We start from the raw sequence: 133,283 nt of genomic DNA, 5'->3' as shown, positions 1-133,283 counted from the left end.
AGGTGAGTGAAAGAGCAGTGGCACTGCAGTCATGCAGTGAGGGGTCTGTGGCCTTCTTGCTTTTCCACGGCAGAGCAGCGGCTGCAGGGGGGAGCCCTGGGGCTGTCTCGTGCTCTGGGGGCTCCATGGCAGCTGCTCTGAAGGACACTCAGTGCTCTGCTGAATGTCAGCTGCTGCTCTGGACAGCTGGGCTCGTCCTCTGCACTGTTGGCCAGCAACCATCAGCATGGATTCCTGCTGGCCTCTTCTTGCTAGCCTTGGTTTGGCAGGTGCTTTTCCAGGTGCCCTTGGTGGTGGGCCACTTAGAGACTGGAACAAGTTGGCCATATCCTTTGTGAATCTGGGGCTCTCAGGACAGGGAGAAATGCAGAGTTGTCCTTTACCTTTGCTCACAGCCCGTGCTGTGGCTGACAGTGACAAGCTGTGGCTGTGGCCTCTGACTGCTTTGTTCTGTTTGACTGGAGGTGGCAGAGTTGACATCTCAGCTGGCAGCCTGCCGAGAGTGCCAGGAAAAGACTGTGCAGAGAGTGCAGCAAGATGTGAGGGAGGCCCAGCAAGAGTCCAGGCAGAAGCTCTCGGAGGTTGAGCATGTCCAGAAGCTGCTGGAGGAGGCAGAACATCAGAAGAAGGAGCTGCAAGCACATCTGCAGGACTTGGAGAGGGAAAGGAGTCGATGGGAAGAAGTGGCACAGCAGAATTCAGAATTGCAGGCTTCCGTCAATGCCCTAGAGAGGGAAAAAGCCAGGTAAATGAAAGCCTGTGGGACTCTGCACTGTGGTGAATGGATTCCCTCTTTTCCATCTTTGCACCTGCCAGGGGCTCTGGCAGCATTTCCCAAGTGGCAGATTCTGAACTCTCCGTGCAGACACGTCCCATTGCCCGGTTGTTGTCTTTCATTTTATTTTTTCCTAAGCGTTCCGTTAGAGTTTTTCTGAAGTCAAAGGCTTTTGGGGTAGCCCTTTCCCTCTAGGGGTATTGTGTTATATAGGTGGGTGTGTTGACACTGCCCGAGCTGCATTGGAAGGAGTTGGATGCATCCATCAGCTCCACCTTGGGTCCTGTAACTTGAAGCCTTTGGGATCTGGATCAGCCTGGCATCTGATGCTGTTTCTGGGCAGAACCATCTTAAGGCCCTGATTGCTGATCTAGGCCAGACTGCCCTCGGAGGCAGCCCAGAAACAAGAATGTCTCTGCTGCATCATTCCTCATCAAATGTGCCCTGGTGCCTGGAGGGAGTCAAGCAGGGTCCCTGCCACCCTGCACAGTCCCAGGCATTTCTGACTGTGCAAAGAATGCAAGAAACAGGAGCAAGGTATGGGGGGCTCCTCCAGCTGATCAAGTCCTGCCTGGCTTCAGTGCCACAGGATTCTTCTTCCAAGAAGAAGATAAAAGAAAGGCAGGCTGCTCCTGCTTGCCTGGAACCTTCTGCATCTTCCATCAGGTTGTGCTCCAAGCCTCTGTTGCCACTTTGGCTTTTCTTTCTCCAGCTGAAAGTAGGATGGGTGCTGGTAAATTTTAGGGAACTTGCCAGAGATCCCCTGGCTGTAGGGTGCTGCTCCTCCTACCTAGATGTGTAGGATGGGGGAAGGAAATGTCTCTTCCATGCTGACCAAAGCTCCCTGCCTTGGAGCCTGGTTAGTCAGAAGAAAACTGTTGCTCTCCCCTAATGTCTTCATTGTGGGATTTGGAAACAGCCAAGTTGTTTAGACAAACCTCATCAGACAGAGCAGTTTTTCCCTTAGGTGGTGCCAGTCCTAAGAGTTTCTAAAATGTGATATCATATAGTAATGAGTTGCTTGCTTCCCTTCTAGGCTGATTCTGACTCTGGAGGAAAAGAACCTGTGCCTCAGAACACTGGAAGAACAGAACATGGCACTGAACAATCATGTCTCTCAGTGTCATTCTGCTCTTCAGCAGGCCAACCAGCTCTCTACAAACCGCGCTGGACAACTGCAGGTGCTCAACACCCAGGTAAGCTGTGCAGTGGCATCCTCTCCTCCAGGGACACACAGCAGCACCTTTGGCTTGGAGGCCATGGCTGTGACAGGCTGGGCAGGGCACTCCCAGCACAGCCAGTTCAGAGCTGCAGCCCAAGGATGCCCATTGCCTCCCTTTTCCTGTTTTCTCTCCATTGCTCTCCATTGGAATCCTTGCTTCTCTTCCTTCAGGTTTTGGCATGTTTTTTCCTTGAACTCAATTCTCCTTCATTGTGTTCCCTCTTGCCCACTCTGCTGCCTCAGGAGCAGCCCTGTCCCTGAGGCTCTGTGCATCCATCTTCCAGATCCGGGCCCTGCAGGACGCAGTGCTGCAGATGGAGGCTTCCCAGGCAACTCGAGAGAAGCAGCTGCTGAAGGAGCTGGAGGAGTCTCGAGCAGGAGAACGCTGCTTGAGGGACTCTGTGCATGTGCTGGAGGCTGAGGTGTCTGAGCTGCGTGTGAAGCTGCAGAGCTCTGATGACAAAGCTCTTGCCTTGGCCATACAGTGTAAGGCTCTGGAGCTGGAGCTGAGGAAGACACAGACTGAGAGAGACAACCTCAGAGCCTGCAACATGGAGCTGCAGAAGGTGTTGGAGAAAAGTGAGCAAGGTACAGCTTCTCCTCTCCCACTCACTGTCCCACGCTGTCTCACCAGCTGAGGAGCTGTAGCTGATGCCTCAGCTCAATTCCCCCAAACTCCAGGACCTGCCAGAGCCTCCAGGCTATTGGCCTCTCTGGAGCAGGACTGGACAGGCATCCCCTCTCCTTTGTCTCTCTTGGGTTGCTCACTCTGCACACAGCCAAGGGCAAACACTCTTTCCTACTCCTCTGAACCCCGCCCCTTTCATTCCTGCCTTTTTCTCTGGGGGGAAGTTTCCTTCATTTCTGTCAGCTTTGGAGCCTTTGTGGGCTTAGGGCCTGGCAAACACAGGCAGGTAGAGAAGACAGTGCTGTTGTCTCTGCAGGATGCACATCAGTTTGCCTTTGCTTTGCATGTCCCCTTCTCCTCTCCCCTTCCCTGCTGCAGATTTCTGGAAGGCAGAAGTCAAGCACATTTCTCGAGAAACTGCCCTGCAGAAAGAGGCCACGGAAAGGCAGGAAGAGGCTGTGACTCTTCTTCAGGAGGTGGCATCTCTGATGCGGAAATTAGAAAACCTGGAGAAGGAAAGGAAGGATGTGCTGGTGAGATTGGCAGATGCTCCAATGGCCAATTTCCTGGCTATGTTTGGACCTTGTGTTAATAGTTCTAAGGGGCACTTCTTCCAGTTTAACTTTTCTAATTGCATTCTTCTGAATAAGGAGGGAAAGACTTAGTCATCATGTCACATGCAGTTAATGCTGAGGCTGCTGATTTTCCTCCATGCTGGGCTTCTGTGCCCCAGAAGCTTTAGTTCTCAATGTCCTCACTGTCTCTGTTGACATTGCATGGTTTGGGGAATTCCCGGTGTCCAAACCCATGTTCGGATTTCTAAATATCTGGACGTGGAAGGAGTGGGCAGAAGACCAGGTTTGCTGTTGATAGAGAGGTGTTTGGCCTTGGCCATCTGAGAGCAGCCAGTGGGGAGAGAAGAGAGGAAAGCCAAGTGCTGATCCACATCAGGACATGTGACTGCAAGGGGACAACTTGTCCTGAGTGGCAGCAGTGAATGACAGACTGATGTGGCCATTGCTGCTCCCAGAGAGGGCAGTGGGGCTCTCGGGGATGGAGCCATGGAAACTCTGCACAGGAGAGGTGGAAAACCACTCCTGTCAGCCCAGCCCCAGGGAAGGAAAGGCTGGGAATGTTTGCTCTTCCCTTCCTCCCTGATGGAGAGCACATCCTCCTGGCACTGCCTGAGTCCTGCTTAGCATGGACTTGAAATCCTGGCTTCAGTTCTGGCAGCTCCTCCCCAAAGGAGCACTGGAGTGGAGCTAGAGGAGTCAGGGAAGGGCAGAAAGGAAGCTGGGACGGGCTGAGCCAGCTGGGAAAGATGCAGCATCACCAGGGGGCCCAGCAAAGGTCTGCAGCATCCCAAGGGGCAGAGAGAGAGAAGGGCAGCCTGTGCCTGCCCCTGCAGCAGGAGTCCAGATCTGGTATGAAAAGCAAATTCAGAGAGGGAATGAGTGACCCTTTTTCTCCCTCTTTTGGCAACATGAACAGGAATTGTACCAGCAGCACATGAGATATCTGGAAAAGAAGAATGAAATGCCTGCACTTGACATGCCAAATCAACAGAAAATAATGCAACAATTGAACACTGAAAAGGAAACCAAGCAAGAAGATTTGGAGCATGGGTCTGCTTCTTTGAAGGAAGGAAGAGGGGGAACACTGAGTGCTGCACTGACCAAGTGTAAAATTGCCAAAGGGGCTCTGAAGAATCGCTTGGCATTCCTGAAGGGAAAGTCTTGTATCCAGGCAGGCACTGGCATTGATCTTCATTCCACTGCAACATGCCTGAATTATTCCAGAGATGTTTCCCATCAAGAGGTGGGACTCTATACCCCTGTCAGTGTAGGCCTGATTGTTTGCTGCTACACCTGGAATGGCTGCTCCAGCTCTGGAGCTTGCTGTTCAAATCAGCTCCAGGCCAAAAGCTGGGCATGGACAGCTGCTTCCCCTGTGCCAGTGCAAGGGGAGGAAACGCATGGGGGCTTGGATTGGGTGTGGGAAGTAATAGAGTAGATGAGCAGAGTGATGGAGTAAACTGAGCTGAATTTAGCCCAAGAGGGCTGAACAGCAGCTGCACTGCTGGTGCTCCGAGGACACTTCCCAAGATGGATATTTCTGAGGGACAGCTTTTGTGGTCTTTGAAATATGGGCATCATCTCCTCTCTGAATACCCAGCAGGCTTTTGGAGCACAAGAGGAGCAGCTGTTTTGTGGCTCAGGGACCAGCCTGGAATCAAACAAAGTGGTTGCATCAGCAGAGGAGAAGAGAGAGAGACCTGAATTATCCACTGTGCCCAGGAGAAGTGGCGAGCAGGTAAATTGGGCTTTCGCTGCCTCTGCAGAGCCTCAGGCTCCTCTGGAACATGGCACGTTAGCCCAGGCAGCGCTTTGGAGACCTCTGCTTGTTCCCTTGCCTCTCCCTGTCCCTGCTGTGGCACATCCCTTTGTTTCTTCTCTCTCTTGTGGCAGCCCATGGCTTTCACAAGGGCACCTTCACTCCACTGCCTCCCTCCCTGGCCCCGTGTCCCTGCACACACACACTGGCCTCTCTTGCACAGCCCCCAGCGAGAGCTTTTTGCCCCCAGTGTTGTCTGGTGCACTTCAGGCTCTCAGAGTAGGGATCTCCTTGCCTTGATGTCCAGAGGTCCTTTTGCTCCGTGTTTGCTGACAGGTTTCTGTGACCCTCTCTCCCATCCAATCTGCAGGTGGAACCTGACAGGAGAATCAGAGCTTTTAGGAGAATGTTCCTCCCAGACTACTTCATATTCCCTGTCCACGAGTCTGCCCATCGAAATTGGTCAACTTTTGAAATAGAAGACTCCTCCAGTAGCTCAGGGGAGCAGCAGCCCTCGTGCTGATGCACAGCCTGTGGAGAAGAGGGTCAGTGGCCCAAATGTGTGCTTTGGAAAGCAGAGCTGGGTTCCTAAATCCCATTGGAAGTCTCTCTAATAGACCTGTGGTGGCTGAGAGGTGGATGGATGTGGAAAGGGTTTGCCAGCCTTGAACTGGACTTGTTGATCTTCTGAGCTGTGTTGTGTCTGGGAGCCTGTTCCTTTCCCCTTGCCCAAGGGCAGAGTGTTGCTGAGGGCTGGAGTTGGAGGCTGTGTGTGCCCCAAGAGCCGGTACCGTGGGGCTGCAGGTGCTCCTGGCAGCGTGGGCTTGTCTGAGCCGGGCCTTGTGCCTCTTTCAGGTGTCCCTGCTGCAGTCACAGCTGGCCCAAGACCGACAGCACCACCTGGAGAGCTGTGCAGGGAGCAGGCAGGAGACACAAGGTGCAGAAGGGACCTCCTTGCTTCCTGAACATCTCAGAGAGGAGCCAGCTGGATGCAGTTTTAGACGTAGGCAGTAGTTTATGTTTAAAGGTGGTATAGTATAGGATAGCATAGGTAATAGTAATTGAACCTTTATACAACTGTCTTCCATAGGATGAAGGATATATTGATAGAGAAATAAAGAGTTTATTCTGATCACAATTAAACTAAAAGATCTTTTTCAGGCTTATTTACTGCCCAGTACAGAGACCTGTAACTTCCAGTATAGTGCATTATATCTGAAACAACATTGAAGCAATTCCAGTCAAGCCAGCAAAAACCAATTCTTAAAGATTGATGCTACTCACCCAAACCCATGACCATGGGCAAACCTTTCTCTCAGTCTCAAGGCGTGACCTTGAGGAGCATCCTCACTCCAGGGAGGAACCTGCAGAAGGGACACATGTGCCATGCACCACTTTGGTGAGGGCAGGAGAATCCTGCCATGTGAGGAGGTTTTTAATTTGTCCTTAGGAAACTGCAGCCTGTTTTTTCTCGGAGTCACAGAATCTCAGGCTGGGGGAGGCTGGAGGCACCTCTGGAGGTCACCTTGCCCAGCCCCTGCTCCATCAGGGCCACCCAGAGCCGGCTGCCCAGGATGCGTCCAGGTGGCTTTTCAGTCTCTCCAGGGATGGAGACTCCCCCCACCTCCCCAGGCACCTGCACCAGTGCTCAGCCACCCTCCCAGTGCACAAGTGTCTCCTGAGCTCGCAGGGCCCCTCCTGTGTGTCACTTTGTGCCCAAGGCCCCTGGAGCTGTCCCTGGCCCTGTCTCCTCTGCAGCCTCTCCCCAGGTTTTTATCCCCAGGGATGAGATGCCCTGAGCCTGCTCTGCTCCAGGCTGGCCAGTGCCAGCTCTCTCAGCCTCTCCTCATGGCACAGATGCTCCAGTCCCTCCATTGCCTTCACGGCCCTGTGCTGGACTCTGTCCAGCCTGTCCCTGTCTCCTGTACTGGGCAGCCCAGCTCTGGGCCCAGCACTCCAGGGCTGGCCTCTCTGCAGTGGAGCAGAGGGAAAGGATCCCCTCCCTCTGCCAGCTGAGACACAGCTCCCAGTGCAGCCCAGGACGCTGTTCTGCACTGCTGCAGGAGCACACTGCTGGCCCATGGGCATCCTGGTGTCCAGCAGAACCCTGCCAAACCTCAGTTTTCCAACTGGGTGGCCCCCAGCAGATACCGGTGCCTGTGGTTCTTCCTTCCCAAGGACAGGACTCAGCACTTGTCATTGAACTGCCACCCTTGTTGAACTGTCCCTCTGAATGGCAGCACTCCTCTCTGGCAGATCAGCCACTCCTCCTGGTTTGTGGGAGGGCACAGCCTGGCCCCATCACCCAGTTTACTAACAAAGGTGTCAGAAAGGACTGCACTCAGCATTGTCCTTCCAGGGTCCACCGCTAGACTTTGTGCCACTGATCACCAGGGTTCCAAGAAGGTACATTCTGTGCAAGGAGTCTTTGCTTCTATGTACAGATTCAGAAAGAATTGGCAGGATTTACAACAGGGATTTCAGCTCCATATCTTATGTGGGAAAAAATGGAATGATCCCTCTCACTGGTGATGGGTAAAGTGGTCCTGTTGTGGGTGGCAGTGGATGTCACCTGCACAGGAACCGCCAGACTGGTGGGACATACAGTGGGAAGGAGCACTCTGAGGGAGGTAAAAGCTGGTCTGTAGAGATCATTCAAAGACTATTCTTCAAACCATACAAGCCTCTGTTTTGTGAAGATCAGGAACAATTCCTAAGCAAAGGCTAAAGCTGCAATTCGGTGAGTTCCTTTACCTCCTTGGTCAATTTCTCCATTAATTGTGGGAATCCATAAAATCAGAGGGTTTTGGGAAAGCTGTGAAAGGCAGGCCTCAAAGACAGCAGAACTGTGATTAGAGCTAAGCAGTGGCCAAAAAATAAGTTAGCAGAAAAATTATGGAAAAAGTAGAAAAGTAAGGACAAATGGACAAATGTATTAACACTTGTCTAGAATAACTGCCTAATCTGCAGAAAAGTATATCTAGCAAGATATTAGGGAGTTCTTAGCTTAATAATGGAGCTCTGTGCATTGTGTTTTAAGGCTTAAAAACAGGTATTGTATTCATAATAAGCAAGCAAGCAAGCAATGTTTTAACCGAAAGTACGTGTGCTTATAGTGGTTGCATAGAACTACTGTCAATATGCTTTTGCTTTTTGTGATTGGTCAAAAAACTTATAAAGTAAGTAGTAACATTTAGTTCTTGGTCTGCTGCCTGAGATGTGAGCTGCTGGCATCTTCCCATTGCCATAACCATGTAATGAGACTGATGCTGGAAAATAAAATGGCTCAAGACACGTTCCTAGCAATCCCGTCCCATTCTTGATTTGTACATAGCCCCCCAGCCGGCAATATTAATGATAGCAGATTGTTCTGGTTTAAAAGACAGATGTCTTCCAAGAAAGCTGGGAATCTCCCAGGAATGGAGAGATAGCCCCCTCCTTCCAAATTAGTGTAACTTGAAATTACAGGGCTTCCAGGCAAAGATATGGGAAGAGGAATAACAGTTCTTTACTAGAATATATACCTATATACATATGTGTGTGTGTGAAGAAGAGAGAGAAACCAGCAGCACCCCCAAAGCAGCCCCAGACTCTTCCCAGCCGCTCAGCAGCTCTGCCTTTGCTGTAGTTATGGCCTCAGCCGGCAGCGAGCGCGCTGCGCTCCCGGCCAGGCAGAGTGGCTGCAGTGACTCTGCCCTGGCTCCAGGGGGTGCTGCTGGCCCCGCGGCTGCGAGCCCTGAGCCGCCCCAGGGGTTAACGGCAGCCTCGGGGACACAGAGGAGCTGGGGGGCTGCTTTTCCCAGCTTCTCACTGCTCTCTTGCACTATCCTGGCCATGGCAGCTCTGCTGTGGCTCAGCCAAACAGCACCTGGGGCTCCCTCTCTGCAGAGAGACAGCGAATAGCTGGGGTGGTCCCGTTTCCCATGAAGCACCCACGCAGATGGTGAGGGTCTTCTTGGCCATGGCGAGTGTTGAAAAGTTCCATCAGCCAGCAGCTGCTGCAAGCAACGGGCTCACCTAAGGGTGGTAAGGAGAATTCTGAAGCAGGGCCGTGTCCAGCACCAAAAACTGCCCAAACTGCCCTGCTCCTAGCATGGCCAGCTGGTTCTTCCCTCAACAAGCCAGTGCCCAACCCAGCCCTCCCTCCTTGGAAGTTTCCAGTGGAATGAGAGGGTCATTGGTCAGTTCTTTTGCATCTCAATTGCCCCATGGGCAATTCATTCCCCATGGGCGTCAGCTGCCCTCTCCTCGCCACATCTCCCTTTTCAGGAAACAAATGGCAGAAAATTCACCAAAATAACCACCCCAAACACACAACATCTTCCACCCTGAATTTTTTCCCATACCAACATGTTACATCAAACTTTGACTTTTAAACTATATACATCCATACATACATGCAGATATGGAAGCAGGCACAGTGTCTTGGGCAATTCAACCCAAAATAATGGTCCCCTGGACACATCCATTGCATTTATCCATCTTTCTGCATCGACCACCAAGTGCAACCCGGTCCCTGAGCAAAGACAGCCCCACGGATGGGTTTGTCTTTTCTTGAGGCAGAATTAATCCAAACCATCTTTCCTAGCATACCTCTCATGTGCACCACCAGAACCTTGTCACCACCTGCTGTGCACAAGGGTTTTCATTGGGTATCAGCTTGGTTGGTGGAATCTCTGCTATTAACTAACCATGTAGCCCTTGCTAAATGCAGCTCCCACTGCTTCAGGGTCCCATCCCCCCATTGCATTCAATGTTTTTTTGAAGAGTTCATTGCACCACCCTGCTTTCCTGGCAGCTGGTGCATGGTAGGGAATGTGATATACCCACTCCATGCCAGGTTCTCCAGCCCAGGTGTTTATAAGGCTGTCCTTGAGATGAGGCCAATTAGTTGGACTCAATTCTCTCGCAGGCACCATGCCTCCAAAGGACCTGCTTTTCAAGGCCCAGGATGCAGTTCTGGGCAGTGGCATGAGACACAGGCTAGGACTCCAACCATCCAGTGGTGGCTTCTACCATGGGGAGCATGGAGCACTTGCCTTGGTGGGTTTGAGGCAGTGTCATGTAGTCAATCTGCCAGGCCTCGCCATATTTCTGCTTGACCCATGGCCCCCCACACCACAGAGGCTTCACCCGCTCAGCTTGTTTGATGGCAGCTCACGTCTCACAATCCTGGGTAACCTGGGAGATGCTGTCCATGCTTAGATCCACCCCTGGGTCTCGTGCCCACCTATAGCAGGTGTCTCTGCCCTGATGGCCTGAGGCATCATGGGCCCATGGAGCTGTGAGCAACTGTCCCTTGTGTTGCCAATCCAAACCTATCTGTAACACCTGGATTTCTGCAGCCTCATCCACCTGTTCATTCTTTCAGTGCTCCTCATGAGCCCAACTCTTGGGCATGTGGGCACCCACATGACAGGCTTGCACAGGCAGCTTCTCTTCCCGAGTGGCAATGTCTTGCCATTTGTCTGTAGCCCAAATTGCTTTTCCCTTATGCTGCCATTTGGCCTTTTTCCACCTTTCCAGCCAGGAAAGGCCTCCACAGACCATTGTCTACCATCCATGAGTCAGGGTAGAGAGGGAGTTCTGGCCACTTCTCTCCCTCAGCAATGTTCAGGGCCAACTGGATGGCTTTGAGTTCAGCAAGTTGCCTCGATCCACCTTCTCCTTCAGCAGCTTCTGCAAGCTGTCACGGGGGGCTCCATTCAGCTGCTTTGCACTTTCAGTTCATCCTTACAATGCGACAGGAACTGTCAGTGGAAAGAGCGTAGCTTGTTTCTCCTTGTGGTAGTTGGCTGTAAGGTAGAGCTTCCTCAACACCTGTTCCTGCTCCTTTTTTTCCAGTAGACCAAAGTTCCCACCTTCAGGCCAATTCATATTTATCTCCAAGATGCCAGAGCAGTTTGTGTATTACTGGCGTGCTGTGTGATGAGGGCAATCCATTTGCTCCATGTGGCATTGGTGGTATGGTGGCTAGAGGGAAGCTTTCCTTTAAACATCCACCCCTGTAGTTGTGTTCACGGCTCCCAGAATGAGGGAAGAGGTGAATCTGACTCCATATTTCTTAGAAGGCTGATTTATTATGTTATGGTATTATATTACATTAAAAATTCTATACTAAATCTCTACTAAACTATAGTGAGAAAGGATACATCAGAAAGCTAGGAAAGGAGTGGAATGAATAATAAAATCTCGTGACAGATAGAGAGTCCAACCATGACTGGTCACTAAGTAAAAACAATTCACATGAGACCAATCAAAGATGGAAGCATTGCTGGTCTTTGCTGCTGCCCAGTGTGTCGCTGTGCCGAAGGAAAGGGCGCTGGGCTGGCAACGGCGACTCCCTGTGGTGATCTTGGCAGCAGCTTTGGTCTGCTGTCCTGAGCCACACTCATCAGAGGCACTCTCCTGTTACAAACTAGAAGCATATCCTTCAGTGTAACGGGGGGGTTCTAAAGGTAAGCTTAGAATTGCCGCTCAACACCGCTCATTTGCATTTATAAATGCCATTTCCTCTAAAATATCTTCTCTTGCATTCTCTTTCTTAACTTGGATTTTGATAACTCTAGTTAACCTTTCCACAAATTTCAAAAAAGGCTCTGATGGTGGCTGTTTGATTTTACTGTATGGCTTGAGAGGGCCTTCAGGAGGAAGGGTAAAGAAGGCTTTTTCAGCCTTCTTTACCCTTCTGTTTTTGGTTTTTTTATACTCTCTTGAGGACTTCAAGAGGAATTGCTGCAGCTTGGGTTGGGGCCAAAGACCATTGACCCTCCCCAGAGAGATGCTCAATGGTAATTGGCATACCACTGGCATCCTTTGCTGTGTTTGGATCAGCATGCAAGTCTGGGAGAGCTTCTTTCAGTAGTTGTTTCCGTGCCATTTCCCATAATTTGAATTCTGTAGAAGTCATGAGGCATAAAAAAAGCTGTTTTAAATCATGTGGCACTACTACAGTTTTACTCAGTTCTGCATTTAAAAGGCCACGGAAGTATGGGCTATGCGGGCCATGCTCTTTGTGGGCTTTGCAGATCTCTTTTATCATTTCTCCACCAAAAGCTTTCCAATTAGCAGTTGGGGCTCCTCCCCCTTGCCCTGCACGCTGATACGCAACAGGGGCGAATGAGAAAGTGGGAGCCTGTACTGGCTGTGTGGTTCCCTGCTCCTCATCTTTTGAACTGGAAGCATTGGGATCAGTGGTACAGCTATAGGGATGAGCAGGGGGGTGCCCCCACCGTGGGAACAGGGGGCAGGGGTACCGCGGGGACAGGGGCGGGGACGCCTGGTGACATCACGTCGGCAGGTGCCCCTAGGGCGGGGCAGAGGGGCGGAGCTGAGGGAGTGGCAGGTAGCATGGGGGAAGGGAAGGGTGGGTGAGGGGTAAGGGAGGATTTTTGGGAAGGTGAGTGGAATCATGGGAATAAGAAGCCCAGACAACGCATGGCAGCACGAGGCTTCCTCCAGTTTTCCTGTCTCTCTGGGGACTGGGAACCATTTTGAGTTTCAGAAAGGGGGTGGAACACTCGGGTGGCGATTACACAATAACCAATAAGGGAAAACTTAGGAGGGAGCAAACTTATAACAGACATGCCGGCTAGCGAATAGGGAGGATAGGAAGGAGGGACTCTTGTTCCTGATCCAATCACCCACTGACAGGGAAGAATTTTCTGGAAGAAAGGGAGGGGCCAGTGGGTGACGGACAGGAACTCAGGGAGGGATTTACAGAGGGTTTCCAGGGGAACAGGGGAGGAGACAATAGATTGATAGAACTCTTATGCTGGGGAGGGGCAAACCCGGAGAAGGAGGGGAATTCCAGACTGAACCATCATTACAAATAGGGGTAACAGAACAAACCAACTCCAAATAAAAATGAACACACCACAACACAAGCTCACCTCTCCATCCCCCCTCTAGCACAGTGTCTCACTGCCTCTCCCTGCTGGCCTGAAACCTGCCCTAGGGGCAGCTTCAGGGCCCCAGGCCTCCTGCTCCCCCTGAGTCTCTGCTGGCCTCTCCCTCCCACACTCGGGCCCTGCCACGGGGACACCTCGGCACTGAGCACTGTCTCGGACTGCTCTGTCCTTTGCAGGTAACTGTGGTGATGTGGAAGATCCTCCAGATGCCCTGTATCCCCCATGTAGTGACTGTGTATTTCCCCTGCCTCTTTGTGCATCTGCTTTTCCAAGTGCTCTTCAGCACGTTGGATATGCCAGAGGCAGTCGATACCTTCTGGAAGGGATGCCAGCAGCAACACGGCTTTGCCACCAACCCCAACAGGTGCTCCATGCCAGTCCTCCTGTCCCTGCCATGTGCCCAGGGCAGGAGCCAGTGCTCCCAGCGTCACCTGGGCTTTGCTCTGCACACAGCTTTGCAGAGCAGATCCTGAAGGCCCTGCTCTGCCGACTGCACTATGAGGATGTGGTGGTGGCAATGGAAGACAAGCGTGGCTGGGACACACTGCTCTGTGCTGACACCCACCCCTGTGCTGTGGGTGTGCTGGCCAGCTGAGACCCGCTGCTCCCCAGCTGCCCCTGGCTTTTGTGCCCTGTGCCCGGGGTGCCCCACACAGTCCCCGTGGTTGTGGACCAGAAAGCCTTGCCACCAAGGGATGGCCAAGGAGACTGCAAAAGTCTGGGAGAGGAGCGTGCCCAAGAGCAGCCACCTCCCAGAGGGCCCGGCTCCCCTTTGCAGGATGGTGGAGAAAGGCCAGACCTCTGTGAGTCACTCCTGGGAGAGGTTTGTCCCCTGCTGGCTCAGGGTTTTACTTCCTATTTCCTCCTGACAGAGAAATACACCACGCATCTGAAGCCTTGTGTTCCACAATTGCGTTCCACCTGCTCGGGCTGCTCAGCAAAGACACGCCATCCCGGGATTTGGCCGCCATGGCGTTCCTTGTGGAGGTGAGCCTGAAGGCCAGCGCTGCCTCGCTGAGCTGCCTCCCGGCTCTCTGCACTCTCGTGGCCGCAGCTGCCTGGGACGGTGCCCGCGCCCGGTGCTGTTGCCTGGGCCCGGCCCTGTGCGGCTCTGGGCTCCTGCCGGCCGGCTGCCCCGTCACCGGCCTTGTGCCTTTCAGACCCTGGAGTGCCTCACCTTGAGTGAATGCCGTGACAGCGTCCTGGAGCTCATGTCCAAGAACCTGCAGAGCGAGTGCAGGGAGATGCGTCGCTTGGCACTCAGAGGCCTCGTGGTGCTCGGCACCAGTGTCTCGGTGAGAAGAGGGCAGCGGCTGAAGCCGTGCTGCTGCCGTGGGGCTGGGGAAGGCAGTCGCTTGGACTTGGCTGGCCTTTGGGTGCTGGGGCACCTGCTCCCAGCTCTCCCGCCTCCCGCTCCAGCTGCCCAAATGCCTTGGCACAGGCCTCTGGCCTCTGGGCCCTGTGGCAGCAGGGCGGCGTTTCCCACACTTGTGTTCCACACAGGCCATGAGAATGTGGAGCCTGCATGAAAGGCTCATGGAGCTCCTGCAGGAAAATGACAGTGACATGCTTAGGATGACCATGGTTCTTCTCAGCACTTTGTTCCTGTGCAATGGCGCCCTGACAGCCAGCCCCCTCGCCCTGCAGCTGGCTGAGGCGCTCCTGCCACTCTTTGACAATGTAAGGCTCTGTGCCTCCTGCCACGGCCACCGGCTGCTGCCCACACACTTTGTGTCCTGTGCATTTTCAGGCCTGTGCTTAGGTGGCTCTGAAGCAGCCGATGCTGAGGTCTTCCTTCCTTTCACGCAGGCTGATAGCCAGGTGCAGTTGTGCTCCATGTATGTCTTCTGAGAGACTCTGCATTTTTTACCAGAAGAGGAAAAAAAGGCCCTGAAGTCACACGTGCGCCAGAGCCTGCTCCCACTCTCCTTCCACTGCCATGATGAGAACCAGTGTGTGGCAGAGGTGAGGACTCAGCGGCTGCTGCTGGCCCCTGGCAGGGGGCTCAGCCGCCTCCTGCTCTGGTGCCTCGCAGGCTGCAGCCTCCTCCTGGCCTTGGTACAGGGACGTGTGCGGGTCCTGTGCCCTGGGCTGTGGTGCCATCTCTGGGTCTCTGCTGCTCTCCAGGCCTACCGGGAAATGCTCCATTGTTCACCCACATTCCTGCACAGGAAGGATCTCCAACAGATGCTGTGGGTGGATCAGACCTGGAGGTTCGGTGAGGGCCTGGTAAGGACGGCCTGCAAGCCCCAGGCTCGGGCTGGAGAAGCCCCCTGACCGCGCTGCTCAGTGTGTGCGGCTGGCAGCTATGCCCCAGGCCAGGGCTGCAGCCAGGGGCCCCAGCCTGCGCCCCACACGCCGCTGCCGTCCCTAAGCCGCGCGGGCTCTGCTCCAGGCTCCTGTGGCACCGAGCCGGGTGCCGATGGAGCCCCGGCCCAGCTGGGCTGTGGAGTGGGGTGGCACCGCGGCTCCCCGGGCAGCAGCCGGCCCGCTGCCCCCTCCCGAGCCCGGCGCCAGCGGCTGCTGGCCGCCTCGCAGGGCTGTGCGGGCAGGGGAGGCCAGTGCTGGCGGCACAGAGAGCGCCCGGCACAGGGGCTGAGTCTGCACCACCGCCACCCTCCCGGCGCTCTCTCCAGCTGGCAGAGGACAGGAGCCGAGCGGCCGAGACCCTGCGCCATGCCCTGCAGTACCTGGCCAGCCCACAGGAGTCCCTGCGACAGGCGGCCATCACGTTCATCAGTGAGCCACGAGCCTGGGCTCCCCTTCCCCGGCCCGCTGCAGCTCGGCCCCAGCCCCGGCTGCTGCCCCAGCAGTGCCATTCTGCTCCGGCACAATGCGGAGCCCTGCCTGCCATCAGCGCTGCTGCCGCGCTCTGGCAGCCGTGCCCTTGGGCGGCAGCATGCGGCAAGGGCCCGGCCCGAGCCCTGCGGGGCCAGCAGGGCGTGTGGCCACAGGGCTGGCAGCGCCGCTGGCAGGCAGCTGTGCCGCTGGCGCCGTGACAGGCTCTGTGTTCTCAGGGGTGGCCGGGCGGCACGTCAGGGGCCACAAGCCACAGCTCCGGCACATCTGTCAGGCTGAGTGAGGGAGAGGGCTGCCAGCCCCGGCTGCCGGGGGGAGCTGCAATCCCTGCCCCGGTGCCGAGGGCTCTGCTCCCTGTGTGGAGCAGGGCTGGGGTGGCCAGAGCACACGCTCTGATTTCAGGCCCTCGTGGGGCAATAGTGTCCAGTAGCTTCAGACCGATCCCCTTGCTCCCTGCTCCCTCCTGGACATGGCCAGAGCCGGCTGGCATGGCCCTGGCACAGGGGTCTCCTCGGGTCACTGCAGATCTGGGATCTGACCGTGGCTCCATTACCCTCTCTCGCAGCCCTTGAAGACAAGGCAGAGGACATCAGCCTTTCCACCAGAAGCCTGGCTCTCGAAACGGCCTTTGTCCTCCAGGCTGTGAAGAGAGCTCCAGGCTTCATCTTGCAGAAGCTGCAAGATAATTCTGCAGGGCATGCAAGAAATGGCATTGTCTCAGGGGCCACAGCTGGCTGTGCTGCTGGAGGTCTAAGGAGAGCTGATTTGAGAGGCACTCTGTCTGCTGGGGCCATGTGAGCCAGGGGGGATATTTGTATTCTTTCAGATTGTTTTATACCTTCTTTTTTGTTCTTCTTTAGAAATTTAAATATAGAATGTGTTCTAATAGCCAGACTCCCAGGAGCTTTCTTTGGTGACTAGCGTCTGCAGGGCACGGGGGAAGAGGGGAAAACGGGTCCTTGTGGCAAGCAAGCTGCCAGGTGTGCAGGGGGGAAGGGAAATGGCCAGAAGCCCCTTGGCCTTTGGTGGTTCTGCTGACGCCTTTCAGCTGAGGACAGGGCAGCTGGGCAGGGGCTGGAGCTGTGGGGATTCCTGCCAGACTGGTGCCTGGAGATGGCCACAAGCCCTCCTGCCCAGCCAGGCAACACCACCTGTGTCCTCCTGCCCGTGTGCTGCTGTCTGGATTGCTGAGGGCTCCAAGGTGCCTCTCGATCCGGCTCCTCTGGAGCTGCCTCGGGGCTGTGCTGCTGCCAGGCAGGTTGGCTGGGCTGGGGCAGACCCTGAGGGGATGACGGGGCAGTGGCAGGCTGTGAAGGGATGAGGTGCTGCAGAGGCCCTGACGGGGCAAGGCGATGGGAAGGCAGGAGGGCCCTGTGGGAGGGAGTGGGTGGCAGGAGACTCCGAGGGGACAGGAGGCCCCTGGGGGGCTGGGCTGGTGGGAAGCCCTGAGGAATTGGGTGTCAGAGGCCATAAGCAGCCCCCAGGCTGCTGCCTTGTTCCTGACAGCCGGCTGCTCTGGTGCTTGCCCAGAGAATCTCCCAGGCCTGGGGCAGAAGCCCTGGAGGCTGGGCCTCAGCAGGAGTGTGGGGACACTGCTGAGGTGCCCAGACTGCACTGGCTGGGCACAAGGAGGGCAAGGGGCCCTGCCAGGGCACAGTCACTGGGTGCTGCCAGGGCAGTGGGCAGAGCAGGGCTGGCAGGCAGCCCGGGCCCCTGCGGCTGCCCAGGCCATGGTGCTGAGGATGAGGCCCTCCTGACAGAGAGCTCTGGGCCCGCAGAGCTTCTGCCTCCATGGCAGGGGCAGCGATGTCTCCTCGAGCAGGGCTGCTGAGTCGCTGCTGCCAAAGTGGCTCTGGAAGCCACAGAAACAGCACCAGAGCACACAGGAACAGCAGCACCCTGAACGCCGGCACCTGCCCAGCGAGGCGTCTGCACCAGCCGCCATGCCAAAATGGGGGATACTGTGGGCAGCACTGCACATGGTTTAGCAGAAGGCTTCAGCAGGATCAGTCACAAGGGCTTTCTCTTGGCTTGCCAGCCTCACAGCAATGCTGGGCAGCTACAGCTACAACCTGTGCCTCTGCCTGACTACAATGGATGTGCTCGTGGGCAGAGTTGCCTTCCACAGGCAGGCATCCCAAGGCAGTGGCATTGATGCCATCATGAGAGGGACACAAGGCTGGTCTGCAGCTGCCATCCCCCTACTTCATTCAGGCACCTACAAAACACATGCATGAACTTCCAAAGCAAATCGTGGACTGGCTTGGAATAAAGGAAGCAGCAGCAGGCACTGAAGAAAAGCAGGCACTTGAGGCCGACATTCAGGGCTGGAGGGAAGCACTTTGGTATCTGCTGAGGACATGACCCGCTTCACGAGCTCAGGCTTTCCTGCTAGACGATCCTGCTTTGCTCCTGCTGGAAGCCATTTCCTACCAATGCATGGCCTTCCATTGTTCCTCAATGGCTCAAGTCTGGTGAACCTGTGGGCAACAAGTCTGTCCTGTGTGAGTGTGACAGCAGAAAAGAGCAGGACATGGCTGCTTCCAGCACTTGTCATGGCCACTCCTTCAGGGGGCTGGCACCATCATCAGAGACACAGAACAGCTTCTCCTCCCAGAGTTATCCCTATCCTCTGCATTTCCCCACGTGTTTGCCTTGATGTTCACTGGGGACCTCCCTGTTTATGGCCTCCATTGCCATGGTCAGCCGGCAGCCAGTTGTGTTTGCACGTCAGCTGCCACAGGAAGACACACAGCAAGTGGAGGGTTGAATAGCAGAGGCTGGGCCAATTCTTTTTCTTTCAGAGTGCAAGAAAGACAGAAAAGCACAAGGAAACCTGACAGTGTTTTGGTGGAGTCTCTTTGTCCTGTGAAATTCAGAAGCTGTTGGTGTTTCTGTGCTACTGCTAAGCCCTTCCATGAAAAAATCATTCCAGGAAGGAACAACATCATCTGGCACATACCAAGTGTTGGCACCAGTTCCTCCAGGTGCTCCTACCAAGATCCCTGTAGGATGGAGCACAGCCCCTAATGCACGTTGGCCTTGGCTGCCCTCTAGCAGAGAAGCCCTCTCGAGGCACAGGTCTCTGGGGCAGGAGATGGGCACCAGCACTGCCAGGGCTCGGGGGGACTCTGCTTCAGTGGGGACTCTGGCACACCTGCTGATGACAGTGCTCCCCGGGCCCCAGGGCTCAGAGCAGCATTCGTGCCCTGGCCCACACCTTCCTCGTCTGTGTCACACGGCCACGCTTAGCACCAGTGTCACTGTGTCCTGTTCAGACTATGTCTCTGCCTTTCAGAGTCACTTTGCATTGGCATGTGGGACACTAAGATGTCATACATTGTGTCCAAAGTTTCTGTGAGACCCCAGTGGAACCAAACCCCCGCCCCTCTGTTCAGCTCTGAGGGGTGCAGATGTGGGTGCTGTTGGGAAAAGTATTGTTATGAATACATATTAGAATTGTGTTTTTGCAAATATTAAGATGGATTCTGTATGTATGCTAGAGTAACTTTGCTATAAGAATACAGGGCTTTTTTCTGTTAACTAAACCTAGACATAGTAGTGAAATAGCTGATATAGGATGCTTGTGTTAAATGGCCTGCTTGGTTGGGGTAGCATTCAATGAATGTATGATGGAGACCCCTGCTGCTGACATGCCAATTATCCGCTCCCACCGTCTGTAGAAAAAATGGACCAAAGCCCAAAGAGGAGGTGATAACAAGGGCAGACTAAAACCACAGCCACAAAATGCACATGCTCTGAAAAGGTGGCCCTGAGGAGGAGCCATGCTAAACAATTCTTGGAACAAATAAATTAGTTTGGGGACAAGTTTAAATATACGTATATGTTTATGAACATGCAGTAGGCTGATGCAATACAAAGGGTATGTAAACGATATCTTTGAAATGGCAGATGTGCTGTTGGCTGACTGCCAAGAACCCAGCTGCAAAACCTTTGCTTTATTTTCTTGGTCTCTTATTGTCCTTTCTTCAAATTTAATTTTTTACAGGAGAGTGAACCTCGTTTTTCACAATGGGGATGTGTAAAATGGGGCTTGGAGTGCTCAAATGCCTCATGAAAGCAACAAAAAGAACCCAACCACCACATTCCCCTCATGCCTGGGCTGAGGGTCCAGCAGCTCAAGTAGAAGAGTCCTCCAGGAGCTCAGGGGAGCAGCAGCCCTTGTGCTGATGCACAGCCTGTGGAGAAAAGGGTTGGTGGCCCAAATGTGTGCTTTGGAAAGCAGAGCTGGGTTCCTAAATCCCATTGGAAGTCTCTGTAACAGACCTGTGGTGGCTGAGGGATGGTCATGGAAAGGGTTTGCCAGCCTTGAACTGGACTTGTTGATCTTCTGAGCTCTGTTGTGTCTGGGAGCCTGTTCCTTTCCCCTTGCCCAAGGCCAGAGTGTTGCTGAGGGCTGGAGTTGGAGGCTGTGTGTGCCCCAAGAGCCGGTACCGTGGGGCTGCAGGTGCTCCTGGCAGCGTGGGCTTGTCTGAGCCGGGCCTTGTGCCTCTTTCAGTTGTCCCTGCTGCAGTCACAGCTGGCCCGAGACCGACAGCACCAGCAGAACTACACTGAGAGCTGTGCAAGGACCAGGCTGGAGCTGTGACACCTTCACCAGGAGCTGTCCTGCTCCTTTGCAGCTGTGCTGAAGGAGCCCAAAGCTGCTCTTGTGAAGCAGAGACTTGAAGCTGCATTGGTCTCTGAATCTTAACTTGGCAGTGACATCCTTGGGCCATCTGTCTCTGGAGAGACAGGTCTTACAGAAGGCAGGTGCAGCTCTTCTCTTCCACGCAGGATTTGTGCCCTGCTCAGAAGCCAATTCCTGTCAACTGGGGCACAAAAATCCTCCCTAGTACACAGATGAATACTGTGGAAGATGAGGGCAAAAAATACCTGCCAAAGCTTCTGCAAGCAGACCCATTTGGTTCTTGAAGATCTGTTCCTAGTGAGGAATCTTTGATGGAAGCAGCAAGGCTTTTCTTCTGCCTACAAGACCTAGTGATATATTGCCAAACAGAGAGTAGAGATAAAAAATGCACTTGTGGTTGTCTCAGTGTTCTTAATCTTTTCTATGAGCCTTAAACACTGGCATTTCTCTGTTGAAATTTGAAAAGCCCCTGAAACACCATTTTTCCTCCGCATCTGGCTGTTCTAAAGGCAAAGCTTGACTTCCCATGAATATCTGTAAGCACCAAGAGCCTTTTTGGGCTTTTTCTTCCATGTGCCCTTTGTCAGGGAAGACAGAAGAATTCCCGTGACTCAGGAACTAAGAGCATCCCTAAAGAGCCTGCAGGCCTTGAGAATGCTGAGCCTTCAAAACTGTCTGGAGCAGCAACTTTGAACTCCTGTTATGAGCCAGGTCCCTGCCCAGCAGCCCAGGAGGGCTCTGGGGACCCAGGGGAGGCAGGGCCAGTGCCAGGACCAGCAGAGAGCTGGGATGGGGGGAGAGCCAGGGAGGGCCCCTCCAACAGCCCCTGGAATGGTGCTCTTGGGACCATCACAAAAGCCATGGAATGTTGGGGCTTGCATCCTGGCAGCCATCACAAAGGCCATGGAATGTTGGGGCTTGCATCCTGGCAACAAGCAGCAGCTCCTGGCTATTGGGGTTTGGACCCTGGAGCTGTCAACAGCTCGTGAATTTTGGGGCTTGGACCTTGCAAAGGCCAACGGCACTTTGATATTGTGCTATTGACCCTGCAAAGGCCAAGAACCTTTGAATATTGGTGTTTACATCTTGCAAAGGCCAAGGGCCTTTGGTCACTGGGGTTTAGACCCTAGAAAGGCCAAGGGCCTTTGGATATCGGGGTTTGAACCCTGCAAAGGCCAAGGGCCTTTGGATCTTGGGGTTTGAACCCTGCCAAGGCCAAGGGCCTTTGGTCACTGGGGTTTAAGCCCTGCCAAGACCAAGGGCCTTTGGTCACTGGTATTTTCTCGCTTCTTGTGGAAGGGGCAGATGGAGACCCGGCGGGTGAGTGAGAAAGCCACTGCTCTCCTTGTGCCAAGGCCAGCAGGGGCCTGGGTGGGCCTGGGCTGTGCCTCGGGGAACAGTTCCCTTTGGCAATAGCAAGGGATTAACGGTTGGCTGTTGCAGAGCTGGCGGCAGCTTTGGTGCTTGCCCTGGGGACAGCCCTGGGAGGGAATGGGGGGCTCCTGGCCATCCCAGAGCACAGCCACATCTCCTCCTCTGTCCTTGTCCCACTGGAGGCCACAGGCACAAACAAGAGAGCAGTTTTCATTGCCTTCCCCTCACCCAAATTACAGTGTGTCCTCAGCACTTCCCAGAGTCAAGAATGGGTTTCTCCCAGACATCTCCCAGTGGCGCAGAGGAGGCCACAAGGATGACAGGAAGATGCTCCAAGGGCTGGAGCGCGTTTGCCAAGGGAAACGGATGCAAGAGTTGGGGTTGTCCAGGCTGGAGAAGGTTCCAGGGTGACCTTAGAGCCCCTTGCAATGCATGAAAGGGCTGCAAGTGAGCTGGAGAGGGAATTAAGCCAGGGGCTTGCAGGGACAGGAGAAGGATTCTAAGCAAGACAGCTCAGGGATGGATGGGATGTTGGGAGGGAATTCTGCCCTCTGAGGGTGCTGAGGCCCTGGCACAGGCTGCCCAGAGAAGCTGTGGCTGCTCCTGGATCCCTGGGAGTGTTCATGGCCAGGTTGGATTGGGCTCTGGGCAACTCCCCTTCTGGTGTTCTTACAAGTAAAGAGACACCTTCCAGCATGTTTGTTTGTGCTGCTGTCAAAGTACTGGGCTGAAGATATTGCCAAGGAGGGGAGGAAGAGCTCAGCTGGAATTGCTGTGCTCTGGGATAGGCTGGGAAGCACTTAGAGGCAACTGCCTGAGGGGCAGCCATGCAGTCTGAGTGTGCTCTTCCCTGTGCCCTTGCAGGGAGCTCGAGGGCTTTCTCACCAGGGACGTTCCTCCAGAGCCCCTGAGGTGAGTAAAGTGCTGAGCTGGCTGGCATTTGGAAACTGCTTCTCCATGAATGGACACTGGCTCTTGTGGGATCAGAAGAGGCATCTCAGTGCTACTTTGCAAGAGGAACAGAATACCTGACTAACAGCTGGATGTGGGCTTTCAGGTGCTGGTAGACAACCGTGACAGCATGGCCAATTCCAACATCTGCACCGACAATCCTGGGAACATCCTCTCAACTCAGACATCCACTGACAAACAGCATCCCTGTCAATTGGTTCGGGAAGCTACAGAGAATTGTGTGCGCATGTGGCAACAATTTGATCAAATGGAGGAGAGTACCCAGAGGATCGGAGGCCAATACCAGCTCATAGACACTCTGCTAGAAGAAATCAGAAGGTGAGCATTTCCTCCTCCCCCTCCTGTGTTCCAGAGGCAATCTGCTTCCAGGTCTGGGAGGTCAGAGGTGTCCTAGGTGAAGAAATCACCTGCCTACCATGTGTAGGCCTCAGTGTGGCCCTTGAGCCTCATCCTGTCTGGGTTTTTCATGCTCTACTGTGACTCCCTAGGCTGTCTGGGAGATGCAGAGCCATGTTGAAATAGAAGACTCCTTCTTCTCACTGTCTTGCTTCCCTGAATTCTGTTCTTTGTGCACCCCTGCCCAGCCCCTGCTTCTCACTGAAGGAAGGCAAATTCCTGCCTTCCTTTCCCTTTGTCCCTGGAGGATTTCCTTGGGAGGGAAAGAGCAAGGTCTTCCTTAGCCCACTGCTCCCAGCTCCATCCTGGAGTGCTGAGAATGGCATTGCTGACTCTTCAGGCCTCTTGGTTCTTCTGACTGAGCCTTGTCTCTGCAGTGACTGTGCAAACCTTGAGAAGTCCAGGGAAATGCTGCTGCAATGCACTGGAATCCCGGAGCCAGGAGCCTTGCGTCTGCACCAGCAGAACACCAAACAGCGGAAGGAAGCGTCAGCCCAGGAGGAAAAGGCAGAGCAGCAGGACTGGATGGAGGTTGGTTTTGGAAATGACACTGGTTTTCCCTTGGAAACTTCTCTTGCTCCTTCTTGTGCAGTGGAGGACTTGGCTGCACTCAAGGGAGAAGAGCCATCATTGCAGAGCCAGCTGGAAGTCAAGAGGCAGACGTTGGAGGACTTGCAGCTTCAGAGGGATCTGCTGGAGCAAGAGGGATGATGTTAGCACGGCTCTGAACACCTTATTGCTAGGCAGCTCCTGTGAGAGTGGGAGTTGCGGCAGCCAGATCAGCCCAGATGCTGTTTCTGGCAGTAGAAGACAGGCACACTGCTGTGCACACCTGGCTCAAGATGGCACACGCATTCCTCAGCCAGGGATATGCATGTTCATCAGCAAAGTGTTGCATGATTTGGCAAATTGTCTTGCTTTGGGCAGCCACAGAGCCTCTAATACAGGGAAGAGAGCAGGGGAAGGGTCTGGAGCACAGATGTGACCAGGAGTGACTGAGGGAGCTGGTGGGCTCAGCCTGGAGAAAAGGAGGCTCAGGGGGCACCTTCTTGCTCTCTACAACTCCCTGTGACAGGAAGCTGCAGTGAGGTGAGGGTCAGGCTCTGCTTCCAGGGAACAAGGGCCAGGAGAAGGGGAAAGAGCCCCAAGCTGTGCCAGAGCAGGTTTGGATTGGGTGTTACAGAATAGCTGCAAGAGAAGGCTTTGTTTCTGATGGTCTCTGTCAGGCAGTCTCAGGTCTGGGCAATGTGGTAGGTGTGGCAAATGAACAGCAGAGGTTGTGCTTTGGCCACATCAGCCAGACGTCCATCAGTCACTAAATGTCTGCCCAGCACAAGAGCTGTTTCCCTTCCAAGCATCCTCTCCTTGCAGAGTTGCTTTGAATATGCTTGGAGGTGGGTTTTGTTCCTGAAAGAGGAAATGCTGCATATTCTCCCTTCACTCACAAACGAAAATTGTCTTCCCCAGTCTCCCTGAAAATGTCCATCACTGAAATAGATCCAGAGGGAAATTTTGTTAGCCAAGTGGCAGTTGTGGAAGATGTTTTTGTAAGAAAACATGGAGTTTGGAATAGGGATGTTAGTTGGGAAGGAGCAGTCTGGGCCCAGGCAAGGCAGCAGGGCCTGACACAGCACTTCCAAGGTAACAGTGCCAGGGGCTTCTGGCAGCCCAGGCTATCAGAGCTGCATAGGGCAGATGCTGTGAAACTTGGAGCCCAGAGCACAGGTGCTCCTTGTCCTCTGGCTGCCTGCGAGGTGGCGCTGGCTGGCTCTGCACAGGGCTCCCGAGGAAGGGCTCCAGCTGTACCTTGTCCCACTTGCAGGTTTCCCAGGAGGAAGAGCCATCGAGCTGCTCTCTGGAGCAGCTGAGCTGGGAATCCTCTGACCAAGGGCACGCAGCAACCCAGGCATGCAGAGAGGAGGAGCTGCTGGGCCAGAAGGCTGAGCTTGAGGGCCGACTGGCAGCCACAGAGTGGCTCCGACAAGACCTTTCCAGGCAGCTGGCAGAGACCAGGTAAAGGCAGGAGCTGAGAATATGGATGAGTTCTCAAGACGAAAAAAGCCACAATGTTAAGGTTATTTTTCTGACGATTAAAGCCAGCAAAGCTCTTGTGAGCCTTGGGCTCCTCTTTGTGCTGCTGAGCAACTCCTGTGGGAAGTCAAAAGCAATCCACCCAGCCCTGAACTGAGCAGTAGTTAAACCATGCAGATGCGGAGTGAAACGTCAAGTTTCTCTTAGATTTGGCTGCTTCTTCTGGGCATTCTGGGCATCCCTTGTTCCTTTCTGAGTAGCTTGACATGATCCTGATCTTCAGAACTGAAGCTTCACCTTCAGCATTCCAGGCCCTTCCCTTGGCACGCTGGGAGTAGCACGCTGCCATTCAGGGTGAAGCCAGAGGCTCCTGCTGAAAATCTTGAGCCATTTCTGCTTCCCAGCACACTCTTGAGAAGTGTGGGACAGGACCTGGAGCTGGTTAGAGAACAGCAGGGAAAGCTCTTTGGAATTCTCAACAGCTTCTGGGGATTCTTGCTGATTGTTGATGGGTAGCCAGCTGCCAAACCGGCCAAGGTCCCTTTGGATGGTCCCTCTCACTCTGTCAGGAAGGACAAGTCCCTTGGGCTACTGCCTGCTTGGCCAGCAACACTAAAATAAAGGCAGCAGGTCTACTCCATGACCTTGCAGGAGTTGAAACTGCAATCTCTGCATTCAGCAAGTTGTCATTCAGACAATGATATTTGCTGATTTTTTACAAGTGCTGCCATGACCATGAGATTTTACTGTGTCTGAAAAGTAGTTCTGAAGCCTCTTAAATACCGGGTGTCTGGAAGATGATGTGCCTTCATGTCCATTATCAAGAGCATTAAAGAGTCAGGATTCAGCCAGGACAAGAGTCTGTTGTGTCCCCCAGCAGAGCAGCTTGGAAGTGCTGATGGGAGAAGGGCTGTGAGCAGGGGCTGGGCTTTTGCTCGTCGCTCCAGCCTGTTTGGGCACAGCTAGCCAGTGTCATAGGTCAGGAACAGCAATGGAAGGTTTGGCTGTGGAGGCCAAGTTGAGCTGGGCAATCTGTGCTGTGCCACGCCATAAGGGAGGCCTGGGCAGTCCCTCAGAGGGCCCTGCTCTCTCTTGAAATGGCACAGATGTGCCTTCTCTGGACCAGTTTCCAGGTGACCCATTTTCCATACTCAGGTGTGGGGATCTTGAGCCACATCATCCTGGAACCTCCAGCTATGGGCTTCTGGAGCAAGCAACTCATGTCCCTCCGTATTTGCAACTTGTAGGTCAGCAAAGGAGAGCCTGGAATCCAGGCTGTTTGCTGCTCAGCAGCAGATAGCTCAGCTGGAGATCTCCAGGAACCATCTGGAGGCTCATATGCTCACAGTCACACAGGACAAAGAGGTGATAGAAGGTGAGAACCTCGTGTGCTTCATTTGTGGTGCTGCTCATGCCTAGAGAAGCTAAGCACCTTGTAAATCCACCTCTGTCCACAGAGCATCTTAGGAGTGGTGGGGCTGGAGGCACTGAAGGGGCCTGAGGTCAGTAAAGTCAGTAAAGATTCTGACTCTTGCTGTTGGTCTTTGCAGGACAAGTGAAATGCCTGCAAGGTGAGCTGGAAGCAGAGAGAGCTCTCAGGAAGCAGGAACAGGAAGACACAGCTCAAGAACTCCTGCAGGCACAGCAGCAGCATCACAAAAGCCTCAGGCCTCAGGGAACAGCTCAGCAAGTGGAAATAAAGAAGCTCCTGGAAGACCTGGTAGGGGCCAATTTTCTTCTGAATTGACCAAGCCAGCCCTGTGGGTTGGTGTAGCACAAGCAGAGGCTGAGGGTGTGAAAGGGCAGCAGTTCTCTGGCAGAGGCCTCCCACTGCTGGTCCAGACAGCAGAGGCAGCAGCTTGGACTTGGAGGTGCGTGAAGGCCCCCGGGATGGTGCTGGGACAGTAAATGCAGCCACAGCTTCAGTGAGGGTGTAAGAGCAGTTCCAGAGCAGGTTGGGCAGTGCCCACCCAAAGCGTGGCAGCCCAGGGCAGGATCATCCCCGAGTCCCACCTGCCACTGAGCAGATGCCAACGTGGAGCAGATGCCAACAGTGCTGCTGGCTGCAGGCGTGGGAACTCAGTTCCTTTCTTGCTGTGCTTCCATGGTGGCCAGAGGGATTGGCTTTGGGCTGGAAGCCATGGACAGGCCCATTGTCCCTGCTCGTCCAGTCCTTGTGGCTGGGGCATCAGGGAGGGGAAGGTGACACCGCCTTTTCTGAGTGCTTGGACTCAATGCTTGGCAAGGTCTTTGCCAACAGAAGAGATTCCACAAGTCTGTGATTCTGGCACCTGCTGAGCCTCCTTTTGAATCCCCTGACAGGACACGGTTTCTGGAGTACAGAAAGCCATCGCTGTTGTCTTTTCCAGCTGGGGATTGTGGGAGAGATGAAGCTTCACATTTTTCAGCAAGGAGCTTGCCTGGGACTTCATCTTGCAAATTTTTCCTCTCCTCCTCAGGCAGGTGAACGTGAAAGGCACCGTGCAGAGATGCAGGAGATGCTGGAGCAATGGGAAAAAGAGAAGGCAGAGAGAAAGAGGGAGCACAAGGAGGTGCTGTTGGAGATGAGACAGAAAGTAGCTACCTTGCTGGCTCAACAAGAAGAATTAATGAGATTTGAAAATGCCAAGCGAGAGGTAATGATTGTGAGAAGAGAACTGGTGTGATTTTTTGCAAGGCGGGAGCTGTGGGAGATGGCAGGATATGGGGCTGTGTGGAGCATGGCCTCCGTGTCTTTTACATTGAATTAGGGGAGGTGCAAGCTGAACAGGGCTGTCTTTGGCACCAGGAATGAGCCCTCTCTTAGGAAGCCAGGCAGAGACATCAGCTGTCAGCTGAGATTTTTGTGCTGCTCTTGTGCTCTGTTGTTTTAAGATGCACCTCAGGGTATCTTCAGTGTTCTCTTTCTGTTCCCCTTTTGGTGTGTGCTGGTAGGTGTTCCTAGCCTAAGTAAGTTTGGAGGACTTTTCTTTTGTGGGCACGGGGAGGGCGCAGCAGGAGCAGTGACAAGTGCAAAATCTTTTTAAAGACTTGCCTGGGGTATATCTGAACAGTAACCCAGAGATGTCTTCTGGGCTGTGTGTTAAGTCACTTCCTGGGAAGCTGTGTCTCCCCCAGGGCAGGCAGTGGCCCAGGGCAGCAGCAGCCAAGTGCTCTGAGGGCACGTGAGCCCATCCGCCTTTGCCCCTTGCCACACGGGTGTTGCAGGAGAAGTGTGAAGCCCTCTGCTCTTTCCTTCTGTGCAGGTCCTGCTGGAAGAGCAGAAGGAGAAGAGTGCTTTATCAGAGGCACTGCTCCAAACTCAGGGAGAGCTCAGCCGAGCCCGCCAGCAGGTCCAGCAGCTCAGGCAGGAGGTGCAAGAGCAGCAAGAGAAGGGGCAGCTAAGTGTGAGTAGCCAGGCAACGGAGGGCAGGGCAGTGATAAGGGCACAAAAGGCAGCTCCTGGGACTGAGGAGCCAAGGGCTGCCCCAGGCCCTGGGAGCACAGCTCCTGGTAGGCTGCAGAGCTCAGCCCCGGGAAGGAAGGGTTGCAGGGGAAGCAGAGCTGGGTAGAGAAGCCAAAAGAAGCAGCTGAAAGAATGGGATTTTGAGGCAGCAAGTGGAAAGAGCTGAGCCTGAGGGCAAATCCCAGGAAGTTGCTCTGCATTTTGTTGCCAGACCATCAAGGCAAATCTGCAAGCTGAGCTGCAGGAAGCTCACAGAGAAGTCCAGGCAGCAGAGAGGAGGCACAAGGAAGAGCTGCAAGGCCTCAAAGAGGAAATGAATCTGCTCCTTGAGCAGAGGGAGGCTCTACAAAAGCAGGTGAGTGAAGGAGCAGTGGCACTGCAGTCATGCAGTGAGGGGTCTGTGGCCTTCTTGCTTTTCCACGGCGGAGCAGCGGCTGCAGGGGGGAGCCCTGGGGCTGTCTCGTGCTCTGGGGGCTCCATGGCAGCTGCTCTGAAGGACACTCAGTGCTCTGCTGAATGTCAGCTGCTGCTCTGGACAGCTGGGCTCGTCCTCTGCCCTGTTGGCCAGCAACCATCAGCATGGATTCCTGCTGGCCTCTTCTTGCTAGCCTTGGTTTGGCAGGTGCTTTTTCCGGTGCCCTTGGTGGTGGGCCACTTAGAGACTGAAACAAGTTGGCCATATCCTTTGTGAATCTGGGGCTCTCAGGACAGGGAGAAATGCAGAGTTGTCCTTTACCTTTGCTCACAGCCTGTGCTGTGGCTGACAGTGACAAGCTGTGCCCGTGGCCTCTGACTGCTTTGTTCTGTTTGACTGGAGGTGGCAGAGTTGACATCGCAGCTGGCAGCCTGCCGAGAGTGCCAGGAAAAGACTGTGCAGAGAGCCCAGCAAGATGTGAGGGAGGCCCAGCAAGAGTCCAGGCAGAAGCTCTCGGAGGTTGAGCATGTCCAGAAGCTGCTGGAGGAGGCAGAACATCAGAAGAAGGAGCTGCAAGCACATCTGCAGGACTTGGAGAGGGAAAGGAGTCGATGGGAAGAAGTGGCACAGCAGAATTCAGAATTGCAGACTTCCGTCAATGCCCTAGAGAGGGAAAAAGCCAGGTAAATGGAAGCCTGTGGGACTCTGGATTGTAGTGAATGGATTCCCTCTTTACCATCTTTGCACCTGTCAGGGGCTCTGGCAGCATTTCCCAAGTGGCAGATTCTGAACTCTCAGTGCAGTCACGTCCCATTACCTGGATGTTGTCTTTCATTTTATTTTTTTCTAAGCGTTCCGTTACAGTTTTTCTGAAGTCAAAGGCTTTTGGGGTAGCCCTTTCCCTCTAGGGGTATTGTGTTATATAGGTGGGTGTGTTGACACTGCCCGAGCTGCATTGGAAGGAATTGGATGCATTCATCAGCTCAACCTTGGGTCCTGTAACTTGAAGCCTTTGGGATCTGGATCAGCCTGGCATCTGATGCTGTTTCTGGGCAGAACCATCTTAAGGCCCTGATTGCTGATCTAGGCCAGACTGCCCTCGGAGGCAGCCCAGAAACAAGAATGTCTCTGCTGCATCATTCCTCATCAAATGTGCCCCGGTGCCTGGAGGGAGTCAAGCAGGGTCCCTGCCACCCTACACAGTCCCAGGCATTTCTGACTGTGCAAAGAATGCAAGAAACAGGAGCAAGGTATGGGGGGCTCCTCCAGCTGATCAAGTCCTGCCTGGCTTCAGTGCCACAAGATTCTTCTTCCAAGAAGAAGACAAAGGAAAGGCAGGCTGCTCCTTCTTGCCTGGAACCTTCTGCATCTTCCATCAGGTTGTGCTCCAAGACTCTGTTGCCACTTTGGCTTTTCTTTCTCCAGCTGAAAGCAGGATGGGTGCTGGTAAATCTTAGGGAACTTGCCAGAGATCCCCTGGCTGTAGGGTGCTGCTCCTCCTACCTGGATGTGTAAGATGGGGGAAGGAAATGTCTCTTCCATGCTGACCAAAGCTCCCTGCCTTGGAGCCTGGTTAGTGAGAAGAAAATTGTTGCTCTCCCCTAATGTCTTCATTGCAAGACTTTGTTAGGTTTGTATTCACATTGCCATCTCAATAGGAAGGTAGGGCATGTAGGCAGGAACTGCCTGTTCTTTCTGGGGAAAAAGTAGAGTAGGCACATGCTGGGCTGGGAGTGCAGGGGAAACAAACAGCCAAGATGTTTAGACAAACCTCATCAGAGAGAGCAGTTTTTCTCTGAGGTGCTGCAAGTCCTAAGAGGTTCTAAAATGTGATGTCATATAGTAATGAGTTGCTTGCTTCCCTTCTAGGCTGATTCTGACTCTGGAGGAAAAGAACCTGTGCCTTAGAAGACTGGAAGAACAGAACTTGGTGCTGAAAAATTCCGTATCTCAGTGTCAATCTGCTCTTCAGGAGACAGAGCAGCTCTATTCTGAGCAGAGAAGAGAATTGATGGCGCTCAACACCCGGGTAAGCTGCGCACTGGCATCCACTTCTCCTCAGACACACAGCAGCACCTTTGCCTTGGAGGCCCCAACCCCTTTCCCCTCCCAGCAGCATCCACAGCTGCCCTGTTCTGCCCGGGGCTGCTGCTGCACCCTGAGGCCAAGGCTGGATCTGGTGTCTGCTGCAGAAGATCTCCCCCATCCTCTCCTGGGTCCCATCAGGAGATCTGGCAGGAGAAGCAGCAGCAGACTCCTCTGGAGCTTCTCTGTCCCTCTCTTAGCAGTGTTGTCCCACACAGAGTTGGTGCCTGTGCCGGACTCTGAGCAATGTGGGGACACAGCCGTGGCTGTGGCAGGCTGGGCAGGGTACTCCCAGCACAGCCAGCACAGCCAGTTCAGAGCTGCAGCCCAAGGATGCCCATTGCCTCCCTTTCCCTGTTTTGTCTCCATTGGTCTCCATTGCAATCCTTGCTTCTGTGCCATCAGTTCTTGGCTTGAAGAAATTTCTCCTTTGTTGTTCACCCTACTGGCCACGCAATGGCCTCAGGCACAGCCCTGTCCCTGAGGCTCTGTGCATCCATCTTCCAGGCCTGGGCCCTGCTGGAGGCAGTGAGGGAGAAGGCAGCTTGCCAAGAATCTCGAGAGAAGCAGCTGGCAACTGAGGAGTCTGAGCTGTGTGTGAGGCTCCAGAGCTCTGAGGAAAGAGCAGAGGCCATGGCAACACAGTGTAAGGCCATGGAGCTGGAGCTGAGGAAGACACGGGCTGAGAGAGACAATCTCAGGGCTCGCAATCAGGAACTGCTGAAACAGCTGGAGCAATGTGAGCAAGGTACAGCTTCTCCTCTCCTACCCACTGCCCCATGCTGTCTCACCCCTGGGGATCTCTCAATCCCATGCAGAGGAAAAGGACACTGCCCTGAAATGGCAGAGAGGGAGAAAAACAACCAGCAGGAGATTTATCCATCCAAGTGCCAGTGAAAGCTTTCTCTTGAGAAAGATGCTGTGGCTGGCAGTGCCATCTGGCTGTGCTGGGGCTGATCCCGTGCACAGCTGGTGCCTTTCAGGTGCCGTGTCTGTGCTGAGGAGCTGTAGCTGATGCCTCAGCTCCATTGCCCCAATCTCCAGGCCCTGCCAGAGCCTCCAGGCTATTGGCCTCTCTGGAGCAGGGCTGCACAGGCATCCCGTCTCCTTTGTATGTCTTGGATTGATCACTCCGCTATTCCTCTGAACCCTGCCCCTTTATTCCTGCTTTTTTCTCTGGGGGGAAGTTTCCTTCATTTCTGTCAGCTTTGGAGCCTTTGTGGGCTTAAAGCCTGGCAAACACAGGCAGGTAGCGAAGACAGTGCTGTTGTCTCTGCAGGATGCACATCAGTTTGCCTTTGCTTTGCTTGCCCCCTTCTCCTCTCCCCTTCCCTGCTGCAGAGTGGGTGCAGGCAGAAGCCATGCACATCTCTCGCCAAATTCTCCTGGACAAAGAGGCTACGGAAAGGCAGGAAGAGGCTGTGACTCTTCGTCAGGAGGTGGCATCTCTGAAGAAGAAATTGGAAAACCTGGAGAAGGAAAGGAAGGATGTGCTGGTGAGATTGGCAGATGCCACAAAGGGCCCCTTCCTGGCTATGTTTGGACCTTGTGTTAGTAGTTCTAAGGAGTACTTTTTCCTTTTTAAAACTTCTAATTGCATCCTTCTGAATAAGGAGGAAAAGATGTGGTAGTCATGGCAAATGCAGTTAATGCTGAGGGTGCTACATTTCCTCCATGCTGGGCTTCTGTGCCCAAGAAGCTTTAGTTCTCAATGTCCTCACTGTCTCTGTTGACATTGCATGGTTTGGGGAATTGCTGGTGTCCAAACCCATGTTTGGATTTCTAAATATCTGGAAAGAGCGGGGAGAGTCCCAGGTTTGCTGTTGATAGAGAGGTGTTTGGCCTTGGCCATCTGAGAGCAGCCAGTGGGGAGAGAAGAGAGGAAAGCCAAGTGCTGATCCACATCAGGACGTGTGCCTGCAAGGGCACAACTCGTCCTGAGTGGCAGCAGTGAATGACAGACTGATGTGGCCATTGCTGCTCCCAGAGAGGGCAGTGGGGCTCTCGGGGATGGAGCCATGGAAACTCTGCACAGGAGAGGTGGAAAACCACTCCTGTCAGCCCAGCCCCATGGAAGGAAAGGATGGGGCTGTTTGCTCTTCCCTTCCTCCCTGATGGAGAGCACATCCTCCTGGCACTGCCTGAATCCTGCTTAGTGTGGACTTGAAATCCTGGCTGCAGTTCTGGCAGCTCCTCCCCAAAGGAGCACTGGAGTGGAGCTGCAAGAGGTCAGGGAAGGGCAGAAAGGAAGCTGGGACGAGCTGAGCCAGCTGGGAAAGATGCAACATCACCAGGGGGCCCAGCAAAGGTCTGCAGCATCTCGAGGGGCAGAGAGTGACAAGGGCAGCCTGTGCCTGCCCCTGCAGCAGGAGTCCAGATCTGGTATGAAAAGCAAATTCAGAGAGGGAATGAGTGACCCTTTTTCTCCCTCTTTTGGCAACATGAACAGGAATTGTACCAGCAGCACATGAGATATCTGGAAAAGAAGAATGAAATGCCTGCACCAGAGATGCCAGATGATAAGGAAAATACTCAAGACTTGGCAGTGGAGAGGGAAGACCTGCAAGAGGAGTCGGAGCATGGGGCTGCTGCTTTGAAGAAATTAAGGGACAACACTCAAGTACTGAGTGCTGCACTGAACAAGAGTGAAATTGCCAAAGGGGCTCTGAAGAAACACTTGGACATCCTGAAAGGAAAGATCCAGGCAGGCAGAGGCATTGGCTTTCAGTCCAGTCCAGTGTCCCTGAATTATTCCAGTGGTGTTTCCCATGAAGAGGTGGGTCTCTGTCCCTGTCAGTGCAGGCCTGCTTGGGTAAAGCAGCCCGGGCTGCAGCAGGCAGCCTTGTCTGTCAGCCTGGCTCCAGCCAGAGACCATTGACTGCCTGATTGTTTCCTGGCATGCCTGGAATGAACAATCCGGCTCTGGAGCTTGCTGTTCAAATCAGCTCCAGGCCAAAAGCTGTGGCATGGGGAGCTGCTTCCCCTGTGCCAGTGCTAGGGGAGGCAACCCATGGGGGTTTGGATTGGGTGTGGGAAGTAATGGAGCAGGTGATTGGAGTGATGGACTAAAGTGAGTTGAGTTTTGGATCAATGGTTGAAAATCAGTTACACTCCTGGTGCTCAGAGTAAATTGTATTTGCAACTATGGAAGAGGCAGTGTTTTTGGGTGACAACACAGAGTTTGGAGTAGGGATGTTAGTTGGGAAAGAGCAGTCTGGGCCCAGGCAAGGCAGCAGGGCCTGACACAGCACTTCCAAGGTAACAGTGCCAGGGGCTTCTGGCAGCCCAGGCTATCAGAGCTGCATAGGGCAGATGCTGTGAAACTTGGAGCCCAGAGCACAGGTGCTCCTTGTCCTCTGGCTGCCTGCGAGGTGGCGCTGGCTGGCTCTGCACAGGGCTCCCGAGGAAGGGCTCCAGCTGTACCTTGTCCCACTTGCAGGTTTCCCAGGAGGAGGATTCATCAAGCTGGTCTCTGGAGCAGCTGAGCTGGGAATCCTCTGACCAAGGGCACGCAGCAGCCCAGGCATGCAGAGAGGAGGAGCTGCTGGGCCAGAAGGCTGAGCTTGAGGGCCGACTGGCAGCCACAGAGTGGCTCCGACAAGATCTTTCCAGGCAGCTGGCAGAGACCAGGTAAAGGCAGGAGCTGAGCCTTTTCAGATGTTTTTACATGCCGTGGACAGAATATGGAAGAATCTCAAGAAGAAAAAAGCCACAATTTGAAGGTTATTTTTGGGCCACCTAAAGCCAGCAAAGCTCTTGTGAGCCTTGGGCTCCTCTTTGTGCTGCTGAGCAACTCCTGTGGGAAGTCAAAAGCAATCCACCCAGCCCTGAATTGAGTAGTAGTTAAACCATGCAGATGCGGAGTGAAACCTCAAGTTTCTCTTGGCTTTGGCTGCTTCTTCTGGGCATTCTGGGCATCCCTTGTTCCTTTCTGAGTAGCTTGACATGATCCTGATCTTCAGAACTGAAGCTTCACCTTCAGCATTCCAGGCCCTTCCCTTGGCACGCTGGGAGTAGCACGCTGCCATTCAGGGTGAAGCCAGAGGCTCCTGCTGAAAATCTTGAGCCATTTCTGCTTCCCAGCGCACTCTTGAGAAGTGTGGGACAGGACCTGGAGCTGGTTAGAGAACAGCAGGGAAAGCTCTTTGGAATTCACAACAGCCTCTGGGGATTCTTGCTGATTGCTGATGGGCAGCCAGCTGCCAAACCGGCCAAGGTCCCTTTGGATGGTCCCTCTCACTCTGTCAGGAAGGACAAGTCCCTTGGGCTACTGCCTGCTTGGCCAGCAACACTAAAATAAAGGCAGCAGGTCTACTCCATGACCTTGCAGGAGTTGAAACTGCAATCTCTGCATTCAGCAAGTTGTCATTCAGACAATGATATTTGCCGATTTTTTACAAGTGCTGCCATGACCATGAGATTTTACTGTGTCTGAAAAGTAGTTCTGAAGCCTCTTAAATACCGGGTGTCTGGAAGATGATGTGCCTTCATGTCCATTATCAAGAGCATTAAAGAGTCAGGATTCAGCCAGGACAAGATTCTGTTGTGTCCCCCAGCAGAGCAGCTTGGAATTGCTGATGGGAGAAGGGCTGTGAGCAGGGGCTGGGCTTTTGCTCGTCGCTCCAGCCTGTTTGGGCACAGCTAGCCAGTGTCATAGGTCAGGAACAGCAACGGAAGGTTTGGCTGTGGAGGCCAAGTTGGACTGGACAGTCTGTGCTGTGCCACGCCATAAGGGAGGCCTGGGCAGTCCTTCAGAGGGTCCTGCTCTCTCTTGAAATGGCACAGATGTGCCTTCTCTGGACCAGTTTCCAGGTGACCCATTTTCCATACTCAGGTGTGGGGATCTTGAGCCACGTCATCCTGGAATATCCAGCTGTGGCTGTCTGGAGCAAGCAACTCATGTCTCTCCATATTTGCAACTTGCAGATCAGCAAAGGAGAGCCTGCAATCCAGGCTGCTTGCTGCTCAGCAGCAGATAGCTCAGCTGGAGATCTCCAGGAACCATCTGGAGGCTCAGGTGCTCACAGTCACACAGGACAAAGTGGTGATAGAAGGTGAGAACCTCGTGTGCTTCATTTGTGGTGCTGCTCATGCCTAGAGAAGCTAAGCACCTTGTAAATCCACCTCTGTCCACAGAGCATCTTAGGAGTGGTGGGGCTGGAGGCACTGAAGGGGCCTGAGGTCAGTAAAGTCAGTAAAGACTCTGACTCTTGCTGTTGGTCTTTGCAGGACAAGTGAAATGCCTGCAAGGTGAGCTGGAAGCAGAGAGAGCTCTCAGGAAGGAGGAACAGGAAGACACAGCTCAAGAACTCCTGCAGGCACAGCAGCAGCATCACAAAAGCCTCAGGCCTCAGGGAACAGCTCAGCAAGTGGAAATAAAGAAGCTCCTGGAAGACCTGGTAGGGGCCAATTTTCTTCTGAATTGACCAAGCCAGCCCTGTGGGTTGGTGTAGCACAAGCAGAGGCTGAGGGTGTGAAAGGGCAGCAGTTCTCTGGCAGAGGCCTCCCACTGCTGGTCCAGACAGCAGAGGCAGCAGCTTGGACTTGGAGGTGCGTGAAGGCCCCCGGGATGGTGCTGGGACAGTAAATGCAGCCACAGCTTCAGTGAGGGTGTAAGAGCAGTTCCAGAGCAGGTTGGGCAGTGCCCACCCAAAGCGTGGCAGCCCAGGGCAGGATCATCCCCGAGTCCCACCTGCCACTGAGCAGATGCCAACGTGGAGCAGATGCCAACAGTGCTGCTGGCTGCAGGCGTGGGAACTCAGTTCCTTTCTTGCTGTGCTTCCATGGTGGGCAGAGGGATTGGCTTTGGGCTGGAAGCCATGGACAGGCCCATTGTCCCTGCTCGTCCAGTCCTTGTGGCTGGGGCATCAGGGAGGGGAAGGTGACACCGCCTTTTCTGAGTGCTTGGACTCAATGCTTGGACTCAGTGCTTGGCAAGGTGTTTGCCAACAGAAGAGATTCCACAAGTCTGTGATTCTTGCACCTGCTGAGCCTCCTTTTGAATCCCCTGACAGGACACGGTTTCTGGAGTACAGAAAGCCATCGCTGTTGTCTTTTCCAGCTGGGGATTGTGGGAGAGATGAAGCTTCACATTTTTCAGCAAGGAGCTTGCCTGGGACTTCATCTTGCAAATTTTTCCTCTCCTCCTCAGGCAGGTGAACGTGAAAGGCACCGTGCAGAGATGCAGGAGATGCTGGAGCAATGGGAAAAAGAGAAGGCAGAGAGAAAGAGGGAGCACAAGGAGGTGCTGTTGGAGATGAGACAGAAAGTAGCTACCTTGCTGGCTCAACAAGAAGAATTAATGAGATTTGAAAATGCCAAGCGAGAGGTAATGATTGTGAGAAGAGAACTGGTGTGATTTTTTGCAAGGCGGGAGCTGTGGGAGATGGCAGGATATGGGGCTGTGTGGAGCATGGCCTCCGTGTCTTTTACATTGAATTAGGGGAGGTGCAAGCTGAACAGGGCTGTCTTTGGCACCAGGAATGAGCCCTCTCTTAGGAAGCCAGGCAGAGACATCAGCTGTCAGCTGAGATTTTTGTGCTGCTCTTGTGCTCTGTTGTTTTAAGATGCACCTCAGGGTATCTTCAGTGTTCTCTTTCTGCTCCCCTTTTGGTGTGTGCTGGTAGGTGTTCCTAGCCTAAGTGAGTTTGGAGGACTTTTCTTTTGTGGGCACGGGGTGGGCGCAGCAGGAACACTTAGAGGAGCAAAATCTTTTTAAAGACTTGCCTGGGGTATATCTGAACAGTAACCCAGAGATGTCTTCTGGGCTGTGTGTTAAGTCACTTCCTGGGAAGCTGTGTCTCCCCCAGGGCAGGCAGTGGCCCAGGGCAGCAGCAGCCAAGTGCTCTGAGGGCACGTGAGCCCATCCGCCTTTGCCCCTTGCCACACGGGTGTTGCAGGAGAAGTGTGAAGCCCTCTGCTCTTTCCTTCTGTGCAGGTCCTGCTGGAAGAGCAGAAGGAGAAGAGTGCTTTATCAGAGGCACTGCTCCAAACTCAGGGAGAGCTCAGCCGAGCCCGCCAGCAGGTCCAGCAGCTCAGGCAGGAGGTGCAAGAGCAGCAAGAGAAGGGGCAGCTAAGTGTGAGTAGCCAGGCAACGGAGGGCAGGGCAGTGATAAGGGCACAAAAGGCAGCTCCTGGGACTGAGGAGCCAAGGGCTGCCCCAGGCCCTGGGAGCACAGCTCCTGGTAGGCTGCAGAGCTCAGCCCCGGGAAGGAAGGGTTGCAGGGGAAGCAGAGCTGGGTAGAGAAGCCAAAAGAAGCAGCAGAAAGAATGGGATTTTGAGGCAGCAAGTGGAAAGAGCTGAGCCTGAGGGCAAATCCCAGGAAGTTGCTCTGCATTTTGTTGCCAGACCATCAAGGCAAATCTGCAAGCTGAGCTGCAGGAAGCTCGCAGTGAAGTCCAGGCAGCAGAGAGGAGGCACAAGGAAGAGCTGCAAGGCCTCAAAGAGGAAATGAATCTGCTCCTTGAGCAGAGGGAGGCTCTACAAAAGCAGGTGAGTGAAGGAGCAGTGGCACTGCAGTCATGCAGTGAGGGGTCTGTGGCCTTCTTGCTTTTCCATGGCAGAGTAGCAGCTGCAGGGGGGAGCCCTGGGGCTGTCTCGTGCTCTGGGGGCTCCATGGCAGCTGCTCTGAAGGACACTCAGGGCTCTGCTGAATGTCAGCTGCTGCTCTGGACAGCTGGGCTCGTCCACTGCCCTGTTGGCCAGCAACCATCAGCATGGATTCCTGCTGGCCTCTTCTTGCTAGCCTTGGTTTGGCAGGTGCTTTTTCCGGTGCCCTTGGTGGTGGGCCACTTAGAGACTGGAACAAGTTGGCCATATCCTTTGTGAATCTGGGGCTCTCAGGACAGGGAGAAATGCAGAGTTGTCCTTTACCTTTGCTCACAGCCTGTGCTGTGGCTGACAGTGACAAGCTGTGGCCGTGGCCTCTGACTGCTTTGTTCTGTTTGACTGGAGGTGGCAGAGTTGACATCGCAGCTGGCAGCCTGCCGAGAGTGCCAGGAAAAGACTGTGCACAGAGCCCAGCAAGATGTGAGGGAGGCCCAGCAAGAGTCCAGGCAGAAGCTCTCGGAGGTTGAGCATGTCCAGAAGCTGCTGGAGGAGGCAGAACATCAGAAGAAGGAGCTGCAAGCACATCTGCAGGACTTGGGGAGGGAAAGAAGTCGATGGGAAGAAGTGGCACAGGAGAATTCAGAATTGCAGACTTCCGTCAATGCCCTAGAGAGGGAAAAAGCCAGGTAAATGGAAGCCTGTGGGACTCTGGATTGTAGTGAATGGATTCCCTCTTTTCCATCTTTGCACCTGCCAGGGGCTCTGGCAGCATTTCCCAAGTGGCAGATTCTGAACTCTCAGTGCAGACACGTCCCATTACCTGGATGTTGTCTTTCATTTTATTTTTTTCTAAGCGTTCCGTTACAGTTTTTCTGAAGACAAAGGCTTTTGGGGTAGCCCTTTCCCTCTAGGGGTATTGTGTTATATAGGTGGGTGTGTTGACACTGCCCGAGCTGCATTGGAAGGAATTGGATGCATTCATCAGCTCAACCTTGGGTCCTGTAACTTGAAGCCTTTGGGATCTGGATCAGCCTGGCATCTGATGCTGTTTCTGGGCAGAACCATCTTAAGGCCCTGATTGCTGATCTAGGCCAGACTGCCCTCGGAGGCAGCCCAGAAACAAGAATGTCTCTGCTGCATCATTCCTCATCAAATGTGCCCCGGTGCCTGGAGGGAGTCAAGCAGGGTCCCTGCCACCCTACACAGTCCCAGGCATTTCTGACTGTGCAAAGAATGCAAGAAACAGGAGCAAGGTATGGGGGGCTCCTCCAGCTGATCAAGTCCTGCCTGGCTTCAGTGCCACAAGATTCTTCTTCCAAGAAGAAGACAAAGGAAAGGCAGGCTGCTCCTTCTTGCCTGGAACCTTCTGCATCTTCCATCAGGTTGTGCTCCAAGACTCTGTTGCCACTTTGGCTTTTCTTTCTCCAGCTGAAAGCAGGATGGGTGCTGGTAAATCTTAGGGAACTTGCCAGAGATCCCCTGGCTGTAGGGTGCTGCTCCTCCTACGTGGATGTGTAAGATGGGGGAAGGAAATGTCTCTTCCATGCTGACCAAAGCTCCCTGCCTTGGAGCCTGGTTAGTGAGAAGAAAATTGTTGCTCTCCCCTAATGTCTTCATTGCAAGACTTTGTTAGGTTTGTATTCACATTGCCATCTCAATAGGAAGGTAGGGCATGTAGGCAGGAACTGCCTGTTCTTTCAGGGACAAAAGTAGAGTAGGCACATGCTGGGCTGGGAGTGCAGGGGAAACAAACAGCCAAGATGTTTAGACAAACCTCATCAGAGAGAGCAGTTTTTCTCTGAGGTGCTGCAAGTCCTAAGAGGTTCTAAAATGTGATATCATATAGTAATGAGTTGCTTGCTTCCCTTCTAGGCTGATTCTGACTCTGGAGGAAAAGAACCTGTGCCTCAGAAGACTGGAAGAACAGAACTTGGTGCTGAAAAATTCCGTATCTCAGTGTCAATCTGCTCTTCAGGAGACAGAGCAGCTCTATTCTGAGCATAGAAGAGAATTGATGGCGCTCAACACCCGGGTAAGCTGCGCACTGGCATCCACTTCTCCAGGGACACACAGCAGCACCTTTGCCTTGGAGGCCCCAACCCCTTTCCCCTCCCAGCAGCATCCACAGCTGCCCTGTTCTGCCCGGGGCTGCTGCTGCACCCTGAGGCCAAGGCTGGATCTGGTGTCTGCTGCAGAAGATCTCCCCCATCCTCTCCTGGGTCCCATCAGGAGATCTGGCAGGAGAAGCAGCAGCAGACTCCTCTGGAGCTTCTCTGTCCCTCTCTTAGCAGTGTTGTCCCACACAGAGTTGGTGCCTGTGCCGGGCACTGAGCAATGTGGGGACACAGCCATGGCTGTGGCAGGCTGGGCAGGGTACTCCCAGCACAGCCAGCACAGCCAGTTCAGAGCTGCAGCCCAAGGATGCCCATTGCCTCCCTTTCCCTGTTTTGTCTCCATTGGTCTCCATTGCAATCCTTGCTTCTGTGCCATCAGTTCTTGGCTTGAAGAAATTTCTCCTTTGTTGTTCACCCTACTGGCCACGCAATGGCCTCAGGCACAGCCCTGTCCCTGAGGCTCTGTGCATCCATTTTCCAGGCCTGGGCCCTGCTGGAGGCAGTGAGGGAGAAGGCAGCTTGCCAAGAATCTCGAGAGAAGCAGGAGTCTGAGCTGTGTGTGAGGCTCCAGAGCTCTGAGGAAAGAGCAGAGGCCATGGCAACACAGTGTAAGGCCATGGAGCTGGAGCTGAGGAAGACACGGGCTGAGAGAGACAATCTCAGGGCTCGCAATCAGGAACTGCTGAAACAGCTGGAGCAATGTGAGCAAGGTACAGCTTCTCCTCTCCTACCCACTGCCCCATGCTGTCTCACCCCTGGGGATCTCTCAATCCCATGCAGAGGAAAACCGCACTGCCCTGAAATGGCAGAGAGGGAGAAAAACAACCAGCAGGAGATTTATCCATCCAAGTGCCAGTGAAAGCTTTCTCTTGAGAAAGATGCTGTGGCTGGCAGTGCCATCTGGCTGTGCTGGGGCTGATCCCGTGCACAGCTGGTGCCTTTCAGGTGCCGTGTCTGTGCTGAGGAGCTGTAGCTGATGCCTCAGTTCCATTGCCCCAATCTCCAGGCCCTGCCAGAGCCTCCAGGCTATTGGCCTCTCTGGAGCAGGGCTGCACAGGCATCCCCTCTCCTTTGTATGTCTTGGATTGATCACTCCGCTATTCCTCTGAACCCTGCCCCTTTATTCCTGCTTTTTTCTCTGGGGGGAAGTTTCCTTCATTTCTGTCAGCTTTGGAGCCTTTGTGGGCTTAAAGCCTGGCAAACACAGGCAGGTAGCGAAGACAGTGCTGTTGTCTCTGCAGGATGCACATCAGTTTGCCTTTGCTTTGCTTGCCCCCTTCTCCTCTCCCCTTCCCTGCTGCAGAGTGGATGCAGGCAGAAGCCATGCACATCTCTCGCCAAATTCTCCTGGACAAAGAGGCCACGGAAAGGCAGGAAGAGGCTGTGACTCTTCGTCAGGAGGTGGCATCTCTGAAGAAGAAATTGGAAAACCTGGAGAAGGAAAGGAAGGATGTGCTGGTGAGATTGGCAGATGCCACAAAGGGCCCCTTCCTGGCTATGTTTGGACCTTGTGTTAGTAGTTCTAAGGAGTACTTTTTCCTTTTTAAAACTTCTAATTGCATCCTTCTGAATAAGGAGGAAAAGATGTGGTAGTCATGGCAAAGGCAGTTAATGCTGAGGGTGCTACATTTCCTCCATGCTGGGCTTCTGTGCCCAAGAAGCTTTAGTTCTCAATGTCCTCACTGTCTCTGTTGACATTGCATGGTTTGGGGAATTGCTGGTGTCCAAACCCATGTTTGGATTTCTAAATATCTGGAAAGAGCGGGGAGAGTCCCAGGTTTGCTGTTGATAGAGAGGTGTTTGGCCTTGGCCATCTGAGAGCAGCCAGTGGGGAGAGAAGAGAGGAAAGCCAAGTGCTGATCCACATCAGGACGTGTGCCTGCAAGGGCACAACTCGTCCTGAGTGGCAGCAGTGAATGACAGACTGATGTGGCCATTGCTGCTCCCAGAGAGGGCAGTGGGGCTCTCGGGGATGGAGCCATGGAACCTCTGCACAGGAGAGGTGGAAAACCACTCCTGTCAGCCCAGCCCCAGGGAAGGAAAGGATGGGGCTGTTTGCTCTTCCCTTCCTCCCTGATGGAGAGCACATCCTCCTGGCACTGCCTGAATCCTGCTTAGTGTGGACTTGAAATCCTGGCTGCAGTTCTGGCAGCTCCTCCCCAAAGGAGCACTGGAGTGGAGCTGCAAGAGGTCAGGGAAGGGCAGAAAGGAAGCTGGGACGAGCTGAGCCAGCTGGGAAAGATGCAACATCACCAGGGGGCCCAGCAAAGGTCTGCAGCATCTCGAGGGGCAGAGAGTGACAAGGGCAGCCTGTGCCTGCCCCTGCAGCAGGAGTCCAGATCTGGTATGAAAAGCAAATTCAGAGAGGGAATGAGTGACCCTTTTTCTCCCTCTTTTGGCAACATGAACAGGAATTGTACCAGCAGCACATGAGATATCTGGAAAAGAAGAATGAAATGCCTGCACCAGAGATGCCAGATGATAAGGAAAATACTCAAGACTTGGCAGTGGAGAGGGAAGACCTGCAAGAGGAGTCGGAGCATGGGGCTGCTGCTTTGAAGAAATTAAGGGACAACACTCAAGTACTGAGTGCTGCACTGAACAAGAGTGAAATTGCCAAAGGGGCTCTGAAGAAACACTTGGACATCCTGAAAGGAAAGATCCAGGCAGGCAGAGGCATTGGCTTTCAGTCCAGTCCAGTGTCCCTGAATTATTCCACTGGTGTTTCCCATGAAGAGGTGGGGCTCTGTCCCTGTCACTGCAGGCCTGCTTGGGTAAAGCAGCCCGGGCTGCAGCAGGCAGCCTTGTCTGTCAGCCTGGCTCCAGCCAGAGACCACTGACTGCCTGATTGTTTCCTGGCACGCCTGGAATGACCAATCCAGCTCTGGAGCTTGCTGTTCAAATCAGCTCCAGGCCAAAAGCTGTGGCATGGGGAGCTGCTTCCCCTGTGCCAGTGCTAGGGGAGGCAACCCATGGGGGTTTGGATTGGGTGTGGGAAGTAATGGAGCAGGTGATTGGATGATGGACTAAAGTGAGTTGAGTTTTGGATCAATGGCTGAAAATCAGTTACACTCCTGGTGCTCAGAGTAAATTGTATTTGCAACTATGGAAGAGGCAGTGTTTTTGGGTGACAACACAGAGTCTGGAGTAGGGATGTTTGTTGGGAAGGAGCAGTCTGGGCCCAGGCAAGGCAGCAGGGCCTGACACAGCACTTCCAAGGTAACAGTGCCAGAGGCTTCTGGCAGCCCAGGCTATCAGAGCTGCATAGGGCAGATGCTGTGAAACTTGGAGCCCAGAGCACAGGTGCTCCTTGTCCTCTGGCTGCCTGCGAGGTGGCGCTGGCTGGCTCTGCACAGGGCTCCCGAGGAAGGGCTCCAGCTGTACCTTGTCCCACTTGCAGGTTTCCCAGGAGGAAGAGCCATCGAGCTGGTCTCTGGAGCACCTTAGCTGGGAATCCTCTGACCAAGGGCACGCAGCAGCCCAGGCATGCAGAGAGGAGGAGCTGCTGGGCCAGAAGGCTGAGCTTGAGGGCCGACTGGCAGCCACAGAGTGGCTCCAACAAGACCTTTCCAGGCAGCTGGCAGAGACCAGGTAAAGGCAGGGAGCTGAGCCTTTTCAGATGTTTTTACATGCCGTGGACAGAATATGGAAGAATCTCAAGAAGAAAAAAGCCACAATTTGAAGGTTATTTTTGGGCCACCTAAAGCCAGCAAAGCTCTTGTGAGCCTTGGGCTCCTCTTTGTGCTGCTGAGCAACTCCTGTGGGAAGTCAAAAGCATTCCAGCCAGCCCTGAACTGAGCAGTAGTTAAACCATGCAGATGCGGAGTGAAACGTCAAGTTTCTCTTGGCTTTGGCTGCTTCTTCTGGGCATTCTGGGCATCCCTTGTTCCTTTCTGAGTAGCTTGACATGATCCTGATCTTCAGAACTGAAGCTTCAACTTCAGCATTCCAGGCCCTTCCCTTGGCACGCTGGGAGTAGCACGCTGCCATTCAGGGTGAAGCCAGAGGCTCCTGCTGAAAATCTTGAGCCATTTCTGCTTCCCAGCGCACTCTTGAGAAGTGTGGGACAGGACCTGGAGCTGGTTAGAGAACAGCAGGGAAAGCTCTTTGGAATTCTCAACAGCCTCTGGGGATTCTTGCTGATTGTTGATGGGCAGCCAGCTGCCAAACCGGCCAAGGTCCCTTTGGATGGTCCCTCTCACTCTGTCAGGAAGGACAAGTCCCTTGGGCTACTGCCTGCTTGGCCAGCAACACTAAAATAAAGGCAGCAGATCTACTCCATGACCTTGCAGGAGTTGAAACTGCAATCTCTGCATTCAGCAAGTTGTCATTGAGACAAAGAGATGTTCTGATATTTTGCAAGTGCTGCCATGACCATGAGATTTTACTGTGTCTGAAAAGTAGTTCTGAAGCCTCTTAAATACCGGGTGTCTGGAAGATGATGTGCCTTCATGTCCATTATCAAGAGCATTAAAGAGTCAGGATTCAGCCAGGACAAGATTCTGTTGTGTCCCCCAGCAGAGCAGCTTGGAATTGCTGATGGGAGAAGGGCTGTGAGCAGGGGCTGGGCTTTTGCTCGTCACTTCAGCCTGTTTGGGCACAGCTAGCCAGTGTCATAGGTCAGGAACAGCAACGGAAGGTTTGGCTGTGGAGGCCAAGTTGGGCTGGACAGTCTGTGCTGTGCCAGGCCATAAGGGAGGCCTGGGCAGTCCCTCAGAGGCCCTGCTCTCTCTTGAAATGGCACAGATGTGCCTTCTCTGGACCAGTTTCCAGGTGACCCATTTTCCATACTCAGGTGTGGGGATCTTGAGCCACGTCATCCTGGAATATCCAGCTGTGGCTGTCTGGAGCAAGCAACTCATGTCTCTCCATATTTGCAACTTGCAGATCAGCAAAGGAGAGCCTGGAATCCAGGCTGCTTGCTGCTCAGCAGCAGATAGCTCAGCTGGAGATCTCCAGGAACCATCTGGAGGCTCATATGCTCACAGTCACACAGGACAAAGTGGTGATAGAAGGTGAGAACCTCGTGTGCTTCATTTGTGGTGCTGCTCATGCCTAGAGAAGCTAAGCACCTTGTAAATCCACCTCTGTCCACAGAGCATCTTAGGAGTGGTGGGGCTGGAGGCACTGAAGGGGCCTGAGGTCAGTAAAGTCAGTAAAGACTCTGACTCTTGCTGTTGGTCTTTGCAGGACAAGTGAAATGCCTGCAAGGTGAGCTGGAAGCAGAGAGAGCTCTCAGGAAGCAGGAACAGGAAGACACAGCTCAAGAACTCCTGCAGGCACAGCAGCAGCATCACAAAAGCCTCAGGCCTCAGGGAACAGCTCAGCAAGTGGAAATAAAGAAGCTCCTGGAAGACCTGGTAGGGGCCAATTTTCTTCTGAATTGACCAAGCCAGCCCTGTGGGTTGGTGTAGCACAAGCAGAGGCTGAGGGTGTGAAAGGGCAGCAGTTCTCTGGCAGAGGCCTCCCACTGCTGGTCCAGACAGCAGAGGCAGCAGCTTGGACTTGGAGGTGCGTGAAGGCCCCCGGGATGGTGCTGGGACAGTAAATGCAGCCACAGCTTCAGTGAGGGTGTAAGAGCAGTTCCAGAGCAGGTTGGGCAGTGCCCACCCAAAGCGTGGCAGCCCAGGGCAGGATCATCCCCGAGTCCCACCTGCCACTGAGCAGATGCCAACGTGGAGCAGATGCCAACAGTGCTGCTGGCTGCAGGCGTGGGAACTCAGTTCCTTTCTTGCTGTGCTTCCATGGTGGGCAGAGGGATTGGCTTTGGGCTGGAAGCCATGGACAGGCCCATTGTCCCTGCTCGTCCAGTCCTTGTGGCTGGGGCATCAGGGAGGGGAAGGTGACACCGCCTTTTCTGAGTGCTTGGACTCAATGCTTGGACTCAGTGCTTGGCAAGGTGTTTGCCAACAGAAGAGATTCCACAAGTCTGTGATTCTTGCACCTGCTGAGCCTCCTTTTGAATCCCCTGACAGGACACGGTTTCTGGAGTACAGAAAGCCATCGCTGTTGTCTTTTCCAGCTGGGGATTGTGGGAGAGATGAAGCTTCACATTTTTCAGCAAGGAGCTTGCCTGGGACTTCATCTTGCAAATTTTTCCTCTCCTCCTCAGGCAGGTGAACGTGAAAGGCACCGTGCAGAGATGCAGGAGATGCTGGAGCAATGGGAAAAAGAGAAGGCAGAGAGAAAGAGGGAGCACAAGGAGGTGCTGTTGGAGATGAGACAGAAAGTAGCTACCTTGCTGGCTCAACAAGAAGAATTAATGAGATTTGAAAATGCCAAGCGAGAGGTAATGATTGTGAGAAGAGAACTGGTGTGATTTTTTGCAAGGCGGGAGCTGTGGGAGATGGCAGGATATGGGGCTGTGTGGAGCATGGCCTCCGTGTCTTTTACATTGAATTAGGGGAGGTGCAAGCTGAACAGGGCTGTCTTTGGCACCAGGAATGAGCCCTCTCTTAGGAAGCCAGGCAGACATCAGCTGTCAGCTGAGATTTTTGTGCTGCTCTTGTGCTCTGTTGTTTTAAGATGCACCTCAGGGTATCTTCAGTGTTCTCTTTCTGCTCCCCTTTTGGTGTGTGCTGGTAGGTGTTCCTAGCCTAAGTGAGTTTGGAGGACTTTTCTTTTGTGGGCACGGGGTGGGCGCAGCAGGAGCAGTGACAAGAGCAAAATCTTTTTAAAGACTTGCCTGGGGTATATCTGAACAGTAACCCAGAGATGTCTTCTGGGCTGTGTGTTAAGTCACTTCCTGGGAAGCTGTGTCTCCCCCAGGGCAGGCAGTGGCCCAGGGCAGCAGCAGCCAAGTGCTCTGAGGGCACGTGAGCCCATCCGCCTTTGCCCCTTGCCACACGGGTGTTGCAGGAGAAGTGTGAAGCCCTCTGCTCTTTCCTTCTGTGCAGGTCCTGCTGGAAGAGCAGAAGGAGAAGAGTGCTTTATCAGAGGCACTGCTCCAAACTCAGGGAGAGCTCAGCCGAGCCCGCCAGCAGGTCCAGCAGCTCAGGCAGGAGGTGCAAGAGCAGCAAGAGAAGGGGCAGCTAAGTGTGAGTAGCCAGGCAACGGAGGGCAGGGCAGTGATAAGGGCACAAAAGGCAGCTCCTGGGACTGAGGAGCCAAGGGCTGCCCCAGGCCCTGGGAGCACAGCTCCTGGTAGGCTGCAGAGCTCAGCCCCGGGAAGGAAGGGTTGCAGGGGAAGCAGAGCTGGGTAGAGAAGCCAAAAGAAGCAGCAGAAAGAATGGGATTTTGAGGCAGCAAGTGGAAAGAGCTGAGCCTGAGGGCAAATCCCAGGAAGTTGCTCTGCATTTTGTTGCCAGACCATCAAGGCAAATCTGGAAGCTGAGCTGCAGGAAGCTCGCAGTGAAGTCCAGGCAGCAGAGAGGAGGCACAAGGAAGAGCTGCAAGGCCTCAAAGAGGAAATTAATCTGCTCCTTGAGCAGAGGGAGGCTCTACAAAAGCAGGTGAGTGAAGGAGCAGTGGCACTGCAGTCATGCAGTGAGGGGTCTGTGGCCTTCTTGCTTTTCCACTGCGGAGCAGCGGCTGCAGGGGGGAGCCCTGGGGCTGTCTCGTGCTCTGGGGGCTCCATGGCAGCTGCTCTGAAGGACACTCAGGGCTCTGCTGAATGTCAGCTGCTGCTCTGGACAGCTGGGCTCGTCCACTGCCCTGTTGGCCAGCAACCATCAGCATGGATTCCTGCTGGCCTCTTCTTGCTAGCCTTGGTTTGGCAGGTGCTTTTTCCGGTGCCCTTGGTGGTGGGCCACTTAGAGACTGGAACAAGTTGGCCATATCCTTTGTGAATCTGGGGCTCTCAGGGCAGGGAGAAATGCAGAGTTGTCCTTTACCTTTGCTCACAGCCTGTGCTGTGGCTGACAGTGACAAGCTGTGGCCGTGGCCTCTGACTGCTTTGTTCTGTTTGACTGGAGGTGGCAGAGTTGACATCGCAGCTGGCAGCCTGCCGAGAGTGCCAGGAAAAGACTGTGCAGAGAGCCCAGCAAGATGTGAGGGAGGCCCAGGAAGAGTCCAGGCAGAAGCTCTCGGAGGTTGAGCATGTCCAGAAGCTGCTGGAGGAGGCAGAACATCAGAAGAAGGAGCTGCAAGCACATCTGCAGGACTTGGAGAGGGAAAGGAGTCGATGGGAAGAAGTGGCACAGCAGAATTCAGAATTGCAGACTTCCGTCAATGCCCTAGAGAGGGAAAAAGCCAGGTAAATGGAAGCCTGTGGGACTCTGGATTGTAGTGAATGGATTCCCTCTTTTCCATCTTTGCACCTGTCAGGGGCTCTGGCAGCATTTCCCAAGTGGCAGATTCTGAACTCTCCGTGCAGACACGTCCCATTGCCCGGTTGTTGTCTTTCATTTTATTTTTTTCTAAGCGTTCCGTTACAGTTTTTCTGAAGACAAAGGCTTTTGCGGTAGCCCTTTCCCTCTAGGGGTATTGTGTTATATAGGTGGGTGTGTTGACACTGCCCGAGCTGCATTGGAAAGAATTGGATGCATTCATCAGCTCAACCTTGGGTCCTGTAACTTGAAGCCTTTGGGATCTGGATCAGCCTGGCATCTGATGCTGTTTCTGGGCAGAACCATCTTAAGGCCCTGATTGCTGATCTAGGCCAGACTGCCCTCGGAGGCAGCCCAGAAACAAGAATGTCTCTGCTGCATCATTCCTCATCAAATGTGCCCCGGTGCCTGGAGGGAGTCAAGCAGGGTCCCTGCCACCCTGCACAGTCCCAGGCATTTCTGACTGTGCAAAGAATGCAAGAAACAGGAGCAAGGTATGGGGGGCTCCTCCAGCTGATCAAGTCCTGCCTGGCTTCAGTGCCACAGGATTCTTCTTCCAAGAAGAAGACAAAAGAAAGGCAGGCTGCTCCTACTTGCCTGGAACCTTCTGCATCTTCCATCAGGTTGTGCTCCAAGCCTCTGTTGCCACTTTGGCTTTTCTTTCTCCAGCTGAAAGCAGGATGGGTGCTGGTAAATCTTAGGGAACTTGCCAGAGATCCCCTGGCTGTAGGGTGCTGCTCCTCCTACGTGGATGTGTAAGATGGGGGAAGGAAATGTCTCTTCCATGCTGACCAAAGCTCCCTGCCTTGGAGCCTGGTTAGTGAGAAGAAAATTGTTGCTCTCCCCTAATGTCTTCATTGCAAGACTTTGTTAGGTTTGTATTCACATTCCCATCTCAATAGGAAGGTAGGGCATGTAGGCAGGAACTGCCTGTTCTTTCTGGGGCAAAAGTAGAGTAGGCACATGCTGGGCTGGGAGTGCAGGGGAAACAAACAGCCAAGACTTTTAGACAAACCTCATCAGAGAGAGCAGTTTTTCTCTGAGGTGCTGCAAGTCCTAAGAGGTTCTAAAATGTGATATCATATAGTAATGAGTTGCTTGCTTCCCTTCTAGGCTGATTCTGACTCTGGAGGAAAAGAACCTGTGCCTCAGAAGACTGGAAGAACAGAACTTGGTGCTGAAAAATTCCGTATCTCAGTGTCAATCTGCTCTTCAGGAGACAGAGCAGCTCTATTCTGAGCATAGAAGAGAATTGATGGCGCTCAACACCCGGGTAAGCTGCGCACTGGCATCCACTTCTCCACAGACACACAGCAGCACCTCTGCCTTGGAGGCCCCAACCCCTTTCCCCTCCCAGCAGCATCCACAGCTGCCCTGTTCTGCCCAGGGCTGCTGCTGCACCCTGAGGCCAAGGCTGAATCTGGTGTCTGCTGCAGAAGATCTCCCCCATCCTCTCCTGGGTCCCATCAGGAGATCTGGCAGGAGAAGCAGCAGCAGACTCCTCTGGAGCTTCTCTGTCCCTCTCTTAGCAGTGTTGTCCCACACAGAGTTGGTGCCTGTGCCGGGCACTGAGCAATGTGGGGACACAGCCATGGCTGTGGCAGGCTGGGCAGGGCACTTCCAGCACAGCCAGTTCAGAGCTGCAGCCCAAGGATGCCCATTGCCTCCCTTTCCCTGTTTTGTCTCCATTGCAATCCTTGCTTCTGTGCCATCAGTTCTTGGCTTGAAGAAATTTCTCCTTTGTTGTTCACCCTACTGGCCACGCAATGGCCTCAGGCGCAGCCCTGTCCCTGAGGCTCTGTGCATCCATTTTCCAGGCCTGGGCCCTGCTGGAGGCAGTGAGGGAGAAGGCAGCTTGCCAAGAATCTCGAGAGAAGCAGGAGTCTGAGCTGTGTGTGAGGCTCCAGAGCTCTGAGGAAAGAGCAGAGGCCATGGCAACACAGTGTAAGGCCATGGAGCTGGAGCTGAGGAAGACACGGGCTGAGAGAGACAATCTCAGGGCTCGCAATCAGGAACTGCTGAAACAGCTGGAGCAATGTGAGCAAGGTACAGCTTCTCCTCTCCTACCCACTGCCCCATGCTGTCTCACCCCTGGGGATCTCTCAATCCCATGCAGAGGAAAACCGCACTGCCCTGAAATGGCAGAGAGGGAGAAAAACAACCAGCAGGAGATTTATCCATCCAAGTGCCAGTGAAAGCTTTCTCTTGAGAAAGATGCTGTGGCTGGCAGTGCCATCTGGCTGTGCTGGGGCTGATCCCGTGCACAGCTGGTGCCTTTCAGGTGCTGTGTCTGTGCTGAGGAGCTGTAGCTGATGCCTCAGTTCCATTGCCCCAATCTCCAGGCCCTGCCAGAGCCTCCAGGCTATTGGCCTCTCTGGAGCAGGGCTGCACAGGCATCCCCTCTCCTTTGTATGTCTTGGATTGATCACTCCGCTATTCCTCTGAACCCTGCCCCTTTATTCCTGCTTTTTTCTCTGGGGGGAAGTTTCCTTCATTTCTGTCAGCTTTGGAGCCTTTGTGGGCTTAAAGCCTGGCAAACACAGGCAGGTAGCGAAGACAGTGCTGTTGTCTCTGCAGGATGCACATCAGTTTGCCTTTGCTTTGCTTGCCCCCTTCTCCTCTCCCCTTCCCTGCTGCAGAGTGGGTGCAGGCAGAAGCCATGCACATCTCTCGCCAAATTCTCCTGGACAAAGAGGCCACGGAAAGGCAGGAAGAGGCTGTGACTCTTCGTCAGGAGGTGGCATCTCTGAAGAAGAAATTGGAAAACCTGGAGAAGGAAAGGAAGGATGTGCTGGTGAGATTGGCAGATGCCACAAAGGGCCCCTTCCTGGCTATGTTTGGACCTTGTGTTAGTAGTTCTAAGGAGTACTTTTTCCTTTTTAAAACTTCTAATTGCATCCTTCTGAATAAGGAGGAAAAGATGTGGTAGTCATGGCAAATGCAGTTAATGCTGAGGGTGCTACATTTCCTCCATGCTGGGCTTCTGTGCCCAAGAAGCTTTAGTTCTCAATGTCCTCACTGTCTCTGTTGACATTGCATGGTTTGGGGAATTGCTGGTGTCCAAACCCATGTTTGGATTTCTAAATATCTGGAAAGAGCGGGGAGAGTCCCAGGTTTGCTGTTGATAGAGAGGTGTTTGGCCTTGGCCATCTGAGAGCAGCCAGTGGGGAGAGAAGAGAGGAAAGCCAAGTGCTGATCCACATCAGGACGTGTGCCTGCAAGGGCACAACTCGTCCTGAGTGGCAGCAGAGAATGACAGACTGATGTGGCCATTGCTGCTCCCAGAGAGGGCAGTGGGGCTCTCGGGGATGGAGCCATGGAACCTCTGCACAGGAGAGGTGGAAAACCACTCCTGTCAGCCCAGCCCCAGGGAAGGAAAGGATGGGGCTGTTTGCTCTTCCCTTCCTCCCTGATGGAGAGCACATCCTCCTGGCACTGCCTGAATCCTGCTTAGTGTGGACTTGAAATCCTGGCTGCAGTTCTGGCAGCTCCTCCCCAAAGGAGCACTGGAGTGGAGCTGCAAGAGGTCAGGGAAGGGCAGAAAGGAAGCTGGGACGAGCTGAGCCAGCTGGGAAAGATGCAACATCACCAGGGGGCCCAGCAAAGGTCTGCAGCATCTCGAGGGGCAGAGAGTGACAAGGGCAGCCTGTGCCTGCCCCTGCAGCAGGAGTCCAGATCTGGTATGAAAAGCAAATTCAGAGAGGGAATGAGTGACCCTTTTTCTCCCTCTTTTGGCAACATGAACAGGAATTGTACCAGCAGCACATGAGATATCTGGAAAAGAAGAATGAAATGCCTGCACCAGAGATGCCAGATGATAAGGAAAATACTCAAGACTTGGCAGTGGAGAGGGAAGACCTGCAAGAGGAGTCGGAGCATGGGGCTGCTGCTTTGAAGAAATTAAGGGACAACACTCAAGTACTGAGTGCTGCACTGAACAAGAGTGAAATTGCCAAAGGGGCTCTGAAGAAACACTTGGACATCCTGAAAGGAAAGATCCAGGCAGGCAGAGGCATTGGCTTTCAGTCCAGTCCAGTGTCCCTGAATTATTCCACTGGTGTTTCCCATGAAGAGGTGGGGCTCTGTCCCTGTCACTGCAGGCCTGCTTGGGTAAAGCAGCCCGGGCTGCAGCAGGCAGCCTTGTCTGTCAGCCTGGCTCCAGCCAGAGACCACTGACTGCCTGATTGTTTCCTGGCACGCCTGGAATGACCAATCCAGCTCTGGAGCTTGCTGTTCAAATCAGCTCCAGGCCAAAAGCTGTGGCATGGGGAGCTGCTTCCCCTGTGCCAGTGCTAGGGGAGGCAACCCATGGGGGTTTGGATTGGGTGTGGGAAGTAATGGAGCAGGTGATTGGATGATGGACTAAAGTGAGTTGAGTTTTGGATCAATGGCTGAAAATCAGTTACACTCCTGGTGCTCAGAGTAAATTGTATTTGCAACTATGGAAGAGGCAGTGTTTTTGGGTGACAACACAGAGTCTGGAGTAGGGATGTTAGTTGGGAAGGAGCAGTCTGGGCCCAGGCAAGGCAGCAGGGCCTGACACAGCACTTCCAAGGTAACAGTGCCAGAGGCTTCTGGCAGCCCAGGCTATCAAGCTGCATAGGGCAGATGCTGTGAAACTTGGAGCCCAGAGCACAGGTGCTCCTTGTCCTCTGGCTGCCTGCGAGGTGGCGCTGGCTGGCTCTGCACAGGGCTCCCGAGGAAGGGCTCCAGCTGTACCTTGTCCCACTTGCAGGTTTCCCAGGAGGAAGAGCCATCGAGCTGGTCTCTGGAGCACCTTAGCTGGGAATCCTCTGACCAAGGGCACGCAGCAGCCCAGGCATGCAGAGAGGAGGAGCTGCTGGGCCAGAAGGCTGAGCTTGAGGGCCGACTGGCAGCCACAGAGTGGCTCCAACAAGACCTTTCCAGGCAGCTGGCAGAGACCAGGTAAAGGCAGGGAGCTGAGCCTTTTCAGATGTTTTTACATGCCGTGGACAGAATATGGAAGAATCTCAAGAAGAAAAAAGCCACAATTTGAAGGTTATTTTTGGGCCACCTAAAGCCAGCAAAGCTCTTGTGAGCCTTGGGCTCCTCTTTGTGCTGCTGAGCAACTCCTGTGGGAAGTCAAAAGCATTCCAGCCAGCCCTGAACTGAGCAGTAGTTAAACCATGCAGATGCGGAGTGAAACGTCAAGTTTCTCTTGGCTTTGGCTGCTTCTTCTGGGCATTCTGGGCATCCCTTGTTCCTTTCTGAGTAGCTTGACATGATCCTGATCTTCAGAACTGAAGCTTCAACTTCAGCATTCCAGGCCCTTCCCTTGGCACGCTGGGAGTAGCACGCTGCCATTCAGGGTGAAGCCAGAGGCTCCTGCTGAAAATCTTGAGCCATTTCTGCTTCCCAGCGCACTCTTGAGAAGTGTGGGACAGGACCTGGAGCTGGTTAGAGAACAGCAGGGAAAGCTCTTTGGAATTCTCAACAGCCTCTGGGGATTCTTGCTGATTGTTGATGGGCAGCCAGCTGCCAAACCGGCCAAGGTCCCTTTGGATGGTCCCTCTCACTCTGTCAGGAAGGACAAGTCCCTTGGGCTACTGCCTGCTTGGCCAGCAACACTAAAATAAAGGCAGCAGATCTACTCCATGACCTTGCAGGAGTTGAAACTGCAATCTCTGCATTCAGCAAGTTGTCATTGAGACAAAGAGATGTTCTGATATTTTGCAAGTGCTGCCATGACCATGAGATTTTACTGTGTCTGAAAAGTAGTTCTGAAGCCTCTTAAATACCGGGTGTCTGGAAGATGATGTGCCTTCATGTCCAATATCAAGAGCAGTAAAAAGTCAGGATTCAGCCAGGACAAGAGTCTGTTGTGTCCCCCAGCAGAGCAGCTTGGAATTGCTGATGGGAGAAGGGCTGTGAGCAGGGGCTGGGCTTTTGCTCGTCGCTCCAGCCTGTTTGGGCACAGCTAGCCAGTGTCATAGGTCAGGAACAGCAACGGAAGGTTTGGCTGTGGAGGCCAAGTTGGGCTGGGCAGTCTGTGCTGTGCCAGGCCATAAGGGAGGCCTGGGCAGTCCCTCAGAGGCCCTGCTCTCTCTTGAAATGGCACAGATGTGCCTTCTCTGGACCAGTTTCCAGGTGACCCATTTTCCATACTCAGGTGTGGGGATCTTGAGCCACGTCATCCTAGAATATCCAGCTGTGGCTGTCTGGAGCAAGCAACTTATGTCTCTCCATATTTGCAACTTGTAGGTCAGCAAAGGAGAGCCTGGAATCCTGGCTGCTTGCTGCTCAGCAGCAGATAGCTCAGCTGGAGATCTCCAGGAACCATCTGGAGGCTCAGGTGCTCACAGTCACACAGGACAAAGAGGTGATAGAAGGTAAAAACCTCGTGTGCTTCATTTGTGGTGCTGCTCATGCCTAGAGAAGCTAGGCACCTTGTAAATCCACCTCTGTCCACAGAGCATCTTAGGAGTGGTGGGGCTGGAGGCACTGAAGGGGCCTGAGGTCAGTAAAGTCAGTAAAGACTCTGACTCTTGCTGTTGGTCTTTGCAGGACAAGTGAAATGCCTGCAAGGTGAACTGGAAGCAGAGAGAGCTCTCAGGAAGCAGGAACAGGAAGACACAGCTCAGGAACTCCTGCAGGCCGAGCAGCAGCATCACGAAAGCCTCAGGCCTCAGGGAACAGCTCAGCAAGTGGAAATAAAGAAGCTCCTGGAAGACCTGGTAGGGGCCAATATGCTTCTGAATTGACCAAACCAGCCCTGTGGGTTGGTGTAGCACAAGCAGAGGCTGAGGGTGTGAAAGGGCAGCAGTTCTCTGGCAGAGGCCTCCCACTGCTGGTCCAGACAGCAGAGGCAGCAGCTCGGACTTGGAGGTGCGTGAAGGCCCCCGGGATGGTGCTGGGACAGTAAATGCAGCCACAGCTTCAGTGAGGGTGTAAGAGCAGTTCCAGAGCAGGTTGGGCAGTGCCCACCCAGAGCGTGGCAGCCCAGGGCAGGATCATCCCTGAGTCCCACCTGCCACTGAGCAGATGCCAACGTGGAGCAGATGCCAACAGTGCTGCTGGCTGCAGGCGTGGGAACTCAGTTCCTTTCTTGCTGTGCTTCCATGGTGGGCAGAGGGATTGGCTTTGGGCTGGAAGCCATGGACAGGCCCATTGTCCCTGCTCGTCCAGTCCTTGTGGCTGGGGCATCAGGGAGGGGAAGGTGACACCGCCTTTTCTGAGTGCTTGGACTCAATGCTTGGCAAGGTCTTTGCCAACAGAAGAGATTCCACAAGTCTGTGATTCTTGCACCTGCTGAGCCTCCTTTTGAATCCCCTGACAGGACACGGTTTCTGGAGTACAGAAAGCCATCGCTGTTGTCTTTTCCAGCTGGGGATTGTGGGAGAGATGAAGCTTCACATTTTTCAGCAAGGAGCTTGCCTGGGACTTCATCTTGCAAATTTTTCCTCTCCTCCTCAGGCAGGTGAACATGAAAGGCACCGTGCAGAGATGCAGGAGATGCTGGAGCAATGGGAAAAAGAGAAGGCAGAGAGAAAGAGGGAGCACAAGGAGGTGCTGTTGGAGATGAGACAGAAAGTAGACACCTTGCTGGCTCAACAAGAAGAATTAATGAGATTTGAAAATGCCAAGCGAGAGGTAATGATTGTGAGAGGAGAACTGGTGTGATTTTTTGCAAGGCTGGAGCTGTGGGAGATGGCAGGATATGGGGCTGTGTGGAGCATGGCCTCCGTGTCTTTTACATTGAATTAGGGGAGGTGCAAGCTGAACAGGGCTGTCTTTGGCACCAGGAATGAGCCCTCTCTTAGGAAGCCAGGCAGAGACATCAGCTGTCAGCTGAGATTTTTGTGCTGCTCTTGTGCTCTGTTGTTTTAAGATGCACCTCAGGGTATCTTCAGTGTTCTCTTTCTGTTCCCCTTTTGGTGTGTGCTGGTAGGTGTTCCTAGCCTAAGTAAGTTTGGAGGACTTTTCTTTTGTGGGCACGGGGAGGGCGCAGCAGGAGCAGTGACAAGTGCAAAATCTTTTTAAAGACTTGCCTGGGGTATATCTGAACAGTAACCCAGAGATGTCTTCTGGGCTGTGTGTTAAGTCACTTCCTGGGAAGCTGTGTCTCCCCCAGGGCAGGCAGTGGCCCAGGGCAGCAGCAGCCAAGTGCTCTGAGGGCACGTGAGCCCATCCGCCTTTGCCCCTTGCCACACGGGTGTTGCAGGAGAAGTGTGAAGCCCTCTGCTCTTTCCTTCTGTGCAGGTCCTGCTGGAAGAGCAGAAGGAGAAGAGTGCTTTATCAGAGGCACTGCTCCAAACTCAGGGAGAGCTCAGCCGAGCCCGCCAGCAGGTCCAGCAGCTCAGGCAGGAGGTGCAAGAGCAGCAAGAGAAGGGGCAGCTAAGTGTGAGTAGCCAGGCAACGGAGGGCAGGGCAGTGATAAGGGCACAAAAGGCAGCTCCTGGGACTGAGGAGCCAAGGGCTGCCCCAGGCCCTGGGAGCACAGCTCCTGGTAGGCTGCAGAGCTCAGCCCCGGGAAGGAAGGGTTGCAGGGGAAGCAGAGCTGGGTAGAGAAGCCAAAAGAAGCAGCTGAAAGAATGGGATTTAGAGGCAGCAAGTGGAAAGAGCTGAGCCTGAGGGCAAATGCCAGGAAGTTGCTCTGCATTTTGTTGCCAGAACATCAAGGAAAATCTGGAAGCTGAGCTGCAGGAAGCTCGCAGTGAAGTCCAGGCAGCAGAGAGGAGGCACAAGGAAGAGCTGCAAGGCCTCAAAGAGGAAATTAATCTGCTCCTTGAGCAGAGGGAGGCTCTACAAAAGCAGGTGAGTGAAGGAGCAGTGGCACTGCAGTCCTGCAGTGAGGGGTCTGTGGCCTTCTTGCTTTTCCACGGCAGAGCAGCGGCTGCAGGGGGGAGCCCTGGGGCTGTCTCGTGCTCTGGGGGCTCCATGGCAGCTGCTCTGAAGGACACTCAGGGCTCTGCTGAATGTCAGCTGCTGCTCTGGACAGCTGGGCTCGTCCACTGCCCTGTTGGCCAGCAACCATCAGCATGGATTCCTGCTGGCCTCTTCTTGCTAGCCTTGGTTTGGCAGGTGCTTTTTCCGGTGCCCTTGGTGGTGGGCCACTTAGAGACTGGAACAAGTTGGCCATATCCTTTGTGAATCTGGGGCTCTCAGGACAGGGAGAAATGCAGAGTTGTCCTTTACCTTTGCTCACAGCCTGTGCTGTGGCTGACAGTGACAAGCTGTGGCTGTGGCCTCTGACTGCTTTGTTCTGTTTGACTGGAGGTGGCAGAGTTGACATCTCAGCTGGCAGCCTGCCGAGAGTGCCAGGAAAAGACTGTGCAGAGAGCCCAGCAAGATGTGAGGGAGGCCCAGCAAGAGTCCAGGCAGAAGCTCTCGGAGGTTGAGCATGTCCAGAAGCTGCTGGAAAAGGCAGAACATCAGAAGAAGGAGCTGCAAGCACATCTGGACTACTTGGAGAGAAAATGGATCCAGTGGGAAGAAGTGGCACAGCAGAATTCAGAATTGCAGGCTTCCGTCAATGCCCTAGAGAGGGAAAAAGCCAGGTAAATGGAAGCCTGTGGGACTCTGCACTGTGGTGAATGGATTCCCTCTTTTCCATCTTTGCACCTGTCAGGGGCTCTGGCTGCATTTCCCAAGTGGCAGATTCTGAACTCTCCATGCAGACACGTCCCATTGTCTGGATGTTGTCTTTCATTTTATTTTTTTCTAAGTGTTCCGTTACAGTTTTTCTGAAGACAAAGGCTTTTGGGGTAGCCCTTTCCCTCTAGGGGTATTGTGTTATATAGGTGGGTGTGTTGACACTGCCTGAGCTGCATTGGAAGGAGTTGGATGCATCCTTCAGCTCCACCTTGGGTCCTGTAACTTGAAGCCTTTGGGATCTGGATCAGCCTGGCATCTGATGCTGTTTCTGGGCAGAACCATCTTAAGGCCCTGATTGCTGATCTAGGCCAGACTGCCCTCGGAGGCAGCCCAGAAACAAGAATGTCTCTGCTGCATCATTCCTCATCAAATGTGCCCCGGTGCCTGGAGGGAGTCAAGCAGGGTCCCTGCCACCCTGCACAGTCCCAGGCATTTCTGACTGTGCAAAGAATGCAAGAAACAGGAGCAAGGTATGGGGGGCTCCTCCAGCTGATCAAGTCCTGCCTGGCTTCAGTGCCACAGGATTCTTCTTCCAAGAAGAAGACAGGGGAAAGGCAGGCTGCTCCTGCTTGCCTCGAACCTTCTGCATCTTCCATCAGGTTGTGCTCCAAGCCTCTGTTGCCACTTTGGCCTTTGTTCAAGAATGGGTGCTGGTAAATCTTAGGGAACTTGCCAGAGATCCCCTGGCTGTAGGGTGCTGCTCCTCCTACCTAGATGTGTAGGATGGGGGAAGGAAATGTCTCTTCTATGCTATCCAAAGCTCCCTGCCTTGGAGCCTGGTTAGTCAGAAGAAAACTGTTGCTCTCCCCTAATGTCTTCATTGTGGGATTTGGAAACAGCCAGATTGTTTAGACAAACCTCATCAGACAGAGCAGTTTTTCCCTTAGGTGGTGCCAGTCCTAAGAGTTTCTAAAATGTGATATCATATAGTAATGAGTTGCTTGCTTCCCTTCTAGGCTGATTCTGACTCTGGAGGAAAAGAACCTGTGCCTCAGAACACTGGAAGAACAGAACATGGCACTGAACAATCATGTCTCTCAGTGTCATTCTGCTCTTCAGCAGGCCAACCAGCTCTCTACAAACCGCGCTGGACAACTGCAGGTGCTCAACACCCAGGTAAGCTGTGCAGTGGCATCCTCTCCTCCAGGGACACACAGCAGCACCTTTGGCTTGGAGGCCATGGCTGTGACAGGCTGGGCAGGGCACTCCCAGCACAGCCAGTTCAGAGCTGCAGCCCAAGGATGCCCATTGCCTCCCTTTTCCTGTTTTCTCTCCATTGCTCTCCATTGGAATCCTTGCTTCTCTTCCTTCAGGTTTTGGCATGTTTTTTCCTTGAACTCAATTCTCCTTCATTGTGTTCCCTCTTGCCCACTCTGCTGCCTCAGGAGCAGCCCTGTCCCTGAGGCTCTGTGCATCCATCTTCCAGATCCGGGCCCTGCAGGACGCAGTGCTGCAGATGGAGGCTTCCCAGGCAACTCGAGAGAAGCAGCTGCTGAAGGAGCTGGAGGAGTCTCGAGCAGGAGAACGCTGCTTGAGGGACTCTGTGCATGTGCTGGAGGCTGAGGTGTCTGAGCTGCGTGTGAAGCTGCAGAGCTCTGATGACAAAGCTCTTGCCTTGGCCATACAGTGTAAGGCTCTGGAGCTGGAGCTGAGGAAGACACAGACTGAGAGAGACAACCTCAGAGCCTGCAACATGGAGCTGCAGAAGGTGTTGGAGAAAAGTGAGCAAGGTACAGCTTCTCCTCTCCCACTCACTGTCCCACGCTGTCTCACCAGCTGAGGAGCTGTAGCTGATGCCTCAGCTCAATTCCCCCAAACTCCAGGACCTGCCAGAGCCTCCAGGCTATTGGCCTCTCTGGAGCAGGACTGGACAGGCATCCCCTCTCCTTTGTCTCTCTTGGGTTGCTCACTCTGCACACAGCCAAGGGCAAACACTCTTTCCTACTCCTCTGAACCCCGCCCCTTTCATTCCTGCCTTTTTCTCTGGGGGGAAGTTTCCTTCATTTCTGTCAGCTTTGGAGCCTTTGTGGGCTTAGGGCCTGGCAAACACAGGCAGGTAGAGAAGACAGTGCTGTTGTCTCTGCAGGATGCACATCAGTTTGCCTTTGCTTTGCATGTCCCCTTCTCCTCTCCCCTTCCCTGCTGCAGATTTCTGGAAGGCAGAAGTCAAGCACATTTCTCGAGAAACTGCCCTGCAGAAAGAGGCCACGGAAAGGCAGGAAGAGGCTGTGACTCTTCTTCAGGAGGTGGCATCTCTGATGCGGAAATTAGAAAACCTGGAGAAGGAAAGGAAGGATGTGCTGGTGAGATTGGCAGATGCTCCAATGGCCAATTTCCTGGCTATGTTTGGACCTTGTGTTAATAATTCTAAGGGGCACTTCTTCCAGTTTAACTTTTCTAATTGCATTCTTCTGAATAAGGAGGGAAAGTCTTCGTCATCATGTCACGTGCAGTTAATGCTGAGGCTGCTGATTTTCCTCCATGCTGGGCTTCTGTGCCCCAGAAGCTTTAGTTCTCAATGTCCTCACTGTCTCTGTTGACATTGCATGGTTTGGGGAATTCCTGGTGTGTCCAAACCCATGTTCGGATTTCTAAATATCTGGACGTGGAAGGAGTGGGCAGAAGAACAGGTTTGCTGTTGATAGAGAGGTGTTTGGCCTTGGCCATCTGAGAGCAGCCAGTGGGGAGAGAAGAGAGGAAAGCCAAGTGCTGATCCACATCAGGACATGTGACTGCAAGGGGACAACTTGTCCTGAGTGGCAGCAGTGAATGACAGACTGATCTGGCCATTGCTGCTCCCAGAGAGGGCAGTGGGGCTCTCGGGGATGGAGCCACGGAATCTCTGCACAGGAGAGGTGGAACCCACTCCTGTCAGCCCAGCCCCAGGAAAGGAAAGGCTGGGAATGTTTGCTCTTCCCTTCCTCCCTGATGGAGAGCACATCCTCCTGGCACTGCCTGAGTCCTGCTTAGCATGGACTTGAAATCCTGGCTGCAGTTCTGGCAGCTCCTCCCCAAAGGAGCACTGGAGTGGAGCTAGAGGAGTCAGGGAAGGGCAGAAAGGAAGCTGGGACGGGCTGAGCCAGCTGGGAAAGATGCAGCATCACCAGGGGGCCCAGCAAAGGTCTGCTGTGTCTCGAGGGGCAGAGAGAGAGAGAGGAGCAGCCTGTGCCTGCCCCTGCAGCAGGAGTCCAGATCTGGTATGAAAAGCAAACTGAGAGAGGGAATGAGTGACCCTTTTTCTCCCTCTTTTGGCAGCATGAACAGGAATTGTACCAGCAGCACATGAGATATCTGGGAAAGAAGAATGAAATACATGCACTTGACATGCCAAATCAACAGAAAATAATGCAACAATTGAACACTGAAAAGGAAACCAAGCAAGAAGATTTGGAGCATGGGTCCGCTGCTTTGAAGGAAGGAAGAGGGGGAACACTGAGTGCTGCACTGACCAAGTGTAAAATTGCCAAAGGGGCTCTGAAGAATCGCTTGGCATTCCTGAAGGGAAAGTCTTGTATCCAGGCAGGCACTGGCATTGATCTTCATTCCACTGCAACATGCCTGAATTATTCCAGAGATGTTTCCCATCAAGAGGTGGGACTCTATACCCCTGTCAGTGTAGGCCTGATTGTTTGCTGCTACACCTGGAATGGCTGCTCCAGCTCTGGAGCTTGCTGTTCAAATCAGCTCCAGGCCAAAAGCTGGGCATGGACAGCTGCTTCCCCTGTGCCAGTGCAAGGGGAGGAAACGCATGGGGGCTTGGATTGGGTGTGGGAAGTAATAGAGTAGATGAGCAGAGTGATGGAGTAAACTGAGCTGAATTTAGCCCAAGAGGGCTGAACAGCAGCTGCACTGCTGGTGCTCCGAGGACACTTCCCAAGATGGATATTTCTGAGGGACAGCTTTTGTGGTCTTTGAAATATGGGCATCATCTCCTCTCTGAATACCCAGCAGGCTTTTGGAGCACAAGAGGAGCAGCTGTTTTGTGGCTCAGGGACCAGCCTGGAATCAAACAAAGTGGTTGCATCAGCAGAGGAGAAGAGAGAGAGACCTGAATTATCCACTGTGCCCTGGAGAAGTGGCGAGCAGGTAAATTGGGCTTTCGCTGCCTCTGCAGAGCCTCAGGCTCCTCTGGAACATGGCACGTTAGCCCAGGCAGCGCTTTGGAGACCTCTGTTTGTTCCCTTGCCTCTCCCTGTCCCTGCTGTGGCACATCCCTTTGTTTCTTCTCTCTCTTGTGGCAGCCCATGGCTTTCACAAGGGCACCTTCACTCCACTGCCTCCCTCCCTGGCCCCGTGTCCCTGCACACATACACTGGCCTCTCTTGCACAGCCCCCAGCGAGAGCTTTTTGCCCCCAGTGTTGTCTGGTGCACTTCAGGGTCTCAGAGTAGGGATCTCCTTGCCTTGATGTCCAGAGGTCCTTTTGCTCTGTGTTTGCTGAGAGTTTTCTGTGACCCTCTCTCCCATCCAATCTGCAGGTGGAACCTGACAGGAGAATCAGAGCTTTTAGGAGAATGTTCCTCCCAGACTACTTCATATTCCCTGTCCACGAGTCTGCCCATCGAAACTGGTCAACTTTTGAAATAGAAGACTCCTCCAGTAGCTCAGGGGAGCAGCAGCCCTCGTGCTGATGCACAGCCTGTGGAGAAGAGGGTCAGTGGCCCAAATGTGTGCTTTGGAAAGCAGAGCTGGGTTCCTAAATCCCATTGGAAGTCTCTCTAATAGACCTGTGGTGGCTGAGAGGTGGATGGATGTGGAAAGGGTTTGCCAGCCTTGAACTGGACTTGTTGATCTTCTGAGCTGTGTTGTGTCTGGGAGCCTGTTCCTTTCCCCTTGCCCAAGGGCAGAGTGTTGCTGAGGGCTGGAGTTGGAGGCTGTGTGTGCCCCAAGAGCCGGTACCGTGGGGCTGCAGGTGCTCCTGGCAGCGTGGGCTTGTCTGAGCCGGGCCTTGTGCCTCTTTCAGGTGTCCCTGCTGCAGTCACAGCTGGCCCAAGACCGACAGCACCACCTGGAGAGCTGTGCAGGGAGCAGGCAGGAGACACAAGGTGCAGAAGGGACCTCCTTGCTTCCTGAACATCTCAGAGAGGAGCCAGCTGGATGCAGTTTTAGACGTAGGCAGTAGTTTATGTTTAAAGGTGGTATAGTATAGGATAGCATAGGTAATAGTAATTGAACCTTTATACAACTGTCTTCCATAGGATGAAGGATATATTGATAGAGAAATAAAGAGTTTATTCTGATCACAATTAAACTAAAAGATCTTTTTCAGGCTTATTTACTGCCCAGTACAGAGACCTGTAACTTCCAGTATAGTGCATTATATCTGAAGCAACATTGAAGCAATTCCAGTCAAGTCAGCAAAAACCAATTCTTAAAGATTGATGCTACTCACCCAAACCCATGACCATGGGCAAACCTTTCTCTCAGTCTCAAGGCGTGACCTTGAGGAGCATCCTCACTCCAGGGAGGAATCTGCAGACGGCCACATGTGCCATGCACCACTTTGGTGAGGGCAGGAGAATCCTGCCATGTGAGGAGCTTGTTCATTTGCCCTTAGGAAACTGCAGCCTGTTTTTTCTCGGAGTCACAGAATCTCAGGCTGGGGGAGGCTGGAGGCACCTCTGGAGGTCACCTTGCCCAGCCCCTGCTCCATCAGGGCCACCCAGAGCCGGCTGCCCAGCATGTGTCCAGGTGGCTTTTCAGTCTCTCCAGGGATGGAGACTCCCCCCACCTCCCCAGGCACCTGCACCAGTGCTCGGCCACCCTCCCAGTGCACAAGTGACTCCTGAGCTCGCAGGGCCCCTCCTGTGTGTCACTTTGTGCCCGAGGCCCCTGGAGCTGTCCCTGGCCCTGTCTCCTCTGCAGCCTCTCCCCAGGTTTTTATCCCCAGGGATGAGATGCCCTGAGCCTGCTCTGCTCCAGGCTGGCCAGTGCCAGCTCTCTCAGCCTCTCCTCATGGCACAGATGCTCCAGTCCCTCCATTGCCTTCATGGCCCTGTGCTGGACTCTGTCCAGCCTGTCCCTCTCCTGTACTGGGCAGCCCAGCTCTGGGCCCAGCACTCCAGGGCTGGCCTCTCTGCTGTGGAGCAGAGGGAAAGGATCCCCTCCCTCTGCCAGCTGAGACACAGCTCCCAGTGCAGCCCAGGACGCTGTTCTGCACTGCTGCAGGAGCACACTGCTGGCCCATGGGCATCCTGGTGTCCAGCAGAACCCTGCCAAACCTCAGTTTTCCAACTGGGTGGCCCCCAGCAGATACCGGTGCCTGTGGTTCTTCCTTCCCAAGGACAGGACTCAGCACTTGTCATTGAACTGCCACCCTTGTTGAACTGTCCCTCTGGATGGCAGCACTCCTCTCTGGCAGATCAGCCACTCCTCCTGGTTTGTGGGAGGGCACAGCCTGGCCCCATCACCCAGTTTACTAACAAAGGTGTCAGAAAGGACTGCATGCAGCGGCTACTGCTGACCTCTTGGTCTCTGACTCGCCCGGCTGCACAGGCCAGCACCGCCGGCAGCAGTGAGGTATTTAAGGCGGAATGCCTTCAGAAGGGCGAGAAACCCCCAGAGCCGTGAGGAGAGAAGCTGGGCTGCGTCCCACGGGAGAAAAGGCTTTGGACCGCGCCGACAGGGAAAAAGGAGGTGTTTTATTGATGGTGCATCGGGCGCGGACAAAAAAGCTTGCTCGGCAAGGTCTTATAACTAGAACACAGCGACCAATCTAAAATTTTGAGAGGAGGGAATAACACATAACAAACAGCTCAGATGTCCAGTGTAAACAAATTAGGGGTTGAACCCTGACCTCTAAACCAATCATTCAATGTCCAGGCCAGAATGTTCTGGATGAGTGGGCAAGGACCCTGAATAACAGACAGGCAGTTAGGGAGGAATTTAGGAGAGATAAAGTGTAGCTGACGGGACAATTCAGAAGAGGGAGAGAGAGAAAGCCCGGGCAGAACCATAAACAGGAATGGGGGGTACAGGAATAAACCAACTTAAAACTAATGCACCCCAACATCTCCCCCTTCTTTGTTTAAAAAAAAGGAGGAGTGGGGTAACTTTAAAACCATCTTCTGAGGATTCATCTGACCAGGGGTTGTCTTTTAATTGCTCGTCTTCTTCGGTGCCTTCTTCTTCTTGACTTCCGTCCATAACCTGTTCTTCGACTACCACTCGATTCACTTCCACAGCAGACATCGACTTAACGATAAACCCTCTAAGAATTCTCCAAACGACAGAAATTGCAATTGAAATGACCAGTAAAATGAAAAGGACTAAAACAACAGTTTTCAAAATAGAGACTACCCAACCTGAGAGACCCCATCCCGTAAAAATGTCTCCCAGCCAGTCTGATGTTTTCTCCTTAATGTCGCTGATCATTCCCCTCATTTGGTCAATAGATCTTCTGGCGTCCCCGGCTTTGGATGATAAATTGAGGCAGCAGAGCCCTTCGAACTCTTCACACCGGTGATCATGGAGCAGCAATAGAAAATCTATTGCTGCCCGGTTTTGGAGAGTCGCCTGCCTTGTTATTTCCTCGTCTGCTAGGAGGTTACTTAGAGCGGCTGAGGTAAAATTGGCTTGTTTGGCTACCCAACACTCTAGGTGGGCTAATTCACCTAGAGATTTCGCAATAGACACCCACGGGAGAAACACTGTCCATGCGACACCTTCTGGCTTTGACCAATGAACAATATTGGAGTCGCACTGTTCATTTAAATCTTTAAGATCTCTTGCTACACGGGCCGAATTGTGTGCGACAATTTTCTGTTTCCAATCTTTAATTTGGGAATTGTTGGGAGCAAACAGCGTCAGCCGTCCAAATGTACACGGGCCTCCTAGAAGGCGAGGGGGGATGCCTGCCCATGCTCGGTCTCCGCAAATGAAAAATATACCGTTGGGAAGGGATCTGGGTTTATCTTCAAAGGAGAGGGCGATGGTAATATGGGAGGTAACAGAACACCAATTTCCTGCCGCGTAGTTTTGATTTGGTTCTATGATCGGTGTAAAAGAATTTTCGTCGCGGTCATGGAAAGGGAGAAATTGAACACACAAATTTGCTGATGCGGAGCCGAGCAATTTAAATTCGGTGGGGTCAGATTTAGATATGTTCAATTTGGACATTAGCCTCCTCCAGATTAAATTGGGATTGGGACTAGAGGGACGGAAAACTTTATTTTGGGAAAGGGGTTTAAGGAGGGAGTAAAGGGGCTCGGGAAACTCCTTTGGAGGAAGTGGGATCCCCACAAGGCAGGTCAACAAGGGGTCTGCTGCCGAAGTGGCGGTGAGGCACAAATGATCTCTGCCGAGGGCGCCAGCGAGCATCTTCCAAACATTTTGCTTAGGTTGAGGAACAATCCATGAGCTCGCGATGGCCAAAAGGTTCCAGAGAATGATCAGCTCGATGTGGGTCATGGGGATGGGCTTTCTCGGGCTTTCTGAAAAGAACAAGACAAAAGGTCATAAAGGTAAAACATCAGGAATGGTTCTGCTCCGGGAGGTCTAAACCTCCTTCAGAAGGCCTCTTTTTTCTCCTCCAGCAGGCCTCTTCGACCTGTGCCACTTTCTTAGTTGGAACTTTACTGGAGGCGGTGTATGGCTTGACCCATTTTGAAGGGACCCATTTTGGACCCGAGGGAGTGGAAACGCAGGCGTATCCCCTCCCCCAGGTGACAAGGTCAAAAGGTCCCTCCGTCCTCCAGGTCTCGGGGTCCTTTACGAGAACCGGAGGCTTCTCTTTCGGCTGCAGTTGTTGGTGTTGCCCAAAGTGCCGAACAATTGGTGGATTTAGATTCTCAAAAGAACAGTTTAAGAAATTGATTGTGAAAAGGGCCCTGGCAAGGCGGACCTGGGGGGACTCCATCTTCATTGCCTCACGTTGTTGTTGAAGGACCCTTTTGAGGCTCTGATGGGTCCGCTCCACTACAGCTTGACCTGTTGGGGAATAGGGGATGCCGGTCTTATGTTCTATTCCCCATTGCTGCAGGAAGTTGCGCAGTTCCCTGGACCTATATGCTGGGCCGTTGTCAGTTTTTAATGTTTTTGGAATGCCCAGCGTGGAGAAGGCTAAAAGAAGGTGTTTCTTGGTGTCATTTGCCTTCTCCCCTGCGTGGGCGGAGGCAAAAACTGCGCCGGAAAAGGTATCTACTGATACGTGAACAAATTTCAGTCTGCCAAACTCAGGGACGTGTGTAACATCGGATTGCCACACCTCGCAACTCGCCAGTCCTCGGGGGTTAGCCCCTGCGTTGACAGCTGGAAGCTGGAAGGATTGACAGTGGGGGCATGTGGCCACAATGGCCTTGGCCTGGTCACGGCTAAGTTGGAACTGCCTGACCAGACCCGGCGCATTCTGATGATAGAGCTGGTGGCTGATCTTAGCCTGGCGGAACACGTCTGGGAGCGGGGCCACCTGCACAGGGGCAGCGAGGGCATCCGCTCTCCTGTTCCCCTCGGCGATGAACCCTGGCAGGTTAGTGTGGGACCGCACATGCATCACATAAAATGGTTGCTCTCGGTGAGAGACTAAATTTACTAGTTTGGTGAGCAATTGATAGAGGGCTACGTTGGACACTTCCTGCAGAATCGCTTGTTCTGAACGGGCAACTATGCCCGCTACATAAGCGGAATCGGTGACCAGATTGAATGGTCCAGGGAACTTCTTGAAAGCCCTGACAACAGCATCTAACTCAGCTACTTGAGGTGATCCTTCCACCTCCTTGATGTCCGCTTCCCACTGCTGAGTCTGCGGATCCCGCCAAGTCATAACTGACTTGTGGGAGGCGCCGGATGCGTCAGTGAAAACGGTCAGAGCCTTCAGAGGAGTCCTACTCTGAATCTGCTGAAGAGATAATTTAAACTGGACTTCCGAATTAAAAATTTTGTGAGCCGGCCGATGAATAGAAATCTGACCGGTGTAGCTGTCCAGAGCGAACTGCAGGGCCTCATTCTCTTGGAGAAGGTGTTCCAACATAGCTTTTGTAAAGTGGGCCGAATCTAATTTGAGTGGTATGTGAATACATGTGAAATCCACACCTGCCAACTCCCTGATCCGAAGGCGAGCCCTACGGATCAGCTCCGCCACCAGCTCCTGTGGCCTCGTCATTCTTTTGGACCTTTGGTGACTAAGGAACACCCACTCTATAATCAGGAGAGGGTCCCTAGCCCCTTGATCTTTTTTGGTGTTCTTGATATCCTCCCACTGGAAGATCATTCCATGGAGGTGTGGCAATTTCCCAAGAATAATGAATTTGAAGGGCAGACCCGGCTGGTAACGATGGGCTTGCCTCTCCGAGATGGACTTTTGGATCTTTTCCAACGCAGCTTGTGCCTCTTGGGTGAGCGACCTAGGAGAACTAAGCTCCTCTCCCCCTTTCAATAAATTGAAAAGGGGGGCCAGGTCTTCAGTGGGAATGCCTAGCCAAGGCCTTACCCAATTCAGAGACCCACACAGCTGCTGGGCATCAGAAAGCGTTCGAATGGAATTCCGAATTTTGATTTTTTGTGGTGTAATAGTTGTTTTGCTAATTGTAAGACCTAGATACCTCCAGGGTGGCATTCTTTGAATTTTGTCCTGCTGCAACTCGAACCCTGCAGCAACCAATGCACTGATTGTTAGGTCAAGACTGTGAGCAAGTTCGTCATCAGTTGGAGCACAGACGAGAATGTCATCCATGTAATGGAAAATTGTAGCGTTGGTTGCCTTTGCCCTGACTGGTGAGAGCAAGGAAGAGACATACCACTGGCATATTACTGGACTGTTCTTCATGCCTTGGGGTAAAACTGTCCAGTGGTAGCGCCTCCTAGGGGCCTCTCGGTTGATGGTAGGAACCGAGAAAGCAAAACGCGGAGCATCGTCGGGGTGTAGTGGAATTTGGAAAAAGCAGTCTTTTATGTCAATTACAGCTAAATTCCAATTTTGGGGGAGCATTGTTGGGGAGGGCATCCCTGGTTGGAGGGGACCCATGTCCTCGATGACGTTGTTAATTTGTCTAAGGTCGTGAAGGAGCCGCCATTTCTCTTTATTAGGTTTCTTTATGACAAACACTGGGGAGTTCCACGGAGACGTGGTTTCCACCAGGTGACCTCGCTGCAGCTGCTCTTCTACGAGCTCCTCGAGCGCCTTTAATTTCTGTTTTGAAAGCGGCCACTGTTCTACCCAGACAGGTGTGTCAGTTAGCCAATTCAATTTCTGGGTAGGGCGCTCCTCAGTGACCGCTGCCCCAAAAACCTGGGGAGCTGCTGGTAGATCAATTCGGGCTCCCCATTGGGCGAGCAGGTCCCTTCCCCACAGGGGCTCCGTGTAATCTAAAACGAATGGACGTACAGACGCTAATTGTCCATCCGGCCCCATAATTTGCACAATGCTCTTAGATTGTTTCGCCAATTGGATCCCTCCTACACCTCGGATTCGTTCTGCTGCGTCTTGCAACTCCCAATGCGACGGCCAATCCCGTGAGGGAATGACCGTAACATCTGCTCCAGTGTCCAGAAGCCCGTGAACGAGCTTCTGGTCCCCACCTTTCTGTAGGCTGCAGGTGATTCTTGGTTTTTCTTTGCCTAGGGCCTGAGCCCAAGCCACCGATGGGAGGTGTGAGGATGTGGATGTTTTGGGTGGCTTGGAGTCCCAGAGCTCCTCAGGGATAGGAATGGCTTGCGCCACAATTTGACCCCGAGGCAGAAAGGTGGGAGGGCTGGCACAATACATGGCTACTTCGAATGTTTTCGGGTCTGATGATATGAGACCCGGGATGATGTGAATGTCTTGTGGTGTAAATTTGGAATCTCCAACTGTGACGAACCTACCCTTGGTCCGATGCCAGGTACCTGGGCACTCCGGGCTGACGGAGACGAGTTGGATATTTGAGTCAATAAGATGGAGAGGTTCCGCCAACTGCAACCGAAAGGGGACCGTCCTGGAGGTGGTTGTTAGGACGGGCCGAGGCACCTCCTGAAAAAGATCAGAAATAGATTCATGAGAAGTTGAGTTTGGTAAAGTTTTAGAATCTGTGGCAACAGGCAGGTCCTGCTGGAGGTCTCCCTCCCTTCCCTTTTCCCCGCGTGATGAAATGGTGGCACCCGCCCTATTTTTATCGTGGCGCGGGGAGGAGGCGCGCTTGCAATTTAGTTTTTTTGTTGGTGTTGTGGGGTCCCCTGAGGCCGATGTTTCTTTTTAAATTCGTAAAACTCCCGCCTCAGGGGACAGTCCGGCATCCAATGCCCAGACTGGTTGCACAGGTGGCACGGTGCATCCGTCCGGGGTTGCAGCTTTGGCGTGTTGGGCTGTCGGGACGGGGCAGCAGCAGCAGCCGTGGTGACTTCCTCCAGGTCGGTCGCAGCTACCCTTCGAGCCGGAGCCCTGGGCTGCTTGTCCAGCTCCTCCGCGATAATGGCGACTTTGCGGTCGCAGACGTCTAGCATCTGATCCAGCGTGGGGGGAGGATCTAACGGCAGACTGAGGATGGCGGCCTTGCAAGCTGGATTTGCATTCGTCGCTGCCACCTCAGTGAGGATTCCCCTCTTAGTTGACTCATCATGGACCTGCGTCTCGACCGCCCTGCGGAGGCGCTCCACAAAGCTTAAAAAGGGCTCGTTAGTATCTTGCATAATTTTTACATATGATGTTAAGGGGGTAGCAATAGACCGTAAGGTGAAGAAAGCCCGCTCGGCTGCTTTGGCTGCCTCCTTTAAAGCCTCCACTGGAACAAACCACGCTTGAGCCTGCCCATCCTCCCATGCCCCTGTCCCACACAAGTGGTCGGTTGTTAACACACCCCCCTGCAGATCTGAGGCCGTGGCTCGGTTTTCCCACAGCGAGGGTAAGATGTTACCAATTTCTCTCTGCCAATGTTTTTCCCAAACAAGGAATTCTGTGGGGTTTAAAAGGCAGGAGAACAGCCGCCTTAAATCTGCAGGGGTGACCACTGTTTCAGAGAGTGTAGCTCTTAGAATTCCCCGAAAATATTCACTCTCCCGGGAGAAATCCTTTTGGGCTTTGCACAGCTCCTTTATCGAATGCTGTGGGAACGGAGTCCAATGTGGCTGGTTTCTGCCCCCCTCCCCGGGCTGGTAAGTGACCGGGGCCGCCGAGAGGACTGGCGGCTCTGGGATCCGGCCTTCAGCTCCCCCCCCCGCGGCTTCGGACGGAGCGTGGGAACCGGAGCTGAGAGGGGAAGAGGGAGGGGGAGAGATAAGACTGGGGGCGGAGACGGCTGACGACTTTGTCCCCGCCTGGGAGACGTGGCATGGGGGAGGCGCTGATGCCGGAGTGGGAGTGTCGCGGAGTGTAGATTCGGGAGAGGGGAGGGGAGGGGCGGAGGGAGGAACAGTGGGAGGGGAAACCGGATAAGGGAAAGAGTCATGGCGAGGAAAAAGTGGTTTTTGGGAAGAAGAAGGAATGTCGGTGGGAAGCACCACGCGGTGTCCGCCATTTCGGGCTCCTTGTGAGCTATCCTGGAAGAGTGGGGTAGATGGTGGGGAAGGAGGAGGAGGGGGGGGGGAATATTGAGACGAACTGAACCTTTATGACTGGGAGCAGTTTTAGGTGGGAGAGGGGGTGGACAGGGAGAGCCCCGGGAAGTTTGGCCAGAACTTCCCGGGCGGGGGGACCGGGATTCCCGAAAGCAGCCAGGGCGATGACCTGAGCCCCGCGCGGTGCTGTCGCGGGCTGCTGCTTTCAGGATTCCGCGCTTGGGGGAAGCGGGGGAGGGGGAAGGATTAGAACAAAAGGAAGAAGATGAACTGGGAACAAAACTGGAGTCAGACGGCTGCCCCCTCAGTTTCTTCTTGGACTTTAGAACTTTCCTAATTTGGGAAGCCCAGAAAGCAGTCTGCGAAAGCGAAGAATTTCCTGCTCGAGTTAATTCCCCTAATTTAGTACAAACTTGTCCCCAAAAATGCCAATCGTGAATTTGTTCAGGGGAAAGCTCTGGGAACTGAGTAGACAGCCAGATGACTAGTTTTTGAACTTCTTTTTTTTCTATTTTTTCAAAACCCCCCCGAGAAAGGATAACAGAAACAAAGTTAAAATGCCTTTTTTGAGCTTTTGTAAAATGAGCACCCATTATGAGATGGTAAAAAGCTCAAACCCACCAACCCTGGATAACGTGAAGGAAAAGACCTTTGGGGCAACCCCCCCGGAGCCGGACTACGCCGGCAAGAAGCTGGCCCGCTAGGGAAAAACGAGAATCCCGGGTGAAACCGGGGAGCCGGGCGAAACCGGCGAACCGGGTAAAACCGGCTGAAGTTACAAAGGTGGGGGGGGAAGAGGAAGAAAGAAAGGGAAAAGAACTCACGTTTCCAGGGGTGGTTTGACTCCCGCGGAGGAACTCGACTCCGGAGTGCACGGAGCTGCCGGTTCCAGTCCCCAAGTGGGGACGTACCCATGAAAATGGGTCCGCTCCCACACAGGGTAGGTTAACGACTCGCGAGAAACTTTCTGGGAGTCCAACGGATCGCGCCCGTCGGCTCCGGGGTTCTCTGTCGTAGGGTCCGCGGTGTCGGACTGCCCCACGTTTGAGACGCCAACCTGCAGCAGCTACTGCTGACCTCTTGGTCTCTGACTCGCCCGGCTGCACAGGCCAGCACCGCCGGCAGCAGTGAGGTATTTAAGGCGGAATGCCTTCAGAAGGGCGAGAAACCCCCAGAGCCGTGAGGAGAGAAGCTGGGCTGCGTCCCACGGGAGAAAAGGCTTTGGACCGCGCCGACAGGGAAAAAGGAGGTGTTTTATTGATGGTGCATCGGGCGCGGACAAAAAAGCTTGCTCGGCAAGGTCTTATAACTAGAACACAGCGACCAATCTAAAATTTTGAGAGGAGGGAATAACACATAACAAACAGCTCAGATGTCCAGTGTAAACAAATTAGGGGTTGAACCCTGACCTCTAAACCAATCATTCAATGTCCAGGCCAGAATGTTCTGGATGAGTGGGCAAGGACCCTGAATAACAGACAGGCAGTTAGGGAGGAATTTAGGAGAGATAAAGTGTAGCTGACGGGACAATTCAGAAGAGGGAGAGAGAGAAAGCCCGGGCAGAACCATAAACAGGAATGGGGGGTACAGGAATAAACCAACTTAAAACTAATGCACCCCAACAACTGCACTCAGCATTGTCCTTCCAGGGTCCACCGCTAGACTTTGTGCCACTGATCACCAGGGTTCCAAGAAGGTACATTCTGTGCAAGGAGTCTTTGCTTCTATGTACAGATTCAGAAAGAATTGGCAGGATTTACAACAGGGATTTCAGCTCCATATCTTATGTGGGAAAAAATGGAATGATCCACGCTCCCTCTCACTGGTGATGGGTAAAGTGGTCCTGTTGTGGGTGGCAGTGGATGTCACCTGCACAGGAACCGCCAGACTGGTGGGACATACAGTGGGAAGGAGCACTCTGAGGGAGGTAAAAGCTGGTCTGTAGAGATCATTCAAAGACTATTCTTCAAACCATAGAAGCCCCTGTTTTGTGAAGATCAGGAACAATTCCTAAGCAAGGGCTAAAGCTGCAATTCGGTGAGTTCCTTTACCTCCTTGGTCAATTTCTCCATTAATTGTGGGAATCCATAAAATCAGAGGGTTTTGGGAAAGCTGTGAAAGGCAGGCCTCAAAGACAGCAGAACTGTGATTAGAGCTAAGCAGTGGCCAAAAAATAAGTTAGCAGAAAAATTATGGAAAAAGTAGAAAAGTAAGGACAAATGGACAAATGTATTAACACTTGTCTAGAATAACTGCCTAATCTGCAGAAAAGTATATCTAGCAAGATATTAGGGAGTTCTTAGCTTAATAATGGAGCTCTGTGCATTGTGTTTTAAGGCTTAAAAACAGGTATTGTATTCATAATAAGCAAGCAAGCAAGCAATGTTTTAACCAAAAGTACATGACAGGCTTGCACAGGCAGCTTCTCTTCCCGAGTGGCAATGTCTTGCCATTTGTCTGTAGCCCAAATTGCTTTTCCCTTATGCTGCCATTTGGCCTTTTTCCACCTTTCCAGCCAGGAAAGGCCTCCACAGACCATTGTCTACCATCCATGAGTCAGGGTAGAGAGGGAGTTCTGGCCACTTCTCTCCCTCAGCAATGTTCAGGGCCAACTGGATGGCTTTGAGTTCAGCAAGTTGCCTCGATCCACCTTCTCCTTCAGCAGCTTCTGCAAGCTGTCATGGGGGGCTCCATTCAGCTGCTTTGCACTTTCAGTTCATCCTTACAATGCGACAGGAACTGTCAGTGGAAAGAGCGTAGCTTGTTTCTCCTTGTGGTAGTTGGCTGTAAGGTAGAGCTTCCTCAACACCTGTTCCTGCTCCTTTTTTTCCAGTAGACCAAAGTTCTCACCTTCAGGCCAATTCATATTTATCTCCAAGATGCCAGAGCAGTTTGTGTATTACTGGCGTGCTGTGTGATGAGGGCAATCCATTTGCTCCATGTGGCATTGGTGGTATGGTGGCTAGAGGGAAGCTTTCCTTTAAACATCCACCCCTGTAGTTGTGTTCACGGCTCCCAGAATGAGGGAAGAGGTGAATCTGACTCCATATTTCTTAGAAGGCTGATTTATTATGTTATGGTATTATATTACATTAAAAATTCTATACTAAATCTCTACTAAACTATAGCGAGAAAGGATACATCAGAAAGCTAGGAAAGGAGTGGAATGAATAATAAAATCTCGTGACAGATAGAGAGTCCAACCATGACTGGTCACTAAGTAAAAACAATTCACATGAGACCAATCAAAGATGGAAGCATTGCTGGTCTTTGCTGCTGCCCAGTGTGTCGCTGTGCCGAAGGAAAGGGCGCTGGGCTGGCAACGGCGACTCCCTGTGGTGATCTTGGCAGCAGCTTTGGTCTGCTGTCCTGAGCCACACTCATCAGAGGCACTCTCCTGTTACAAACTAGAAGCATATCCTTCAGTGTAACGGGGGGGTTCTAAAGGTAAGCTTAGAATTGCCGCTCAACACCGCTCATTTGCATTTATAAATGCCATTTCCTCTAAAATATCTTCTCTTGCATTCTCTTTCTTAACTTGGATTTTGATAACTCTAGTTAACCTTTCCACAAATTTCAAAAAAGGCTCTGATGGTGGCTGTTTGATTTTACTGTATGGCTTGAGAGGGCCTTCAGGAGGAAGGGTAAAGAAGGCTTTTTCAGCCTTCTTTACCCTTCTGTTTTTGGTTTTTTTATACTCTCTTGAGGACTTCAAGAGGAATTGCTGCAGCTTGGGTTGGGGCCAAAGACCATTGACCCTCCCCAGAGAGATGCTCAATGGTAATTGGCATACCACTGGCATCCTTTGCTGTGTTTGGATCAGCATGCAAGTCTGGGAGAGCTTCTTTCAGTAGTTGTTTCCGTGCCATTTCCCATAATTTGAATTCTGTAGAAGTCATGAGGCATAAAAAAAGCTGTTTTAAATCATGTGGCACTACTACAGTTTTACTCAGTTCTGCATTTAAAAGGCCACGGAAGTATGGGCTATGCGGGCCATGCTCTTTGTGGGCTTTGCAGATCTCTTTTATCATTTCTCCACCAAAAGCTTTCCAATTAGCAGTTGGGGCTCCTCCCCCTTGCCCTGCACGCTGATACGCAACAGGGGCGAATGAGAAAGTGGGAGCCTGTACTGGCTGTGTGGTTCCCTGCTCCTCATCTTTTGAACTGGAAGCATTGGGATCAGTGGTACAGCTATAGGGATGAGCAGGGGGGTGCCCCCACCGTGGGAACAGGGGGCAGGGGTACCGCGGGGACAGGGGCGGGGACGCCTGGTGACATCACGTCGGCAGGTGCCCCTAGGGTGGGGCAGAGGGGCGGAGCTGAGGGAGTGGCAGGTAGCATGGGGGAAGGGAAGGGTGGGTGAGGGGTAAGGGAGGATTTTTGGGAAGGTGAGTGGAATCATGGGAATAAGAAGCCCAGACAACGCATGGCAGCACGAGGCTTCCTCCAGTTTTCCTGTCTCTCTGGGGACTGGGAACCATTTTGAGTTTCAGAAAGGGGGTGGAACACTCGGGTGGCGATTACACAATAACCAATAAGGGAAAACTTAGGAGGGAGCAAACTTATAACAGACATGCCGGCTAGCGAATAGGGAGGATAGGAAGGAGGGACTCTTGTTCCTGATCCAATCACCCACTGACAGGGAAGAATTTTCTGGAAGAAAGGGAGGGGCCAGTGGGTGACGGACAGGAACTCAGGGAGGGATTTACAGAGGGTTTCCAGGGGAACAGGGGAGGAGACAATAGATTGATAGAACTCTTATGCTGGGGAGGGGCAAACCCGGAGAAGGAGGGGAATTCCAGACTGAACCATCATTACAAATAGGGGTAACAGAACAAACCAACTCCAAATAAAAATGAACACACCACAACACAAGCTCACCTCTCCATCCCCCCTCTAGCACAGTGTCTCACTGCCTCTCCCTGCTGGCCTGAAACCTGCCCTAGGGGCAGCTTCAGGGCCACCAGGCCTCCTGCTCCCCCTGAGTCTCTGCTGGCCTCTCCCTCCCACACTCGGGCCCTGCCACAGGGACACCTCGGCACTGAGCACTGTCTCGGACTGCTCTGTCCTTTGCAGGCAACTGTGGTGATGTGGAAGATCCTCCAGATGCCCTGTATCCCCCATGTAGTGACTGTGTATTTCCCCTGCCTCTTTGTGCATCTGCTTTTCCAAGTGCTCTTCAGCACGTTGGATATGCCAGAGGCAGTCGATACCTTCTGGAAGGGATGCCAGCAGCAACACGGCTTTGCCACCAAGCCCAACAGGTGCTCCATGCCAGTCCTCCTGTCCCTGCCATGTGCCCAGGGCAGGAGCCAGTGCTCCCAGCGTCACCTGGGCTTTGCTCTGCACACAGCTTTGCAGAGCAGACCCTGAAGGCCCTGCTCTGCCGACTGCACTATGAGGATGTGGTGGTGGCAATGGAAGACAAGCGTGGCTGGGACACACTGCTCTGTGCTGACACCCACCCCTGTGCTGTGGGTGTGCTGGCCAGCTGAGACCCGCTGCTCCCCAGCTGCCCCTGGCGTTTGTGCCCTGTGCCCGGGGTGCCACACACCGTCCCCGTGGTTGTGGACCAGAAAGCCTTGCCACCAAGTGATGGCCAAGGAGACTGCAAAAGTCTGGGAGAGGAGCGTGCCCAAGAGCAGCCACCTCCCAGAGGGCCCGGCTCCCCTTTGCAGATGGTGGAGAAAGGCCAGATCTCTGTGAGTCTGGAGAGGTTTGTCCCCTGCTGGCTCAGGGTTTTACTTCCTATTTCCTCCTGACAGAGAAATACACCACGCATCTGAAGCCTTGTGTTCCACAATTGCGTTCCACCTGCTCGGGCTGCTCAGCAAAGACACGCCATCCCGGGATTTGGCCGCCATGGCGTTCCTCGGGGAGGTGAGCCTGAAGGCCAGCGCTGCCTCGCTGAGCTGCCTCCCGGCTCTCTGCACTCTCGTGGCCGCAGCTGCCTGGGACGGTGCCCGCGCCCGGTGCTGCTGCCTGGGCCCGGCCCTGTGCGGCTCTGGGCTCCTGCTGGCCGGCTGCCCCGTCACCGGCCTTGTGCCTTTCAGACCCTGGAGTGCCTCACCTTGAGTGAATGCCGTGACAGCGTCCTGGAGCTCATGTCCAAGAACCTGCAGAGCGAGTGCAGGGAGATGCGTCGCTTGGCACTCAGAGGCCTCGTGGTGCTCGGCACCAGTGTCTCGGTGAGAAGAGGGCAGCGGCTGAAGCCGTGCTGCTGCCGTGGGGCTGGGGAAGGCAGTCGCTTGGACTTGGCTGGCCTTTGGGTGCTGGGGCACCTGCTCCCAGCTCTCCCGCCTCCCGCTCCAGCTGCCCAAATGCCTTGGCACAGGCCTCTGGCCTCTGGGCCCTGTGGCAGCAGGGCGGCGTTTCCCACACTTGTGTTCCACACAGGCCATGAGAATGTGGAGCCTGCATGAAAGGCTCGTGGAGCTCTTGCAGGAAAATGACAGTGACATGCTTAGGATGACCATGGTTCTTCTCAGCACTTTGTTCCTGTGCAATGGCGCCCTGACAGCCAGCCCCCTCGCCCTGCAGCTGGCTGAAGCGCTCCTGCCACTCTTTGACAATGTAAGGCTCTGTGCCTCCTGCCATGGCCACCGGCTGCTGCCCACACACTTTGTGTCCTGTGCATTTTCAGGCCTGTGCTTAGGTGGCTCTGAAGCAGCCAATGCTGAGGTCTTCCTTCCTTTCACGCAGGCTGATAGCCAGGTGCAGTTGTGCTCCATGTATGTCTTCTGAGAGACTCTGCATTTTTTACCAGAAGAGGAAAAAAAGGCCCTGAAGTCACACGTGCGCCAGAGCCTGCTCCCACTCTCCTTCCACTGCCATGATGAGAACCAGTGTGTGGCAGAGGTGAGGACTCAGCGGCTGCTGCTGGCCCCTGGCAGGGGGCTCAGCCGCCTCCTGCTCTGGTGCCTCGCAGGCTGCAGCCTCCTCCTGGCCTTGGTACAGGGACGTGTGCGGGTCCTGTGCCCTGGGCTGTGGTGCCATCTCTGGGTCTCTGCTGCTCTCCAGGCCTACCGGGAAATGCTCCATTGTTCACCCACATTCCTGCACAGGAAGGATCTCCAACAGATGCTGTGGGTGGATCAGACCTGGAGGTTCGGTGAGGGCCTGGTAAGGACGGCCTGCAAGCCCCAGGCTCGGGCTGGAGAAGCCCCCTGACCGCGCTGCTCAGTGTGTGCGGCTGGCAGCTATGCCCCAGCCCAGGGCTGCAGCCAGGGGCCCCAGCCTGCGCCCCACACGCCGCTGCCGTCCCTAAGCCGCGCGGGCTCTGCTCCAGGCTCCTGTGGCACCGAGCCGGGTGCCGATGGAGCCCCGGCCCAGCTGGGCTGTGGAGTGGGGTGGCACCGCGGCTCCCCGGGCAGCAGCCGGCCCGCTGCCCCCTCCCGAGCCCGGCGCCAGCGGCTGCTGGCCGCCTCGCAGGGCTGTGCGGGCAGGGGAGGCCAGTGCTGGCGGCACAGAGAGCGCCCGGCACAGGGGCTGAGTCTGCACCACCGCCACCCTCCCGGCGCTCTCTCCAGCTGGCAGAGGACAGGAGCCGAGCGGCCGAGACCCTGCGCCATGCCCTGCAGTACCTGGCCAGCCCACAAGAGTCCCTGCGACAGGCGGCCATCACGTTCATCAGTCAGCCACGAGCCTGGGCTCCCCTTCCCCGGCCCGCTGCAGCTCGGCCCCAGCCCCGGCTGCTGCCCCAGCAGTGCCATTCTGCTCCAGCACAATGCGGAGCCCTGCCTGCCATCAGCGCTGCTGCCGCGCTCTGGCAGCCGTGCCCTTGGGCGGCAGCATGCGGCAAGGGCCCGGCCCGAGCCCGAGCCCTGCGGGGCCAGCAGGGCGTGTGGCCACAGGGCTGGCAGCGCCGCTGGCAGGCAGCTGTGCCGCTGGCGCCGTGACAGGCTCTGTGTTCTCAGGGATGGCCGGGCGGCACCTCAGGGGCCACAAGCCACAGCTCCGGCACATCTGTCAGGCTGAGTGAGGGAGAGGGCTGCCAGCCCCGGCTGCCGGGGGGAGCTGCAATCCCTGCCCCGGTGCCGAGGGCTCTGCTCCCTGTGTGGAGCAGGGCTGGGGTGGCCAGAGCACACGCTCTGATTTCAGGCCCTCGTGGGGCAATAGTGTGCAGTAGCTTCAGACCGATCCCCTTGCTCCCTGCTCCCTCCTGGACATGGCCAGAGCCGGCTGGCATGGCCCTGGCACAGGGGTCTCCTCGGGTCACCGCAGATCTGGGATCTGACCGTGGCTCTGTTACCCTCTCTCGCAGCCCTTGAAGACAAGGCAGAGGACATCAGCCTTTCCACCAGAAGCCTGGCTCTCGAAATGGCCTTTGTCCTCCAGGCTGTGGAGAGAGCTCCAGGCTTCATCTTGCAGAAGCTGCCAGATCAATTCTGCAGGGCATGCAAGAAATGGCATTGTCTCAGGGGCCACAGCTGGCTGTGCTGCTGGAGGTCTAAGGAGAGCTGATTTGAGAGGCACTCTGTCTGCTGGGGCCATGTGAGCCAGGGGGGAACTTGTATTCTTTCAGATTGTTTTATACCTTCTTTTTTGTTCTTCTTTAGAAATTTAAAAATAGAATGTGTTCTAATAGCCAGACTCCCAGGAGCTTTCTTTGGTGACTAGCGTCTGCAGGGCACGGGGGAAGAGGGGAAAACGGGTCCTTGTGGCAAGCAAGCTGCCAGGTGTGCAGGGGGGAAGGGAAATGGCCAGAAGCCCCTTGGCCTTTGGTGGTTCTGCTGACGCCTTTCAGCTGAGGACAGGGCAGCTGGGCAGGGGCTGGAGCTGTGGGGATTCCTGCCAGACTGGTGCCTGGAGATGGCCACAAGCCCTCCTGCCCAGCCAGGCAACACCACCTGTGTCCTCCTGCCCGTGTGCTGCTGTCTGGATTGCTGAGGGCTCCGAGGTGCCTCTCGATCCGGCTCCTCTGGAGCTGCCTCGGGGCTGTGCTGCTGCCAGGCAGGTTGGCTGGGCTGGGGCAGACCCTGAGGGGATGACGGGGCAGTGGCAGGCTGTGAAGGGATGAGGTGCTGCGGAGGCCCTGACGGGGCAAGGCGATGGGAAGGCAGGAGGGCCCTATGGGAGGGAGTGGGTGGCAGGAGACTCCGAGGGGACAGGAGGCCCCTGGGGGGCTGGGCTGGTGCGAAGCCCTGAGGAATTGGGTGTCAGAGGCCATAAGCAGCCCCCAGGCTGCTGCCTTGTTTCTGACAGCCGGCTGCTCTGGTGCTTGCCCAGAGAATCTCCCAGGCCTGGGGCAGAAGCCCTGGAGGCTGGGCCTCAGCAGGAGTGTGGGGACACTGCTGAGGTGCCCAGACTGCACTGGCTGGGCACAAGGAGGGCAAGGGGCCCTGCCAGGGCACAGTCACTGGGTGCTGCCAGGGCAGTGGGCAGAGCAGGGCTGGCAGGCAGCCTGGGCCCCTGCGGCTGCCCAGGCCATGGTGCTGAGGATGAGGCCCTCCTGACAGAGAGTTCTGGGCCCGCAGAGCTTCTGCCTCCATGGCAGGGGCAGCGATGTCTCCTCGAGCAGGGCTGCTGAGTCGCTGCTGCCAAAGTGGCTCTGGAAGCCACAGAAACAGCACCAGAGCACACAGGAACAGCAGCACCCTGAACGCCGGCACCTGCCCAGCGAGGCGTCTGCACCAGCCGCCATGCCAAAATGGGGGATACTGTGGGCAGCACTGCACATGGTTTAGCAGAAGGCTTCAGCAGGATCAGTCACAAGGGCTTTCTCTTGGCTTGCCAGCCTCACAGCAATGCTGGGCAGCTACAGCTACAACCTGTGCCTCTGCCTGACTACAATGGATGTGCTCGTGGGCAGAGTTGCCTTCCACAGGCAGGCATCCCAAGGCAGTGGCATTGATGCCATCATGAGAGGGACACAAGGCTGGTCTGCAGCTGCCGTCCCCCTACTTCATTCAGGCACCTACAAAACACATGCATGAACTTCCAAAGCAAATCGTGGACTGGCTTGGAATAAAGGAAGCAGCAGCAGGCACTGAAGAAAAGCAGGCACTTGAGGCCGACATTCAGGGCTGGAGGGAAGCACTTTGGTATCTGCTGAGGACATGACCCGCTTCACGAGCTCAGGCTTTCCTGCTAGACGATCCTGCTTTGCTCCTGCTGGAAGCCATTTCCTACCAATGCATGGCCTTCCATTGTTCCTCAATGGCTCAAGTCTGGTGAACCTGTGGGCAACAAGTCTGTCCTGTGTGAGTGTGACAGCAGAAAAGAGCAGGACATGGCTGCTTCCAGCACTTGTCATGGCCACTCCTTCAGGGGGCTGGCACCATCATCAGAGACACAGAACAGCTTCTCCTCCCAGAGTTATCCCTATCCTCTGCATTTCCCCACGTGTCTGCCTTGATGTTCACTGGGGACCTCCCTGTTTATGGCCTCCATTGCCATGGTCAGCCGGCAGCCAGTTGTGTTTGCACGTCAGCTGCCACAGGAAGACACACAGCAAGTGGAGGGTTGAATAGCAGAGGCTGGGCCAATTCTTTTTCTTTCAGAGTGCAAGAAAGACAGAAAAGCACAAGGAAACCTGACAGTGTTTTGGTGGAGTCTCTTTGTCCTGTGAAATTCAGAAGCTGTTGGTGTTTCTGTGCTACTGCTAAGCCCTTCCATGAAAAAATCATTCCAGGAAGGAACAACATCATCTGGCACATACCAAGTGTTGGCACCAGTTCCTCCAGGTGCTCCTACCAAGATCCCTGTAGGATGGAGCACAGCCCCTAATGCACGTTGGCCTTGGCTGCCCTCTAGCAGAGAAGCCCTCTGGAGGCAGAGGTCTCTGGGGCAGGAGATGGGCACCAGCACTGCCAGGGCTCGGGGGAACTCTGCTTCAGTGGGGACTCTGGCACACCTGCTGATGACAGTGCTCCCCGGGCCCCAGGGCTCAGAGCAGCATTCGTGCCCTGGCCCACACCTTCCTCGTCTGTGTCACACAGCCACGCTTAGCACCAGTGTCACTGTGTCCTGTTCAGACTATGTCTCTGCCTTTCAAAGTCACTTTGCATTGGCATGTGGGACACTAAGATGTCATACATTGTGTCCAAAGTTTCTGTGAGACCCCAGTGGAACCAAACCCCCGCCCCTCTGTTCAGCTCTGAGGGGTGCAGATGTGGGTGCTGTTGGGAAAAGTATTGTTATGAATACATATTAGAATTGTGTTTTTGCAAATATTAAGATGGATTCTGTATGTATGCTAGAGTAACTTTGCTATAAGAATACAGGGCTTTTTTCTGTTAACTAAACCTAGACATAGTAGTGAAATAGCTGATATAGGATGCTTGTGTTAAATGGCCTGCTTGGTTGGGGTAGCATTCAATGAATGTATGATGGAGACCCCTGCTGCTGACATGCCAATTATCCGCTCCCACCGTCTGTAGAAAAAATGGACCAAAGCCCAAAGAGGAGGTGATAACAAGGGCAGACTAAAACCACAGCCACAAAATGCACATGCTCTGAAAAGGTGGCCCTGAGGAGGAGCCATGCTAAACAATTCTTGGAACAAATAAATTAGTTTGGGGACAAGTTTAAATATACGTATATGTTTATGAACATGCAGTAGGCTGATGCAATACAAAGGGTATGTAAACAATATCTTTGAAATAGCAGATGTGCTGTTGGCTGACTGCCAAGAACCCAGCTGCAAAACCTTTGCTTTATTTTCTTGGTCTCTTATTGTCCTTTCTTCAAATTTAAATTTTTACAGGAGAGTGAACCTCGTTTTTCACAATGGGGATGTGTAAAATGGGGCTTGGAGTGCTCAAATGCCTCATGAAAGCAACAAAAAGAACCCAACCACCACATTCCCCTCATGCCTGGGCTGGGGGTCCAGCAGCTCAAGTAGAAGAGTCCTCCAGGAGCTCAGGGGAGCAGCAGCCCTTGTGCTGATGCACAGCCTGTGGAGAAAAGGGTTGGTGGCCCAAATGTGTGCTTTGGAAAGCAGAGCTGGGTTCCTAAATCCCATTGGAAGTCTCTGTAACAGACCTGTGGTGGCTGAGGGATGGTCATGGAAAGGGTTTGCCAGCCTTGAACTGGACTTGTTGATCTTCTGAGCTGTGTTGTGTCTGGGAGCCTGTTCCTTTCCCCTTGCCCAAGGGCAGAGTGTTGCTGAGGGCTGGAGTTGGAGGCTGTGTGTGCCCCAAGAGCCGGTACCGTGGGGCTGCAGGTGCTCCTGGCAGCGTGGGCTTGTCTGAGCCGGGCCTTGTGCCTCTTTCAGGTGTCCCTGCTGCAGTCACAGCTGGCCCGAGACCGACAGCACCAGCAGAACTACACTGAGAGCTGTGCAAGGACCAGGCTGGAGCTGTGACACCTTCACCAGGAGCTGTCCTGCTCCTTTGCAGCTGTGCTGAAGGAGCCCAAAGCTGCTCTTGTGAAGCAGAGACTTGAAGCTGCATTGGTCTCTGAATCTTAACTTGGCAGTGACATCCTTGGGCCATCTGTCTCTGGAGAGACAGGCCTTACAGAAGGCAGGTGCAGCTCTTCTCTTCCACGCAGGATTTGTGCCCTGCTCAGAAGCCAATTCCTGTCAACTGGGGCACAAAAATCCTCCCTAGTACACAGATGAATACTGTGGAAGATGAGGGCAAAAAATACCTGCCAAAGCTTCTGCAAGCAGACCCATTTGGTTCTTGAAGATCTGTTCCTAGTGAGGAATCTGTGATGTAAACAGCAAGGCTTTTCATCTGCCTACAAGACCTAGTGATATATTGCCAAACAGAGAGTAGAGATAAAAAATGCACTTGTGGTTGTCTCAGTGTTCTTAATCTTTTCTATGAGCCTTAAACACTGGCATTTCTCTGTTGAAATTTGAAAAGCCCCTGAAACACCATTTTTCCTCCTCATCTGGCTGTTCTAAAGGCAAAGCTTGACTTCCCATGAATATCTGTAAGCACCAAGAGCCTTTTTGGGCTTTTTCTTCCATGTGCCCTTTGTCAGGGAAGACAGAAGAATTCCCGTGACTCAGGAACTAAGAGCATCCCTAAAGAGCCTGCAGGCCTTGAGAATGCTGAGCCTTCAAAACTGTCTGGAGCAGCAACTTTGAACTCCTGTTATGAGCCAGGTCCCTGCCCAGCAGCCCAGGAGGGCTCTGGGGACCCAGGGGAGGCAGGGCCAGTGCCAGGACCAGCAGAGAGCTGGGATGGGGGGAGAGCCAGGGAGGGCCCCTCCAACAGCCCCTGGAATGGTGCTCTTGGGACCATCACAAAAGCCATGGAATGTTGGGGCTTGCATCCTGGCAGCCATCACAAAGGCCATGGAATGTTGGGGCTTGCATCCTGGCAACAAGCAGCAGCTCCTGGCTATTGGGGTTTGGACCCTGGAGCTGTCAACAGCTCGTGAATTTTGGGGCTTGGACCTTGCAAAGGCCAACGGCACTTTGATATTGTGCTATTGACCCTGCAAAGGCCAAGAACCTTTGAATATTGGTGTTTACATCTTGCAAAGGCCAAGGGCCTTTGGTCACTGGGGTTTAGACCCTAGAAAGGCCAAGGGCCTTTGGATATCGGGGTTTGAACCCTGCAAAGGCCAAGGGCCTTTGGATCTTGGGGTTTGAACCCTGCCAAGGCCAAGGGCCTTTGGTCACTGGGGTTTAAGCCCTGCCAAGACCAAGGGCCTTTGGTCACTGGTATTTTCTCGCTTCTTGTGGAAGGGGCAGATGGAGACCCGGCGGGTGAGTGAGAAAGCCACTGCTCTCCTTGTGCCAAGGCCAGCAGGGGCCTGGGTGGGCCTGGGCTGTGCCTCGGGGAACAGTTCCCTTTGGCAATAGCAAGGGATTAACGGTTGGCTGTTGCAGAGCTGGCGGCAGCTTTGGTGCTTGCCCTGGGGACAGCCCTGGGAGGGAATAGGGGGCTCCTGGCCATCCCAGAGCACAGCCACATCTCCTCCTCTGTCCTTGTCCCACTGGAGGCCACAGGCACAAACAAGAGAGCAGTTTTCATTGCCTTCCCCTCACCCAAATTACAGTGTGTCCTCAGCACTTCCCAGAGTCAAGAATGGGTTTCTCCCAGACATCTCCCAGTGGCGCAGAGGAGGCTACAAGGATGACAGGAAGATGCTCCAAGGGCTGGAGCGCGTTTGCCAAGGGAAACGGATGCAAGAGTTGGGGTTGTCCAGGCTGGAGAAGGTTCCAGGGTGACCTTAGAGCCCCTTGCAATGCATGAAAGGGCTGCAAGTGAGCTGGAGAGGGAATTAAGCCAGGGGCTTGCAGGGACAGGAGAAGGATTCTAACCAAGACAGCTCAGGGATGGATGGGATGTTGGGAGGGAATTCTGCCCTCTGAGGGTGCTGAGGCCCTGGCACAGGCTGCCCAGAGAAGCTGTGGCTGCTCCTGGATCCCTGGGAGTGTTCATGGCCAGGTTGGATTGGGCTCTGGGCAACTCCCCTTCTGGTGTTCTTACAAGTAAAGAGACACCTTCCAGCATGTTTGTTTGTGCTGCTGTCAAAGTACTGGGCTGAAGATATTGCCAAGGAGGGGAGGAAGAGCTCAGCTGGAATTGCTGTGCTCTGGGATAGGCTGGAAAGCACTTAGAGGCAACTGCCTGAGGGGCAGCCATGCAGTCTGAGTGTGCTCTTCCCTGTGCCCTTGCAGGGAGCTCGAGGGCTTTCTCACCAGGGACGTTCCTCCAGAGCCCCTGAGGTGAGTAAAGTGCTGAGCTGGCTGGCATTTGGAAACTGCTTCTCCATGAATGGACACTGGCTCTTGTGGGATCAGAAGAGGCATCTCAGTGCTACTTTGCAAGAGGAACAGAATACCTGACTAACAGCTGGATGTGGGCTTTCAGGTGCTGGTAGACAACCGTGACAGCATGGCCAATTCCAACATCTGCACCGACAATCCTGGGAACATCCTCTCAACTCAGACATCCACTGACAAACAGCATCCCTGTCAATTGGTTCGGGAAGCTACAGAGAATTGTGTGCGCATGTGGCAACAATTTGATCAAATGGAGGAGAGTACCCAGAGGATCAGAGGCCAATACCAGCTCATAGACACTCTGCTAGAAGAAATCAGAAGGTGAGCATTTCCTCCTCCCCCTCCTGTGTTCCAGAGGCAATCTGCTTCCAGGTCTGGGAGGTCAGAGGTGTCCTAGGTGAAGAAATCACCTGCCTACCATGTGTAGGCCTCAGTGTGGCCCTTGAGCCTCATCCTGTCTGGGTTTTTCATGCTCTACTGTGACTCCCTAGGCTGTCTGGGAGATGCAGAGCCATGTTGAAATAGAAGACTCCTTCTTCTCACTGTCTTGCTTCCCTGAATTCTGTTCTTTGTGCACCCCTGCCCAGCCCCTGCTTCTCACTGAAGGAAGGCAAATTCCTGCCTTCCTTTCCCTTTGTCCCTGGAGGATTTCCTTGGGAGGGAAAGAGCAAGGTCTTCCTTAGCCCACTGCTCCCAGCTCCATCCTGGAGTGCTGAGAATGGCATTGCTGACTCTTCAGGCCTCTTGGTTCTTCTGACTGAGCCTTGTCTCTGCAGTGACTGTGCAAACCTTGAGAAGTCCAGGGAAATGCTGCTGCAATGCACTGGAATCCCGGAGCCAGGAGCCTTGCGTCTGCACCAGCAGAACACCAAACAGCGGAAGGAAGCGTCAGCCCAGGAGGAAAAGGCAGAGCAGCAGGACTGGATGGAGGTTGGTTTTGGAAATGACACTGGTTTTCCCTTGGAAACTTCTCTTGCTCCTTCTTGTGCAGTGGAGGACTTGGCTGCACTCAAGGGAGAAGAGCCATCATTGCAGAGCCAGCTGGAAGTCAAGAGGCAGACGTTGGAGGACTTGCAGCTTCAGAGGGATCTGCTGGAGCAAGAGGGATGATGTTAGCACGGCTCTGAACACCTTATTGCTAGGCAGCTCCTGTGAGAGTGGGAGTTGAGGCAGCCAGATCAGCCCAGATGCTGTTTCTGGCAGTAGAAGACAGGCACACTGCTGTGCACACCTGGCTCAAGATGGCACACGCATTCCTCAGCCAGGGATATGCATGTTCATCAGCAAAGTGTTGCATGATTTGGCAAATTGTCTTGCTTTGGGCAGCCACAGAGCCTCTAATACAGGGAAGAGAGCAGGGGAAGGGTCTGGAGCACAGATGTGACCACGAGTGACTGAGGGAGCTGGTGGGCTCAGCCTGGAGAAAAGGAGGCTCAGGGGGCACCTTCTTGCTCTCTACAACTCCCTGTGACAGGAAGCTGCAGTGAGGTGAGGGTCAGGCTCTGCTTCCAGGGAACAAGGGCCAGGAGAAGGGGAAAGAGCCCCAAGCTGTGCCAGAGCAGGTTTGGATTGGGTGTTACAGAATAGCTGCAAGAGAAGGCTTTGTTTCTGATGGTCTCTGTCAGGCAGTCTCAGGTCTGGGCAATGTGGTAGGTGTGGCAAATGAACAGCAGAGGTTGTGCTTTGGCCACATCAGCCAGACGTCCATCAGTCACTAAATGTCTGCCCAGCACAAGAGCTGTTTCCCTTCCAAGCATCCTCTCCTTGCAGAGTGGCTTTGAATATGCTTGGAGGTGGGTTTTGTTCCTGAAAGAGGAAATGCTGCATATTCTCCCTTCACTCACAAACGAAAATTGTCTTCCCCAGTCTCCCTGAAAATGTCCATCACTGAAATAGATCCAGAGGGAAATTTTGTTAGCCAAGTGGCAGTTGTGGAAGATGTTTTTGTAAGAAAACATGGAGTTTGGAATAGGGATGTTTGTTGGGAAGGAGCAGTCTGGGCCCAGGCAAGGCAGCAGGGCCTGACACAGCACTTCCAAGGTAACAGTGCCAGGGGCTTCTGGCAGCCCAGGCTATCAGATCTGCATAGGGCAGATGCTGTGAAACTTGGAGCCCAGAGCACAGGTGCTCCTTGTCCTCTGGCTGCCTGCGAGGTGGCGCTGGCTGGCTCTGCACAGGGCTCCCGAGGAAGGGCTCCAGCTGTACCTTGTCCCACTTGCAGGTTTCCCAGGAGGAAGAGCCATCGAGCTGCTCTCGGGAGCAGCTGAGCTGGGAATCCTCTGACCAAGGGCACGCAGCAACCCAGGCATGGAGAGAGGAGGAGCTGCTGGGCCAGAAGGCTGAGCTTGAGGGCCGACTGGCAGCCACAGAGTGGCTCCAACAAGACCTTTCCAGGCAGCTGGCAGAGACCAGGTAAAGGCAGGAGCTGAGCCTTTTCAGATGTTTTTACATGCCATGGACAGAATATGGAAGAATCTCAAGAAGAAAAAAGCCACAATGTGAAGGTTATTTTTCGGCCACCTAAAGCCAGCAAAGCTCTTGTGAGCCTTGGGCTCCTCTTTGTGCTGCTGAGCAACTCCTGTGGGAAGTCAAAAGCAATCCAGCCAGCCCTGAACTGAGCAGTAGTTAAACCATGCAGATGCGGAGTGAAACCTCAAGTTTCTCTTAGATTTGGCTCCTTCTTCTGGGCATTCTGGGCATCCCTTGTTCCTTTCTGAGTAGCTTGACATGATCCTGATCTTCAGAACTGAAGCTTCACCTTCAGCATTCCAGGCTCTTCCCTTGGCACGCTGGGAGTAGCACGCTGCCATTCAGGGTGAAGCCAGAGGCTCCTGCTGAAAATCTTGAGCCATTTCTGCTTCCCAGCACACTCTTGAGAAGCGTGGGACAGGACCTGGAGCTGGTTAGAGAACAGGAGGGAAAGCTCTTTGGAATTCTCAACAGCCTCTGGGGATTCTTGCTGATTGTTGATGGGCAGCCAGCTGCCAAACCGGCCAAGGTCCCTTTGGATGGTCCCTCTCACTCTGTCAGGAAGGACAAGTCCCTTGGGCTACTGCCTGCATGGCCAGCAACACTAAAATAAAGGCAGCAGGTCTACTCCATGACCTTGCAAGAGTTGAAACTGCAATCTCTGCATTCAGCAAGTTGTCATTGAGACAAAGATATTTGCCGATTTTTTACAAGTGCTGCCATGACCATGAGATTTTACTGTCATGCAAATAGTTCTGAAGCCTCTTAAATGCCGGGTGTCTGGAAGATGATGTGCCTTCATGTCCATTATCAAGAACAGTAAAAGTCAGGATTCAGCCAGGACAAGAGTCTGTTGTGTCCCCCCAGCAGAGCAGCTTGGAAGTGCTGATGGGAGAAGGGCTGTGAGCAGGGGCTGGGCTTTTGCTCGTCGCTCCAGCCTGTTTGGGCACAGCTAGCCAGTGTCATAGGTCAGGAACAGCAACGGAAGGTTTGGCTGTGGAGGCCAAGTTGGGCTGGGCAGTCTGTGCTGTGCCAGGCCATAAGGGAGGCCTGGGCAGTCCCTCAGAGGGCCCTGCTCTCTCTTGAAATGGCACAGATGTGCCTTCTCTGGACCAGTTTCCAGGTGACCCATTTTCCATACTCAGGTGTGGGGATCTTGAGCCACGTCATCCTGGAATATCCAGCTGTGGCTGTCTGGAGCAAGCAACTCATGTCTCTCCATATTTGCAACTTGCAGGTCAGCAAAGGAGAGCCTGGAATCCAAGCTGTTTGCTGCTCAGCAGCAGATAGCTCAGCTGGAGATGAGCAGGAAGCGTGTGGAGGCAGAGCTGCAAGCTGAGCTGCAGAAAGCTCACAGAGAAGTCCAGGCAGCACAGAGGAGGCACAAGGCAGAGCTGCAAGGCCTCAAAAAGGAAATTAATCTCGTCCTTGCCCATAGAGAGGCTCTACAAAAGCAGGTGAGTGAAGGAGCAGTGACACTGCAGACATGCAGTGAGGGGTCTGTGGCCTTCTTGCTTTTCCATGGCAGAGCAGCGGCTGCAGGGGGGAGCCCTGGGGCTGTCTCGTGCTCTGGGGGCTCCATGGCAGCTGCTCTGAAGGACACTCAGTGCTCTGCTGAATGTCAGCTGCTGCTCTGGACAGCTGGGCTCGTCCACTGCCCTGTTGGCCAGCAACCATCAGCATGGATTCCTGCTGGCCTCTTCTTGCTAGCCCTGGTTTGGCAGGTGCTTTTTCCGGTGCCCTTGGTGGTGGGCCACTTAGAGACTGGAACAAGTTGGCCATATCCTTTGTGAATCTGGGGCTCTCAGGACAGGGGGAAATGCAGAGTTGTCCTTTACCTTTGCTCACAGCCTGTCCTGTGGCTGACAGTGACAAGCTGTGGCTGTGGCCTCTGATTGCTTTGTTCTGTTTGACTGGAGGTGGCAGAGTTGACATCTCAGCTGGCAGCCTGCCGAGAGTGCCAGGAAAAGACTGTGCAGAGAGCCCAGCAAGATGTGAGGGAGGCCCAGCAAGAGTCCAGGCAGAAGCTCTCGGAGGTTGAGCATGTCCAGAAGCTGCTGGAGGAGGCAGAACATTGGAACAAGGAGCTGCAAGCACATCTGGACTACTTGGAGAGCAAATGGATCCAGTGGGAAGAAGTGGCACAGCAGAATTCAGAATTGCAGGCTTCCGTCAATGCCCTAGAGCGGGAAAAAGCCAGGTAAATGAAAGCCTGTGGGACTCTGGATTGTGGTGAATGGATTCCCTCTTTGCCATCTTTGCACCTGCCAGGGGCTCTGGCTGCATTTCCCAAGTGGCAGATTCTGAACTCTCCGTGCAGACACGTCCCATTGCCTGGATGTTGTCTTTCATTTTATTTTTTTCTAAGCCTTCCGTTAGAGTTTTTCTGAAGTGAAAGGCTTTTGGGGTAGCCCATTCCCTCTAGTGGTAAATGTGTTATATAGGTGGGTGTGTTGACACTGCCCGAGCTGCATTGGAAGGAGTTGGATGCATCCATCAGCTCCACCTTGGGTCCTGTAACTTGAAGCCTTTGGGATCTGGATCAGCCTGGCATCTGATGCTGTTTCTGGGCAGAACCATCTTAAGGCCCTGATTGCTGATCTAGGCCAGACTGCCCTCGGAGGCAGCCCAGAAACAAGAATGTCTCTGCTGCATCATTCCTCATCAAATGTGCCCCGGTGCCTGGAGGGAGTCAAGCAGGGTCCCTGCCACCCTGCACAGTCCCAGGCATTTCTGACTGTGCAAAGAATGCAAGAAACAGGAGCAAGGTATGGGGGGCTCCTCCAGCTGATCAAGTCCTGCCTGGCTTCAGTGCCACAGGATTCTTCTTCCAAGAAGAAGACAAAGGAAAGGCAGGCTGCTCCTGCTTGCCTGGAACCTTCTGCATCTTCCATCAGGTTGTGCTCCAAGCCTCTGTTGCCACTTTGGCTTTTCTTTCTCCAGCTGAAAGTAGGATGGGTGCTGGTAAATCTTAGGGAACTTGCCAGAGATCCCCTGGCTGTAGGGTGCTGCTCCTCCTACGTGGATGTGCAAGATGGGGGAAGGAAATGTCTCTTCCATGCTGACCAAAGCTCCCTGCCTTGAAGCCTGGTTAGCGAGAAGAAAATTGTTGCTCTCCCCTAATGTCTTCATTGCAAGACTTTGTTAGGTTTGTATTCACATTGCCATCTCAATAGGAAGGTAGGGCATGTAGGCAGGAACTGCCTGTTCTTTCAGGGACAAAAGCAGAGTAGGCACATGCTGGGCTGGGACTGCAGGGGAAACAAACAGCCAAGTTGTTTAGATAAACCTCATCAGACAGAGCAGCACCACCTGAGGTGGTGCCAGTCCTAAGAGTTCATAAAATGTGATATCATATAGTAATGAGTTGTTTGCTTCCCTTCTAGGCTGATTCTGACTGTGGAGGAAAAGAACCTGTGCCTTAGAACACTGGAAGAACAGAACATGGTGCTGAAAAATTCTGTATCTCAGTGTCAATCTGCTCTTCAGGAGACAGAGCAGCTCTATTCTGAGCATAGAAGAGAATTGATGGCGCTCAACACCCGGGTAAGCTGCGCACTGGCATCCACTTCTCCAGGGACACACAGCAGCACCTCTGCCTTGGAGGCCCCAACCCCTTTCCCCTCCCAGCAGCATCCACAGCTGCCCTGTTCTGCCCAGGGCTGCTGCTGCACCCTGAGGCCAAGGCTGGATCTGCTGTCTGCTGCAGAAGATTTCCCCCATCCTCTCCTGGGTCCCATCAGGAGATCTGGCAGGAGAAGCAGCAGCAGACTCCTCTGGTTCTTCTCTGTCCCTCTCTTAGCAGTGTTGTCCCACACAGAGTTGGTGCCTGTGCCGGACTCTGAGCAATGTGGGGACACAGCCGTGGCTGTGGCAGGCTGGGCAGGGCACTTCCAGCACAGCCAGTTCAGAGCTGCAGCCCAAGGATGCCCATTGCCTCCACTTCCCTGTTTTGTCTCTATTGGTCTCCATTGCAATCCTTGCTTCTGTGCCATCAGTTCTTGGCTTGAAGAAATTTCTCCTTTGTTGTTCACCCTACTGGCCACGCAATGGCCTCAGGCGCAGCCCTGTCCCTGAGGCTCTGTGCATCCATCTTCCAGGCCTGGGCCCTGCTGGAGGCAGTGAGGGAGAAGGCAGCTTGCCAAGAAACTCGAGAGAAGCAGCTGGCAACTGAGGCGTCTGAGCTGTGTGTGAGGCTCCAGAGCTCTGAGGAAAGAGCAGAGGCCATGGCAACACAGTGTAAGGCCATGGAGCTGGAGCTGCAGAAGACACGGGCTGAGAGAGACAATCTCAGGGCTCGCAATCAGGAACTGCTGAAACAGCTGGAGCAATGTGAGAAAGGTAGAGCTTCACCTCTCCCACCCACTGCCCCATGCTGTCTCACCCCTGGGGATCTCTGATCCCATGCAGAGGAAAACCGCACTGCCCTGAAATGGCAGAGAGGGAGAAAAACAACCAGCAGGAGATTTATCCATCCAAGTGCCAGTGAAAGCTTTCTCTTGAGAAAGATGCTGTGGCTGGCAGTGCCATCTGGCTGTGCTGGGGCTGATCCCGTGCACAGCTGGTGCCTTTCAGGTGCCGTGTCTGTGCTGAGGAGCTGTAGCTGGATGCCTCAGCTCCATTGCCCCAATCTCCAGGCCCTGCCAGAGCCTCCAGGCTATTGGCCTCTCTGGAGCAGGGCTGCACAGGCATCCCCTCTCCTTTGTATGTCTTGGATTGATCACTCTGCTATTCCTCTCAACCTTGTCCCTTTCATTCCTGCTTTTTTTCCCTGGTGGGAAGTTGCCTTAATTTCTGCAGCTTTGGAGCCTTTGTGGGCTTAAAGCCTGGCAAACACAGGCAGGTAGCGAAGACAGTGCTGTTGTCACTGCAGGATGCACATCAGTTTGCCTTTGCTTTGCTTGTCCCCTTCTCCTCTCCCCTTCCCTGCTGCAGAGTGGGTGCAGGCAGAAGCCATGCACATCTCTCGCCAAATTCTCCTGGACAAAGAAGCCACGGAAAGGCAGGAAGAGGCTGTGACTCTTCGTCAGGAAGTGGCATCTCTGAAGAGGAAATTGGAAAACCTGGAGAAGGAAAGGAAGGATGTGCTGGTGAGATTGGCAGATGCTACAAAAAGCTCTTTCCTGGCTATGTTTGGACCTTGTGTTAGTAGTTCTAAGGAGTACTTTTTCCTTTTTAAAACTTCTAATTGCATCCTTCTGAATAAGGAGGAAAAGATGTTGTAGTCATGTAAAATCCAGTTAATGCTGAGGGTGCTACATTTCCTCCATGCTGGGCTTCTGTGCCCAAGAAGCTTTAGTTCTCAATGTCCTCACTGTCTCTGTTGACATTGCATGGTTTGGGGAATTGCTGGTGTCCAAACCCATGTTCGGATTTCTAAATATCTGGAAAGAGAGGGGAGAGTCCCAAGTTTGCTGTTGATAGAGAGGTGTTTGGCCTTGGCCATCTGAGAGCAGCCAGTGGGGAGAGAAGAGAGGAAAGCCAAATGCTGATCCACATCAGGACGTGTGCCTGCAAGGGCACAACTCGTCCTGAGTGGCAGCAGTGAATGACAGACTGATCTGGCCATTGCTGCTCCCAGAGAGGGCAGTGGGGCTCTCGGGGATGGAGCCATGGAAACTCTGCACAGGAGAGGTGGAAAACCACTCCTGTCAGCCCAGCCCCAGGAAAGGAAAGGATGGGGCTGTTTGCTCTTCCCTTCCTCCCTGATGGAGAGCACATCCTCCTGGCACTGCCTGAATCCTGCTTAGCGTGGACTTGAAATCCTGGCTGCAGTTCTGGCAGCTCCTCCCCAGAGGAGCACTGGAGTGGAGCTGCAAGAGGTCAGGGAAGGGCAGAAAGGAAGCTGGGACGGGCTGAGCCAGCTGGGAAAGATGCAGCATCACCAGGGGGCCCAGCAAAGGTCTGCAGCATCACGAGGGGCAGAGAGAGAGAGAGAGAGGGGCAGCCTGTGCCTGCCCCTGCAGCTGGAGTCCAGATCTGGTATGAAAAGCAAACTGAGAGAGGGAATGAGTGACCCTTTTTCTCCCTCTTTTGGCAGCATGAACAGGAATTGTACCAGCAGCACATGAGATACCTGGAAAAGGAGAATGAAATGCCTGCACCTGAGATGCCAAATGATGAGGAAAATACTCAAGAATTGGAAGTGGAGAGGGAAGACATGCCAGAGGAGTTGGAGCATGGGGCTGCTGCTTTGAAGAAATTAAGAGACAACACTCAAGTACTGAGTGCTGCACTGAACAAGAGTGACATTGCCAAAGGGGCTCTGAAGAAACGCTTGGACATCCTGAAAGGAAAGATCCAGGCAGGCAGAGGCATTGGCTTTCAGTCCAGTCCAGTGTCCCTGAATTATTCCAGTGGTGTTTCCCATGAAGAGGTGGGTTTCTGTCCCTGTCACTGCAGGCCTGCTTGGGTAAAGCAGCCCGGGCTGCAGCAGGCAGCCTTGTCTGTCTGCCTGGCTCCAGCCAGAGACCACTGACTGCCTGTTTCCTGGCATGCCTGGAATGAACAATCCAGCTCTGGAGCTTGCTGTTCAAATCAGCTCCAGGCCAAAAGCTGTGGCATGGGCAGCTGCTTCTCCTGTGCCAGTGCTAGGGGAGGCAACCCATGGGGGTTTGGATTGGGTGTGGGAAGTAATGGAGCAGGTGATTGGAGTGATGGACTAAAGTGAGTTGAGTTTTGGATCAATGGCTGAAAATCAGTTACACTCCTGGTGCTCAGAGTACATTGTATCTGCAACTGTGGAAGAGGCAGTGTTTTTGGGTGACAACACAGAGTTTGGAGTAGGGATGTTTGTTGGGAAGGAGCAGTCTGGGCCCAGGTAAGGCAGCAGGGCCTGACACAGCACTTCCAAGGTAACAGTGCCAGGGGCTTCTGGCAGCCCAGGCTATCAAGCTGCATAGGGCAGATGCTGTGAAACTTGGAGCCCAGAGCACAGGTGCTCCTTGTCCTCTGGCTGCCTGCGAGGTGGCGCTGGCTGGCTCTGCACAGGGCTCCCGAGGAAGGGCTCCAGCTGTACCTTGTCCCACTTGCAGGTTTCCCAGGAGGAGGAGTCATCGAGCTGGTCTCTGGAGCAGCTGAGCTGGGAATCCTCTGACCAAGGGCACGCAGCAGCCCAGGCATGCAGAGAGGAGGAGCTGCTGGGCCAGAAGGCTGAGCTTGAGGGCCGACTGGCAGCCACAGAGTGGCTCCAACAAGACCTTTCCAGGCAGCTGGCAGAGACCAGGTAAAGGCAGGAGCTGAGCCTTTTCAGATGTTTTTACATGCCGTGGACAGAATATGGAAGAATCTCAAGAAGAAAAAAGCCACAATGTGAAGGTTATTTTTCTGACGACTAAAGCCAGCAAAGCTCTTGTGAGCCTTGGGCTCCTCTTTGTGCTGCTGAGCAACTCCTGTGGGAAGTCAAAAGCAATCCAGCCAGCCCTGAACTGAGCAGTAGTTAAACCATGCAGATGCTGAGTGAAACCTCAAGTTTCTCTTGGGTTTGGCTGCTTCTTCTGGGCATTCTGGGCATCCCTTGTTCCTTTCTGAGTAGCTTGACATGATCCTGATCTTCAGAACTGAAGCTTCACCTTCAGCATTCCAGGCTCTTCCCTTGGCACGCTGGGAGTAGCACGCTGCCATTCAGGGTGAAGCCAGAGGCTCCTGCTGAAAATCTTGAGCCATTTCTGCTTCCCAGCACACTCTTGACAAGTGTGGGACAGGACCTGGAGCTAGTTAGAGAACAGCAGGGAAAGCTCTTTGGAATTCTCAACAGCCTCTGGGGATTCTTGCTGATTGTTGATGGGCAGCCAGCTGCCAAACCGGCCAAGGTCCCTTTGGATGGTCCCTCTCACTCTGCCAGGAAGGACAAGTCCCTTGGGCTACTGCCTGCGTGGCCAGCAACACTAAAATAAAGGCAGCAGGTCTACTCCATGACCTTGCAGGAGTTGAAACTGCAGTCTCTGCATTTAGGAAGTTGTCATTCAGACAAAGATATTTGCCGATTTTTTACAAGTGCTGCCATGACCATGAGATTTTACTGTCATGCAAAGTAGTTCTGAAGCCTCTTAAATACCGGGTGTCTGGAAGATGATGTGCCTTCATATCCATTATCAAGAACAGTAAAAAGTCAGGATTCAGCCAGGACAAGAGTCTGTTGTGTCCCCCAGCAGAGCAGCTTGGAAGTGCTGATGGGAGAAGGGCTGTGAGCAGGGGCTGGGCTTTTGCTCGTCGCTCCAGCCTGTTTGGGCACAGCTAGCCAGTGTCATAGGTCAGGAACAGCAACGGAAGGTTTGGCTGTGGAGGCCAAGTTGGGCTGGGCAGTCTGTGCTGTGCCAGGCCATAAGGGAGGCCTGGGCAGTCCCTCAGAGGGCCCTGCTCTCTCTTGAAATGGCACAGATGTGCCTTCTCTGGACCAGTTTCCAGGTGTCCCATTTTCCATACTCAGGTGTGGGGATATTGAGCCACGTCATCCTGGAATATCCAGCAGTGGGTGTCTGGAGCAAGCAACTCATGTCTCTCTGTATTTGCAACTTGTAGGTCAGCAAAGGAGAGCCTGGAATCCAGGCTGTTTGCTGCTCAGCAGCAGATAGCTCAGCTGGAGATGAGCAGGAAGCGTGTGGAGGCAGAGCTGCAAGCTGAGCTGCAGGAAGCTCGCAGTGAAGTCCAGGCAGCACAGAGGAGGCACAAGGAAGAGCTGCAAGGCCTCAAACAGGAAATTAATCTCGTCCTTGCCTATAGAGAGGCTCTACAAAAGCAGGTGAGTGAAGGAGCACTGGCACTGCAGACATGCAGTGAGGGGTCTGTGGCCTTCTTGCTTTTCCATGGCAGAGTAGCAGCTGCAGGGGGGAGCCCTGGGGCTGTCTCGTGCTCTGGGGGCTCCATGGCAGCTGCTCTGAAGGACACTCAGTGCTCTGCTGAATGTCAGCTGCTGCTCTGGACAGCTGGGCTCGTCCTCTGCCCTGTTGGCCAGCAACCATCAGCATGGATTCCTGCTGGCCTCTTCTTGCTAGCCTTGGTTTGGCAGGTGCTTTTTCCGGTGCCCTTGGTGGTGGGCCACTTAGAGACTGAAACAAGTTGGCCATATCCTTTGTGAATCTGGGGCTGTCAGGACAGGGGGAAATGCAGAGTTGTCCTCTGCCTTTGCTCACAGCCTGTGCTGTGGCTGACAGTGACAAGCTGTGGCTGTGGCCTCTGACTGCTTTGTTCTGTTTGACTGGAGGTGGCAGAGTTGACATCTCAGCTGGCAGCCTGCCGAGAGTGCCAGGAAAAGACTGTGCAGAGAGCCCAGCAAGATGTGAGGGAGGCCCAGCAAGAGTCCAGGCAGAAGCTCTCAGAGGTTGAGCATGTCCAGAAGCTGCTGGAGGAGGCAGAACATCGGAACAAGGAGCTGCAAGTGCATCCTGAGTATTTGGAGAGCAAATGGATCCAGTGGGAAGAAATGGCACGGCAGAATTCAGAATTGCAGGCTTCCGTCAATGCCCTAGAGAGGGAAAAAGCCAGGTAAATGAAAGCCTGTGGGACTCTGGATTGTGGTGAATGGATTCCCTCTTTGCCATCTTTGCACCTGCCAGGGGCTCTGGCTGCATTTCCCAAGTGGCAGATTCTGAACTCTCCATGCAGACACGTCCCATTGCCTGGATGTTGTCTTTCATTTTATTTTTTTCTAAGTGTTCAGTTAGAGTTTTTCTGAAGTGAAAGGCTTTTGGGGTAGCCCTTTCCCTCTAGTGGTAAATGTGTTATATAGGTGGGTGTGTTGACACTGCCCGAGCTGCATTGGAAGGAGTTGGATGCATCCATCAGCTCCACCTTGGGTCCTGTAACTTGAAGCCTTTGGGATCTGGATCAGCCTGGCATCTGATGCTGTTTCTGGGCAGAACCATCTTAAGGCCCTGATTGCTGATCTAGGCCAGACTGCCCTCGGAGGCAGCCCAGAAACAAGAATGTCTCTGCTGCATCATTCCTCATCAAATGTGCCCCGGTGCCTGGAGGGAGTCAAGCAGGGTCCCTGCCACCCTGCACAGTCCCAGGCATTTCTGACTGTGCAAAGAATGCAAGAAACAGGAGCAAGGTATGGGGGGCTCCTCCAGCTGATCAAGTCCTGCCTGGCTTCAGTGCCACAGGATTCTTCTTCCAAGAAGAAGACAAAGGAAAGGCAGGTTGCTCCTGCTTGCCTCGAACCTTCTGCATCTTCCATCAGGTTGTGCTCCAAGCCTCTGTTGCCACTTTGGCTTTTCTTTCTCCAGCTGAAAGCAGGATGGGTGCTGGTAAATCTTAGGGAACTTGCCAGAGATCCCCTGGCTGTAGGGTGCTGCTCCTCCTACGAGGATGTGCAAGATGGGGGAAGGAAATGTCTCTTCCATGCTGACCAAAGCTCCCTGCCTTGGAGCCTGGTTAGTCAGAAGAAAATTGTTGCTCTTCCCTAATGTCTTCATTGCAAGACTTTGTTAGGTTTGTATTCACATTGCCATCTCAATAGGAAGGTAGGGCATGTAGGCAGGAATTGCCTGTTCTTTCAGGGACAAAAGCAGAGTAGGCACATGCCGGGCTGGGACTGCAGGGGAAACAAACAGCCAAGTTGTTTAGATAAACCTCATCAGACAGAGCAGCACCACCTGAGGTGGTGCCAGTCCTAAGAGTTCATAAAATGTGATATCATATAGTAATGAGTTGTTTGCTTCCCTTCTAGGCTGATTCTGACTGTGGAGGAAAAGAACCTGTGCCTTAGAACACTGGAAGAACAGAACATGGTGCTGAAAAATTCTGTATCTCAGTGTCAATCTGCTCTTCAGGAGACAGAGCAGCTCTATTCTGAGCATAGAAGAGAATTGATGGCGCTCAACACCCGGGTAAGCTGCGCACTGGCATCCACTTCTCCACAGACACACAGCAGCACCTCTGCCTTGGAGGCCCCAACCCCTTTCCCCTCCCAGCAGCATCCACAGCTGCCCTGTTCTGCCCGGGGCTGCTGCTGCACCCTGAGGCCAAGGCTGGATCTGCTGTCTGCTGCAGAAGATTTCCCCCATCCTCTCCTGGGTCCCATCAGGAGAACTGGCAGGAGAAGCAGCAGCAGACTCCTCTGGAGCTTCTCTGTCCCTCTCTTAGCAGTGTTGTCCCACACAGAGTTGGTGCCTGTGCCGGACTCTGAGCAATGTGGGGACACAGCCGTGGCTGTGGCAGGCTGGGCAGGGCACTTCCAGCACAGCCAGTTCAGAGCTGCAGCCCAAGGATGCCCATTGCCTCCACTTCCCTGTTTTGTCTCTATTGGTATCCATTGCAATCCTTGCTTCTGTGCCATCAGTTCTTGGCTTGAAGAAATTTCTCCTTTGTTGTTCACCCTACTGGCCACGCAATGGCCTCAGGCGCAGCCCTGTCCCTGAGGCTCTGTGCATCCATCTTCCAGGCCTGGGCCCTGCTGGAGGCAGTGAGGGAGAAGGCAGCTTGCCAAGAAACTCGAGAGAAGCAGCTGGCAACTGAGGCGTCTGAGCTGTGTGTGAGGCTCCAGAGCTCTGAGGAAAGAGCAGAGGCCATTGCCTCACAGTGTAAGGCCATGGAGCTGGAGCTGAGGAAGAGACAGGCTGAGAGAGACAATCTCAGGGCTCGCAATAAGGAGCTGCTGAAACAGCTGGAGCAAAGTGAGCAAGGCACAGCTTCACCTCTCCCACCCAGTGCCCCATGCTGTCTCACCCCTGGGGATCTTACTGATGCCTTAGAGAGGAAAAGGAGAGATGGCCAGAGATGGCCAAGGGGAAAAACAACCAGCCGAGATTTATCCATCCAAGTGCCAGTGAAAGCTTTCTCTTGAGAAAGATGCTGTGGCTGGCAGTGCCATCTGGCTGTGCTAGGGCTGATCCCGTGCACAGCTGGTGCCTTTCAGGTGCCATGTCTGTGCTGAGGAGCTGTAGCTGGATGCCTCAGCTCCATTGCCCCAATCTCCAGGCCCTGCCAGAGCCTCCAGGCTATTGGCCTCTCTGGAGCAGGGCTGCACAGGCATCCCCTCTCCTTTGTCTCTCTTGGGTTGCTCACTCTGCAGAAGGCCAAGAGCAAACACACGTTCCTATCCCTCTCAACCTTGCCCCTTTCATTCCTGCCTTTTTTCTCTGGTGGGAAGTTGCCTTAATTTCTGTCAGCTTTGGAGCCTTTGTGGTGTAGGGCCTGGCAAACACAGGCCGCTAGAGAAGACAGTGCTGTTGTCTCTGCAGGATGCACATCAGTTTACTTTTCTTTTCCCCTCCTCCTTTCCCTTCCCTCCTGCAGCAATGTTGAGGGCAGAACACCTGAAAATCTCTCTGGAATGTTCCCAGAAGAAAGACACCATTGCCCAAAAGGAAGAGGATGTGATTCTTCGTCACTCTCTGCAGAAGAAACTGGAAAACCTGGAGAAGGAAAGGAACCATGTTCAGGTTGGCAGATGCCACAAAGGGCCATTTCTCAGCTATGTTTGGACCTTGTGTTACCAGTTCTAAGGAGCACCTTTTTCCCGTTCAACTTTTCTAATTGCATCCTTCTGAATAAGGAGGAAAAGATGTTGTAGTCATGGCAAAGGCAGTTAATGCTGAGGGTGCTACATTTCCTCCATGCTGGGCTTCTGTGCCCTAGAAGCTTTAGTTCTCAATGTCCTCCCTGTCTCTGTTGACATTGCATGGTTTGGGGAATTCCCGGTGTCCAAGCCCATGTTTGGATTTCTAAATATCTGGAAAGAGAGGGGAGAGTCCCAAGTTTGCTGTTGATAGAGAGGTGTTTGGCCTTGGCCATCTGAGAGCAGCCAGTGGGGAGAGAAGAGAGGAAAGCCAAATGCTGATCCACATCAGGACGTGTGCCTGCAAGGGCACAACTCGTCCTGAGTGGCAGCAGAGAATGACAGACTGATCTGGCCATTGCTGCTCCCAGAGAGGGCAGTGGGGCTCTCGGGGATGGAGCCATGGAAACTCTGCACAGGAGAGGTGGAAAACCACTCCTGTCAGCCCAGCCCCAGGAAAGGAAAGGATGGGGCTGTTTGCTCTTCCCTTCCTCCCTGATGGAGAGCACATCCTCCTGGCACTGCCTGAATCCTGCTTAGCGTGGACTTGAAATCCTGGCTGCAGTTCTGGCAGCTCCTCCCCAAAGGAGCACTGGAGTGGAGCTGCAAGAGGTCAGGGAAGGGCAGAAAGGAAGCTGGGACGGGCTGAGCCAGCTGGGAAAGATGCAGCATCACCAGGGGGCCCAGCAAAGGTCTGCAGCATCACGAGGGGCAGAGAGAGAGAGAGGGGCAGCCTGTGCCTGCCCCTGCAGCTGGAGTCCAGATCTGGTATGAAAAGCAAACTGAGAGGGAATGAGTGACCCTTTTTCTCCCTCTTTTGGCAGCATGAACAGGAATTGTACCAGCAGCACATGAGATATCTGGAAAAGGAGAATGAAATGCATGAAGCTGACATGCAAAGTCAAAAGGAACAAATGCAACAACTGGGCACTGAAAAGGAAACCAAGCTGGAGGAGTGGGAGCATGGGGCTGCTGCTTTGCAGAAATGGAGGGAGTATGCTCAGATACTGAGTGCTGCACTGAACAAGAGTGAAATTGCCAAAGGGGCTCTGAAGAAACGCTTAGACATCCTGAAAGGAAAGATCCAGGCAGGCAGAGGCATTGACTTTCAGTCCATTCCAGTGCCCCTGAATTATTCCAGTGGTGTTTCCCATGAAGAGGTGGGTCTCTGTCCCTGTCACTGCAGGCCTGCTTGGGTAAAGCAGCCCGGGCTGCAGCAGGCAGCCTTGTCTGTCTGCCTGGCTCCAGCCAGAGACCACTGACTGCCTGATTGTTTCCTGGCACGCCTGGAATGACCAATCCAGCTCTGGAGCTTGCTGTTCAAATCAGCTCCAGGCCAAAAGCTGGGCACAGGGAGCTGCTTCTCCTGTACCCATGCAAAGAGCTGCAACACGTGGAGGTTTGGGTTTGGTGTGGGAAATAATAGAGCAGGTGATTGGAGTGATGGACTAAAGTGAGTTGAGTTTTGGATCAATGGCTGAAAATCAGCAGCATTCCTAGTGCTTAGACTAAATTGTGTTGGCAGTTATGGAAGATGCATTGGTTTTGGGTGACAACACAGAGATTTGAGTAGGGATGTTAGTTGGGAAGGAGCAGTCTGGGCCCAGGCAAGGCAGCAGGGCCTGACACAGCACTTCCAAGGTAACAGTGCCAGGGGCTTCTGGCAGCCCCGGCTATCAGAGCTGCATAGGGCAGATGCTGTGAAACTTGGAGCCCAGAGCACAGGTGCTCCTTGTCCTCTGGCTGCCTGCGAGGTGGCGCTGGCTGGCTCTGCACAGGGCTCCCGAGGAAGGGCTCCAGCTGTACCTTGTCCCACTTGCAGGTTTCCCAGGAGGAGGAGTCATCGAGCTGGTCTCTGGAGCACCTTAGCTGGGAATCCTCTGACCAAGGGCACGCAGCAGCCCAGGCATGCAGAGAGGAGGAGCTGCTGGGCCAGAAGGCTGAGCTTGAGGGCCGACTGGCAGCCACAGAGTGGCTCCAACAAGACCTTTCCAGGCAGCTGGCAGAGAACAGGTAAAGGCAGGAGCTGAGCCTTTTCAGATGTTTTTACATGCCGTGGACAGAATATGGAAGCGTCTCTAGAAGAAAAAAGCCACAATGTTAAGGTTATTTTTCTGACGACTAAAGCCAGCAAAGCTCTTGTGAGCCTTGGGCTCCTCTTTGTGCTGCTGAGCAACTCCTGTGGGAAGTCAAAAGCAATCCAGCCAGCCCTGAACTGAGCAGTAGTAAAACCATGCAGATGCTGAGTGAAACCTCAAGTTTCTCTTGGGTTTGGCTCCTTCATCTGGGCATTCTGGGCATCCCTTGTTCCTTTCTGAGTAGCTTGACATGATCCTGATCTTCAGAACTGAAGCTTCACCTTCAGCATTCCAGGCTCTTCCCTTGGCACGCTGGGAGTAGCACGCTGCCATTCAGGGTGAAGCCAGAGGCTCCTGCTGAAAATCTTGAGCCATTTCTGCTTCCCAGCACACTCTTGAGAAGCGTGGGACAGGACCTGGAGCTGGTTAGAGAATAGGAGGGAAAGCTCTTTGGAATTCTCAACAGCCTCTGGGGATTCTTGCTGATTGCTGATGGGCAGCCAACTGCCAAACCGGCCAAGGTCCCTTTGGATGGTCCCTCTCACTCTGCCAGGAAGGACAAGTCCCTTGGGCTACTGCCTGCATGGCCAGCAACACTAAAATAAAGGCAGCAAGTCTACTCCATGACCTTGCAGGAGTTGAAACTGCAATCTCTGCATTCAGCAAGTTGTCATTGAGACAAAGAGATGTTCTGATATTTTGCTAGTGCTGCCATGACCATGAGATTTTACTGTGTCTGAAAAGTAGTTCTGAAGCCTCTTAAATACCGGGTGTCTGGAAGATGATGTGCCTTCATGTCCAATATCAAGAGCAGTAAAAAGTCAGGATTCAGCCAGGACAAGAGTCTGTTGTGTCTCCCAGCAGAGCAGCTTGGAAGTGCTGATGGGAGAAGGGCTGTGAGCAGGGGCTGGGCTTTTGCTCGTCGCTCCAGCCTGTTTGGGCACAGCTAGCCAGTGTCATAGGTCAGGAACAGCAACGGAAGGTTTGGCTGTGGAGGCCAGGTTGGGCTGGGCAGTCTGTGCTGTGCCAGGCCATAAGGGAGGCCTGGGCAGTCCCTCAGAGGGCCCTGCTCTCTCTTGAAATGGCACAGGTGTGCCTTCTCTGGACCAGTTTCCAGGTGACCCATTTTCCATACTCAGGTGTGGGGATCTTGAGCCACGTCATCCTGGAATATCCAGCAGTGGCTGTCTGGAGCAAGCAACTCATGTCTCTCCATATTTGCAACTTGTAGGTCAGTAAAGGAGAGCCTGCAATCCAGGCTGCTTGCTGCTCAGCAGCAGATAGCTCAGCTGGAGATGAGCAGGAAGCGTGTGGAGGCAGAGCTGCAAGCTGAGCTGCAGAAAGCTCACAGAGAAGTCCAGGCAGCACAGAGGAGGCACAGGGCAGAGCTGCAAGGCCTCAAAGAGGAAATGAATCTTATCCTTGAGCAGAGGGAGGCTCTACAAATGCAGGTGAGTGAAGGAGCAGTGACACTGCAGACATGCAGTGAGGGGTCTGTGGCCCTCTTGCTTCTCCACAGCAAAGCAGCAGCTGCAGGGGGGAGCCCTGGGGCTGTCTCGTGCTCTGGGGGCTCCATGGCAGCTGCTCTGAAGGACACAGTGCTCTGCTGAATGTCAGCTGCTGCTCTGGACAGCTGGGCTCGTCCTCTGCCCTGTTGGCAAGCAACCATCAGCATGGATTCCTGCTGGCCTCTTCTTGCTAGCATTGGTTTTGCAGGTGCTTTTTCCGGTGCCCTTGGTGGTGGGCCACTTAGAGACTGAAACAAGTTGGCCATATCCTTTGTGAATCTGGGGCTCTCAGGACAGGGGGAAATGCAGAGTTGTCCTTTACCTTTGCTCACAGCCTGTGCTGTGGCTGACAGTGACAAGCTGTGGCTGTGGCCTCTGATTGCTTTGTTCTGTTTGACTGGAGGTGGCAGAGTTGACATCTCAGCTGGCAGCCTGCCGAGAGTGCCAGGAAAAGACTGTGCACAGAGCCCAGCAAGATGTGAGGGAGGCCCAGGAAGAGTCCAGGCAGAAGCTCTCAGAGGTTGAGCATGTCCAGAAGCTGCTGGAGGAGGCAGAACATCGGAACAAGGAGCTGCAAGTGCATCCTGAGTATTTGGAGAGCAAATGGATCCAGTGGGAAGAAATGGCACAGCAGAATTCAGAATTGCAGGCTTCCGTCAATGCCCTAGAGAGGGAAAAAGCCAGGTAAATGAAAGCCTGTGGGACTCTGGATTGTGGTGAATGGATTCCCTCTTTGCCATCTTTGCACCTGCCAGGGGCTCTGGCAGCATTTCCCAAGTGGCAGATTCTGAACTCTCCGTGCAGACACGCCTCATTGCCTGGATGTTGTCTTTCATTTTATTTTTTTCTAAGTGTTCAGTTAGAGTTTTTCTGAAGACAAAGGCTTTTGGGGTAGCCCATTCCCTCTAGTGGTAAATGTGTTATATAGGTGGGTGTGTTGACACTGCCCGAGCTGCATTGGAAGGAGTTGGATGCATCCATCAGCTCCACCTTGGGTCCTGTAACTTGAAGCCTTTGGGATCTGGATCAGCCTGGCATCTGATGCTGTTTCTGGGCAGAACCATCTTAAGGCCCTGATTGCTGATCTAGGCCAGACTGCCCTCGGAGGCAGCCCAGAAACAAGAATGTCTCTGCTGCATCATTCCTCATCAAATGTGCCCCGGTGCCTGGAGGGAGTCAAGCAGGGTCCCTGCCACCCTGCACAGTCCCAGGCATTTCTGACTGTGCAAAGAATGCAAGAAACAGGAGCAAGGTATGGGGGGCTCCTCCAGCTGATCAAGTCCTGCCTGGCTTCAGTGCCACAGGATTCTTCTTCCAAGAAGAAGACAAAGGAAAGGCAGGCTGCTCCTGCTTGCCTCGAACCTTCTGCATCTTCCATCAGGTTGTGCTCCAAGCCTCTGTTGCCACTTTGGCTTTTCTTTCTCCAGCTGAAAGCAGGATGGGTGCTGGTAAATCTTAGGGAACTTGCCAGAGATCCCCTGGCTGTAGGGTGCTGCTCCTCCTACGTGGATGTGTAAGATGGGGGAAGGAAATGTCTCTTCCATGCTGACCAAAGCTCCCTGCCTTGGAGCCTGGTTAGTCAGAAGAAAATTGTTGCTCTCCCCTAATGTCTTCATTGCAAGACTTTGTTAGGTTTGTATTCACATTGCCATCTCAATAGGAAGGTAGGGCATGTAGGCAGGAATTGCCTGTTCTTTCAGGGACAAAAGCAGAGTAGGCACATGCTGGGCTGGGACTGCAGGAGAAACAAACAGCCAAGATGTTTAGATAAACCTCATCAGACAGAGCAGCACCACCTGAGGTGGTGCCAGTCCTAAGAGTTCATAAAATGTGATATCATATAGTAATGAGTTGTTTGCTTCCCTTCTAGGCTGATTCTGACTGTGGAGGAAAAGAACCTGTGCCTTAGAACACTGGAAGAACAGAACATGGTGCTGAAAAATTCTGTATCTCAGTGTCAATCTGCTCTTCAGGAGACAGAGCAGCTCTATTCTGAGCATAGAAGAGAATTGATGGCGCTCAACACCCGGGTAAGCTGCGCACTGGCATCCACTTCTCCACAGACACACAGCAGCACCTCTGCCTTGGAGGCCCCAACCCCTTTCCCCTCCCAGCAGCATCCACAGCTGCCCTGTTCTGCCCGGGGCTGCTGCTGCACCCTGAGGCCAAGGCTGGATCTGCTGTCTGCTGCAGAAGATTTCCCCCATCCTCTCCTGGGTCCCATCAGGAGATCTGGCAGGAGAAGCAGCAGCAGACTCCTCTGGAGCTTCTCTGTCCCTCTCTTAGCAGTGTTGTCCCACACAGAGTTGGTGCCTGTGCCGGACTCTGAGCAATGTGGGGACACAGCCATGGCTGTGGCAGGCTGGGCAGGGCACTTCCAGCACAGCCAGTTCAGAGCTGCAGCCCAAGGATGCCCATTGCCTCCACTTCCCTGTTTTGTCTCTATTGGTCTCCATTGCAATCCTTGCTTCTGTGCCATCAGTTCTTGGCTTGAAGAAATTTCTCCTTTGTTGTTCACCCTACTGGCCACGCAATGGCCTCAGGCGCAGCCCTGTCCCTGAGGCTCTGTGCATCCATCTTCCAGGCCTGGGCCCTGCTGGAGGCAGTGAGGGAGAAGGCAGCTTGCCAAGAAACTCGAGAGAAGCAGCTGGCAACTGAGGCGTCTGAGCTGTGTGTGAGGCTCCAGAGCTCTGAGGAAAGAGCAGAGGCCATTGCCTCACAGTGTAAGGCCATGGAGCTGGAGCTGAGGAAGAGACAGGCTGAGAGAGACAATCTCAGGGCTCGCAATAAGGAGCTGCTGAAACAGCTGGAGCAAAGTGAGCAAGGCACAGCTTCACCTCTCCCACCCAGTGCCCCATGCTGTCTCACCCCTGGGGATCTTACTGATGCCTTAGAGAGGAAAAGGAGAGATGGCCAGAGATGGCCAAGGGGAAAAACAACCAGCCGAGATTTATCCATCCAAGTGCCAGTGAAAGCTTTCTCTTGAGAAAGATGCTGTGGCTGGCAGTGCCATCTGGCTGTGCTGGGGCTGATCCCGTGCACAGCTGGTGCCTTTCAGGTGCCATGTCTGTGCTGAGGAGCTGTAGCTGGATGCCTCAGCTCCATTGCCCCAATCTCCAGGCCCTGCCAGAGCCTCCAGGCTATTGGCCTCTCTGGAGCAGGGCTGCACAGGCATCCCCTCTCCTTTGTCTCTCTTGGGTTGCTCACTCTGCAGAAGGCCAAGAGCAAACACACGTTCCTATCCCTCTCAACCTTGCCCCTTTCATTCCTGCCTTTTTTCTCTGGTGGGAAGTTGCCTTAATTTCTGTCAGCTTTGGAGCCTTTGTGGTGTAGGGCCTGGCAAACACAGGCCGCTAGAGAAGACAGTGCTGTTGTCTCTGCAGGATGCACATCAGTTTACTTTTCTTTTCCCCTCCTCCTTTCCCTTCCCTCCTGCAGCAATGTTGAGGGCAGAACACCTGAAAATCTCTCTGGAATGTTCCCAGAAGAAAGACACCATTGCCCAAAAGGAAGAGGATGTGATTCTTCGTCACTCTCTGCAGAAGAAACTGGAAAACCTGGAGAAGGAAAGGAACCATGTTCAGGTTGGCAGATGCCACAAAGGGCCATTTCTCAGCTATGTTTGGACCTTGTGTTACCAGTTCTAAGGAGCACCTTTTTCCCGTTCAACTTTTCTAATTGCATCCTTCTGAATAAGGAGGAAAAGATGTTGTAGTCATGGCAAAGGCAGTTAATGCTGAGGGTGCTACATTTCCTCCATGCTGGGCTTCTGTGCCCTAGAAGCTTTAGTTCTCAATGTCCTCCCTGTCTCTGTTGACATTGCATGGTTTGGGGAATTCCCGGTGTCCAAGCCCATGTTTGGATTTCTAAATATCTGGAAAGAGAGGGGAGAGTCCCAAGTTTGCTGTTGATAGAGAGGTGTTTGGCCTTGGCCATCTGAGAGCAGCCAGTGGGGAGAGAAGAGAGGAAAGCCAAATGCTGATCCACATCAGGACGTGTGCCTGCAAGGGCACAACTCGTCCTGAGTGGCAGCAGAGAATGACAGACTGATCTGGCCATTGCTGCTCCCAGAGAGGGCAGTGGGGCTCTCGGGGATGGAGCCATGGAAACTCTGCACAGGAGAGGTGGAAAACCACTCCTGTCAGCCCAGCCCCAGGAAAGGAAAGGATGGGGCTGTTTGCTCTTCCCTTCCTCCCTGATGGAGAGCACATCCTCCTGGCACTGCCTGAATCCTGCTTAGCGTGGACTTGAAATCCTGGCTGCAGTTCTGGCAGCTCCTCCCCAAAGGAGCACTGGAGTGGAGCTGCAAGAGGTCAGGGAAGGGCAGAAAGGAAGCTGGGACGGGCTGAGCCAGCTGGGAAAGATGCAGCATCACCAGGGGGCCCAGCAAAGGTCTGCAGCATCACGAGGGGCAGAGAGAGAGAGAGGGGCAGCCTGTGCCTGCCCCTGCAGCTGGAGTCCAGATCTGGTATGAAAAGCAAACTGAGAGGGAATGAGTGACCCTTTTTCTCCCTCTTTTGGCAGCATGAACAGGAATTGTACCAGCAGCACATGAGATATCTGGAAAAGGAGAATGAAATGCATGAAGCTGACATGCAAAGTCAAAAGGAACAAATGCAACAACTGGGCACTGAAAAGGAAACCAAGCTGGAGGAGTGGGAGCATGGGGCTGCTGCTTTGCAGAAATGGAGGGAGTATGCTCAGATACTGAGTGCTGCACTGAACAAGAGTGAAATTGCCAAAGGGGCTCTGAAGAAACGCTTAGACATCCTGAAAGGAAAGATCCAGGCAGGCAGAGGCATTGACTTTCAGTCCATTCCAGTGCCCCTGAATTATTCCAGTGGTGTTTCCCATGAAGAGGTGGGTCTCTGTCCCTGTCACTGCAGGCCTGCTTGGGTAAAGCAGCCCGGGCTGCAGCAGGCAGCCTTGTCTGTCTGCCTGGCTCCAGCCAGAGACCACTGACTGCCTGATTGTTTCCTGGCACGCCTGGAATGACCAATCCAGCTCTGGAGCTTGCTGTTCAAATCAGCTCCAGGCCAAAAGCTGGGCACAGGGAGCTGCTTCTCCTGTACCCATGCAAAGAGCTGCAACACGTGGAGGTTTGGGTTTGGTGTGGGAAATAATAGAGCAGGTGATTGGAGTGATGGACTAAAGTGAGTTGAGTTTTGGATCAATGGCTGAAAATCAGCAGCATTCCTAGTGCTTAGACTAAATTGTGTTGGCAGTTATGGAAGATGCATTGGTTTTGGGTGACAACACAGAGATTTGAGTAGGGATGTTAGTTGGGAAGGAGCAGTCTGGGCCCAGGCAAGGCAGCAGGGCCTGACACAGCACTTCCAAGGTAACAGTGCCAGGGGCTTCTGGCAGCCCCGGCTATCAGAGCTGCATAGGGCAGATGCTGTGAAACTTGGAGCCCAGAGCACAGGTGCTCCTTGTCCTCTGGCTGCCTGCGAGGTGGCGCTGGCTGGCTCTGCACAGGGCTCCCGAGGAAGGGCTCCAGCTGTACCTTGTCCCACTTGCAGGTTTCCCAGGAGGAGGAGTCATCGAGCTGGTCTCTGGAGCACCTTAGCTGGGAATCCTCTGACCAAGGGCACGCAGCAGCCCAGGCATGCAGAGAGGAGGAGCTGCTGGGCCAGAAGGCTGAGCTTGAGGGCCGACTGGCAGCCACAGAGTGGCTCCAACAAGACCTTTCCAGGCAGCTGGCAGAGAACAGGTAAAGGCAGGAGCTGAGCCTTTTCAGATGTTTTTACATGCCGTGGACAGAATATGGAAGCGTCTCTAGAAGAAAAAAGCCACAATGTTAAGGTTATTTTTCTGACGACTAAAGCCAGCAAAGCTCTTGTGAGCCTTGGGCTCCTCTTTGTGCTGCTGAGCAACTCCTGTGGGAAGTCAAAAGCAATCCAGCCAGCCCTGAACTGAGCAGTAGTAAAACCATGCAGATGCTGAGTGAAACCTCAAGTTTCTCTTGGGTTTGGCTCCTTCATCTGGGCATTCTGGGCATCCCTTGTTCCTTTCTGAGTAGCTTGACATGATCCTGATCTTCAGAACTGAAGCTTCACCTTCAGCATTCCAGGCTCTTCCCTTGGCACGCTGGGAGTAGCACGCTGCCATTCAGGGTGAAGCCAGAGGCTCCTGCTGAAAATCTTGAGCCATTTCTGCTTCCCAGCACACTCTTGAGAAGCGTGGGACAGGACCTGGAGCTGGTTAGAGAATAGGAGGGAAAGCTCTTTGGAATTCTCAACAGCCTCTGGGGATTCTTGCTGATTGCTGATGGGCAGCCAACTGCCAAACCGGCCAAGGTCCCTTTGGATGGTCCCTCTCACTCTGCCAGGAAGGACAAGTCCCTTGGGCTACTGCCTGCATGGCCAGCAACACTAAAATAAAGGCAGCAAGTCTACTCCATGACCTTGCAGGAGTTGAAACTGCAATCTCTGCATTCAGCAAGTTGTCATTGAGACAAAGAGATGTTCTGATATTTTGCTAGTGCTGCCATGACCATGAGATTTTACTGTGTCTGAAAAGTAGTTCTGAAGCCTCTTAAATACCGGGTGTCTGGAAGATGATGTGCCTTCATGTCCAATATCAAGAGCAGTAAAAAGTCAGGATTCAGCCAGGACAAGAGTCTGTTGTGTCTCCCAGCAGAGCAGCTTGGAAGTGCTGATGGGAGAAGGGCTGTGAGCAGGGGCTGGGCTTTTGCTCGTCGCTCCAGCCTGTTTGGGCACAGCTAGCCAGTGTCATAGCTCAGGAACAGCAACGGAAGGTTTGGCTGTGGAGGCCAGGTTGGGCTGGGCAGTCTGTGCTGTGCCAGGCCATAAGGGAGGCCTGGGCAGTCCCTCAGAGGGCCCTGCTCTCTCTTGAAATGGCACAGGTGTGCCTTCTCTGGACCAGTTTCCAGGTGACCCATTTTCCATACTCAGGTGTGGGGATCTTGAGCCACGTCATCCTGGAATATCCAGCTGTGGCTGTCTGGAGCAAGCAACTCATGTCTCTCCATATTTGCAACTTGTAGGTCAGTAAAGGAGAGCCTGCAATCCAGGCTGCTTGCTGCTCAGCAGCAGATAGCTCAGCTGGAGATGAGCAGGAAGCGTGTGGAGGCAGAGCTGCAAGCTGAGCTGCAGAAAGCTCACAGAGAAGTCCAGGCAGCACAGAGGAGGCACAGGGCAGAGCTGCAAGGCCTCAAAGAGGAAATGAATCTTATCCTTGAGCAGAGGGAGGCTCTACAAATGCAGGTGAGTGAAGGAGCAGTGACACTGCAGACATGCAGTGAGGGGTCTGTGGCCCTCTTGCTTCTCCACAGCAAAGCAGCAGCTGCAGGGGGGAGCCCTGGGGCTGTCTCGTGCTCTGGGGGCTCCATGGCAGCTGCTCTGAAGGACACAGTGCTCTGCTGAATGTCAGCTGCTGCTCTGGACAGCTGGGCTCGTCCTCTGCCCTGTTGGCAAGCAACCATCAGCATGGATTCCTGCTGGCCTCTTCTTGCTAGCATTGGTTTTGCAGGTGCTTTTTCCGGTGCCCTTGGTGGTGGGCCACTTAGAGACTGAAACAAGTTGGCCATATCCTTTGTGAATCTGGGGCTCTCAGGACAGGGGGAAATGCAGAGTTGTCCTTTACCTTTGCTCACAGCCTGTGCTGTGGCTGACAGTGACAAGCTGTGGCTGTGGCCTCTGATTGCTTTGTTCTGTTTGACTGGAGGTGGCAGAGTTGACATCTCAGCTGGCAGCCTGCCGAGAGTGCCAGGAAAAGACTGTGCACAGAGCCCAGCAAGATGTGAGGGAGGCCCAGGAAGAGTCCAGGCAGAAGCTCTCAGAGGTTGAGCATGTCCAGAAGCTGCTGGAGGAGGCAGAACATCGGAACAAGGAGCTGCAAGTGCATCCTGAGTATTTGGAGAGCAAATGGATCCAGTGGGAAGAAATGGCACAGCAGAATTCAGAATTGCAGGCTTCCGTCAATGCCCTAGAGAGGGAAAAAGCCAGGTAAATGAAAGCCTGTGGGACTCTGGATTGTGGTGAATGGATTCCCTCTTTGCCATCTTTGCACCTGCCAGGGGCTCTGGCAGCATTTCCCAAGTGGCAGATTCTGAACTCTCCGTGCAGACACGCCTCATTGCCTGGATGTTGTCTTTCATTTTATTTTTTTCTAAGTGTTCAGTTAGAGTTTTTCTGAAGACAAAGGCTTTTGGGGTAGCCCATTCCCTCTAGTGGTAAATGTGTTATATAGGTGGGTGTGTTGACACTGCCCGAGCTGCATTGGAAGGAGTTGGATGCATCCATCAGCTCCACCTTGGGTCCTGTAACTTGAAGCCTTTGGGATCTGGATCAGCCTGGCATCTGATGCTGTTTCTGGGCAGAACCATCTTAAGGCCCTGATTGCTGATCTAGGCCAGACTGCCCTCGGAGGCAGCCCAGAAACAAGAATGTCTCTGCTGCATCATTCCTCATCAAATGTGCCCCGGTGCCTGGAGGGAGTCAAGCAGGGTCCCTGCCACCCTGCACAGTCCCAGGCATTTCTGACTGTGCAAAGAATGCAAGAAACAGGAGCAAGGTATGGGGGGCTCCTCCAGCTGATCAAGTCCTGCCTGGCTTCAGTGCCACAGGATTCTTCTTCCAAGAAGAAGACAAAGGAAAGGCAGGCTGCTCCTGCTTGCCTCGAACCTTCTGCATCTTCCATCAGGTTGTGCTCCAAGCCTCTGTTGCCACTTTGGCTTTTCTTTCTCCAGCTGAAAGCAGGATGGGTGCTGGTAAATCTTAGGGAACTTGCCAGAGATCCCCTGGCTGTAGGGTGCTGCTCCTCCTACGTGGATGTGTAAGATGGGGGAAGGAAATGTCTCTTCCATGCTGACCAAAGCTCCCTGCCTTGGAGCCTGGTTAGTCAGAAGAAAATTGTTGCTCTCCCCTAATGTCTTCATTGCAAGACTTTGTTAGGTTTGTATTCACATTGCCATCTCAATAGGAAGGTAGGGCATGTAGGCAGGAATTGCCTGTTCTTTCAGGGACAAAAGCAGAGTAGGCACATGCTGGGCTGGGACTGCAGGAGAAACAAACAGCCAAGTTGTTTAGATAAACCTCATCAGACAGAGCAGCACCACCTGAGGTGGTGCCAGTCCTAAGAGTTCATAAAATGTGATATCATATAGTAATGAGTTGTTTGCTTCCCTTCTAGGCTGATTCTGACTGTGGAGGAAAAGAACCTGTGCCTTAGAACACTGGAAGAACAGAACATGGTGCTGAAAAATTCTGTATCTCAGTGTCAATCTGCTCTTCAGGAGACAGAGCAGCTCTATTCTGAGCATAGAAGAGAATTGATGGCGCTCAACACCCGGGTAAGCTGCGCACTGGCATCCACTTCTCCACAGACACACAGCAGCACCTCTGCCTTGGAGGCCCCAACCCCTTTCCCCTCCCAGCAGCATCCACAGCTGCCCTGTTCTGCCCGGGGCTGCTGCTGCACCCTGAGGCCAAGGCTGGATCTGCTGTCTGCTGCAGAAGATTTCCCCCATCCTCTCCTGGGTCCCATCAGGAGATCTGGCAGGAGAAGCAGCAGCAGACTCCTCTGGAGCTTCTCTGTCCCTCTCTTAGCAGTGTTGTCCCACACAGAGTTGGTGCCTGTGCCGGACTCTGAGCAATGTGGGGACACAGCCATGGCTGTGGCAGGCTGGGCAGGGCACTTCCAGCACAGCCAGTTCAGAGCTGCAGCCCAAGGATGCCCATTGCCTCCACTTCCCTGTTTTGTCTCTATTGGTCTCCATTGCAATCCTTGCTTCTGTGCCATCAGTTCTTGGCTTGAAGAAATTTCTCCTTTGTTGTTCACCCTACTGGCCACGCAATGGCCTCAGGCGCAGCCCTGTCCCTGAGGCTCTGTGCATCCATCTTCCAGGCCTGGGCCCTGCTGGAGGCAGTGAGGGAGAAGGCAGCTTGCCAAGAAACTCGAGAGAAGCAGCTGGCAACTGAGGCGTCTGAGCTGTGTGTGAGGCTCCAGAGCTCTGAGGAAAGAGCAGAGGCCATTGCCTCACAGTGTAAGGCCATGGAGCTGGAGCTGAGGAAGAGACAGGCTGAGAGAGACAATCTCAGGGCTCGCAATAAGGAGCTGCTGAAACAGCTGGAGCAAAGTGAGCAAGGCACAGCTTCACCTCTCCCACCCAGTGCCCCATGCTGTCTCACCCCTGGGGATCTTACTGATGCCTTAGAGAGGAAAAGGAGAGATGGCCAGAGATGGCCAAGGGGAAAAACAACCAGCCGAGATTTATCCATCCAAGTGCCAGTGAAAGCTTTCTCTTGAGAAAGATGCTGTGGCTGGCAGTGCCATCTGGCTGTGCTGGGGCTGATCCCGTGCACAGCTGGTGCCTTTCAGGTGCCGTGTCTGTGCTGAGGAGCTGTAGCTGGATGCCTCAGCTCCATTGCCCCAATCTCCAGGCCCTGCCAGAGCCTCCAGGCTATTGGCCTCTCTGGAGCAGGGCTGCACAGGCATCCCCTCTCCTTTGTCTCTCTTGGGTTGCTCACTCTGCAGAAGGCCAAGAGCAAACACACGTTCCTATCCCTCTCAACCTTGCCCCTTTCATTCCTGCTTTTTTTCTCTGGTGGGAAGTTGCCTTAATTTCTGTCATCTTTGGAGCCTTTGTGGTGTAGGGCCTGGCAAACACAGGCCGCTAGAGAAGACAGTGCTGTTGTCTCTGCAGGATGCACATCAGTTTACTTTTCTTTTCCCCTCCTCCTTTCCCTTCCCTCCTGCAGCAATGTTGAGGGCAGAACACCTGAAAATCTCTCTGGAATGTTCCCAGAAGAAAGACACCATTGCCCAAAAGGAAGAGGATGTGATTCTTCGTCACTCTCTGCAGAAGAAACTGGAAAACCTGGAGAAGGAAAGGAACCATGTTCAGGTTGGCAGATGCCACAAAGGGCCATTTCTCAGCTATGTTTGGACCTTGTGTTACCAGTTCTAAGGAGCACCTTTTTCCCGTTCAACTTTTCTAATTGCATCCTTCTGAATAAGGAGGAAAAGATGTTGTAGTCATGGCAAAGGCAGTTAATGCTGAGGGTGCTACATTTCCTCCATGCTGGGCTTCTGTGCCCTAGAAGCTTTAGTTCTCAATGTCCTCCCTGTCTCTGTTGACATTGCATGGTTTGGGGAATTCCCGGTGTCCAAGCCCATGTTTGGATTTCTAAATATCTGGAAAGAGAGGGGAGAGTCCCAAGTTTGCTGTTGATAGAGAGGTGTTTGGCCTTGGCCATCTGAGAGCAGCCAGTGGGGAGAGAAGAGAGGAAAGCCAAATGCTGATCCACATCAGGACGTGTGCCTGCAAGGGCACAACTCGTCCTGAGTGGCAGCAGAGAATGACAGACTGATCTGGCCATTGCTGCTCCCAGAGAGGGCAGTGGGGCTCTCGGGGATGGAGCCATGGAAACTCTGCACAGGAGAGGTGGAAAACCACTCCTGTCAGCCCAGCCCCAGGAAAGGAAAGGATGGGGCTGTTTGCTCTTCCCTTCCTCCCTGATGGAGAGCACATCCTCCTGGCACTGCCTGAATCCTGCTTAGCGTGGACTTGAAATCCTGGCTGCAGTTCTGGCAGCTCCTCCCCAAAGGAGCACTGGAGTGGAGCTGCAAGAGGTCAGGGAAGGGCAGAAAGGAAGCTGGGACGGGCTGAGCCAGCTGGGAAAGATGCAGCAACACCAGGGGGCCCAGCAAAGGTCTGCAGCATCCCGAGGGGCAGAGAGAGAGAGAGGGGCAGCCTGTGCCTGCCCCTGCAGCAGGAGTCCAGATCTGGTATGAAAAGCAAACTGAGAGGGAATGAGTGACCCTTTTTCTCCCTCTTTTGGCAGCATGAACAGGAATTGTACCAGCAGCACATGAGATATCTGGAAAAGGAGAATGAAATGCATGAAGCTGACATGCAAAGTCAAAAGGAACAAATGCAACAACTGGGCACTGAAAAGGAAACCAAGCTGGCGGAGTGGGAGCATGGGGCTGCTGCTTTGCAGAAATGGAGGGAGTATGCTCAGATACTGAGTGCTGCACTGAACAAGAGTGAAATTGCCAAAGGGGCTCTGAAGAAACGCTTAGACATCCTGAAAGGAAAGATCCAGGCAGGCAGAGGCATTGACTTTCAGTCCATTCCAGTGCCCCTGAATTATTCCAGTGGTGTTTCCCATGAAGAGGTGGGTCTCTGTCCCTGTCAGTGCAGGCCTACTTGGGTAAAGCAGCCCGGGCTGCAGCAGGCAGCCTTGTCTGTCTGCCTGGCTCCAGCCAGAGACCACTGACTGCCTGATTGTTTCCTGGCACGCCTGGAATGACCAATCCAGCTCTGGAGCTTGCTGTTCAAATCAGCTCCAGGCCAAAAGCTGGGCACAGGGAGCTGCTTCTCCTGTACCCATGCAAAGAGCTGCAACACGTGGAGGTTTGGGTTTGGTGTGGGAAATAATAGAGCAGGTGATTGGAGTGATGGACTAAAGTGAGTTGAGTTTTGGATCAATGGCTGAAAATCAGCAGCATTCCTAGTGCTTAGACTAAATTGTGTTGGCAGTTATGGAAGATGCATTGGTTTTGGGTGACAACACAGAGATTTGAGTAGGGATGTTAGTTGGGAAGGAGCAGTCTGGGCCCAGGCAAGGCAGCAGGGCCTGACACAGCACTTCCAAGGTAACAGTGCCAGGGGCTTCTGGCAGCCCCGGCTATCAGAGCTGCATAGGGCAGATGCTGTGAAACTTGGAGCCCAGAGCACAGGTGCTCCTTGTCCTCTGGCTGCCTGCGAGGTGGCGCTGGCTGGCTCTGCACAGGGCTCCCGAGGAAGGGCTCCAGCTGTACCTTGTCCCACTTGCAGGTTTCCCAGGAGGAGGAGTCATCGAGCTGGTCTCTGGAGCACCTTAGCTGGGAATCCTCTGACCAAGGGCACGCAGCAGCCCAGGCATGCAGAGAGGAGGAGCTGCTGGGCCAGAAGGCTGAGCTTGAGGGCCGACTGGCAGCCACAGAGCGGCTCCAACAAGACCTTTCCAGGCAGCTGGCAGAGACCAGGTAAAGGCAGGAGCTGAGCCTTTTCAGATGTTTTTACATGCCGTGGACAGAATATGGAAGCGTCTCTAGAAGAAAAAAGCCACAATGTTAAGGTTATTTTTCTGACGACTAAAGCCAGCAAAGCTCTTGTGAGCCTTGAGCTCCTCTTTGTGCTGCTGAGCAACTCCTGTGGGAAGTCAAAAGCAATCCAGCCAGCCCTGAACTGAGCAGTAGTTAAACCATGCAGATGCTGAGTGAAACCTCAAGTTTCTCTTGGGTTTGGCTCCTTCATCTGGGCATTCTGGGCATCCCTTGTTCCTTTCTGAGTAGCTTGACATGATCCTGATCTTCAGAACTGAAGCTTCACCTTCAGCATTCCAGGCCCTTACCTTGGCACGTTGGGAGTAGCACGCTGCCATTCAGGGTGAAGCCAGAGGCTCCTGCTGAAAATCTTGAGCCATTTCTGCTTCCCAGCACACTCTTGAGAAGCATGGGACAGGACCTGGAGCTGGTTAGAGAACAGGAGGGAAAGCTCTTTGGAATTCTCAACAGCCTCTGGGGATTCTTGCTGATTGTTGATGGGCAGCCAGCTGCCAAACCGGCCAAGGTCCCTTTGGATGGTCCCTCTCACTCTGCCAGGAAGGACAAGTCCCTTGGGCTACTGCCTGCGTGGCCAGCAACACTAAAATAAAGGCAGCAAGTCTACTCCATGACCTTGCAGGAGTTGAAACTGCAATCTCTGCATTCAGGAAGTTGTCATTCAGACAAAGATATTTGCCAATTTTTTACAAGTGCTGCCATGACCATGAGATTTTACTGTCATGCAAAGTAGTTCTGAAGCCTCTTAAATACCGGGTGTCTGGAAGATGATGTGCCTTCATATCCATTATCAAGAGCAGTAAAAAGTCAGGATTCAGCAAGGACAAGAGTCTGTTGTGTCCCCCAGCAGAGCAGCTTGGAAGTGCTGATGGGAGAAGGGCTGTGAGCAGGGGCTGGGCTTTTGCTCGTCGCTCCAGCCTGTTTGGGCACAGCTAGCCAGTGTCATAGGTCAGGAACAGCAACTGAAGGTTTGGCTGTGGAAGCCAAGTTGGGCTGGGCAGTCTGTGCTGTGCCAGGCCATAAGGGAGGCCTGGGCAGTCCCTCAGAGGCCCTGCTCTCTCTTGAAATGGCACAGATGTGCCTTCTCTGGACCAGTTTCCAGGTGACCCATTTTCCATACTCAGGTGTGGGGATCTTGAGCCACGTCATCCTGGAATATCCAGCTGTGGGCTTCTGGAGCAAGCAAGTCATGTCTCTCCATATTTGCAACTTGCAGGTCAGCAAAGGAGAGCCTGGAATCCAGGCTGTTTGCTGCTCAGCAGCAGATAGCTCAGCTGGAGATCTCCAGGAACCATCTGGAGGCTCAGGTGCTCACAGTCACACAGGACAAAGAGGTGATAGAAGGTGAGAAACTCGTGTGCTTCGTTTGTGGTGCTGCTCATGCCTAGAGAAGCTAAGCACCTTGTAAATCCACCTCTGTCCACAGCGCATCTTAGGAGTGGTGGGGCTGGAGGCACTGAAGGGGCCTGAGGTCAGTAAAGTCAGTAAAGACTCTGACTCTTGCTGTTGGTCTTGTTTGCAGGACAAGTGAAATGCCTGCAAGGTGAGCTGGAAGCAGAGAGAGCTCTCAGGAAGCAGGAACAGGAAGACACAGCTCAAGAACTCCTGCAGGCACAGCAGCAGCATCACAAAAGCCTCAGGCCTCAGGGAACAGCTCAGCAAGTGGAAATAAAGAAGCTCCTGGAAGACCTGGTAGGGGCCAATATGCTTCTGAATTGACCAAGCCAGCCCTGTGGGTTGGTGTAGCACAAGCAGAGGCTGAGGGTGTGAAAGGGCAGCAGTTCTCTGGCAGAGGCCTCCCACTGCTGGTCCAGACAGCAGAGGCAGCAGCTCGGACTTGGAGGTGCGTGAAGGCCCCCGGGATGGTGCTGGGACAGTAAATGCAGCCACAGCTTCAGTGAGGGTGTAAGAGCAGTTCCAGAGCAGGTTGGGCAGTGCCCACCCAAAGCGTGGCAGCCCAGGGCAGGATCATCCCCGAGTCCCACCTGCCACTGAGCAGATGCCAACGTGGAGCAGATGCCAACAGTGCTGCTGGCTGCAGGTGTGGGAACTCAGTTCCTTTCTTGCTGTGCTTCCATGGTGGCCAGAGGGATTGGCTTTGGGCTGGAAGCCATGGACAGGCCCATTGTCCCTGCTCGTCCAGTCCTTGTGGCTGGGGCATCAGGGAGGGGAAGGTGACACATCCTTTTCTGAGTGCTTGGACTCAATGCTTGGCAAGGTCCTTGCCAACAGAAGAGATTCCACCAGTCTGTGATTCTGGCACCTGCTGAGCCTCCTTTTGAATCCCCTGTCAGGACATGGTTTCTGCAGTACAGAAAGCCATTGCTGTTGTCTTTTCCAGCTGGGGATTGTGGGAGAGATGAAGCTTCACATTTTTCAGCAAGGAGCTTGCCTGGGACTTCATCTTGCAAATTTTTCCTCTCCTCCTCAGGCAAGTGAACGTGAAAGGCACCGTGCAGAGATGCAGGAGATGCTGGAGCAATGGGAAAAAGAGAAGGCAGAGAGAAAGAGGGAGCACAAGGAGGTGCTGTTGGAGATGAGACAGAAAGTAGCCACCCTGCTGGCCCAACAAGAAGAATTAATGAGATTTGAAAATGCCAAGCGAGAGGTAATGATTGTGAGAAGAGAACTGGTGTGATTTTTTGCAAGGCTGGAGCTGTGGGAGATGGCAGGATATGGGGCTGTGTGGAGCATGGCCTCCGTGTCTTTTACATTGAATTAGGGGAGGTGCAAGCTGAACAGGGCTGTCTTTGGCACCAGGAATGAGCCCTCTCTTAGGAAGCCAGGCAGAGACATCAGCTGTCAGCTGAGATTTTTGTGCTGCTCTTGTGCTCTGTTGTTCTAAGATGCACCTCAGGGTATCTTCAGTGTTCTCTTTCTGCTCCCCTTTTGGTGTGTGCTGGTAGGTGTTCCTAGCCTAAGTGAGTTTGGAGGGCTTTTCTTTTGTGGGCACGGGGAGGGCGCAGCAGGAACACTGAGAGGAGCAAAATCTTTTTAAAGACTTGCCTGGGGTATATCTGAACAGTAACCCAGAGATGTCTTCTGGGCTGTGTGTTAAGTCACTTCCTGGGAAGCTGTGTCTCCCCCAGGGCAGGCAGTGGCCCAGGGCAGCAGCAGCCAAGTGCTCTGAGGGCACGTGAGCCCATCCGCCTTTGCCCCTTGCCACACGGGTGTTGCAGGAGAAGTGTGAAGCCCTCTGCTCTTTCCTTCTGTGCAGGTCCTGCTGGAAGAGCAGAAGGAGAAGAGTGCTTTATCAGAGGCACTGCTCCAAACTCAGGGAGAGCTCAGCCGAGCCCGCCAGCAGGTCCAGCAGCTCAGGCAGGAGGTGCAAGAGCAGCAAGAGAAGGGGCAGCTAAGTGTGAGTAGCCAGGCAATGGAGGGCAGGGCAGTGATAAGGGCACAAAAGGCAGCTCCTGGGACTGAGGAGCCAAGGGCTGCCCCAGGCCCTGGGAGCACAGCTCCTGGTAGGCTGCAGAGCTCAGCCCCGGGAAGGAAGGGTTGCAGGGGAAGCAGAGCTGGGTAGAGAAGCCAAAAGAAGCAGCTGAAAGAATGGGATTTTGAGGCAGCAAGTGGAAAGAGCTGAGCCTGAGGGCAAATCCCAGGAAGTTGCTCTGCATTTTGTTGCCAGACCATCAAGGCAAATCTGCAAGCTGAGCTTCAGGAAGCTCGCAGTGAAGTCCAGGCAGCAGAGAGGAGGCACAAGGAAGAGCTGCAAGGCCTCAAAGAGGAAATGAATCTCGTCCTTGCCCATAGAGAGGCTCTACAAAAGCAGGTGAGTGAAAGAGCAGTGGCACTGTAGTCATGCAGTGAGGGGTCTGTGGCCTTCTTGCTTTTCCACGGCGGAGCAGCGGCTGCAGGGGGGAGCCCTGGGGCTGTCTCGTGCTCTGGGGGCTCCATGGCAGCTGCTCTGAAGGACACTCAGGGCTCTGCTGAATGTCAGCTGCTGCTCTGGACAGCTGGGCTCTTCCTCTGCACTGCTGGGCAGCAACCATCAGCATGGATTGCTGCTGGTCTCTTCTTGCTAGCCTTGGTTTGGCAGGTGCTTTTTCCGGTGCCCTTGGTGGTGGGCCACTTAGAGACTGAAACAAGTTGGCCATATCCTTTGTGAATCTGGGGCTCTCAGGACAGAGAGAAATGCAGAGTTGTCCTTTACCTTTGCTCACAGCCTGTGCTGTGGCTGACAGTGACAAGCTGTGGCTGTGGCCTCTGACTGCTTTGTTCTGTTTGATTGGAGGTGGCAGAGTTGACATCTCAGCTGGCAGCCTGCCGAGAGTGCCAGGAAAAGACTGTGCAGAGAGCCCAGCAAGATGTGAGGGAGGCCCAGCAAGAGTCCAGGCAGAAGCTCTCAGAGGTTGAGCATGTCCAGAAGCTGCTGGAGGAGGCAGAACATCAGAACAAGGAGCTGCAAGTGCATCCTGAGTATTTGGAGAGAAAATGGATCCAGTGGGAAGAAGTGGCACGGCAGAATTCAGAATTGCAGGCTTCCGTCAATGCCCTAGAGAGGGAAAAAGCCAGGTAAATGAAAGCCTGTGGGACTCTGGATTGTGGTGAATGGATTCCCTCTTTGCCATCTTTGCACCTGCCAGGGGCTCTGGCAGCATTTCCCAAGTGGCAGATTCTGAACTCTCCATGCAGACACGCCTCATTGCCTGGATGTTGTCTTTCATTTTATTTTTTTCTAAGTGTTCAGTTAGAGTTTTTCTGAAGTGAAAGGCTTTTGGGGTAGCCCATTCCCTCTAGTGGTAAATGTGTTATATAGGTGGGTGTGTTGACACTGCCCGAGCTGCATTGGAAGGAGTTGGATGCATCCATCAGCTCCACCTTGGGTCCTGTAACTTGAAGCCTTTGGGATCTGGATCAGCCTGGCATCTGATGCTGTTTCTGGGCAGAACCATCTTAAGGCCCTGATTGCTGATCTAGGCCAGACTGCCCTCGGAGGCAGCCCAGAAACAAGAATGTCTCTGCTGCATCATTCCTCATCAAATGTGCCCCGGTGCCTGGAGGGAGTCAAGCAGGGTCCCTTCCACCCTGCACAGTCCCAGGCATTTCTGACTGTGCAAAGAATGCAAGAAACAGGAGCAAGGTATGGGGGGCTCCTCCAGCTGATCAAATCCTGCCTGGCTTCAGTGCCACAGGATTCTTCTTCCAAGAAGAAGACAAAGGAAAGGCAGGCTGTTCCTGCTTGCCTGGAACCTTCTGCATCTTCCATCAGGTTGTGCTCCAAGCCTCTGTTGCCACTTCGGCTTTTCTTTCTCCAGCTGAAAGCTGGATGGGTGCTGGTAAATCTTAGGGAACTTGCCAGAGATCCCCTGGCTGTAGGGTGCTGCTCCTCCTACCTGGATGTGTAAGATGGGGGAAGGAAATGTCTCTTCCATGCTGACCAAAGCTCCCTGCCTTGGAGTCTGGTTAGTGAGAAGAAAATTGTTGCTCTCCCCTAATGTCTTCATTGCAAGACTTTGTTAGGTTTGTATTCACATTGCCATCTCAATAGGAATGTAGGGCATGTAGGCAGGAACTGCCTGTTCTTTCAGGGACAAAAGTAGAGTAGGCACATGCTGGGCTGGGAGTGCAGGGGAAACAAACAGCCAAGATGTTTAGACAAACCTCATCAGAGAGAGCAGTTTTTCTCTGAGGTGCTGCAAGTCCTAAGAGGTTCTAAAATGTGATATCATATAGTAATGAGTTGTTTGCTTCCCTTCTAGGCTGATTCTGACTGTGGAGGAAAAGAACCTGTGCCTCAGAACACTGGAAGAACAGAATCTGGCGCTGAACAATCTTGTGTCTAAGTGTCAATCTGCTCTTCAGGAGACAGAGCAGCTCTCTTCTGAGCATAGAAGAGAATTGATGGCGCTCAACACCCGGGTAAGCTGCGCACTGGCCTCCACTTCTCCACAGACACACAGCAGCACCTTTGCCTTGGAGGCCCCAACCACTTTCCCCTCCCAGCAGCATCCACAGCTGCCCTGTTCTGCCCGGGGCTGCTGCTGCACCCTGAGGCCAAGGCTGGATCTGGTGTCTGCTGCAGAAGATCTCCCCCATCCTCTCCTGGGTCCCATCAGGAGATCTGGCAGGAGAAGCAGCAGCAGACTCCTCTGGAGCTTCTCTGTCCCTCTCTTAGCAGTGTTGTCCCACACAGAGTTGGTGCCTGTGCCGGGCACTGAGCAATGTGGGGACACAGCCGTGGCTGTGGCAGGCTGGGCAGGGCACTTCCAGCACAGCCAGTTCAGAGCTGCAGCCCAAGGATGCCCATTGCCTCCACTTCCCTGTTTTGTCTCCATTGGTCTCCATTGCAATCCTTGCTTCTGTGCCATCAGTTCTTGGCTTGAAGAAATTTCTCCTTTGTTGTTCACCCTACTGGCCACCCAATGGCCTCAGGCGCAGCCCTGTCCCTGAGGCTCTGTGCATCCATCTTCCAGGCCTGGGCCCTGCTGGAGGCAGTGACGGAGAAGGCAGCTTGCCAAGAAACTCGAGAGAAGCAGCTGGCAACTGAGGAGTCTGAGCTGTGTGTGAGGCTCCAGAGCTCTGAGGAAAGAGCAGAGGCCATTGCCTCACAGTGTCAGGCCATGGAGCTGGAGCTGAGGAAGAGACAGGCTGAGAGAGACAATCTCAGGGCTCGCAATAAGGAGCTGCTGAAACAGCTGGAGCAAAGTGAGCAAGGCACAGCTTCACCTCTCCCACCCAGTGCCCCATGCTGTCTCACCCCTGGGGATCTTACTGATGCCTTAGAGAGGAAAAGGAGAGATGGCCAGAGATGGCCAAGGGGAAAAACAACCAGCCGAGATTTATCCATCCAAGTGCCAGTGAAAGCTTTCTCTTGAGAAAGATGCTGTGGCTGGCAGTGCCATCTGGCTGTGCTGAGGCTGATCCCGTGCACAGCTGGTGCCTTTCAGGTGCCGTGTCTGTGCTGAGGAGCTGTAGCTGGATGCCTCAGCTCCATTGCCCCAATCTCCAGGCCCTGCCAGAGCCTCCAGGCTATTGGCCTCTCTGGAGCAGGGCTGCACAGGCATCCCCTCTCCTTTGTATGTCTTGGATTGCTCACTCTGCAGAAGGCCAAGAGCAAACACACGTTCCTATCCCTCTCAACCTTGCCCCTTTCATTCCTGCCTTTTTTCTCTGGTGGGAAGTTGCCTTAATTTCTGTCAGCTTTGGAGCCTTTGTGGTGTAGGGCCTGGCAAACACAGGCCGCTAGAGAAGACATTGCTGTTGTCTCTGCAGGATGCACATCAGTTTACTTTTCTTTTCCCTTCCTCCTTTCCCTTCCCTCCTGCAGCAATGTTGAGGGCAGAACACCTGAAAATCTCTCTGGAATGTTCCCAGAAGAAAGACACCATTGCCCAAAAGGAAGAGGATGTGATTCTTCGTCACTCTCTGCAGAAGAAACTGGAAAACCTGGAGAAGGAAAGGAACGATGTTCAGGTTGGCAGATGCCACAAAGGGCCATTTCTCAGCTATGTTTGGACCTTGTGTTACCAGTTCTAAGGAGCACCTTTTTCCCGTTCAACTTTTCTAATTGCATCCTTCTGAATAAGGAGGAAAAGATGTTGTAGTCATGGCAAAGGCAGTTAATGCTGAGGGTGCTACATTTCCTCCATGCTGGGCTTCTGTGCCCAAGAAGCTTTAGTTCTCAATGTCCTCACTGTCTCTGTTGACATTGCATGGTTTGGGGAATTCCCGGTGTCCAAGCCCATGTTTGGATTTCTAAATATCTGGAAAGAGAGGGGAGAGTCCCAAGTTTGCTGTTCACAGAAAGGTGTTTGGCCTTGGCCATCTGAGAGCAGCCAGTGGGGAGAGAAGAGAGGAAAGCCAAGTGCTGATCCACATGCAAGGGCACAACTCGTCCTGAGTGGCAGCAGAGAATGACAGACTGATCTGGCCATTGCTGCTCCCAGAGAGGGCAGTGGGGCTCTCGGGGATGGAGCCATGGAACCTCTGCACAGGAGAGGTGGAAAACCACTCCTGTCAGCCCAGCCCCAGGAAAGGAAAGGATGGGGCTGTTTGCTCTTCCCTTCCTCCCTGATGGAGAGCACATCCTCCTGGCACTGCCTGAATCCTGCTTAGCGTGCACTTGAAATCCTGGCTGCAGTTCTGGCAGCTCCTCCCCAAAGGAGCACTGGAGTGGAGCTGCAAGAGGTCAGGGAAGGGCAGAAAGGAAGCTGGGATGGGCTGAGCCAGCTGGGAAAGATGCAGCAACACCAGGGGGCCCAGCAAAGGTCTGCAGCATCCCGAGGGGCAGAGAGAGAGAGAGGGGCAGCCTGTGCCTGCCCCTGCAGCAGGAGTCCAGATCTGGTATGAAAAGCAAACTGAGAGGGAATGAGTGACCCTTTTTCTCCCTGTTTTGCAACATGAACAGGAATTGTACCAGCAGCACATGAGACATCTGGAAAAGGAGAATGAAATGCATGCCCTTGACATGCCAATTCAGCAGAAAATTACACAACTATTGGACACTGAAAAGGAAAACAAGCAAGAAGAATTGGAGAATGGTGCTGCTGCTTTGAAGGAAGGAACAAGTGGGAGCACTCGGAGTGCTGCACTGGCCAAGTGTAAAATTGCCAAAGGGGCTCTGAAGAATCACTTGGCATTCCTGAAGGAAAAACATTGTGTTCAGGCAGACAATGGCATTGACTTTCATTCTACTCCAGTGTCCCTGAATTATTCCAGTGATGTTTCCCATGAAGAGGTGGGTCTCTGTCCCTGTCACTGCAGGCATGCTTGGGTAAAGCAGCTCGGGCTGCAGCAGGCAGCCTTGTCTGTCTGCCTGGCTCCAGCCAGAGATCACTGCCTGCCTGATTGCTTCCTGGCACTCCTGGAATGACCAATCCAGCTCCAGAGCTTGCTGTTCAAATCAGCTCCAGGCCAAAAAATGGGCAGGTGGATGTGGTGCTTCTGTGCCCACAAAAGGGGAGGCAGCACATGGGGGTTTACATTGGGTGTGCAAAGGAATGGAGCAGATGAGCAGAGTGATGGACTAAACTCTCTCGAGTTTAGTATTGAGAGGCTGAACAGCAGCTGCACTGCTGGTGCTCTGAGGATGCTTTCCATGATGGAGATTTCTGAGGGACAGCTTTTGTGGTCTTTGAAATATGGGCATCATCTCCTCTCTGAATACCCAGCAGGCTCTTGGAGCACAAGAGGAGCAGCTGTTTCGTGGCTCAGGGACCAGCCTGGAACCTAAGGAGCCAGTTGCATCAGCAGAGGAGGAAAAGAGAGAGAGGCCTGAATTCTCCACTGTGCCCAGGAGAAGTGGCGAGCAGGTAAATTGGGCTTTTGCTGCCTCTGCAGAGCCTCAGGCTCCTCTGGAACATGGCACGTTAGCCCAGGCAGCGCTTTGGAGACCTCTGCTTGTTCCCTTGCCTCTCCCTGTCCCTGCTGTGGCACACCCCTTTGTTTCTTCTCTCTCTTGTGGCAGCCCATGGCTTTCACAAGGGCACCTTCACTCCACTGCCTCCCTCCCTGGCCCCGTGTCCCTGCACACACACACTGGCCTCTCTTGCACAGCCCCCAGCGAGAGCTTTTTGCCCCCAGTGTTGTCTGGTGCACTTCAGGGTCTCAGAGTAGGGATCTCCTTGCCTTGATGTCCAGAGGTCCATTTGCTCTGTGTTTGCTGAGAGTTTTCTGTGACCCTCTCTCCCATCCAATCTGCAGGTGGAACCTGACAGGAGAATCAGAGCTTTTAGGAGAATGTTCCTCCCAGACTACTTCATATTCCCTGTCCACGAGTCTGCCCATCGAAATTGGTCAACTTTTGAAATAGAAGACTCCTTCAGTAGCTCAGGGGAGCAGCAGCCCTCGTGCTGATGCACAGCCTGTGGAGAAGAGGGTCAGTGGCTTTCCAAATGTGTGCTTTGGAAAGCAGAGCTGGGTTCCTAAATCCCATTGGAAGTCTCTCTAATAGACCTGTGGTGGCTGAGAGGTGGACGTGGGAAGGGTTTGCCAGCCTTGAACTGGACTTGTTGATCTTCTGAGCTGTGTTGTGTCTGGGAGCCTGTTCCTTTCCCCTTGCCCAAGGGCAGAGTGTTGCTGAGGGCTGGAGTTGGAGGCTGTGTGTGCCCCAAGAGCCGGTACCGTGGGGCTGCAGGTGCTCCTGGCAGCGTGGGCTTGTCTGAGCCGGGCCTTGTGCCTCTTTCAGGTGTCCCTGCTGCAGTCACAGCTGGCCCAAGACCGACAGCACCACCTGGAGAGCTGTGCAGGGAGCAGGCAGGAGACACAAGGTGCAGAAGGGACCTCCTTGCTTCCTGAACATCTCAGAGAGGAGCCAGCTGGATGCAGTTTTAGACGTAGGCAGTAGTTTATGTTTAAAGGTGGTATAGTATAGGATAGCATAGGTAATAGTAATTGAACCTTTATACAACTGTCTTCCATAGGATGAAGGATATATTGATAGAGAAATAAAGAGTTTATTCTGATCACAATTAAACTAAAAGATCTTTTTCAGGCTTATTTACTGCCCAGTACAGAGACCTGTAACTTCCAGTATAGTGCATTATATCTGAAACAACATTGAAGCAATTCCAGTCAAGCCAGCAAAAACCAATTCTTAAAGATTGATGCTACTCACCCAAACCCATGACCATGGGCAAACCTTTCTCTCAGTCTCAAGGCGTGACCTTGAGGAGCATCCTCACTCCAGGGAGGAACCTGCAGAAGGGACACATGTGCCATGCACCACTTTGGTGAGGGCAGGAGAATCCTGCCATGTGAGGAGGTTTTTAATTTGTCCTTAGGAAACTGCAGCCTGTTTTTTCTCGGAGTCACAGAATCTCAGGCTGGGGGAGGCTGGAGGCACCTCTGGAGGTCACCTTGCCCAGCCCCTGCTCCATCAGGGCCACCCAGAGCCGGCTGCCCAGGATGCGTCCAGGTGGCTTTTCAGTCTCTCCAGGGATGGAGACTCCCCCCACCTCCCCAGGCACCTGCACCAGTGCTCAGCCACCCTCCCAGTGCACAAGTGTCTCCTGAGCTCGCAGGGCCCCTCCTGTGTGTCACTTTGTGCCCAAGGCCCCTGGAGCTGTCCCTGGCCCTGTCTCCTCTGCAGCCTCTCCCCAGGTTTTTATCCCCAGGGATGAGATGCCCTGAGCCTGCTCTGCTCCAGGCTGGCCAGTGCCAGCTCTCTCAGCCTCTCCTCATGGCACAGATGCTCCAGTCCCTCCATTGCCTTCACGGCCCTGTGCTGGACTCTGTCCAGCCTGTCCCTGTCTCCTGTACTGGGCAGCCCAGCTCTGGGCCCAGCACTCCAGGGCTGGCCTCTCTGCAGTGGAGCAGAGGGAAAGGATCCCCTCCCTCTGCCAGCTGAGACACAGCTCCCAGTGCAGCCCAGGACGCTGTTCTGCACTGCTGCAGGAGCACACTGCTGGCCCATGGGCATCCTGGTGTCCAGCAGAACCCTGCCAAACCTCAGTTTTCCAACTGGGTGGCCCCCAGCAGATACCGGTGCCTGTGGTTCTTCCTTCCCAAGGACAGGACTCAGCACTTGTCATTGAACTGCCACCCTTGTTGAACTGTCCCTCTGAATGGCAGCACTCCTCTCTGGCAGATCAGCCACTCCTCCTGGTTTGTGGGAGGGCACAGCCTGGCCCCATCACCCAGTTTACTAACAAAGGTGTCAGAAAGGACTGCACTCAGCATTGTCCTTCCAGGGTCCACCGCTAGACTTTGTGCCACTGATCACCAGGGTTCCAAGAAGGTACATTCTGTGCAAGGAGTCTTTGCTTCTATGTACAGATTCAGAAAGAATTGGCAGGATTTACAACAGGGATTTCAGCTCCATATCTTATGTGGGAAAAAATGGAATGATCCCTCTCACTGGTGATGGGTAAAGTGGTCCTGTTGTGGGTGGCAGTGGATGTCACCTGCACAGGAACCGCCAGACTGGTGGGACATACAGTGGGAAGGAGCACTCTGAGGGAGGTAAAAGCTGGTCTGTAGAGATCATTCAAAGACTATTCTTCAAACCATACAAGCCTCTGTTTTGTGAAGATCAGGAACAATTCCTAAGCAAAGGCTAAAGCTGCAATTCGGTGAGTTCCTTTACCTCCTTGGTCAATTTCTCCATTAATTGTGGGAATCCATAAAATCAGAGGGTTTTGGGAAAGCTGTGAAAGGCAGGCCTCAAAGACAGCAGAACTGTGATTAGAGCTAAGCAGTGGCCAAAAAATAAGTTAGCAGAAAAATTATGGAAAAAGTAGAAAAGTAAGGACAAATGGACAAATGTATTAACACTTGTCTAGAATAACTGCCTAATCTGCAGAAAAGTATATCTAGCAAGATATTAGGGAGTTCTTAGCTTAATAATGGAGCTCTGTGCATTGTGTTTTAAGGCTTAAAAACAGGTATTGTATTCATAATAAGCAAGCAAGCAAGCAATGTTTTAACCGAAAGTACGTGTGCTTATAGTGGTTGCATAGAACTACTGTCAATATGCTTTTGCTTTTTGTGATTGGTCAAAAAACTTATAAAGTAAGTAGTAACATTTAGTTCTTGGTCTGCTGCCTGAGATGTGAGCTGCTGGCATCTTCCCATTGCCATAACCATGTAATGAGACTGATGCTGGAAAATAAAATGGCTCAAGACACGTTCCTAGCAATCCCGTCCCATTCTTGATTTGTACATAGCCCCCCAGCCGGCAATATTAATGATAGCAGATTGTTCTGGTTTAAAAGACAGATGTCTTCCAAGAAAGCTGGGAATCTCCCAGGAATGGAGAGATAGCCCCCTCCTTCCAAATTAGTGTAACTTGAAATTACAGGGCTTCCAGGCAAAGATATGGGAAGAGGAATAACAGTTCTTTACTAGAATATATACCTATATACATATGTGTGTGTGTGAAGAAGAGAGAGAAACCAGCAGCACCCCCAAAGCAGCCCCAGACTCTTCCCAGCCGCTCAGCAGCTCTGCCTTTGCTGTAGTTATGGCCTCAGCCGGCAGCGAGCGCGCTGCGCTCCCGGCCAGGCAGAGTGGCTGCAGTGACTCTGCCCTGGCTCCAGGGGGTGCTGCTGGCCCCGCGGCTGCGAGCCCTGAGCCGCCCCAGGGGTTAACGGCAGCCTCGGGGACACAGAGGAGCTGGGGGGCTGCTTTTCCCAGCTTCTCACTGCTCTCTTGCACTATCCTGGCCATGGCAGCTCTGCTGTGGCTCAGCCAAACAGCACCTGGGGCTCCCTCTCTGCAGAGAGACAGCGAATAGCTGGGGTGGTCCCGTTTCCCATGAAGCACCCACGCAGATGGTGAGGGTCTTCTTGGCCATGGCGAGTGTTGAAAAGTTCCATCAGCCAGCAGCTGCTGCAAGCAACGGGCTCACCTAAGGGTGGTAAGGAGAATTCTGAAGCAGGGCCGTGTCCAGCACCAAAAACTGCCCAAACTGCCCTGCTCCTAGCATGGCCAGCTGGTTCTTCCCTCAACAAGCCAGTGCCCAACCCAGCCCTCCCTCCTTGGAAGTTTCCAGTGGAATGAGAGGGTCATTGGTCAGTTCTTTTGCATCTCAATTGCCCCATGGGCAATTCATTCCCCATGGGCGTCAGCTGCCCTCTCCTCGCCACATCTCCCTTTTCAGGAAACAAATGGCAGAAAATTCACCAAAATAACCACCCCAAACACACAACATCTTCCACCCTGAATTTTTTCCCATACCAACATGTTACATCAAACTTTGACTTTTAAACTATATACATCCATACATACATGCAGATATGGAAGCAGGCACAGTGTCTTGGGCAATTCAACCCAAAATAATGGTCCCCTGGACACATCCATTGCATTTATCCATCTTTCTGCATCGACCACCAAGTGCAACCCGGTCCCTGAGCAAAGACAGCCCCACGGATGGGTTTGTCTTTTCTTGAGGCAGAATTAATCCAAACCATCTTTCCTAGCATACCTCTCATGTGCACCACCAGAACCTTGTCACCACCTGCTGTGCACAAGGGTTTTCATTGGGTATCAGCTTGGTTGGTGGAATCTCTGCTATTAACTAACCATGTAGCCCTTGCTAAATGCAGCTCCCACTGCTTCAGGGTCCCATCCCCCCATTGCATTCAATGTTTTTTTGAAGAGTTCATTGCACCACCCTGCTTTCCTGGCAGCTGGTGCATGGTAGGGAATGTGATATACCCACTCCATGCCAGGTTCTCCAGCCCAGGTGTTTATAAGGCTGTCCTTGAGATGAGGGCAATTAGTTGGACTCAATTCTCTCGCAGGCACCATGCCTCCAAAGGACCTGCTTTTCAAGGCCCAGGATGCAGTTCTGGGCAGTGGCATGAGACACAGGCTAGGACTCCAACCATCCAGTGGTGGCTTCTACCATGGGGAGCATGGAGCACTTGCCTTGGTGGGTTTGAGGCAGTGTCATGTAGTCAATCTGCCAGGCCTCGCCATATTTCTGCTTGACCCATGGCCCCCCACACCACAGAGGCTTCACCCGCTCAGCTTGTTTGATGGCAGCTCACGTCTCACAATCCTGGGTAACCTGGGAGATGCTGTCCATGCTTAGATCCACCCCTGGGTCTCGTGCCCACCTATAGCAGGTGTCTCTGCCCTGATGGCCTGAGGCATCATGGGCCCATGGAGCTGTGAGCAACTGTCCCTTGTGTTGCCAATCCAAACCTATCTGTAACACCTGGATTTCTGCAGCCTCATCCACCTGTTCATTCTTTCAGTGCTCCTCATGAGCCCAACTCTTGGGCATGTGGGCACCCACATGACAGGCTTGCACAGGCAGCTTCTCTTCCCGAGTGGCAATGTCTTGCCATTTGTCTGTAGCCCAAATTGCTTTTCCCTTATGCTGCCATTTGGCCTTTTTCCACCTTTCCAGCCAGGAAAGGCCTCCACAGACCATTGTCTACCATCCATGAGTCAGGGTAGAGAGGGAGTTCTGGCCACTTCTCTCCCTCAGCAATGTTCAGGGCCAACTGGATGGCTTTGAGTTC

The 133,283-nt window shown here is 53.5% G+C and overlaps 10 protein-coding genes and 1 long non-coding RNA gene across 14 annotated transcripts in view; all 11 read left to right on the top strand.

Annotated features, from left to right (window-relative positions):
• LOC135282295 (uncharacterized protein PF3D7_1120000-like) overlaps window positions 1–749 on the top strand; it is a 3,360-nt gene extending 2,611 nt beyond the window's left edge. Inside the window, exons 5-6 of the mRNA XM_064391926.1 lie at window positions 1–2; window positions 465–749. The exon at window positions 1–2 is cut by the window's left edge and continues 142 nt beyond it. Coding sequence (XP_064247996.1) covers window positions 1–2; window positions 465–749 — 287 coding nt within the window. The remainder of the gene's footprint in view (window positions 3–464) is intronic.
• A 1,044-nt stretch (window positions 750–1,793) lies between these two features.
• LOC135282241 (uncharacterized) lies at window positions 1,794–3,319 on the top strand. Its single transcript, XM_064391844.1, has 3 exons — window positions 1,794–1,971; window positions 2,282–2,585; window positions 3,004–3,319. The coding sequence occupies exons 1-3, from the start codon at window positions 1,870–1,872 to the stop codon at window positions 3,288–3,290; spliced, it is 693 nt and encodes a 230-aa protein (XP_064247914.1). The 5' UTR covers window positions 1,794–1,869; the 3' UTR covers window positions 3,291–3,319.
• A 794-nt stretch (window positions 3,320–4,113) lies between these two features.
• On the top strand, window positions 4,114–6,489 carry LOC135282111 (uncharacterized). Its single transcript, XR_010348437.1, has 4 exons — window positions 4,114–4,443; window positions 4,804–4,938; window positions 5,330–5,504; window positions 5,815–6,489. It is a non-coding gene; the product is annotated as an uncharacterized LOC135282111 (long non-coding RNA).
• Window positions 6,490–21,219: 14,730 nt separating this feature from the next.
• Window positions 21,220–41,091, top strand: LOC135282294 (centrosome-associated protein CEP250-like). Its single transcript, XM_064391925.1, has 13 exons — window positions 21,220–21,639; window positions 22,558–22,605; window positions 22,751–22,983; window positions 23,439–23,592; window positions 34,477–34,667; window positions 35,964–36,091; window positions 36,267–36,436; window positions 37,189–37,365; window positions 37,975–38,115; window positions 38,386–38,529; window positions 38,992–39,272; window positions 40,459–40,618; window positions 41,080–41,091. Exons 1-13 carry the CDS (start codon window positions 21,625–21,627, stop codon window positions 41,089–41,091), a joined length of 1,854 nt encoding a protein of 617 aa, XP_064247995.1. The 5' UTR covers window positions 21,220–21,624.
• Window positions 24,540–31,454, top strand: LOC135282286 (centrosome-associated protein CEP250-like). Its single transcript, XM_064391916.1, has 10 exons — window positions 24,540–24,608; window positions 24,884–25,074; window positions 26,340–26,467; window positions 26,643–26,812; window positions 27,552–27,728; window positions 28,338–28,478; window positions 28,749–28,892; window positions 29,355–29,635; window positions 30,822–30,981; window positions 31,443–31,454. The coding sequence occupies exons 1-10, from the start codon at window positions 24,540–24,542 to the stop codon at window positions 31,452–31,454; spliced, it is 1,473 nt and encodes a 490-aa protein (XP_064247986.1).
• A 4,499-nt stretch (window positions 41,092–45,590) lies between the features above and the next one.
• On the top strand, window positions 45,591–50,496 carry LOC135282293 (centrosome-associated protein CEP250-like). The gene is made up of 8 exons (XM_064391924.1): window positions 45,591–45,715; window positions 45,891–46,060; window positions 46,813–46,989; window positions 47,597–47,737; window positions 48,008–48,151; window positions 48,614–48,894; window positions 50,081–50,240; window positions 50,404–50,496. The coding sequence occupies exons 1-8, from the start codon at window positions 45,679–45,681 to the stop codon at window positions 50,494–50,496; spliced, it is 1,203 nt and encodes a 400-aa protein (XP_064247994.1). The 5' UTR covers window positions 45,591–45,678.
• A 4,257-nt stretch (window positions 50,497–54,753) lies between these two features.
• Window positions 54,754–58,489, top strand: LOC135282292 (centrosome-associated protein CEP250-like). Its single transcript, XM_064391923.1, has 7 exons — window positions 54,754–54,779; window positions 55,190–55,317; window positions 55,493–55,662; window positions 56,402–56,578; window positions 57,188–57,328; window positions 57,599–57,742; window positions 58,205–58,489. The coding sequence occupies exons 1-7, from the start codon at window positions 54,754–54,756 to the stop codon at window positions 58,487–58,489; spliced, it is 1,071 nt and encodes a 356-aa protein (XP_064247993.1).
• Window positions 58,490–59,542: 1,053 nt separating this feature from the next.
• Window positions 59,543–129,170, top strand: LOC135282169 (golgin subfamily A member 6-like protein 7). Of its 4 annotated transcripts, XM_064391724.1 has the most exons (8): window positions 59,543–59,698; window positions 60,009–60,312; window positions 60,731–60,885; window positions 61,838–62,173; window positions 62,531–62,668; window positions 127,482–127,622; window positions 128,014–128,188; window positions 128,498–129,170. In XM_064391724.1, exons 1-7 carry the CDS (start codon window positions 59,597–59,599, stop codon window positions 128,164–128,166), a joined length of 1,329 nt encoding a protein of 442 aa, XP_064247794.1. In that variant the 5' UTR covers window positions 59,543–59,596; the 3' UTR covers window positions 128,167–128,188; window positions 128,498–129,170. The 4 variants fall into 4 exon arrangements, with proteins under 4 accessions (XP_064247794.1, XP_064247793.1, XP_064247795.1 ...); XM_064391723.1 differs by lacking the exon at window positions 128,498–129,170 and having other exon boundaries at window positions 128,014–128,346; XM_064391725.1 differs by lacking the exon at window positions 128,498–129,170 and having other exon boundaries at window positions 62,534–62,668; window positions 128,014–128,335.
• LOC135282285 (myosin-1-like) lies at window positions 85,299–103,574 on the top strand. The gene is made up of 19 exons (XM_064391915.1): window positions 85,299–85,714; window positions 86,633–86,680; window positions 86,826–87,058; window positions 87,514–87,667; window positions 88,959–89,149; window positions 90,444–90,663; window positions 91,126–91,406; window positions 92,593–92,752; window positions 93,307–93,547; window positions 94,142–94,296; window positions 95,247–95,582; window positions 96,241–96,431; window positions 97,727–97,946; window positions 98,409–98,689; window positions 99,876–100,035; window positions 100,590–100,821; window positions 101,444–101,589; window positions 102,530–102,848; window positions 103,528–103,574. The coding sequence occupies exons 1-19, from the start codon at window positions 85,700–85,702 to the stop codon at window positions 103,572–103,574; spliced, it is 3,630 nt and encodes a 1,209-aa protein (XP_064247985.1). The 5' UTR covers window positions 85,299–85,699.
• On the top strand, window positions 107,304–110,860 carry LOC135282283 (RUN and FYVE domain-containing protein 2-like). The gene is made up of 5 exons (XM_064391913.1): window positions 107,304–107,321; window positions 107,876–108,107; window positions 108,730–108,875; window positions 109,816–110,134; window positions 110,814–110,860. Exons 1-5 carry the CDS (start codon window positions 107,304–107,306, stop codon window positions 110,858–110,860), a joined length of 762 nt encoding a protein of 253 aa, XP_064247983.1.
• Window positions 114,590–125,847, top strand: LOC135282282 (centrosome-associated protein CEP250-like). Its single transcript, XM_064391912.1, has 15 exons — window positions 114,590–114,607; window positions 115,162–115,393; window positions 116,016–116,161; window positions 117,102–117,437; window positions 118,100–118,290; window positions 119,585–119,712; window positions 119,891–120,060; window positions 120,800–120,976; window positions 121,586–121,726; window positions 121,997–122,158; window positions 122,603–122,883; window positions 124,071–124,230; window positions 124,785–125,016; window positions 125,639–125,784; window positions 125,842–125,847. Exons 1-15 carry the CDS (start codon window positions 114,590–114,592, stop codon window positions 125,845–125,847), a joined length of 2,526 nt encoding a protein of 841 aa, XP_064247982.1.
• Window positions 129,171–133,283: the final 4,113 nt, after the last annotated feature.

The sequence above is a fragment of the Passer domesticus genome, chromosome 16, assembly GCF_036417665.1.
Source record: "Passer domesticus isolate bPasDom1 chromosome 16, bPasDom1.hap1, whole genome shotgun sequence".
In the NCBI taxonomy this organism is placed as follows: Eukaryota; Metazoa; Chordata; class Aves; order Passeriformes; family Passeridae; genus Passer; species Passer domesticus.
The sequence above is the reverse complement of the archived record's forward strand: the minus strand, read 5'-3'. Positions and strand labels throughout refer to the sequence as shown.

What these genes read in the sequence shown, in the direction of transcription:
- LOC135282285 (XM_064391915.1), top strand. An exon ending in TGATGGCGCTCAACACCCGG is followed by an intron (nt 92,753 to 93,306) that starts GTAAGCTGCGCA and finishes TCCATCTTCCAG; the next exon opens with GCCTGGGCCCTGCTGGAGGC. An exon ending in GCTGGAGCAATGTGAGAAAG is followed by an intron (nt 93,548 to 94,141) that starts GTAGAGCTTCAC and finishes TCCCTGCTGCAG; the next exon opens with AGTGGGTGCAGGCAGAAGCC.
- LOC135282286 (XM_064391916.1), top strand. Translation starts at nt 24,540, where the DNA reads ATGTCCATCACTGAAATAGATCCAGAGGGAAATTTTGTTAGCCAAGTG. An exon ending in AGGCAGCTGGCAGAGACCAG is followed by an intron (nt 25,075 to 26,339) that starts GTAAAGGCAGGA and finishes TGCAACTTGTAG; the next exon opens with GTCAGCAAAGGAGAGCCTGG. An exon ending in GGGAGGCTCTACAAAAGCAG is followed by an intron (nt 28,893 to 29,354) that starts GTGAGTGAAGGA and finishes GTTTGACTGGAG; the next exon opens with GTGGCAGAGTTGACATCGCA.
- LOC135282294 (XM_064391925.1), top strand. An exon ending in GTTCCTCCAGAGCCCCTGAG is followed by an intron (nt 22,606 to 22,750) that starts GTGAGTAAAGTG and finishes GTGGGCTTTCAG; the next exon opens with GTGCTGGTAGACAACCGTGA. An exon ending in CTGCTAGAAGAAATCAGAAG is followed by an intron (nt 22,984 to 23,438) that starts GTGAGCATTTCC and finishes TTGTCTCTGCAG; the next exon opens with TGACTGTGCAAACCTTGAGA.
- LOC135282282 (XM_064391912.1), top strand. An exon ending in GCTGAAACAGCTGGAGCAAA is followed by an intron (nt 115,394 to 116,015) that starts GTGAGCAAGGCA and finishes TCCCTCCTGCAG; the next exon opens with CAATGTTGAGGGCAGAACAC. An exon ending in TGATGGCGCTCAACACCCGG is followed by an intron (nt 124,231 to 124,784) that starts GTAAGCTGCGCA and finishes TCCATCTTCCAG; the next exon opens with GCCTGGGCCCTGCTGGAGGC.
- LOC135282241 (XM_064391844.1), top strand. Translation starts at nt 1,870, where the DNA reads ATGGCACTGAACAATCATGTCTCTCAGTGTCATTCTGCTCTTCAGCAG. An exon ending in TGCAGGTGCTCAACACCCAG is followed by an intron (nt 1,972 to 2,281) that starts GTAAGCTGTGCA and finishes TCCATCTTCCAG; the next exon opens with ATCCGGGCCCTGCAGGACGC. An exon ending in GTTGGAGAAAAGTGAGCAAG is followed by an intron (nt 2,586 to 3,003) that starts GTACAGCTTCTC and finishes TCCCTGCTGCAG; the next exon opens with ATTTCTGGAAGGCAGAAGTC.
- LOC135282169 (XM_064391724.1), top strand. Translation starts at nt 59,597, where the DNA reads ATGGCACTGAACAATCATGTCTCTCAGTGTCATTCTGCTCTTCAGCAG. An exon ending in TGCAGGTGCTCAACACCCAG is followed by an intron (nt 59,699 to 60,008) that starts GTAAGCTGTGCA and finishes TCCATCTTCCAG; the next exon opens with ATCCGGGCCCTGCAGGACGC. An exon ending in CCTGGAGAAGTGGCGAGCAG is followed by an intron (nt 62,669 to 127,481) that starts GTAAATTGGGCT and finishes CTGAATACCCAG; the next exon opens with CAGGCTCTTGGAGCACAAGA.
- LOC135282283 (XM_064391913.1), top strand. An exon ending in GCTGAAACAGCTGGAGCAAA is followed by an intron (nt 108,108 to 108,729) that starts GTGAGCAAGGCA and finishes TCCCTCCTGCAG; the next exon opens with CAATGTTGAGGGCAGAACAC. An exon ending in AGGAAAGGAACCATGTTCAG is followed by an intron (nt 108,876 to 109,815) that starts GTTGGCAGATGC and finishes CTCTTTTGGCAG; the next exon opens with CATGAACAGGAATTGTACCA.
- LOC135282292 (XM_064391923.1), top strand. Translation starts at nt 54,754, where the DNA reads ATGTCCAATATCAAGAGCAGTAAAAA. An exon ending in GGACAAAGAGGTGATAGAAG is followed by an intron (nt 55,318 to 55,492) that starts GTAAAAACCTCG and finishes TGGTCTTTGCAG; the next exon opens with GACAAGTGAAATGCCTGCAA. An exon ending in TTGAAAATGCCAAGCGAGAG is followed by an intron (nt 56,579 to 57,187) that starts GTAATGATTGTG and finishes CCTTCTGTGCAG; the next exon opens with GTCCTGCTGGAAGAGCAGAA.
- LOC135282293 (XM_064391924.1), top strand. Translation starts at nt 45,679, where the DNA reads ATGCTCACAGTCACACAGGACAAAGTGGTGATAGAAG. An exon ending in GGACAAAGTGGTGATAGAAG is followed by an intron (nt 45,716 to 45,890) that starts GTGAGAACCTCG and finishes TGGTCTTTGCAG; the next exon opens with GACAAGTGAAATGCCTGCAA. An exon ending in TGATGGCGCTCAACACCCGG is followed by an intron (nt 50,241 to 50,403) that starts GTAAGCTGCGCA and finishes TGTCTGCTGCAG; the next exon opens with AAGATCTCCCCCATCCTCTC.